This window comes from Dermochelys coriacea, chromosome 8, assembly GCF_009764565.3.
Source record: "Dermochelys coriacea isolate rDerCor1 chromosome 8, rDerCor1.pri.v4, whole genome shotgun sequence".
In the NCBI taxonomy this organism is placed as follows: Eukaryota; Metazoa; Chordata; order Testudines; family Dermochelyidae; genus Dermochelys; species Dermochelys coriacea.
Window position 1 is genome coordinate 94,939,589 of NC_050075.1, and position 144,179 is coordinate 95,083,767.

General features: G+C 42.1%; 1 protein-coding gene and 2 long non-coding RNA genes across 4 annotated transcripts; 1 reads left to right on the forward strand and 2 right to left on the reverse strand.

Moving 5' to 3' along the window:
* Nucleotides 1-617: 617 nt before the first annotated feature.
* LOC122455488 lies at nucleotides 618-5,820 on the reverse strand. Its single transcript, XR_006273708.1, has 3 exons — nucleotides 5,593-5,820; nucleotides 2,638-2,689; nucleotides 618-1,583 (listed from the first exon to the last, which is right to left on the reverse strand). It is a non-coding gene; the product is annotated as an uncharacterized LOC122455488 (long non-coding RNA).
* PLPP3 (phospholipid phosphatase 3) lies at nucleotides 1,672-67,332 on the forward strand. 2 transcript variants are annotated; one of them, XM_038413270.2, is made up of 6 exons: nucleotides 1,681-2,371; nucleotides 36,051-36,208; nucleotides 45,645-45,925; nucleotides 46,852-46,909; nucleotides 58,472-58,648; nucleotides 66,203-67,332. In XM_038413270.2, the coding sequence occupies exons 1-6, from the start codon at nucleotides 2,233-2,235 to the stop codon at nucleotides 66,326-66,328; spliced, it is 939 nt and encodes a 312-aa protein (XP_038269198.1). In that variant the 5' UTR covers nucleotides 1,681-2,232; the 3' UTR covers nucleotides 66,329-67,332. The 2 variants fall into 2 exon arrangements, with proteins under 2 accessions (XP_043346581.1, XP_038269198.1); XM_043490646.1 differs by lacking the exon at nucleotides 58,472-58,648 and having other exon boundaries at nucleotides 1,672-2,371.
* Nucleotides 67,333-85,559: 18,227 nt separating this feature from the next.
* Nucleotides 85,560-98,627, reverse strand: LOC122455617. The gene is made up of 3 exons (XR_006273939.1): nucleotides 98,454-98,627; nucleotides 86,028-86,031; nucleotides 85,560-85,570 (listed from the first exon to the last, which is right to left on the reverse strand). It is a non-coding gene; the product is annotated as an uncharacterized LOC122455617 (long non-coding RNA).
* Between the last annotated feature and the right edge of the window lie 45,552 nt (nucleotides 98,628-144,179).

The following is a 144,179-nucleotide window of genomic DNA, read 5'->3' on the forward strand; positions in this document are numbered from 1 at the left end:
GGGGAGATTCCTGGACCCAAGAGGGGCCCTAGGAGCACATGCAGTGACAGTGGTGGGGGTGAGTGTGCTGCTGGGGGGGCGGGAAAGGGGGGCTCCTCCCCCAGAGCTCGCTGCTACGGGCAGGGAAAGGGCTGGGGGGAGACCTCCTCTCTGGCCCCTGTCCTGGAGCAGCCTGCCCGCACCCCAAACTCATCCCCAGCCCTGCCCCACCCCGAGCCCACACCCCCAGCCAGAGCCCTCACCCCTCCTGCACCCCAACTCTCTACCCCAGCCCTGAGCCCCCTCCAACACCACGAACCCCTCATCTCCAGTCCCAGCCAGAGCCCTCCCCCCCACACTCTAACCCTCTGCCCAAGCCCTGAGCCCCTCCAACACCCCAAACCCCTCATCTCCAGCCCCAGAGCCCTCACCCCTACACCCCTACTCTTGCCTTGAGCCCCTCCCATCCCCCAAACCCCTCATCTGCAGCCACAGCCCTCACCCCTGCTCCCCCTCCCATCCCCAAACTCCCTCCCAGAGCCTGCACCCCAATTCCCTGCCCCAGCCTAGGGCCTGCACCCTAGGCCTCCTCCCCCACCCAAACTCCGTCCCAGAACCTTGGGCAGGTGGGGAGCAGAGTTTGGGCAGGGGCGGGTTCTGGGCACCACCAAAATTTCTACAAACTTGCCACCCCTGGGCAGGTGGCATCCTTAAGCATAAGAGCTCTGTGTAAGCTCAAAAGCTTCTGTCTCTCATCAACAGAAATTGGTCCAATCAAAGATATCACTTCACCCTTCTTGTCTCTCTAATATCCTGGGACTGACTGGCTACAAGGACACTGCAGACAGTGTCCCTTTAATTCAGTTTCCAGCATCTTCATACCTTGGTCTCCCTGCCTTCAACTCAGAGTTGTTAAAATTACAACCCGGCCAGTCAGGATTCCAAGGTAGAATTTCCATTACTTGCTAGGCAATTTTTAATCAGATCAAAGGGGAGATCAACAGAGGTAATAATCCTGGGTAAATAGTGTGTGTGCAGCCTTATAACTCTGGGACTGTTCAAGCCAAAAATCCCAATGCTTTAGTTATTCTAGCTTCATTAACACAACATTCCTTCTGCAGCCGGCCAAAGCAGCCAATTTTGTGGAGGGATTATGCCATTGGATTAAGCAGCCAGGAGGGAATGTCTGTGGTCAACCTATTCCCTACATACTGTGCCGTGGTTGTGTCCAGGCCCCCAAGAGCAGTTGAGCCCCAAACCTGCTTCTGTATCCCTGTTTGTGGTCTGGCATAGCAGGGTGCTTGCAAAGAGGTTTCAAACTACTGGGTCACAAGGCACAACAGAGCGGAGCGGAGCTCCCTCCGAGGGGGTTGATCTCAGCACGCCTCACCTGTCGAGCCGATCAGAAGAAAAACCCAGTGGAGCGATTTAAAGAGGCATTTGCCACCACATCTCCCTCCCCCGAAATGTGGAAATCCTCCAGCCTGAAAACGTTTTCTTTTTTTTTTCTTTTCCTTTTTACACATGGATCGTGGACACTAGGGGCTCCCTTCTGCCTGGAGAGAAGCTTCTCCTGACTTTTTTTTTTTTTGCTTTTCTTCCCTCTGAAAAAAAAAACAACAATGTGGAGTTAATTATCATATGTATATGTCAGTCTCAGGAAGGGGGCTGTACTTGGATATCCCATCAGAGCCAGAGTGACTTCGGGTTTCTGTTCTCTGTGTGTGTGTGTGTGTGTGTGTGTGTGTGTTGTTAAAGGGGTGGAAAGGACCTTGTGAAATAAAAGTACAGACACCAGCCCCTGCCAGCAGCAGAAGCAGGAGCCCCCAATCCAAACCAGAGCTGTGTGTTAAACCGGCTGGGGAAGTTGCTTTGCAAGATCCCAACTTCCATTCATTGAGCCAGCATCCAAAGGGGGCTGCGGTGCCGCTACTACCACCTCCTCGCCCGGACCTGGTGATTTCCAAACTTGGCAACCTTTTGCTCGATCGCATTTCCCCCCCCCCCCTTTATTTTTCTCTCCCCACGAGGACACTGAGCGATTTGAGACGAACACAAACGTCCTCTCGCCTCCCGCGGTCCCTCCCCTGCTTTCCCCCGCCGGGAAGAAGTTTATACAGCAGCCGCACCACCGCCGAAACAAAGTCTGTCCACCAGCGACCGCCTCCCGCGAGCCCAGCCCGGGCAGCGCGCCCCTGCCGCTCCAGCGCCTGGATCGCCGCTTGGGGACCGGCTCTGCTCCCCCCCCAGATCATGCAGAACTACAAGTACGACAAAGCGATCGCCCCGGAGAGCAAGAACGGGGGCAGCCCTGCCCTGAACAACAACCCGGCCAAGAGCAGCAGCAAGAAAGGGCTGCTCATCTGCCTGGATCTCCTCTGCCTTCTCATGGGTGAGCGTCGCCGGCCCGCAGCTTTCTTCTCTCTCTTGTGGTTCATGCACTTTCTTGGGCAGCCTGCGCGGCTCTTTCTCGGCTGCCCCCCGCCCCCCTTGCAGCTCGCTCTCTGCTGAAACTGAAAAGGAAGAGCTTTTTTTTTTTTTGCCATTTGCAAACGCATCTTACTTGCTAACTTCTCTTCCTCCCCCCCCCCCTTGCGTTTTCCAGAGTTTTGCTGCTGCTGGCGGTCTCTTTTGCAAGAGCTCTTTTTGTTCCCCTACCTTCTCTCTTTTGCTCGTGTGCAGTCAGCTGTATAGTCCCAGTCTGCCCGCCCTGTTTGAAAAATTATGCCCCCCCCCCAAAAAAAAAAGAGCACTGCAAAGATTTGCTAGAGTGGCAGTTTACACTGGCTGTGTGCAAACGAAAACCCCAGCCCGAGAAGTTTGTTACAAAAGTAGGGACAAAGTTGTGAAGAGGTTGCTAAAGGCCACTGGGGCAACGAACGCGGCTTGATTTGACTTTCGAAAGCCCCCTCCCTTCCCCCCCTGTGAAAGCCACAGCGATGTATTGAAAACACAAAGTAGTCCTGGTGTCAATCCAAATAAAATGGATGTCCCAGCAGTGAGCAGAGCTTCTGTCTGTCCTCAGTATGTAAACACAGCATCTCCCACCCATGCTAGCTTTAGGAGCAGAGAGGCGAACAGGCATGGTTTTCATTTTGCTTGAGTCTAAACAATAGTTTGAAAGGTGCCATGCCAGATTTCGTCTGTTGGGAGCATGTAGTCTGTCCCTCTGCAAAATACAAGAACTGCAGGGGGGAGGGGAAGCAGTGGTTACAGATGGGAGATGTGTGATTTGTCCTACCAGGTTGTTGATGCCTTCGGGGTTTTAGTTTTTTTCAGACTACAGTGCAAGTATATCTCTGCAACTAAGCAAAAAGAGGAGAAATATATTGGTCTTATGGGTGGGCTTGGTTCTACACAAGTCAGTGTAAGAGGCTGAAAAGAGTGAGATACAGCAGTTGACATGCCACACGGCTGACAACCACTCATCTCCCACAGTAGCAATGGACCTCATTAATCAAGAAACAGGCATGCTTCAAGTTCAGAAAACTCTCTGAAAGAGATCTGGCTAGGCCAGATTAAGTCAGGAGATTGATGAAATCAAAGTTTTTACTTGTAATAGGTTTAGCTACCAGGCCTTGTTTTGATATGATGATAGGGGTTTCATAGAGAGATTACAATGATAAAGAAGCCAGGCCCTGCTTCCTCTTGAATCAGGCCAGGTTGTGCCATTAAAAGACCCCCTGGTGTAAACGGCCCCATTCTACTGACTGCATTGGAGGTTCACCAGTTTACACCAGATGAGGATCTGACCATGTGCTGAGTAATCTGTGTTGATATTACCCAGTGCCATGACCTGCTGCATGTATATAACGTGTTAAACACTCTCACAATCATAATAATACCCCCCCCCCAGTGTAAATTAATGCAAGGACAAGACATAATAAGTCACGCTTGTGAAAACAAACTCGTCCCGTTCCCCTCAGGCGCTGTATAGTTTGTGAATGCTGACTGAGATGCTGTGTCAAGCTGCTGGACTCCGAGACATTATTTCAGGAGGTGAAAGCCCTCTCTCATTACTCTATTATGTGTCATATGATGATTAACACTTAAACTCAGAGGATTCAGAACAAGCCTCTTAATCTCAGAAAGACTTTGTCAAATGCTCATTTTCCCTTATGGACTGTGTGGAAACAGATAAGAATGTGTTAACTATTTGCAGTAACCCATCCCTGACTCATAAGGCAAACTCAAGAAAAGTATGGGCACGTGTGTTTTGATGGTTGTGAGGGGCTGGCGAAGGTGATTTTTTTTCTTAACCAAATAGAGACCAGATCCTACAGTGCTCCCAGTGAGAGTTTTGCTTCAGTGGAGTAGGATCAGGCTCGCTGCTTCTCTTCATACTCTCTTAGACACAACTTTGTAATGCTGGAAAGTAGCAGCACTAACTTTTCTGACAGCTGTAATGGACAGGAAAAAGAACCAATGGGGTAGGCTTTTAGGCTGATTTTTCCAAGCAACAGTTCCCTTCTTCCCACATAAGGAAAAAATGTGCATAGAAATGTATAAAATCCATGTGCCAAACACAGCATAGAGACTGGAGAAAGCACTTGGGGTTTATTGCAGCTTCCTCCCACCCCGCCCCCCCCTCAAAATCTGTATCACAACACTCTGTGCTGGCAACAAAAGAAAAAGGATATGGCTCTAAACAGTGTCCAGGGGGCACTGTGGTCTAGTGTATTAACCATATGGCTAGAAATCCCAGACCTGGGTTCCAATCCTGTTTCCAGTGCAGACTTACTGTGTATCCTTGGGGAATTCAACTTTCTGCGCTTCAATTATCACATCTGAATAACCATACTTACTCACCTTTTGTAAGCTTCAAAGGCAGCTACAGATGGAGATGGGTGCTGTGTAACAAACAACTAAACACATAACAAATGACTAAGCACATTTCATGAAGTTTAGAAACAGCTGAGAAGGAAACGATAGGCATTGTAGGTTAGTTTTAGTTGTTGGGATACATCATTTGCTCTAATCCAGTCTTCCCCTTCCCCCTCAAAGGTACAGACATCTCATTATATGTATTTATAGAATAAAAAATAGCTATTTTCTTGAAGTATTGTGTGTGCACCGAAGAAAGTGATTTAAGACATTTTGTGGTAACATATCTAGAAATCTGTTGATTTGCTTTGCTAGAGAAACTCTGCTTTTGCATTTAAAGAAAAGTATAGTGTTGTCAACAGTTTCTTTCCAATACCTTGCATGCTGAAACATCTAGCATTTGAAAATAGTTATGTATAAGGTTGACTATCTAATTGACACATGCATGCAGGAAAAGTCGACTGGCTTCCAACAAATAAATTAATAACAGAAGCATGTGATTTTAATATTCTAGACACCACAGTCTTTAAAACAATTGTTTCTGCTTAGAGCACATTTTTCTGAAGACTGTCAGTTTGATTTAATTTTTGCGTAGTTTATTGATCATCTGGTCTCTATTACTAGGCACTAATATATTAAGAAGAGAGACATGGTTTTCTCTTTATATTCCCACAGGAATACAGACTAGTGCAGAAAGCTTAATCTTCTTGTATCTGGAAAAAATAAAACATATGATATGCTCTATATAAAACTGATATAAGTAGAAAGATATAAACTAGCTTGACTTACCTCATTCTTCTAAACAGAAGGTTAAATTCCTGGTGAAATGATTCCTACAGGTCAAATCCTCCAACCCTTTACTCACGTGAGTTCTGTTGACTCTAACAGCACTCCCTGCATGAGCAAATACTACTTGAATCAGTAAAGTTTTGCAGGCTGGATTCCTAAACCCTACAAAAATTATCTGACATATGTTACCAAAGCACCAATTTACAACTGATGTTAGAAATGGATAATGTATGCAATGTAACTGCCCCTTTATGTTGTTTTATGCTGATTATTTCAGGTGGGAGCAGAAAGGGAATGGTAATATTCTAGTATATCTGAGTAACATTTGAAAGTGAGAGCATAATTTGAACAGCTGAAGGAAGGAGTCTGAGTCTCGCTTAATCATGTGCAGATGCAGAGAGTTGGTAAAACATAGTAAGACAATTATATAACCTGTAACCATGATGCACGTGTGTGGAAGGTCTTTACAAATATACTCAAATTAATAATGATTTCAGGATTGTTGGGGGATTATTCTGTGACACAACTACCATGTGTGTATACAGTAACAAAGATCAGAAGTTATTAACTTCAAGGGAAGGAACTTTTCTGGTGACCAGCTGACGGAAGAAGAGTCATTACCATCTTAATATAATCTCATCTGTGGAAGAGAACCCAGTAAAATTTTGCAATGTTCATGAGCTCTTGATTCCCATCTAATCTTCATTTTATACCTTTGAGCTCTTTAGAAAAAGGCCTGTTTTCGTTCAGTTTGTCTCGTAATTCACTTGGTTTGTGATGCAAAGACAGTATTTCAGTGAAAGGAAAGTGATCTATTGGCAAAGATGGGAAAAATTTAAGAAGATGAGTGTTCAGTTGTTTAGTAAAATGAAGAATAGCGACTCCTGTTCAGAACTATAATGAAAAAAGTGATCTATTTTATGGTGGTGGGAGGCAGTAGTAAAGACACTGAGCCAGATTCTCAGCTGGTGCAAACCGTCAAAGGCCTGTTAATTCAATGGACCTGTGCTGATTTATACCAGCTGAGAACCTGGCCTATAACATACAGAATGACAAGGAGACAAGTCCTTAGGCTCTTCTGATTTGGAGGTAATTCATAAAAATAGTAAAACTTTCCTTTTCATTTGCAACATTCTATGATGCCATATTTACTTCTACCAGGGATATGAATAAATATTGGGGGAGGAGGGAAATATAAAATATTTTTAAAAATTTCCATAAAAAACATGCTTTCTCCATTATTAACTTTCCAGGAGTTAGTTCTGTATAGACTCACTTGTTTAAATACATAACCAACCCCCTTCTGAGAGCAAATTACCAATGAGAAGGAGATTACCTAGACTTTTTTTTCCCCCTCCCTAGATGTGAAACATTTATTCTGAGACAACCAGATGGAAATAAGTACAGTAGCCTGTCTCAGGGGCTTCCTTTAACTTGAATCTAAATGTGAATAGTTATGGGAACCTAGCTCACCTTTCCACCCATCACTAAGTAAAATGTTTATCTTGATGTGTGGAGAATGGTAAACACTTAAAAGACTTAAAACACTTATACCTGCCTCTGGAAATTTCCACTACATGCATCTGAAGAAGTGGGTATTCACCTGCGAAAGCTTATGCTCCAATATGTCTGTTAGTCTATAAGGTGCCACAGGACTCTTTGCCACTTAAAAGAAGGAGTCGCATCTTTATTACAGAGGGATCACTGGGAATAAACTAATTGAAAAGCTGGCAGGAAAGGGTTCATTTTACTGGCTGTCAATTAATTACAGGTTGAATGGATTAGACCTGGATGAAGATCTTTTGAAACAGACCAGGTCACGTGTCTTGCTTGTTTACACATTTACCTTTCATTCCTTGTTATCAGAGTTCTAAAACTTTCTAAGCATGAGACTTTGAGTGAAATATATTTGAGTTGATTAAAGCTTATAGGGACAACACCTCAATCAGTATTCAGTAACTCAGCCAGAGGTTAGGGGTCTATTACAGAACTGGGTGAATGAGGTTCTGTGGCCTGCCATGTGCAGGAACCCAGACTAACTGATCATGATGGTCCCTTCTGACCTTAAAGTCTATGAATCTATGAGTAACTGGATGATTTTAACCTTTATTTTTGGCATTGAGCAATGTCCACAGATTTTATGTCAGCTTGATTCATTAACAGAAATAAGCACCTTACTTAGCTGGACTTTAAACTAGGTCATCTGAAAAACAACAACAACAAAACCCCCTCTCTGTCTCCTTCCTCATCACTCTGTTTAGAGAATAAGAGGATACTTCTTGAAATTGTTAGGATAGCAAGCAAGCCAGTTAAGAGTCCCTAGTCATCCATCCTCTTGGTTGTTTGTTGTGTTTCACCAGAAAACGATATGTCCACAGGTCTGCCAGGAAGGAGTTAAATCTCTACAGTGCTCTAGCTACACAGTGAAATAGGAGCAAGCACTGCTTCACATTCAAAGAGTAAAGTGTAGGACAAGCATGCAGCTCTCTACCTCACTGTAGGAAAGATTTATAGCCAGGGAGGGAGAAGCCCCTGCTCTTGATGGGAGTGTCTAGCTCCACTGCGTATTAAGCTCTGCCCAACAATCATATATTCCTTTATCTTTGCTGACAGTCTTTGACACTTCTCCTCCATGCACAGAGCAGCATTTGGCAGCAGTAATGCACGGCAAAAGGAAAGAGTGTCTGCTACCTGAAGCCCAGACACAGAAGCTTGCCAGAAATTCTGTGTAGGCAAACTGCCATTAGTTATGGCAGGAAGGATTACAGAATAACATAGTACCGTGGAGGGCTGAAGACTAGAGCATGTGCACTCAAGATAGGGTGAAAAAGCAACCAACACGCACACAAGCCATCCCTGGAGAGCAAACACAGGATATTCTCCACCTCATGTTAATATCCACTATGACTGTGAGGGCAAGTCTACACTACAAAATTAAGTCTACTTAAGTTATGTTGATATACAGCCACCACAGTAATTTAATCAATTTTTCATGTCCACATACCCTTCTTCTCTCAGAAGTGTGCGTCCTCACCAGGAGTGCGTCCACTGATTTAGCTGACAGCTCCGGGCTGACAGCACCCCACAATGCCCAACGCTATCAGCTGCCATGGTCTGATAGCCGGAACAGTCAACGCAGTGTCTGCACTGACACTGCCTTGACCTAACTACATTGACTGAAGCACTATGCCTATCACATTTGGTGGGAGCAACGTTGTAGTGTAGATGCTTTCAGAGTTACGTTGATGTAACTCTGTAGTGTAGACCAGGCCTCAGAGTGAAGGCCTCACTGCAGCAGTACCACTGACAGTAGCGTGACAGTACGACTGAGCAGCAGTGTTTTCCTGGAGAGTGGGACATATAGATCAAGGCAAACTAGTGGAGGAGGATCCATGTCCGGCTATTATACAGACTAAATTGATCCTTCATGAGGGAATGTCCTTGGCCAGGCGAGCTGTAGATAGCCTGTTACTCCATCTACGGACTTGTGGACAAACTGGACCAGTTGCCTGGAGCATTGGTTGGGTGCAGGTGGTTGAGTAATGGGCCAGACAGATCTGCCTTCACGCTTTGCCTCCTGCACAGCAAAGCCCCTTCCCCTATATCCTATAGTTGGGCTGCATTGGAAGATGCCCAGACCATTAATGAATATAGGGTATTCTGCACAAAACAGCCTTTTTTGCTTGGCAGGGGACCTATGTCAGGAAAGCTCTAGCCAGCTGAACGTTGTCAACCGGCGCTCAGTCAAGCATCATTTCTATGAAAGCAGGGAGGACTCTGCCAGCAAGGATGATAGGGCAGATTTGGATCTTCAGGAACTTTTCTATAGCTCACACAGGTGCAGTGATTTTCCAGAAGTCCTAGTGGTGCCACATGACAGGCAGATTTCATTTAGCTTACATGGTTGTTGACTCTTGAGTCTTGAGACTTAGGTAGATTGTTTTTTACACTGGACAGCTGTAAGCTTTAGACTGTTTTCTCTTATACTCTTAACTCACTACACTTCTCATTCCTCTGTCTGAACTTAGCTTTAATTTTCTCCTTTACTGTCATCAGTCCAGGGCAATCATTACAGCAGATAATTGCTGCAGCTGGGAAATCTGGAAGCAACTGAGCGGCAGCCCCACTGAGCTTTTAAAAATCTCTTCACTTTCCTCAAAGGACTCCATGTCTCTCTTTTATACATACATATAGTTTTAGTCCTGGCTTGATCCTAAACCTCACTTTAAAAAATAAACTTAAATATTATATTAGAAAAAATTTCAAATGCCTATGTGAGCAGAGTATGTAATCTAGAAATTTAGGAACTAGTATTCTAGTAACTTTCTCTAAGGGAAAAAATGTTTGTACAAAATTCTTTTGCCTTCCTGTAAAGCATCAAGATTAAACTGATTAATTTGGGACTTTTAAAATCTCATTTTATCACACATGACTGTAGGCAATTCAGATTTGATTTGGGTTGCCTTGATGTATGCCATTGTCTTAGTGTATGCCAGCCTCACTATATCTGAGAAACTGATCATTTCATTTGTTTGAATTGTTTATAATGAAAATGACCTAGGCAGGTTTCAGTGTGAAGATTGCTGAGAGATATGGCAGAGGCTTGCTGTAAGGTTGTTGCAGTAAGATGTTATCCAAAACACTATGGGCATGCTGTTCATAACCTTGGTATTACATTTAGTGTGTGCAAGATAGGTAGTTAGACACCTACGTGGCCCCATCTGTGCCTGAAATGAATTGTGGGTGATTATTTGTGGCTGCAAAAAGGAAAGTTGAGTTAAGGTTCCTTTAAAAATTAGGGACTATGGCACTGCACTTGGCAAGCTCAATCCTCCATACTTCACTCACATGATACATCTGTGGAGTCAAAAGCAACAGCCTTCCCACCCTTTGGATAGACTATCTTTATGTAAATACAGTATAATTCCAGATACCTGAATTCCCTGTATCTGAAAATCCTACTTATCCAAATCCCCAGTGTGTCCCCCAGGTAGCCCTACATTAGTTAATAGCACTTCTGGTTATCTGAACGTCTGGTTATCTGAAAGTTTCGGATGTCCCCCAGGTATTTGGATAACTGTGAGTATACTGTACATCCATAGTAGAGAACTGTGTTTTCAGTGCAGACTGCAGCATGCTGTGCAACTACCATTAGGGTTAAGTAAATATTGTGTACATAAATACATAGCTGTATGGTCTAGTGATAAGAGAAAGAGGAAAGGCGGGGAACAGGGAATCTCCCATTCCCAAATAGAGCTTTCTTTTCTCCCCTCACACAGAAGGATATTAGCACAATGTTGCCAAATGTCATGATTTTATTTTGTGCCCGATGACTTTTCTTATAGCTCCACTTCCCGCATTTATGTTACTGTGGGAGAATGTCGGCTTTTGTTTTCTAAAAAAAAGTAGATTTCTAGCCCTTGTGGTTGTGTGGTGAAGCTTGAAAACATGACGCGGGTGAACGCTAAAGGCTCAGAAAATGGATGGTAAATTAAGAGTCCAACATCTATTCATGTATTATAAATCTCATGATTTCTAAGCCAATCTCATGATTTTTGGAGCCTGACTCATGAATTTTGAATGCTTGGGGTTGGCAAGACCATAATACCCAGAGTCAGTGAGGGGCTCATTGAGTCCTCTATGTCTTACCCATTTGGAGGCTGCAGTAAGCCACATCCTTCTTCTCTTCCTTGTGCACCTGAAACCTGCCTGCTTGAAGATTTTGGGCCTGATCCTATAAGTGCCCCAGGAATGGAATTGCCATTGAAGTCAGTGGGAATCCCATTTGTGGGGACATCTTCATAGCTTGGACACAGGTAATACAAATAATAACAATAATAATGATAGCTTTTTCCTATAAGAGCTCTAACCTATCAGGAAGACTCATTTCCGTCACTTTTAAACATGCCTTATATTTCTTTAATTCCATTCTCTTTTTATCTACTGTCTCTCCTGCACCTTCCAGCATGCTAGAGCACTTAAGTGTCATTTTCCACATTTCATTGTATGTGATGCCCTAATTACAGCTGTGTGGTTTAATCAATAGAAGGAGCTTCTGAACTCCTGTGAAACTTCCTTCATGCTGAATAGGTAGACAGCCGCTGAAAAGAAGAGTTGAAGCATCTTTAAATAGCTTTTGATGGAAGGATCAGATTTGCAATAAGAGTAAGATAGTTCCCAAAAGAGTACATTTTAAAAGTATGGAAATTGCGTTCATCCCAAAGAAATTAGGTGTATCAGTGATTTCCACAAACTCCAACTCTGTCAAATTTTGTCCTTTATTTCACTGACAACAATGTCTTATTCTTTATTTTGTTGGGTATTTTGGATGTTAGTTCTAACCAAACTAGTGGGAGAGAGGGCAATTATTTGTCTCCCCAAATCAGTATTAACTATTAAACAACATTGTTTTGGCATATTTATGTATTGAACTCCAGGTCCTGTGATGAGTTTGGTTCTCAAGATGGTTATAATATTTATGCCTTTTGTATTTGTATCACTGTGTTAAAATTGATCTAAATAATGTGTGTGTGTGAGAAAGTGTTAAATAAACTAGGAAGGAAACTTCCTCAATGGTAAAAGAACTAACGTATGTGTTTAGCCTCAGATAAAACTAACAGCTCAAATAACCGAGGATCCAATTTTTCAGGCCACACTCTGGCTAAGCTCTCATTGATTTCAGCCATGCAAAGTACATCTTGACTGCAGAGTAACGTGGCTGGTACTCAGGTATTGTCCCTAATCCCCCTTCTGCCCGTGCACAAAACCCTCTCACCTGAGTTTAGTGGCGTGTTCAGCCTGAGATGGCTGGGCTGTCTGAGGCTGTAATAAAGCCCAAGTGAGGGTGTCACGCAGGCTGGTAACCCTAAACCACCCGCTTTGCAGTGAAGATGCAGGCTAACTCTCTTGAGTGCTGATTGTCCTCTTATGCCTTCCCACAATTCACTGGGAAAGAATCATAGAGTGGCTCAGTTTACTGTAGCGCAGAGAACCATGGGATCTGTCCGTAGACACCCTAGCAACACACACAGAGGTGAGTGCATCCAGCCCTGAGGGCACAATAACGCGAGTTGGGCTTTGCACTGTGGCTATTCACACCAGTGCTGGGCTCACCTGAATGCTGATCATCCAAGTTCACTCTGCAGTGAAGCCTTGCCCTTACTGAGGCCATGATCCGGCAAACACTAATTAATGCTTATGGGTAAACGTGAGTAGGTCCACTGAAATTTAATGGAACTGTGCTTATGGTTAAAGGCATGTGTAAGTGTTTACAGGGTCAGGGCAGTAAAGACTGCAGGATCAGGAGTCACTTTTGTTTTATCAGTAACACCAATCGAAATGAAGGCCTGTTCTTCCTTTCCCTAGATCAAACGGGAAGGCTGAGATTCGCCAGTTAGCAGCCTTGGGCGTTCCTCTCTTTCATGCAGTAAATGAGAGGTTTTCTGACAGCTTGCTCCTTTGAAGGTGTCAGGGTTCCTTCCCCACTCTGAACTCTAGGGTACAGATGTGGAGACCTGCATGAAAACCTCCTAAGCTTACTTTTACCAGCTTAGGTTAAAACTTCCCCAAGGTACAAACTATTTTACCCTTTGCCCTTGGACTTCCACTGCCACCACCAAACGCCTGGGTTTATTTTGATAAAGCGTTGTTGGGAAACGTCTTTCCCCCCAGAATCCTCACCAAAACCTTGCACCCCCCTGCCTGGGGAAGGCTTGATAAAAATCCTCACCAATTTGCATAGGTGACCACAGACCCAAACCCTTGGATCTTAAGAACAATGAAAAAACATTCAATTTCTTACAAGAAGAATTTTAATATAAGAAAAGGTAAAAAGAATCACCTCTGTAAAATCAGGATGGTAAATACCTTACAGGGTAATTAGATTCAAAACATAGAGAATCCCTCTAGGCAAAACCTTAAGTTACAAAAAGACACAAAGACAAGAATATTCATTCTATTCAGCACAGTCTAATTTCTCAGCCATTTAAAGAAATCATAATCTAATGCATATCTAGCTAGATTACTTACTAAATTCTAAGACTCCATTCCTGTTCTGTCCCCTGCAAAAACATCACACAGACAGACAGACCCTTTGTTTTTCTCTTCCTCCAGCTTTGAAAGTATCTTGTCTCCTCATTAAAAAGAAAAGGAGTACTTGTGGCACCTTAGAGACTAACAGATTTATTTGAGCATAAGCTTTCGTGAGCTACAGATCACTTCATCGGATGGTTTCAGAGTAGCAGCCGTGTTAGTCTGTATTCGCAAAAAGAAAAGGAGTACTTGTGGCACCTTAGAGACTAACAAATTTATTAGAGCATAAGCTTTCGTGAGCTACAGCTCACTTCATCAGATGCATACTCATACTCCTCATTGGTCATTGTGGTCAGATGCCAGCGAGGTTATCCTAGCTTCTTAACCCTTTACAGGTGAAAGGATTTTTCCTCTGGCCAGGAGGGATTTTAAAGGTGTTTACCCTTCCCTTTATATTTATGACAGAAGGGTGGTAGTTGTCGATACTTGCCACCACAAAAAGGAAGTGACAAAATGGTATCACACCTATATGTAACTAACCACAAAATGGTTTTATTGTAAACCAGTCAAAGTTACAGCTGTTTTGGAAAGTTTTTATAGCATTGCCCTAGGGTCTGATCATGCCTGTGCTGAAGCTGGGACCACAGAATGCATATGAATTCCATCATCCATTGCATGATACACTTATTCAGAGTTTAGACATAATTGCATGACTTGCAATGTATTTGCCCAAACATTTAATTATAAAGAGAAAAAACAAACAGTGAAATGTGGTGGAAGCATTTTTTTCTTCTTCAGTCTTTCTGATATTTTCAAAGTAAATACAACTCGGCATTTTGGATGTTACGCCACTTTCCTTAAACCCTCTTGCTGAGGTCAGTTCATGCTGTACAGAACTCATACAGAAGACGGCTCCAGTTATCTTTCCCACTGATGTTTACAGGAAAGTTTTCACTATAGTCAGTGTACAAGTGCAGTGACCATAGCAACTGCCCAAGAACTCCAAACACTTCTTAGCAGCAGCAATTCCAACTCCGTGGCTTTTTTTAAAGCCCTAGCAAAAATATATTGCCCTGCTCCTTGTTTTTAAACTGATATTTTCATTAGGGAAACCGTAGTTAAAAATATTTTATTATGACATTGTCTTTACTGATCCCCTGTTGAGTTCCTTTTAGTGGATCTCCCTGTGCATTTGTTTTCTGCAGCTGGTCTAATAGTTTGGGGCAGATTCTCAGCTGCTGTAAATCAGTGTCACTCCGTGGAAGTCAATAGAAATAGGACAGTTGACACCAGCTGAGGGTCGTGCACTGTTTGTTAAACAACAAGTTGATCTTATGATTACTTAAACCGTCAGGGCATTTTTTCTTCCTTGTGATGCATTATTTATTATTGGTTTTGGATCACAGAAGCACATAGAGTCTGCAATTGAAATCAGAGCCCCATTGTGCTAGGTGCTGTACAGAGGCATAATAAAAGACAGCCCCTGTCCCAAGGAGTTTACAGTTTAAATAGACAAGACAGACCAAGGATGGGGGAAAAAGGAAGGATTTTTATCCCCAGTTTTCAGGTAGGAAACTGAGACACAGAGAGATTTCTTTTAGGGAGGGTCACATTTTTAGAGGTATATAGGTACCTAAAGATACACAGAGGCATCTCCTGGGATTTTCAAAAGTGTCTAGGCACCTAACTCACATGGGAACTAGGTGCCTAGGTGCTTTTGAAAATCCTACTCGGTGCCTAATACTTTGCCCAAAGTCACACAGGAAGTCTTGTGGCAAAAGAGGGAATTAAACCCAGATCTCCCAAGTCCCAGTCCATTGCCTTAAACTTCATCTCAAAGGAGGAATGCATATAACTCATGTTAATATTAATGGGAGTTCTGTGCATCTATCAGTAAGACACTAGACTGCTAGGACTTTGAAAATTAATGTTTGATTAACCGAACCTATTAAAATTTAAGTGACCACAGTTTCATGTGTACTTCTCAAATAAGGGGAAATGAGTATCGTGTCATCTGGCTACCTTTTGCATTTGGAACTGGCTCGTCCAAACCTGGAACAGAAGAGTTGGGGTGTTCCTTGATAAAAATATACATGAGACATCTGTTAAACAATGACACATAGTACAAATGGTTAATCTTAAAGTGAAATGATTTACCAAAGAGTTATCCTACTTGTAATTGTCAAACTAACAAAAATCTTCCCGATTTGACTAACCACAAAAGGCTATGCTTTTATTTTAGGGCCTAATCCTTACTTATATGAGTGTTTGCAGGATCAGGCCCTATATTCCATTCAAATATGTTAAGTAGGATAATAAAGTGGGGTTTTCTTAGTCAAGAAATCTTTGTCACTTTCATATCCCCAGGGAAGGATTGCGGCTTTAGCACACAGCTGTCATTCTGGTGCAGTTTCCACAAAGCAGTTAAAAACCAAGGTAACAGCAACATTTTGAGTGAAGGGGCATGAAATGTGGAATAGGTTCAGTGTATTTCTGTGCCATTGTTGGAGTCCTATTCAATCTGAAGCTGAATAGTAGAGTGATTAGCATATGGGCAAGTTTCTAAAGCATTGGTCTGTACGTTTTTTCTTAAATGACAAGTTTTGTGGCATTTATTTTTCTAACTGAGTTGGCATGAATCTTTGACAAATACAAACCCATGAAAAAGTCAGATGGGGTTTTGGAGAAGGCCCATTTTGATAAAATCTGCACATTCAAGGTTACAAAGAAGCTTTCTAAAGACTGGGCTCTAAGGGCTATTACAGAATGTATTCTGGACACAAAGTTTTTTTTAATTAGTAGATGGCTACAAATAGGATGTGATACTGTTGACCATAGGCCCCAGTGGAGTCCCCTGCATGGATATAATTATGCCTTTAGAGACCCTGATAATGCTTGCGTTGAAGTCACTTGCAAAACTGCTGATTCTCTATCATTGGCAGTACAAAAAAATCTGAGGTTGATAGGAGTCAAATGCCATTGAGAGCAAACTGTCTGCTTACAGAGAGGTTGCAGGGCCTGAGTCTGATTTCAGACAGGCATAAGTTCTTTGGTTTATGCATCCACTCACGAAAGCTTATGCTCAAATAAATTTGTTAGTCTCTAAGGTGCCAGAAGTCCTCCTTTTTTTTTTGCGAATACAGACTAACAAAGCTGCTACTCTGAAACCTCTCATTTGACAGTTATGTGAAATCTTCAAATCAAGACAGGATGCCTTACTGGACCATATGCTTTAGTCAAATACAAGCTATCAGCTCAATATAGGGGTATCTGGATGAAATTCTATGGCTTGTGTGTTATACGGGGGTCAGACTTGAGGACGTAAGTCTATGAATGAAATCAGAGTCAATCCACGCATATCAGTGGAGCTGCGCCAGTCCCTCATAAGGGCCAGTTCTCAGTCAAGTGGTTTGAAAGTGTTCCCATGATAGCCTATTGTTTTAATGGAGTTATAACATGCCTTTGAACCTCTGCTGGGCTGAAGGGTAGATGACATATAATCAGGGGCATTTTTCCCCTGCAGTGTATATTGTAAAATAGTCTAGTGGATTGAATTTACAGTCAAGTACAATAAATGAAAAGTAAAAATGAACCTGTTTTGAATATTTTTGAATATTGACTCTGTTACTGTCATTTAAAAGCATTTCCTACCCCATTATTCCATACTATGCACTCTGGCCTTCTATTGCCATCAAAAAGGTACGTTTAGACTAACCTATGATTTTTGATTAAGGGCATGAGCTAAATCCATAAAGGCCAGGGATATTCTAAGTAAGGGTTTGGAACCCAGTCCTGTTCCCATTGCAGTCAATGGCAAGTTTCAGAGTAGCAGCCGTGTTAGTCAATGGCAAGAATCCCACTGACTTGGGTATTCTGGTTCTACTCTGCTTTTTAGAGTCTTTTAACCTGTGCAACTGGGTTTAGTCTGCCAGCAGACCAGAATGGTAGCATTTCTGCCCTCATTCTGCTCAGAGATACATGCTTTCACAAGGGCGAGGCAGGGGAAATCAGGCTTTCAGTTCCTTATCTCACTTTGGTCTGCTCAGGTAAAGCTTTATCCAAAGCCTACTGAAGTCAAGAAAAAGAACCCTCCCCCATTGGCTTGAATGAGCTTTGGATCAGACCTGTATCAAGGGGGGGGGGGGTCTCGAACAACTGGCTGGGTTCTGTTGAAGGGGTGTTGCAAAATCTCGGTGCTATGTAGAGAGTCACAACCATCATTCATGCTGTGATGTTCAGGTTAGACACTTAAAGGCATTTGTGTGATATAACAGTAAGTGGGATTCTAAACTGCAGCACTGGTACTAGTAGAAAGAGGCTGGATTCAGAAGTCAGCACAGGACAGAAACCAAGATATATTGGGGTTGTTTTTTAGGTAGATCAGATTTAAACATTTGGGTCTGAAACTTTGAGCTCAGCATCATATTAACTCAAAGCCTCACAAGTACATTACGCTGCAGTGTTATTATTGATTTGTATTCGTAGTGCTAGAGGCCCTGACTGAGACAGGGCCCCCCTCGTGCGAGGTGCAATACAAACACGTAGCAAGAGACAGTCCCTGCCCCAAAGACCCAAGTGAGAAAGGCAGGCTTGTTATCCTCATTTTTTCAGATGGGGCATAGAGGGTTTTAGTGATTTCCCTCAGGTGGTACAGGAAGTCTGTGGCAGATCTGGGAATTGAATCTAAAACCTCCCTAGTCCCAGTCCCATAAGTCCTTGCTTCCTCTCATGAAATGTGGTGCCTGTGATTGTGCTTTCAGAGGAGGAAAGTACACTTTTTTTTTTCTTTTCCCTTTAAAATATCCAGGCTTTGGAGGACACACTGCATTTCAAGCTTTCTGGTGTGTCTTACCCTATATCATTTAAGGTTGATTAAAGCTATCAGTTAGACTGGAGGAGAGGTGAGGGAAGGAATTTAGCTCTTTTGGTAGCAATTAATGATTAAAGAGTTGTTAGAAGTAATTTTGTAATACTTTCTTTTTTCTCTCTTTTAACTTGAAACCAGTTCCTTAGCAATGTATGTGCCCCATTACTGAGGTTTTGAAAGCTATTACGAGACCACAAACCTGCTGGCGGCTCTTTCTGCTGCCAGGGCATCTGAGCATTAAAAAAAGCATTGGGGGTTCAATCTGAGGATATGCTGATTTGGAAAGAGAATACAAACAAAGAGGCTGTTCAGTGGAGAGGCTGAGGCTTGGCTTCTAAACTAGAGCAGTTTAAGATTGGTGAAGCATCCGCAGGACTAGAACGGTATGAGGTGGATGCAGGAAAGTATAAGACTTCTCAACACAGCATGGTTTTGTTTTCCAGGTGAAGGAATAAGCTGTAGGTGCTTGTCTCTTTTCCCTACCAGCGGGGGAATCGGCAAAGGGGTGTGAATATAGTTTTTCATTTTTGTAATGGAGCGGGGAAAGATTCTCTTCCCACAAAGATAGGTGGATTTCTCTCCCTAGCATCTCTGGCTCCAGGAGTCCTGCTTGTGTCTCTGTCTGACTGCCCCTCAGTGCTGCCACAATCCCAGCACTCCACAATGAGCTGGTCAGGAAGGGCTATTTACTTCTGAAATCACAATCCCATCACTGGTTGGCTAAGGAGACAGACACGGGGGAGAGTTGAGGAGGGAGCTACCAGAGATATTGTGGTATAAGGCATTTTATAAATCAGTAGCCAGATCAGATAAAGGGGCAGAGTGGTCGAAGAAAAGGAATGGAGATGGAAGAGAAAGCACTGTACTCTGCCCCCAGTAATGAACTCTTACGTGGTCTGCAGGAGAGAGTAAAGAGGGGAGGACGAGAGATGGAGGGGCAAGGGTCTGCATCCACGTTTGTCCATGTTCATAGGGCAACAACTGAAAGTGGAGAGTTGTGAGCTCTTTGGAGCAGGGACTGTCTTTTCATTGTATGTGTACTGCACCTAGTACAAAATAACCCAGCCCCCAACAGGGGCCTTTGAGTGCCACCACAGTACAAACAAATAATACTCATATAAAAGGAGAGAGCTGCCTATAATGTCCCCATCCAGCCAACTGGATATTTGGTTGTAATAGAGGAGAGCTGAAGGGTTTATGACCTTTCTCGCATATTGTTTGTTGTTTTTGTATTTGTGGCCAGGATAAAACCATGCCCCATAACCTGCCAGTGAATAACAGAACTCAATATTTTGATGCTTTCTCTCTCTCTCTCCTATTATGGTATTAAGTTTTTCCTCAACTTGATTTTCCCATAAATTATCCAGGCAGAGATAACTGGCATAAAGACTCAAAGCTTTAAAACAATCCTGGTTAAGCTGATTAGCATGAGTACAAATGGAAGAAAACCTAAGTATCTACATGTCAAGCACAAGGAAGCAATAAAACGTCAGGTCCATATTTTCACTTCCTTAGTAGATCAAACTCTGGGTTGTAAAGTGATAACTGCATTTGGTTCGCAATATGAACATGCATGGTACAAAAAACACAACAGATATAAACCTGTATGTCCTAATAACAGCTATCTGGAACAAAAGAATTAAAAGGGACAGTGTCAACTATCCCATTTATGTCAGGTGGGGTTCCCCCCCCTTACTATTTAGGTATTACAAATAACTCCTAAAATGAGTGCACCTGAAAAAGATTAGAGTAGAAAAATATTTTTCTTTTCCCCCCCCCCCCGTTTGTTTACACTGTGTATCCAAGTGCACAGGGAGTCTTGTCACTGACTTCAATGGATCCAGGATTTCTGCATATAGTCAGTTTCACTATTTTCCATGTACAGTCCTGCAATCTTGCTTCATATGAGTAGACCCCTGTGTGCCAGTCCTGCAATGCATTACTGGATTTGGGGCATTAGTCAATTTTTCCTCTTGTTTATGAGACACTTTCACATTACAACAGGGAAGAAAAATATTTTTATTAACCTAGAACAAAATGTGATTGTAAACCCACAAAAATTAGCAGGGGGTCTCAGTGGGAAATCTGAAATTACTTTTAAATCATTTCCCTGTATTGTTTTTGAAGTGAACTAGATTAAAGCTTCCCCATCCCTTCAAAATCAAATGAATTGGAGCAGTGCAGCATGCCATTGTATTACCTTCCTGCCGTAGTGCATTATTATGGAACGTCTGACAGACTATTTAACATGTATTTTTAATATTAGGCTTAATAGAATAACAAATGTACCTCTGCAGAGCTCTGATTGATCTGCTGAATGGCATCTGAAACATTAAGCTCAATGGGTGTCCGAAGGAATATCCATAGCAACGCTAATCAGTTGTTAGATATGCGTTATCATTTTCCCATTCTTTTGTTTCCTATCTTCCAATGGATTCCCACTGTAGGCTTCCAGTACAGGCTGCCTCTTAGCTATGAGATTGGAACCAAATCCAAGATAGGCGTGAAAGTCCTTATGCTTTTTCATGGGTTATGGTTAGCGGAACAGCCTGGAAGGATAATGATGGCACAATCTATCAGCACATTGTTCTCAGGACTAAGAGCTTGCAAACAAGATGAGTCATTAGTTTTATGGTGCCTCTGCAAGTTGTTGGCTAATGCAGGATGCAGATGAAGACTGGCTATCAAAAGAATGCATTCGATCTAGGGACTGTAGAAGCGCTATACAAATCATTAGAGAGCGTCAAGTAGAATAATTTTTACCTGACAAACCAATCATTGTGATAAATTGGGGTATTTGAAAATCTCTGTTATTATTTTTAGCCCGTTCCGATGACTGTGGGTCGAGAAAGTGAACAACCCTTAAATCATAGCTTTTTTGCACAAAATTGCAGTTCTAAGTTTCCTAAAAAATGTATAATGTAGAGGAATTTTTATATTTATGCACATCACTTCCCCCCCCGCCCCCCCAAAAAAATTGCCACTTAGCCTATGAGTGAAGAATACCCTTTTAATAAGATCTCTTGAATCGCTGTACTTTTGCTCATTAATTTTTTCCGGGCTATGATTGGAAGGGTCAAATTCTGCATATACTCACATCATATACAATCACATGAAAGTCAAAGATGTCTGTGCAGCCCACTGTTGTATACACGACCCTTTAGGCTTGACTCACAAAGAATATGAATCTGTTATAGCTGCCAGCTAGAAGAATTAGTCTTTTATGTCTGGCTACAGAAGCTCATGCTTTAGTTGTGGAGGTCCTGGGTTCAATTGCCAGTGACATTCAAGATGATAGCCTTTACAAAAGCGCAGATGTCGACCCATGGAGTATTGGTAACATGGGTTGTTACGTTACTAGTATCTTCTACTTGACTTCAGCAATCCATCCCTGTCTTGCAATGATGTTTCCTTTTGTGGATCGAACGAAGCTGAGAACCAAATGAAGGAGAATTGAAAATTAGTTTAGAATTTGATTAGATTTGAGTTTCAAAACTTGGAGTTTGGGGGGCTCAGAGTTCACCACAAAGGGAACAGCAGTGACACTAACCAATCAGCTTTGAAGGCTGTTAATGCTCAGGAAGAAGGAGGATCCTTTGGTTAAAGATTGTAGTTTATAAAATAGATTCACTCCCTGAATACTCTCAGTCAGTTTGTACGCCTGTCTGGTGGTGTGGGGAAGCAAAGAGATATAACCTAGTGGGTGGGTAATGAGCAGTTTAATTCCAACCATCATGGTTAAAGATTAATTTTAATTGTGCTCAGTTAAATTGGATTGTAGCATGATGCCTTCCAGTGATGGAAACTCATAATTATTTTATAATCATTAATTAATTCCTACAGAGTTGCGAAACAACTGCCTCCATGCATCAAGCTTCACTGACTGTTAGGTGGAGAATGCTTCTTTGTTAGTTAGTAACAGGAGTAACATGTGCATTCTTGGTAGGGGAGGTGGCACTTTAACATTGGGAAGTGCAGGAAGAAAGCAATTTGGCGCGTATGATTGTGGGGGCGGGAGGGAGGGGGAGATTTTTCCAAACTAGTGTGATAGTGAGTGAAAAATGACACCATTTCCCATAGTGTTGAGGGCAACTGGTTGATCCTGTGCTAGGATTTTAGGTTGCTTTTAGGAAGGTGTTGACAGGGGAAATAATAGTGGGTTTGATATATACAGTAGCCTTTTTGCCTCTGAAGATCTACACTGAAATTCTAATCAAATCATAAAGAAAATGAGTTGCATTGTCACAACCTAGTTCCCAAGGGAGTGTTTGCCTACAGAAAGAGAGCAAGGAAAGCAATGAGAGTGAAATGACCGGGCTTGTATCAGATTTAGGGCCCTATCCTTCAGTTCTCATTCAGGCAAAACACCCAGCGACTGGGAAAAAACATGAATTCCATGGGAGGTTTAGCCTGGGAAAAAACTGCGAGATCAGGCTTATTGATTTGTGTCCTATTAGCAGAAAGCATGAAGAAGCTTGTTCAGTACCCTCCTACCATCTGCCATGGTAAGAATATCTCCTTTCCTGAGCACCACAGAAGTTCACTACTTTAAAAAAAATCAGCTAAAATCAGCATATGAAGTTTGGTGTGTGGGGTGCATAAGTCTTGACACCAACTACCTGTGAATCATCCAGCAGCATGTTCATTGGCACCCCTTAATAGATTAAGATCTGGCATCAAGTCTGCATGTAATTACAAGCCACACACAGAAAAGACATAGGCAGCTAATGAACTCTTGCCAAACCCGAGCTCAGTTTGTGAAGCTTTTGAAGTTTGCTGGTCTTTCAGCAGTTTATATAGTAAGCATATTGAAAAGCATCAAATCTTTCCTTTTGACAGGATTTAATAAAGGTTAGTTTGTTGAATAACTAAGACCCTCCAAGTCCCAGTCTGAGGGCTAAAGCATCTATTTGCTTATTTTTAAACGAGGCAGTGATTGGAAATAGAAGGCATTCCTAAGAATTCTCAGAGATCCTGTCTCTTAACAGGAGCCAGAAATATTCCTTTTTAAGAAAATAAACTATTTTTATTAGAAATCATTAAATAGTTTTAATGGTGTGGAAAAAAATGCTTTCATGTAATTAGAATGCTTAAAATACTTGGCTGTGAAAAGATATTTAAAATGCATTCTCTGTATCTATACTAGGCTCAATATTTTAAGGTAGGTGGTAAAGGAGTTTGAGAATGTTACCGTCTGGGAAGGGAGTATACATTTTAATGAACTCTGGGAGCCGTATTGTGCAGTGCTGAATTCAGATGTTATTTGTGCTTTTCTCATAGTTGCTGTGGCATTTGCTCAGTGCTTTGTTCCTGTGATTAGATTTCAGCCTGAGCGCTTCTCCTCCTCTTTTCATGTCTAATTTTACAAAGGGAGTTGTTGTGGAGGAAAAACAATTTCCATGAAAACCTACGATTTTCAGGCAAACATACCAGGCTGATTTCATGGCAGTACCATGGTGAAGAGGAATAATGTTACTTGGCACTAAGCCCTTCAGAAAAAATGGAGAGAACAGTGAAGGCTTTGTCGAAATTTACCGCAATAAAGAAAAAGGGACTGCCATTCCCTTGGGCTTCTTTAACCTTTTTTCCCCAATTTATTCACACATTGCTTGACAGCAGGGCACTGCATTGTTACAAGAGATCTGAAAAGGGAAGTTGGGAATTATCCATTTTTGTGTTTAAAAGAACACTACACACATTGTGTCCCTGGAGTACAAGTGAATAGCAGGCTAGCTGCTGCCTGCACCATTAGAATTAGGAACAAACTTGGGCCTGATTTAAACTGTAATTGACGAAAACGTGGGCATAAACCAGCACATTACCTGCCTGCTTTCAAAAAGCAACTGGGCAAAGTATCAGCCCTTCAAATGCATTGCTATTGCCATTACAGTGTTGACTTCTGCTGCATTATGGTAGGAGCTAATTTGATAATGGTGGGAAATTGTGCCAAAGTGTAAGCTAAGATGAAATAGTAATGGTCTAATGCTGCTCCTTGCATACATGGAAGCCAGGGCCTGCATTTTTGAAAGCGGCTAGTATATTTTTAAGTGCCCAACTTGATACGCCTACTAGGGCCCTGATTTTCAGAATGTAGGTGCTCAGCAATTTCTAAAAAAACAAACCCATCTAAGGTCCCTGCAATTTGGGCACCCAAAAATGGAAGCGCTCAAAATCCCTGGTTGCTTTTGAAAATCTCAACCCAAAGAATGTTGGGAATATAAATAATGTGCCAGGCAAATTAGTTGCCTCAGAACCTTTCCACAGAGGGGGAGGAACGTCAGGGTGGCGATTCATCCTCCTCTGGTAATGGCTTTTGAGGGATTTCTCAGCCCTGTAGACAGTGGCTTTCCCTTTCACTGTACGTTTTCCAGCTACTTCACGTCAGAGTAATGGAAATCATGAAAGGTCTATCAGTTCACTGTGATGTGGTTGTGTATGAACCTGTGTGCCACATGACAAATCCAGGAGACTTAGCACTTCTGTATTCCCAATGAAACCAGGAGATTGAGGAGACCAAAACAGGATTTTCAAAGGTTTAAATTTCATTCCTAGTTAAAATGGCTCTAAGGGGACGTCTGATTTAGTTCTACTCTCCCTGTTATCCATTTCACAGTAGTCCATATTCTCAAGGCATTATGGTTGCTATGGGGATCTAGTTTACAGCATCCAGGCAAGATCCTCACCTGAAGGAGTACGTGGGTTGGTCTGAGAAGAGAATGGGCAAAGATTGGGGGTGGGATATTCAGAACAGTGCCCATAATCTCTTTGGGCAACTTGGTTCATCAGTCCTTACTCAGGAAAGCTCCCATGGACCTCAAAAAGGACTGAGTAAGGACCTCCCTGCTGGCCTTCGGATAAGAAAGTGTTTATTTAGGCCTGGTCTATGCACACTATAACTATTTCATTTATGGGTGTGATTTTTTTTTAACTGATGCTACCTCTAGTGTAGATACTGTTATTGTGGTATAAAGTTGTCTTATGACAATGTAGCTTATTCCCCTTCCTGAATGGTAATAAGATATAGTGATATAATCACCTTTATGCAAGTGTAACTGCATCCACACTGTGTGTGTTTGTGTGTACTGCTTTAACTATAACAGCAAAGTTAAACTGGTACATCTTCAGTGCGTAGACAAGGCTTGTTAGGGTCTGATCAAAAGTTCATTAAGGTCAAACTCCTGTTGATGTCAATGGGCTTTTGACTGGTCTCTTAAACACCTGCCCTTTTATCTTTGTTGTGTGCTGCATATTGCTTCTTGGACAGGTCTGTGGAAAATGTACCAACCTTTGGTTATCTAGGGGGGGGAAAGCTTCACTTCCACTTTATCCTGGGAGTTGCAAAATGCTGTACCATTTATTCCTGGAGAACTTCCAAAAAAAAGTGTATTATCTATGCCAAATATAGCAAGAGGAAATAAATTATAAATAAAAAGTGAGTAGTGAACTTTTAAGTAGAAGGTCAAAAGGGTTTTTTTGGACTACAAACTTTTTAAGCTTTCAGTACTTGTATTCAGTTACAGAGTTATATCCCTCCGTTATTTATGCAGGTGGCCGCTGCTTCAAATCTGAAGAAGGTTTCTGCCTTTACAATAGGGTACATTGACAGAGCTGCATCAGAAAACTCCTTGCTGCAATCTTCAGTGCTACAAGCATTGTCTTATCCTGAGCAGATTGGAAAGGGAAAGTTGCTCCAAAAACATGCTTAATTGCAGCTGAAATGGTTGGACAGGAATCTCAGGGGGAGAGCAAACAAAGCTTGGGAGTAAAACAGATGAAACTGAAAATTTAATTTAAAAAAGGCCATATATGGACAAGGTGAACTGGCTTCACTTTTGTTTCAAAAAGCTTCTGCATTCACCCTTTCATTTTTTCCCCCCAATGTATATGAAGTTTTGTGAACGTCAAAATGTGGAACTATGAAATTGCAGGGATATTATAATGAATGTTGTATGAAAAGTATCCAGGGGTTATAGCTTATGCTGTTTGAGGACTGTATGCTGAGAAATTGAGGCCACTGTGTGTTGTTTGCATATATATTAAGGGCAAGCTCCATCAGTCCCTATTCACAGGAATAATCCCATTAAATTTCACCATATGTCACAACTGATAGGAATAGACTAATCCTGCCCCCTCTCCTTGCACCCAACTCACATTGACCTCAATAGCAGGATCTGGTCCATAATTACAATAAAAAGTCTCTGAATACTTGGGTTTGTTCATGATTCCTATTTGTGTCAATGGGAGTAGTGTGTCTCAAGGAGAGAACAGATCCATTTACTCTTAAACCAGTTTAAAGAAAGCTCCCAGGTTTCCTTGAAAGAATATAATTTGGGCTTTGTGGAATTCCTTCTTTCCCACCCTTACTGCCTTTGCCCCCCCCAAATTATGAACTTAATCATGGGATTCGAATCCAGAGGTCTTATGTGGTCTCAGACCCTTCCATTGGCATGACAAGTCATAGTAGAGCAATTTATACACAAACATGAAGTCATGATGAAGCAAAACTCATTCCAAAATTCCATTGACCAATATAGTAAGCTACATTCACTGCATTTATAACTGAAAACATAATAATCTCCTCAGTATATTTTTCACATGGTGTATTTGCCATGATTATGGAGACGTTGCAAACCCATTTTAAAACCATTTCCCATTCTATCTGGGACATCCAAGGTCAGCCGTGTCATATCTGCCTATTTCTTCCAAATTTTCAGATTTATAGAGGCATCTTGTAAGATCTTGACACTTTGGATTTTTACTGCATATCACATTTTATTTCTTGCTTTAGACCATCTAAAATGACGTCTTTGTTCCCATTCATGTTGAGCTGCAGCTGGCTCTGGTTTAGCATTTATAATAGCTTTTGTATTCACCCTATCTGACACTGGCTGTCCTGCCAGTCTGGCCTTTGTTTTACCACATGAACGCAGAATTTTATATACACCTGGGAAGTGTGTCTTGGACAAGGACTTTTAATTCTTATTAGTGCATTTTTAGCCATTAAAAAAAAAGTGCACTTTAATATAAGCCTTTTTAAATACAGAACTGCAGGTAGAACTCCGAGGAGGAACACCTGAGTTTACTGCTTGATATTTTCTTCTTGTGTTATTTTCTCTTTCTTTCTTTGTATGTGTTGTTTACCTCAGTAAATAGGTAACAAACACTTTTAGAAGTCTAGTCTTGCTCCCACCAAAATCAAAGGAAGACTCCCATTCGTGTAATTTGGAACTGGACCTGGCACCTTAAGATCCCAATAGTAAAGTGAAGCCTTTTCTGCTTAGACTTTGAATCAGAAAGAGTTTGATGGTGATCTGTCAAACCCTTCTGTGTGTGAGGATGATATGCCATTTGTTTTAAATGTGTTTGCTGCCAAGATCTTTTCTATATAACCAGCCCGGAAAGCCCACACAGATAATCACTGTCAGCATCTGACCTTTTAACAGTGTTATGCTTACAGATGTACCTCAAAATCCTGAAATTGTTCATTGCTGCTTTCCTGATAAATGCATTTGACCAGTAGGTGGAGACATAGTTTACCTTGGGCCAGCCATTCCCAAATTATTGGTTCATGTGTCACCTTCTTAAAAAAATTGTTGTGAAGTGAATGGATGGAACATCAAGCTCAAGTACCACTAGTAAATTCCTGCCTTAGGCCTCAGCATTCCAGTGGGATTCTCTGCACCCGTGGTTTTCAACCTTTATTCATGTGTGGGCCCCTAAAATATTTTGAATGGAGGTGCAGGCCCCTTTGGAAATCTTAGACACAGTCTGTGGACCCCCAGAGGTCCGCACTTCATAGGTTGAAAATAACTGCTCTACACCAAATCACAGTCTCATTCACTTCAGAAGGAATACACATGTGCAGAAGGGTCATTAGTAGCACATCTCATTGAGGCCATAAACATTACAGGGATGTACATGCAGGAATTAAATATTCTTTCTTTCCAGGTTATTTGAAGCACACTGCAAATATCATGTGGGGAAACAGAGAGAGATTAACGTTGCTCAGAAAACATGAATAACGAGCTTGTCGCAAATCATTAGACAGCAAGATTCACATCTTGATCACAGTGTGCTCTGCTTTCTCATCGCCACACCTGCAGCAGACGATGGACTTGGCAGTCTGTCCATGCTTAAGTTAAATTATGTCTCTGCCTATTGGCTTAAATGCAATTAATTATCGTAGAAAAAAAGGTGAAATGAAATGCCACCCCTTTTGTAAGCAGGAGGGGTCCCAGACCAGACTAACACAGACAGAAACAAAGGTTAGTGAGTTGTGTAGCAAAACCTGTTGTGAGTAGAAAATAAACTAAAGCCTGTATATCTTGGTTAAAATCAACATATGGTATCATATGACTTTTTCCATAGAGTTAAACAATCAAATTGAATAGCGAGTGATGACTTTCTATAGGATTTGTAGGATTCTAAAGCAGGTTTATGACCCACATTAAATTGAGTGGGGTTTTAGAGTCATTTTTATCCCTATTCATTTCTGTAGGACTTTTCCGTAAGGGAAGTGGAACTGCTAATTGATTTGAACGGGGAGTTCTATTTAAAATGTGGATGGTAAAATTTGGCCACTTGTTAAAGAAATCAGATCAATTTCCATGTAGACAAGGACAGAGAGAGGTGTACGGGACTGCTGGAAACCAAAGGAATAACAATTAAAAGAAGCAGCCCATTGCAATAGGGAGCTAAAGTGACTTCATTTACTTTCAATAAGACACAAATATTAGTAATTTAGGCTGAGATTTCCATAGGAGTCTAAAGGAGGTAGGCACCCAAATTCATTGGGCGCTGGGCCTCTAACTGCCTCAGACTGCTTCCGAAATCCCAGCCTTAGGGCCCAATCCAACACCCACTGAAGTCAACAGGATCCTTTCCATTGACCTCAGTAGGCATTGGCTCAGGCTTGCTAATTTTTTTTTTTTTACTGTTGATAAAAATCCCACTGGTTTCATTGCTGTTGAAGCCCCTTGGGAAGGCTGGCATGGTAGGGTTCCCTGTGCGTGACATGGGGGAGGCACCTCAAGTCTTCTTTTAAATATTTGTTTTCTAAATGAGCCATACTCAGAATATTTCACATTAGCAGCAGCAGCCAGGGCTAGTGCTTTCCTTGTCTGAAATGACAATTCTTCTTTAAGAGCTGGGGAAAGTCTCAATAGGGGCCCATCTTAGTCTAATCTGGATTTTATCCAGCCTTCAAAATCTGAAGAAAAATTGTAAACCAAATAAGTTTTATACATTCCCAAGCCCAGCCATTAATTACTCTAAAAGGAACCCCTGTCACTTACATGTAACCCAAATATTTATACTCTATGTCCTGAGTGAGGAATCGGATACACCACACAGCCCCACCGTATTATTCAAAGATCTTTTTCAACTATTAGGCTAGAACCCTAATGCAGTGAAACTTTAAAAACCTCCATAGTGTCTGAGTATAATAGACTCTAAAGCAAATACAGTGCAGAATACTTGTAGCAAAGGCTCAAGTAGCAATTCCTGACATTTAGCTGAGATGCCTATGATGGGAAATATAATTCTTGATGATCTGTGATGTCTAGGGAGAGCAAAGAATAAAGATTCTTCCAAGGATTTAAAAAAAAACCTTCTAAAAAGAGACTGTGTTTAATTTAGTGCAAAGGTGAAGCTTTGGCTAGGAAGATCAGAGCTTCATGGCTGGGTCACCTCAGTAACACCTCCCACATGACTTTATCAATGGGTGGCCAATGAAAACTTATCCTGTTTTTTTTTTTTTTTAAATCTGCACAAGTGCTAACTTTTCAAAGACTCCAAGTTTCAAAGCATCTCAACACAGAATCCTTTCTTCAGCCTTTGATTTTATGCATGTTGGAAGCTGGTCAGTGAGTGCATGTTTTGTTTTGTTTTTTGTTTTTTTTTTCTGTACGTTGTTAGCATTCCCAGGAGGTATTGAAAATGTATTGAGTGTTGGGGAAAGACATTAATAAACAGGGGAAGAGATGTCTCTCCTTGATACTAGATTTCAAAACTTGACTGGCCTCCAGGATAATTTATTAAATATAAAGGCAAATACATTTAAATCCTTTACTGAAATATCTTAGGGTAGGACACCAGCCGCGAGGGGTTAGAAAGTCTCTTTGACTTCCTCCCAACAAAAGCAACATAATTTTTCACTGCACAGCACCATGGAGTCCTGCAGTGCCTAACTGAATTCATTAATATCCACACCTGCTTCACGCTGCATTTAGCAGCGGCTCGATCCAGCTTCAAATGAAGTCAACGGATAAACTCCCATTGGTTTTAATGGTCCGGGATCAGGCCTCAAGAGATTTCTATTATGTTCATGGTTTGGAGCAGAGCCCTGTTGGGGAGCAGAGCATATCTAGTTCAGGGTGTGCGGTTGGAATTTCATTGTTATGTTATTACACCAGAAACTCTTTATATGACCACAGGGTAGAAAGATCGTCCTGAATTTAAGAGATTGGACTAGGAATCCAAAAAAAAAATGCATTTATTTCCCAGCTCTGCCAAAATTCCCTGTGTAACCTTGGGCAAATTCCTTAATTGCTCTATGCCTCTGTTTCCCTATAGGTAAAACGGGGATAATAGCACTTCCCTACCTCACAGGGGTCTGATGGGGGTAAATCTGTATGTGAATGCCTTAGGGACAGGCTACACTACAGTGCTATGTCTGCACAGCATCGCTGTTGCACGTCTCATGAAGATGCCCTTTGACAAGGGGAGGCTGCTCTCCCGTCGGTGTAATTACTCCATCTTGGCGAGAAGCATAAGCTGTGTCAGTGGGAGAGACTCTCCTGCCGACATAGTGCCGGTGTGGACATTGCGAAACTTGCATCACTTGGGGGGTGGTGGGAGGCTTTTCATACCCTTGAGCGACATAAGTCAGATCGACTTAACCGGTAGTGTAGAACTGCCCTCAGGTAGTAGGGAAATGGTACGTTCTTGAAGCATTACAGTAAAGTGTGCCTGCCATTATCTAGGTGTCCAGAAGGGAACTGTCAGTACTAAAGAGGATGTGATCCCTTTGCGCTGCAGGGGTACTAGAGGACAGGTCTATTCATGTCAACCTTTCCCATAGAACTGAAAGCACAGGTCTCACCTTCCCCCCCCATCGCTGGGGCCGCAGCTCAGGGTGGGTCTGGGGCCAGGAGCAGTGCCGCAGCCAGGGGCCGAGGCTGGAGGTGGGGACGGGAGCTGGGCTGTGGTTGGGGCTGGCAGCCAGGCCGGTGGCCAGGTGCAGCTCCACTCCCGGCTTTGCCCCCAGCCTCGGCCCCAGCCCGGGAACATACCGCGGCCCACGTGAGAGGCTGGGGGCTGGTGCGGGGCCAGGAGCTGAGCTGGGCCATGCCAAAGCTGGGGCCAGGGCCAGGCGCAGGGCCAGGAGTCAGTTACGTGGCTGGGAGCGGGACTGGAGTGGAGAGGGGCTGGATGGCGTTCCCTCCCTGCCACTTTGGGGGCTGGCCTGGCCCTTCCATGCCCCGGCCATGCCATGCCCACCCCGTTTGTTCCTCCACACACCCCTGGAGTGAGGGGACACCTCTCACTTTGGGGATCTCTGGCATAGATGAACATGAGCCATGGACAGAAGCACCAGGATAAATCGGTACCAGAGATCATTTTAGGATGGAGTGACCATTCAACTGGTACAATCTATTGCCTACTACATGGATCAACCAATTGCCTTGGTATGGACTTACCACCTCTCCCTGCTTTCTAGGGGCTGCCTCTTTGACTGCCATTACTTTTTAAACATTCTGAGGGCTCCTGCCATTGTCTTCTAGTGATGTTAAGGGATCATGGGGGATGTTAGCTTTTAAAAGTTGGGTGCCTTAAAATGTTGTCCAAATCTTGAATTTGGACACACTAATCAGTTTGTAAGGGCACAGTGTATACGTTTATGGGAAAGTGTCAATATGAGCATCCAAAATGCAAAATGTTTTATTAAGATTCCACAGTTGAAAATTGGACTTGCCTTTTTATTCTCCTTATGGCACTAGTACAGGAAAAGTGATGGGACCAAACTTTGCTCTCCTGCTGTAACTTCATTGATTTAACTCCATTGTTTGTCACCCTTCATGACTCTTGCCTTGTCTTTCTGATAGACAATTGCAACCTCTCTAATCTGGAAGTCTTTAACTCTCTGGTGAATATACCAGTGTAAATGAAAGCAGAATCAGGAACATCTCTATAAGGAACCCTGAAGGGACCTTTCCTTTTGTTCCTTTACTGTGTTCTTTTTCATTCATAGCATCTTCTGCAATATCCATTCTCCAAATAGCTTCTGGTAGTAGTACGGGCTTCCCCATGTTGCAGTCTCAGTGCTAATCATTGCCAGAAAGCATGAGAGTGCCTGAAAGTGTGAGTGGTGACAGTCACTTAGACAATCTGTGCTCAGAGAGATAATCTTTTCAAAGAAGGGCCATCTTTAGCAGGGTATCTGGCAGCACATTCTTTATTACAAGAGTGGTGCCTTCTGTCACTTGGATAATAACCTTTGAAAGAACAGCCTCTAGCCCACAGTCTAGGGTATATTATATCTTCTAAGCAATATCCGTTCAGCTATTGAGGGTATGTTTATGCTTCTCTTGTACAAAAAAAAAAAAAGAAAAAAGAAAAGAAGGGAATCTGAGGTTACTGTTTGCAGGAAAAATGTCAAGACTCTATTGGCAATATCCCACTAAACCACAAGTTTGTAGGAGAGAAAACAAAACCATTGGATTTTTCTAAACTATGTCTATGCGCATTTTAAGAAAACTATACACCATGTATGCCACTTATGCTCTTATTATAGCTGTGGCAATCAAACATATGATTGAACACACAGAAATACTACAACCTCATGCTGTTCAATGAATGAAGGGAAAACAAATCTTTATTATTCCTGGGTTCATATAGTACACAGGAACACTATTGTTCGTTCTTTCTTTCTTTCTTAGCTTTCAGATGTGTTTCATTGTTTGTGGGAACATGTGTTTTACAGACCTGTCATGTGAAAGCTATTAAAAAGAGGAACTGGAGAAATAACAATAAGCCATGTAACTGTGGTATGTCTACTCCCCAAGTTCAACTGTTATGCTGCTGTTTCAAGTGGTGGTGAAACTGGATCGCACCAAACAGCATTAGCTTTTTGGGTGCAATTTTTCATCAGGATACTCTGGATCTTTAAAGAAGGTTATTAATATCATATTGCCAGCTTAAGAGATACCTTTCAGAGCCAAACTGGCTAGGTTTCAAAACTCTTGGAGAGTGGAATGAAGATGAGCTGGATCCACATGAGATGTCCAATTTTATTTGCAAAACCTGAGATGAGTTGACAAGAGGAATAGTTCTGAGACATTTATTCACTATTTCATTAGTGTGTTGGAAAACAGACAGCCCATTGCAGGCAGTCTGTGTGTTTAATATTACCAGCTCCTTACATTCTTATAGAAAATCACACACACAGTAACCCAGAACATTGTGCCAAATTGTGGTCTCCGCTATATTTGAGAAACTGAGAACAGAATTCAGCTCTGTGTGTGTGTGTGTGACCTTTTTCAGAGTACAGTTATACATTGCACATTGTGCATCATTTATTTAAGGCAATCAGCAAAAAGTAATAACTTATGGATTAGAAAAATCTGTTAAAACAGAATGAAGGAACTCCAAAATGGATTACAAAAATGTAAGCAGCTTAACTTGTTTACACACAAATTGAAAACATTTTTAAAAAGAGCCTTTGATTTTACCTTTCTGGACAAAATCCTTCACTAATTAGAGCATAGCTGTTTATGACAGCAGTAAAACTGCTCTAGGCAAATCATGTGAAAACCAAGAAGCAACATTTCTTAATTTAAGAGAAAAAATCTTATAATTTTAAAGTTGTAGGAGTGTAAATAAGAACTCAGACATTTAACCCAGTTAGTGGTCAATAAATATTCCATGACACTTTTTGCAATAGTAGGGTGAGCAGTCTTGGTGTTTTAGCCAAATGCCAACTTGGATAACTACATTACCTAAATGCTATCCTCCGTAGTTTCAAACATTGTTTTTTGTTGCTGTTTGTGTCATGTCCAAAACTGTTGAGTAGTGTTGCTGCATTCTTAAATTGTTTTTTGCTTCACCTCAGTGGGGTGTCATTTCAGAGGTGGAAGAAGATTTTCCTATATGTGTAGTTGTAAATCACTTTGAGAGGGTTACAAAGAGCTTTTGGATCAAATGTACTGATCCTGCTGTTATTGAAGTCAACAGCAAAACACTTGGTGAAACCGAGGCACATAGACCTCTTAAGTGGCCTGCCCATACTCATCCAGGATCAGCAACAGAACTGGGAAAGATTCCCAATCCTCTACTCTAACTTCTAGACAATGCTACATTTTTCTGAAATAGCATTATTATTGCTATTATTGAATTATACTAGTGCAACAGATCTAAGTTTTATTATCTTGTACCATAACCAGTTTTTATTGGTCTGTGACCATATATTGTACATCTGGTTTGAAGTTTCAGCTACAGTCTTTAAAACTGTTTTTAAAACGTATTTCTCATGGTCGCACCCAATAGGATCTGATGTGGTTTCACCAGCTATTGTAGATGGTTGGATAGATGCTGTGTTTGACTAGCATTCAAAAAGTGTTCAAAGAAAGGTTGCTCTAATGATGTTTATATCCTTTGTCTACGTTGGTGAGACAAACTGCGGTAGAACCCCTTTAAGACACAGAGGTATATTAACTATGGAAATGCAGTTTTGTTTTATTTTTAAACACTGTATCGAAGCCTGTGTAGATGGGGCTTGGCCTGGTCAATATGGCAGGAAAAGCATGACCTGATAGTTTGCTGTTTGTTTATTCAGTAAGTCCTCCTACAGTCCTGCTGAACTCAACTTCCATCACGTCATGTCAGAGAGACATTTTCATTCTCTGGTCACAGCACATAATAACATAAGACCGGCCATACTGGATCAGACCAAAGGTCCATCAAGCCCAGTATCCTGTCCTCTGACAGTGGCCAATGGCAGGTGCCCAAAGGGAATGAACAGACAGGTTATCATCAAGTGATCCATGCCCTCTCACCCAATCCCAGCTTCTAGCAAACAGAGGGTAGGGACACCATTCCTCCCCATCCTGCCTAATAGACATTGATGGACCTATCTTCCATGAATCTATCTAGCTCCCTTTTGAACTCTGTTATAGTATTGGCCTTTACAACACCCTCTGGCAAGGAGTTCCAGGCGCTCTGTGGGGAATACTGTCATATTTTTTCCATGATTTCTTGCAGTGGGATGCTGTTGGTATTCATTCCTGTGAGTTAATATTTGCAGTATGCACGGCTTCACTAGGAGCGTGCAGCATTTACATCTGATAACCACAGCAGAATAGGTACTTTCCCCCAGGAGAAACTTAATAAAACAGTTCCCAATACTGTGCACTTTGGAAACTTATTAGGAAAAAAAGAAAAGCATCATCAAAGGTATGGTGCATTGAGGAGGGCTCTTTGTAGCTTTTTGTTCGTATTTGTCCAAATTACTGATTTTTTTCTTTTGTGTTGTTCTCTGTTGTTTGTCTTTTCTCTCCCCCAGCCGGTCTGCCCTTTCTGATCATTGAAACCAGCACAATCCAGCCGTACCAAAGGGGGTTTTACTGCAACGACGAGAGTATCCAATACCCTTTGAAAACGGGCGAGACGATTAACGACGCTGTGCTGTGTGCTGCAGGGATTCTCATCGCCATCCTTGCTGTAAGTAAAATCGGTCACACTCTTCTGCCCCTCTCTGACAGGACTGTATGTTTGCGTCGTCTCCTAAGCAGGTAATGCTGACAGGGCCCTCTTGACACTCCCAGACAGCGTGTCAATCAACGCAAAAAGACTATTAGAAAATCTCTGCTCAGCAATTAATTTATAAGGATTGGGAGTTAGGACTGTGCCTGGAACAAGTTAAAAAATCTACTGCAACAGCAACAAAGACAAGATGGTGTTGGTAATAGGATATGAAGCCTTTTACCTCAGGGTCAGTTGTTCAAAATCAGTCCTGGTTAGTGACTGAAACTCATTACATCCAAAGACAGTCTGGTGTCCCTGGTGAAATTAACCAGTTAATAATTTGGTGAGTAGCTGGAGGTTGATTTGCTTAGTTTGTGGCAGAAGAGCTCCCCATTTCAAATACAGCTATAGTAATGAGCACAGACCTGTATGCAGACAGTTGAAGTAGATAAACGAAAAGGCCTATGGTCTGCTCTAGCACCTATTGAAACCAGGAGCTTTTCTGTTGACTTTTAAATGGAAATGGATGGGGACTGATGAGACTGGCCTACTGTCCCAATGAAAGAAGCCCTTTCCATATCAGATTATCAGTATAAGGAAGCATCATTCTACTGATGTGCCTTTACTGTGTATATGAGGCATAAATTTCAATCATCTTCCACAACACGCCCAACAATCTGCAGCCATGTGCAAATGAAAATATAGAGCAGGAAGAGTAAGATGTTTCTGAAGCAAGTAAACAAGTCAAACTATTTGGGCACATCCTGCAAACTTTGCAATCTAAGATAGAGTTCACATTTCAGGGAGCATGTTCCTTACAAGCTAAAGGATTTAGTGCCAATAAGGATTTGGCATGTTGTGTCCACATTTGAGTGATTGCTGTGGTATTTACATAGTCCGCATTTCATGCAGTTTTTAAAAAGAGGTGGTGCCTTTCCAGCCAACTGCTGCATGGAAAAGTTTTGGAGGCAGTATTAGGGCTTTAATAAATAATAAACTAGACATATATTAAAGGGCAGCCTTACTTGTGTCGCCTTTCTAATTACTTTTGATATTTTTTTTCCTATCAAATTTCCCACTGCTGTGAGGAGGGATTATGTTGTGTGTGAATATATTTGCTTTAAGTTTCAGCAAATCCAGCCCTGGAAGAGTCGGCTGAGTTGAGGCGCCTTACACTAGTACATTTATCAGCTATTTACTAAAAACACTTTGGGCTAACCATGTAACAGGAGGCCTCATTACACTCAAGTCACAATGCTCTACTAAAATTTGACAGGTGTCTGTAGTGACATCATGAAAAGCTGAAATGAAGTGCAGTTTGTTATTTAAAAACAAAATAACACCTTTGGAGGTGGCAGATCCTTGCCCCTGTTCCAGTCCCTTGGCTCCACTCCAGCAGTGCAAAAGAATATCTAGGGATTCCTTTGATGTGGGGGGCATCCATTGGTGACACACCCCGGCTCTGCACCACCTGCTCCACCCCATCCCAGCCTGATGGAGAGGGGTGTGGACAGAATTTGCACTCTGACATTCCCAGCTGCATAATGGCCTCAGGCAGGTCTTAGTGGCCTGCAGTCTGCTCTAATGTATGATAGGTGCCAGACCCAAGCTCCCCACGACTGGGAGAGTGCAAAGATGGTTTTAAACCACCTTTCTCCCCCTCCCCACAGGTCTAGCACCGAGCGTAGCTCATTTACATGCCCTTCATTTTTGTTTAAACATTTATATCAAGATACCATTTCCATTCCCTCCCGCCCCCAGCATTTCTGTATGAGAAGTACCTAAGTTTCCCTTTATACCCGCTTCTAGCATAATTTAGTTTTTTCCTTAAGGATTACTTTCATAACAGTCCTTTGCTTAGTTCTGTCAGCTAAAGCAACTGTATTGTGGGTAGGCAGGTTAAGGCAGGGATTCTCAACCTTTTTCTTTCTGAGCTGCCCTCTCTCCCCCTACCTCCACATGCTGTAAAAGCTCCACAGCCCCCCTGTGCCACAACAACTGGTTTTCTGCATATAAAAGCCAGGGCTGGCATTGTAGCAAGCAGGGCAATGGCCTGGGTCCCCACATCACAGCGGCTGTCGAGTAGCTACATTGCTCAGACTTTAGCTTCAGCCCCTGGTGGCGGAGCTTAGGGCCCTGGGCTTCAGCTTCATGTGGTTGGGCTATGGCTTTCTATCCTGGGCCCCAGCAAGTATAATGCCGGCCTGCTTGGCGGCCCCCTGAAACCTGCTTGTGTCCCCCCAGGGGACCCCTGGTAGAGAACCACTGGGTTAAGGGACAGAAAGAAATGACTTTAAGCTCCTATTTCCCCTAGCTTTCATTCTTTGTTCTACAAGCACTGTAATGCCCAATATCTTTAGCACATCTAAGCTTTATGCTGTTCGTTCATACTTACATACCTGGTAGTTCAAATAGTAAATTGTGCACATGAGTTTTCCTTTCCTTTTACTCCATCAGAAGCTATGGCTGTAAATTAATCAGAATCGGGATATTGTCTGTTTAATTAGAAGGTTCATGCACTCTGGGTAGAATTCACTTCACATGAATAAAGCCAGAGGTGTTTGTTATTGCATGGATGAAGTGCACCTGGTGTGTGTAGGGGGCATTGTTGGGGGCTGTGGGGAAGAATTGTCAGGGAAGGAGTTGTTTATGTGAAATCCACTTCCCAATGGGAGCAGCATGAGGAACTGATGCACGGGCTCTCTGTAGCTGCTATGCAAGCCTGTGGGATACAGTAGCAGTCACACCCTCTTTATGCCACTTTCAGATGAATGTGGATCCCTCCCTCTGATTTGGCCCAATCACTGCCTTACCCCCACTAGCCTTTGCAGGGCCAGAGGGAGAGAGTTTAGCTTGCACAGAGTACCAACTCAAGGCTTAAGCTGTACAGAGGGGTCCTGTGCTGAATCTGTGCACTGGGGTGAATTTCGTCCTATAAATTTTTCCCTCGGGGAAATATTTCAAATGTATTTCAGTCTGATCCTTTCAACCGTGATTAAAGCTACATTATAGTCAGTGCAAAGATAGGAAGCGATCCCCAGTGGAACTCTCTCTCCTGTCAATGGGAGTCATGTATGTATAGGGTTGAGGATAGCATATGACTCATTGTGTTGTGTCTATCAAACAGATGGCTGATTTCTTTTCAAAGTCATCCTTTGGCTTGGGTTATTCCATTTCCAAGATAATTATCTGTTAGTTTCCCCCATCCCCCAAGCAGAATTGAAATGAAGCCAGGTTTCAGATTTCATTGATCGCAGCATCATTTGCCAGTCAGTTTATTCATAGAGCCATGGGCAAACAGTCCCAATAATTCTCTGTCTCTCATTCCAAAAGTGAAAGTGAAAAAAAAAATCTATAAACAAGAAGAAATTTTTACCCTGCAGGTAAAATTCCATGCCCCCAAGTATGGAAAAGCCATAAAATAAAATGAAAAAAAATCTCATTTTCACATTACTGCCTGACATACCGTCATGTTGGCTCCATGCAGAATCTGCTTCTGATCAGTAGTGAGCCAGTGGCAAATACAAGAGTTGGAACTGAAATTGGAAACATAATCAACTGGCTATTTAATCCATCAAGTTCCTAACATGAAATGGCAGGTCAATTAAAAAGAAAAAAAGTTTCCCTGAAAGAAATGGATGTTTTCTACGTAGGTTTCACTTCACTCACAACAAAAGTAAATTGGTAAGGAAAATACAAAAGCTCAGTTATTTGTTGCTGAGTGATACAAATGGCTAACAAGTGATTTAAGAAACAGATTTCTTGCTATGGCAGAATATATGGAAAATTCAAGTCATGCTGACCTCTTTTTCAGATGTAACCCAGATACCAGAATTTTTGTAGTATAATATGAATTCCTTGCAAATCCACAAAGCACCAATATCTCTTATTTCATTTGAAATGTTTGCTTTTCAAAGACATGACTGTAGATAGGAGCAATTTAGGAAAATAAATAAAACAAAAAAAATTTCATATTCCCAACTCCCAGCTTTAAATACTGGCACCGGCAGAATCTTTAGGCCAGAGCGAAAGGTCCAGGTTGTGTTTTATGTGTCTTAAAGACTGCCACAGTTCTTGCTAAGTAAACTTTAGAGGTGAAGACTTCTGCTTCTGTCAGGACATAGGAGGATATGCATTTGTGTTCAATGCCTACATATTTACTGATTTGGAGGCAAAGACTGCCCTTGGCATTACACATGCATAAGACCCTTGAGATACTAATTGCCCCTAAGATTTTTGCTCTCAGACCTCTACTAAATGCTCATAGACTCATAGATTTTAAGTTCAGAAGGGACCATCATATCATCTAGTCCAGGGATTCTCAAACTGTGGGTCGCAACCCCATTTTAATGGGGTCGCCAAGGTTGGTGTTGGCCCTGGGCCCCCACAAGTCTGAAGCCCACGCCCCACCACCCAGGGCTCAAGCCCAAGCCCCACCACCCAGGGCTAAGGTTACATGCCCCCACCCAGGGCAGAAACCCTTGGGCTTCAGCTTTGGCCCTCCCCTCCCCCGCCTGGGGCGATGGGGCTCGGGTGGGCTCGATCTTTGGTTCCCCCCTCCTGGGGTCATGTAGTAATTTTTTGTCGTCAGAAGGGGGTCACGGTGCAATGAAGTTTGAGAACTGCTGATCTAGTCTGACCTCCTGCACATTGCAGGCCACTGAACTCATCCACCCACTCCTGTAATAGATCCCTAACCTCTGTGCTTTTACTTGTGGAAAATATTTGACCCTCATGGAGACTAAAGGCCTCTTTTTATCCATAGACGAGGCTTGGCATAAGCTGTGATAATACAATTCTCCACACTGACCAGCCAGTAAGCATTAAAAGCCAGTTGGGAGGGACTCCCTGTATAAGGGAGAGAATGATCATGTCCATTCAGTTCTTAGCCTCTCTGTTCCGAATGCTAACAAGGGAGGGGCAATTGCTCACTAGAACTGAAATTCAACCTGTGCGGAGGACAGCACAAGACTTATGTATCACTGATGTTCTCAAAGAGGGCCGACTGTGGTGCACAAGCTTAGTGGTGGTTTTCTGCACAAGGATGAGTTGCACCTGCTGATCTTGAGTGAGGCCACAAACCCATTTCACATAGGCCACTGAACAGGTGGTAACAACTGACAATCACTTCCAGCTACACTTGGATTTGAAGCCATGCTCTGGTAGTAAAAGGTTCTTTACTCCATTTCCTGAGCCCCCTTATGGATAATATTGTTGTTCATATCCAACTCCATGTACTGTCAGATCTAGAGAGCTTTCGAAAAAAACCAACAAGTTTTCTAGATCAGCTAATTTATAAGAATACGAATGTGGATAGTCAGATACTTTATATTTCAATGTTAAGTGCTCCCATTTGGCAAGACACAGAAAAACAATACCTTGGAGTCAAAACTGATTAGAAAGCCCCTGAAAGTGTAATTACTGGGGCAACTGGATAATTGATGATAATTGCATATAAAACTTACACTTGATCAGAAAGATTGTAGAAAAGACTAGAGAGAAAAGTTTGTTTCTTACTAGTGACTATGTTGAATGTTTCCAGCATTTCACACTGGGAAATTCTCTATATACCGCATGCAAATTATTTGCTGGAGACACAAGTCAGAAAAGGAGATTAGTACCTTTAAGAGTTGTTTGTTCAGGATGAAGTTTCAGTTTGTGCACATCTGTGCTGAATTAGTTTTCTAAGACCCTCTTTATCAGGGAGAGCATTGCCAAAAAACAACTTCGCCCTATTTTAGCTTTTCATTAACGTTCAGCCATGATTTTAACTAAAGTGAGGAGGGGTCATGACTACCCAGCAGTGTGTTAGCGGGAGACTAAAGTCTCCAATTTACAATCTGCTACATCTGTGCAATTACCAAGACCACCAGCAGTGAGAAAAAATATTAATCCCTAGACTTTGTTGGTCCCTGTTTAAAATGGTCACATGTCTAAGCTTTAAGGAGATCCATTTGTGAACTCTGAGAATAATGGTACATCCTGTGGTGTCAAATATCATCCTTAATTCAATTTATTTTCCCTCTGCAGTTCTAAGCCTTATAAGATGCAGGCCCCTCTTCCCTGCATGACTAGATGCACCCAGCCATCAAAGAAAGTTGCAGTAAGCAGTTGGGATGAAGTATCCTTCTGCGGTGCAGTTGCAGACTGGTCACCTTCACTTTGAGAGTGGCAAAATCCACAGGCCATTTCTTTGGGTATGTCGATGCTATGAGTGGCACAGCTGCAGCTATGCCACAGTAGTGCTGTAGTATCGACACTTCCTAAATTGATGGAAGAGGTTTTTCCATCAGTGTAGGTAACACAGCTCCCTAAGCGGCTGTAGCTACCCGGTGGTTAGGTTGGCTTAACTACAGCTAGATCAATCTAAATTTTATGCGTAGACCAGGGCTTTGTGTGTAGTGGAAATAGATTCCTGGGTGCCCACAAAATCCACAGGGGATTCTTAAACCATCCATTCGCAGATAAATGAGCAAACACCGAGAGAAATTGAAATGACAGTGGCAGGGAGAAGAGCTGCCTCCAAATGACAATTAGAAAGCATGAATGGCCTTTCCATGACACAAATGAACTGTGGTCTGCCACAGCAGAAATGTTCAGGCATTCTTTTTTGGTCTTCATGCAAATATACTTCCTGGCTCACAGCCTGCATTTGAAGATAGTCCAAAATCTAAATAAACCATCATCTGCAGAGCACTTGGATTCTCAAGGGATTACAAATAACTCTGGAACAGGTCAGCTGCAAGACCCTAGACAACCTCAGTCAAGCCCAAAGGGAGCTCGATACTAATATTCTTTTGTAAAATGTGACTGTGGTTTGTAAACCTTTCATGGCAGGTCAATGGCCCCGATGTCTTTCTGCAAGAAGTATGGAAGTATAAGTGCTTGCTTGCAGCATTTGAGGGTTTTTTTTTACTTCCCTTTGATAAAGCCTGCATAGCTATTATTTCAGTTACTTTAGGTCAACCTTTGTTTTTCAAACCCTGGTACTCAGAGTTCAAACCATGATACAGTTTCATCTCCTCTTAGTCTAATTGCAATACTTTTCCAGTTTATTAGTTTCCAAATGTTGTGCCAAGTTTTTAAAAAGGTAGGTAGGGGAGAATTCTCTTTTGCTTGGAGTTGGCAGGCTGCCATGCTGTGAAGAATATTGCTAGCTGTTTCAGAAAGGGATTAGCATGAAGGCATTTTTCCTGACAGTTAAATTTACATATCACAATGCTGCTGACTGGAATAGAAAGGGGAGTGAAGGAGAAAAAAAACCCACCTCATTTTATTACTCAGGTATAAAAACATTGAAAGTAATGAATAAAATCCTAAAGCTGTAAATCTGGAGCTCAAAAATTAGGGTGTAACGTGACAGAACAATTTAAGCCTTTGCCTCTTTTGGAGAGGTGAGACCTTTGGACTTCATTTCATGGCCTGATTTTCATTAAATTGCCTTTTAAGAGTTAGGATTACAAGAAGCCAGGTCCTCAGGTTCATAACTATGATTTAAGACAACATTGTCAAATCCACAACACTCCCCCCCTACATGGCATAAGAAATAAATAATTTGCTGCTTAATAACTATAAGGACCATTGGAACTGGAAAGTCCTGCGTTTATGGAAGTTTGTATGATTTAAATTGGGTCTGGCCATTGCAAATTTTGGGGCAGATTCTAAATACTTTGACAGGTTTCAGAGTCCGATGAAGTGAGCTGTAGCTCACGAAAGCTTATGCTCTAATAAATTTGTTAGTCTCTAAGGTGCCACAAGTACTCCTTTTCTTTTTGTAAATACTTTGAGGATCTCAGAATCGGATTCTTTCTGTTCATTTTTTTAAAGCTATGAAAAATAATTTTAAAAAACCCCACTGAAATGTTAAACTTTTTTTTTCTGTATGGAATTTAATAGTAACTTTGCACCTCAAAGAATCTTGATTCTTTTGTCTCTGTTATTAGGTTGTAATTGAATTCTGATCTCTGTTACACTGGTATAAATCTGGGGGAGCTGGAGCATTTGAAGTCAATGCAGTTATTCCGGCTTTATACTAACGTATCCGAGAGCAGAATTTGATCCAATAACTTTAGCTTGGCCTTAGAATTTTTCCTTACGTTTAAAAAAAAAAAGTTGATCTTGATTTCTGGAAAGTATAAAGAAAAATGGAAAATTTAGGATGTGTCGGAGAAGAGAATTCCAAATGGTGAGCTCCTGCAGGTGGCAGAATGCTCTCCCACTTGACATTACTTGAGATATTCAGAACAAAGCAAAGCATTGTAAATTATACCAAATATAATCAGGGAACAATTTGCACCATCATGGGAAAGAACAGAACGCCCTAGCAGGTGTTTTTTGTCTTTGATATCTATGATTCCATGAACATCATCCAGTTACAAAGGTTTCTCTGGAACTTAAGGGATCTCTGGTTTGACCAAGTTCAGCCTTATCTGTGTGTGAAGAAAACAAAATGGTTGGACATTTCTGAAACGGAGTGTACTGTACTGACATACTGGTCTGTTATTTGCCTTCCTGTTGTGGATGGACTGCCTGCTTTATGCGTCAAGTACATAGTGAAAGGAATGGGGAATGTCTCTCTCACCCCTCCCCCGCCCCCCCCAAAAAAGGTGAAAATGCTATAATCCACTGTGGTTTTGTTATAGTAAGAACAGTGGCATTCCTAGGGCTCTCTCTTGCTCAGGTGGCTGACTCAGGCCAAGTGAGCACTTCTTAGGAAGTATTCACCTTTTGGAATCATTTGCTGTTGATTTGGTCCACAACTGCACTGTGTATCTTGCTATGTCCATGAAGCAAGTGTCCAATCGCCAATATGGTGATGCCAAATCTTTTTAGGTCTGACTGACTGCTTTTGTTGAAACGGTAATATGGGATAGCTAGAATCTACAAACAAAAGAGGTTAAACCAGTTTCTTCATGTCTCTGGGCATGTCATTGTTACCTGCAGGCTAATAGAGGGGGGAAAGAGAGACTGGTAAGTGCCATTTTACAATGATCCCGGCAATAAAGAAAAGCATTTTTTTAACCCCGTGTTGCGCGTTCTGAGATATAATGGAATCTAATAGGTTTCAGATGGGCAAGTTGTTCTTGGAATTCCATCAATATTTATTTAACTTGAGTCTGCTTCTAAGACAGGATTTGCAGCTAAATATGTATCATTCAGAAACATGCTCGCCTTCTGTCTGAAACAAAAATTCTCTCACTGAGAAGTGTTAATATGCATCTGGCCTTAAGCCTACAGTAATTAATGGGATTCTGAAAGACTTGAATGTAGGACCCTGTAGTTTATTTCTTAACAAATGCTCTTTTATTCTGAGATCTTATTATCCTGTATGGTTGCACATTTACCTCATGTGACCTCTTAATACAAAATGTGTTTTTATTTATATATATATTTTTTAAAATTCCTCCCTCAGATCATAACAGGGGAGTTCTACCGGATTCACTACTTAAAGGAGAAGTCTCGGTCCTTCATCCAGAACCCATATGTGGCAGCTCTCTACAAACAAGTGGGCTGTTTCGCCTTTGGCTGTGCCATCAGCCAGTCCTTCACAGACATTGCCAAAGTGTCTGTCGGACGCTTGCGACCTCATTTCCTGGAAGTTTGTAATCCAGACTTTTCAGTAATCGACTGCTCTGAAGGCTATATTCAAAACTACACCTGTAGGGGAAATGACAACAGAGTCCAGGAAGCCAGGTGAGAGGCATTTCCTTGACAACATAGGGGGGAAAACGGTTGTTTCTTCCAAAATGGTGTCCCACAAAATACTCCTCGGGTCCCTTCTGCCAGCAATGGATCATTTAGAAACTTCCTTCTCTGGGAAGACTGCCACTGAGCTACTACTATTGACTGGCAATTTCCCTAAGGAGTTACTGAACTCTGCTGAATAATACTTCTCCTTCCTTCTATTAACTCCTACACAATTGTTTCATGAATGCTTGCTCAATGTGGGAATTTACCATAAGAGCTGACATCACAGGTATGTGGTTTGGATCTACACGGCAAAACAGCCCTTCCTTTATGTAAAGACAGCAAACAGTGTCAGGAAGGCTTTTTCAAAGCCTTTATGTCGTGTTCATTGGATATTTAATTTTGATATTTTTTTGGGGTGAACTTTACAAGTTATACTTATTGTACCCTGATTGGTGTTTGCCTAAATTCCCAGATATCTTGGGCTGACTTGTAAGTTACCAGTCTGCTGAGTATATAACAGTTCATAGTTGTGCTGCCCCAAAAGCAGACCAGGAAGGGAACTGCAATCCCATGATTCTCCACCTCTTGATCCGTAGAGGAAATAATTTGCTACTGGTCTACTTATCATGTTGCCATGCTCAGCTGCATTGGCTGGAGTGTCAGGATGGGGGTGGAGCAAATGCTTGATATGTACCCTCCTCATCCACTCACTCTCCACCATACTGGGTGTGGGGGGAGCAGCAGCCCCAGATAAGTTGCTTCCCCATCCACAATGCCAGGTAGCCCATACTGAAAAAATAAGGGTGTACCTTACATCTCCTTATTCCCCTGTTGTAAGAGGCAGGTCACAGTCCTCCCTCTTGATTATTCATAGGCAGGTTCAATCTAATATTATAATGGCTGGTTCATATGTGTTCTCTGTCTTACAGGAAATCCTTCTTCTCTGGTCACGCCTCCTTCTCGCTCTATACCATGCTTTATTTGGTGGTGAGTACCCTCCATTTTTTGAGAGTCAAACCTGTTTGCACACCTCAGCATCCCCACATGGGACGCTCACCCCCAATTGTAGCAATTTGGCAGCTGATTACATTGCTCTGACTACATCAGAAGACTGCAAGGACTGAATAAAAAACTGCCATTAAAAACTCAAAAATACTTGAACTTTTTAGCATTTTTGGTCTTGTGACTCTTGAAATTTCTGTCCGGTTACACAGACCTTGGCTGCACCAGGACTGTTACCAAGTTTCCAGATCAATCCTGCATTCCTTGCTCAAACTCCCACTGAAGTCAACAAGAGTTTGGGGTGAGCCAAATAAGGAAGCTGCATCTCCTAAAATCAATGCACAGGGGCTCTATTTACAGTTATATTAGGCAGCTTGCTCTGGTCTCTGCACTTGATGAATATATAAGCCTAACCTGCTGCCCCTATAGGTTAAAGTCTGGTTTCCATGTTACATTTGCGGCCAAATCTGAAAGCAAAGCAGGTGAACTGGCCTCCCCACACAGTCTGATCTAACACTGTGGGCTGGTCTGTTTTTCTCTGTCAATGAAAAATGGTTCTGCCCTTCCTCTACTCTGCCCTTGAATAGAGCAGTGTGCCAAGGTGCTTCCTGCCTTTAGCTGCTGGAGGCATGCTTGATAGCACTCATGAAACAACCCAGCACAGGTCAGTTATGGATGGAACTACGGTAAACTTTTTTGGAAAGGAGATTTGGACAGTGATTTGTGTAAAAAGTAATTAGGAAAAAGGTTTTTAGATACTTTCAAAGATTTGCGGCCCCCATATCTCCTGTAACCTTAGATTGGAAACCAAAGAAACAGCGCTGTACTTATGAAAACATTAAACATGAGCTTTTATTTATCCACGAGCTGCACTTCCCCACCCCTCCTTTACTTTGCCATCTGAAAAGATAAATTACCACGGCTCTCTCCTGGTTTTTAATCCTGGATTTTTTTTTAACTCCCTTCCCCCGGCCTGGAAGCAGTTTCTGTAATTTAATTACTGGGGTTTTTAGACAGTTGGGGGGGTTCCATTAATTTATTTCCTCATTTTCTTTTTTCTTTTCTTGAAACATTTCAAATTTATTCTGTAAACATTCACGCCATTTCCTCTAAGCGACGTTAAAACAACGTTCTCAGTGAATGGCTGGGGAGATGTGATGTGAAAGGAATTGGACATTTCCCACCCTATCCCGCCCCCAAACAAAATAGGGTTCAATGTTGTGTTTGTGTGTGTAAGAGAAAGAGAGACCCAAGGTTGTGGCAACAGTTCTGCACTGTTTCTGAATGATTGTTTTGTTTTACCCATCAACAAAAATCACTACTTCAGTTTTCCATGAAACAGTAACTCCCCCCTGACCCCAACACGCCATCGTGAGTGATCTGTATTTATATACCATAAAGTGCAGCAGCTTTAATTAAAGTTAACAGGTTAAAAGTTCCTTTGCCGTGTCAGGAGAGGAGGGGAATCATTCATAGTGCTAAAGCCCACGCAGTGACGTTTCACAGAAATCTACGCCCTTAATGGCTGATTTGCAAAACTTTCCAAACTGCACTTGGAGCCACTGCTTGCCATGAGTATTAAATAAGATTCTGCAGGCAGTCAAGTAGGTCATCTCTAATAGGCTCCCAGGCTTGGCTTCAGGAAACTGAGGATGGCAGCTTTAATTAAACAGGTGGTTGGTTCTGTCAGAACAATAAGCGAGACTGGTGCTGTCTTTCTGTGTTTGATCCCATTGTTTGCTAGATTCTGCCACCACCTTTTCAAGGCCTCTGCTGATCCTGATACCACAAAGGAGTAACTCACACTCTTAAATCATAAGGACTCTGTTCTGCTGCTTCCTTTATTAAAATACACGGGGACAAATCTTGAAGTGCTGACTCAGGCAAATCCCCCCCCTTCCCAAGATGTGCCTGGTGTCTTCAACGACAGCAAGAGATGCCAGTCAGCACCTCTTGGGATTTTTGCCCAACTGGCTTCAATGGAAGTTGAGGAAAGACCTCCAAGTTTCTCTCTCCTATGTTAAAATCACTGTGCGGGTTGTTTTATTCTCACAAACTTTGCCAGGTTTTTTTCTGCGAGACCAGCAGTTACACAGCAAGTTAGAAACAAAAGGGAACACTGACCGTTCAAATACGCAGGATGGGCCTGACCATATAAATGCTCCGTGCACTGGGTTCCCTGCAGAGGCCAGAGCCAGGCCTGGAGATGGCATCTTGCAGGAGATGCTCCCACAGGACGTTAGAAACAATGCTTTTTTGGTCCTGCCATTTTTCACCACTTTGCCCCAGTGCCTGCCATATATTTTTCTCCGACCTCCACAGAAAGCTTGTAACGACTGCCCTGTATTTGGGGTAGCGCACAACTGAATAGTTGCAGCCCATGAGTCTTCTGCTAGACTCCACCAGAGGGGCAGCATGCTCATCTGAATCTACTGGGAAGTGCATTGTGGGACAGGGCCCTGGTTGCAGCGGCTAGCAGTGATATCATAGAATCATAGAAGGTTAGGGTTGGAAGGGACTTCAGGAGGTCATCTAGTCCAACCCCCTGCTCAAAGCAGGGCCAATCCCCAATTTTTGCCCAAGATCCCTAAATGGCCCCTTCAGGGATTGAACTCTCAACCCTGGGTTTAGCAGGCCAATGCTCAAACCACTGAGCTATCCCTCCTCCACACTTATATCAGAGAGAGAGCGAGATTGCGGCCATGGCACTCCAACAGTAATCAAGCTCTGATTTCTCGTCCCTGCCCTTGCCCTTCCCATCGTCCTCATATGGAAGCACTTCGGCTATCAGCACTCTGCGGCATCTGCCTCTCTTCCCCAACCCACTAGAGACTGAAAACAAAACAGTGTGGAAGCTGGCTTTTGACCAGTACAGCCTATGTCCTCCAAGACTGCAGTCTGGAAGGCACTGACCTCTGCTCCTTGGCTGGGATATAACAATGTGACCTGTGACATTGGATTGGTTCCATTTATTCCTCTGGATAGAGGATTACTGGCCCAGAATTCCCAGAGGTTTTTAAGGCTTGAAATACTGAGCTAGGATTGGTAGCAGGCACAGTCAGGCTATCTGTTCAATTGTGCTCATAGAGCTGGGGCAAGAATTATGCTAATGGGTTTGATGGAAATTGAAGAGGGGGGAAAAAAAGAAACAAACGGAGACATAGTTTTGTACAGTGTGTGTCTGATGTCAGGAAGCCAGTCCCTCTCCTTGTCCAGTAGTGGCCTTCTCTTTGTCATTCCACACCTTCCTACCACTCTGTGCAAGAGTCTTCTCCTTTGTATTTTCTGCTACCAAAAGCATAATGAAAATATACCACCCCAGCACAAAATCCATAGTACTGAAAAGCTGATAATGATAGAAAAACTAATGATATTGTATTAGTGGGTGTTAAAAAACCCTCTCTCCTTCCCACTTGTTTGGGTGAGAGGAGCTTTATAAGACTGGTTTGAAACACAGATAAATCACTGCCAAGCACTATTTTTGCATGCTTCTAATATGTCTCGGTGTCAGTAAGTTTGATGGACCCATCATCTTGATGTAAACAAATTGTTTGCTCTCCGATTCCTGAGAAGCTGCTTAGCAAAAGTTTGGCTGCTGCACTGCTGAGGGCTCATGTGATGGAGGATTTCGCAGGGGCTTGTGGAACAGGGAACTGGCTGCATTTTTTCAGGTACCTCCTGCAGATTGGGGGTCATTAGTCACCAGGTCCTTTTTTAAAGACATGCTTGGACAAATTTATGGGGGCTTAGTGAACAATGCAGAATTTCACCTTCAGCAAGTATCTCATTCTTAAATGATCAGTCACAGGAAACCATTGAGATGTTGTGTTTGTGAGTGGTTGGGTATCTAAAATAATTCACTGATGTGCAAAATCCTCAATAAAAATATATATTGTTCATGCAAACCTTCCTTTTCAGCAGGTCTGTGCCATTCATTGGCCAGATCTCTGGTCATGAGAGCCTAGATGGAGAATTCAAACTCACTAGGAAATATGTACTTGTGTGGGGAAACACTACCAAAACCTGTCAGACAGCTTTAGAAAATGTCCAGATTTTGTGGTGTCCAAATATGGGGTGGATTTAGCATTCCTGAAGGGTGCCTGACTGATAGCCCCAGCCTGTCATTTATCCACAGAAATGATCCAGAGTAGAAATAGTATTGCAAGATTCCCCCACAGTGCCCAACCCAAGTGCTCCAACTTTGACCTGGAGAGTGTAGCCCTGGGAATGAGAAGATGGGACAGTCCTTGGTTTCCCTGGTGATGCTGTCGACTAGTGTAAATTGTAGTGGCTCCCCCCCCCCCGGTGAAAACATTTATCCACTAGGAATTGAACCGATAAAATATCCAAATGGGGCCAAGAGTTGTGTTATTACTTGCCCCCATTAGTGAAACAGGAATAAATACTAAATACCAGAGGGGAGTCTATATTCCAAATCCTTACGGAAGTGTCTCCAGGAAGACATTTAATACACACAAAAAGCACTTGGGGCTCAATTTGAAACACAGATTCAGGGCTACATTTTGTATCATTTTCTGGTCATCAAAAACATGCAATTAACGTCACCTGCTTTGTATAACAGTTTACAAAGGGAAATGACTCTCTGGTAATCCTGTTAGTACTAATTTTTCTTGCCTTGTTACCAGTTGGCTAAGTAGAACCATAACGCTTATTGTAATTTTTATAGTGGAATGGGTGAAGGGGAGCTATACAATTTGGTTTGGAAATGTCCAAGAAGGTTTGAATGTATTTGTGTGTACACTAAGGGTGTGTCTTTACAGGGGGTGGGAGTGAGGAAAATGTGTTCTTCACTCAAGGAAAAACCCTACTGAAGACAAGGAGGCTTGTAGTTTTCATAGGAGTTAGCAGGTCAAGTTAAAGACTATAAGGAAGCCTGGTGTTTATCTCAACCTGCTAATGTGAAAACTACAAACTGCCTGATCTGCAATAGGATTTTACTTCCTGGTAGTTAACTTGAGTTAAGAACGCACCTTTTTTTCTCCCCCCGAGTGAAGACAAGGCGGAAGGTCAGATAAGGCCCATAAGGATGTTGAACTACGAGGATGCAGATGGCCTGTACAATAGGACTTTTCAGCCCATGTGGATCATAGAGCTAAGCACAGTGGGGAGGAAAGGGGAAGCCGGTGGATTCTAGGGCGATCATTAACCTGAAGGAACATCTTTGGACTAGCTATGTTGATGCCTTAATGCCCTGGCTGAAGGGAGAATTCTATTCCTCAAGCCCTACATAAAGCTTCAGCTTTGTGCTGGGAACCAAACTTTTACTCAGAGTTCTTTTCTCTGTTCTTTGAAAGCAAGAATAGCAATGAATTTTTTCCCATCTGTCAATGAGCATAATTAAGGAGAAACATCAGTTATCAACCTGCAATTCAATGCCACATGGTAACAGAATCTTCCTAATAACCTCACAACTATCTGAGTTCTTTTGTATTCCAGTGATCCTCATTCCCTCATGAGAACTGAGATGCCAGCAGTTATTACTTAGGTTTGCTGTTATTATGCCACCTTAGTTTAACTGACTGATTGCAATCCTTTAGCATTGTTCTTTGCTTGTGGCTTAGCGGGGAGAGCTGGGTCATGGAATACTGTCTCTGGTCCAAGAATGGTGTGAGTTTAGTGGCATGCAGATGCAAGCTCAGGGGGCGTTCTGGAGTCATTTAAGAAAAACAAGTGCTGGGTTCAAGTTCTACTTAGCTGATAATTTTGGGGTTTCGATGGGATCAGGGCCAAAATGTGACCCCTAGATAACTATCTGCAATTAAATTTCAGATTATACAGTCGACAAAAGGAAGAAAATGCAAACGTGCTTTTGCTCCTATGATGTCTTTTGTGCTTCTAATCCTGCAGTTCACAATCAGTCAGCAACTGCATCCCGTCAGTCTAGTGGACTTCGCCAGGGATGAATTTGGCTTAGAGAGCTTTGCCCAAATAAGCATTCCAGGATTTGTGCCCTCTTCAAAGGGCGGGTGGGGAGGGGGAGGGAGAGAGGTTTACATGGAATATAACTTCAGGTCAAGTGTATAGAGTCCAGTCAGGGAAACACGATAAGGCCCTGCCAATGCTCAGAGCGAAATCTTAGGAAAGAAAATGACAAATTTCCTAGATCTGGCTGAATGCAGCCGTGTGATATGGATGGGGTGAGATGGGAGTTCTGCTTGACAGCCAAGTTACTTACTCAGCACCTTCCCAGTAAACGCCTCCAAAGCATAAAGATAAAGTGTATATATTCTTCTCTCCCTGCCTGCTCCTGACTTGTAATCCTACAGATGGACATAAACTGTTTGTTTGCTTAGGCTCACTTGCTGACCACAGTCTGTTCTCCCTGACATCTGTGGAAGTTCCCTGGCAGGAGAAAAGCTATGTATTTCTCCTAAAGCCATCTTGGTACTGTGGTAACTTCTCCTCTGCCAGCACTTCTAACAATGGATAGGCTCTCTAAATAGCTACTACTACATATTATTGCAGGTCACTTCATCCTCCCTTCCCTTTTGCCTTTTGTCAGGCCTGCTCCTTTTAATCATTGTATGTTACTTTATTTTAATGCTACACAGTGGGCTGCAGTGGGAGTAACATATTTTACATTATTATCTTACCCCCAGCTAGGCTCACCCATAAACTTCTCCTACATGGCAGCATTTACACATTTAGCAGAAGTCACTTGCAAATTGCTTACAATCTGCTCTGAAAAAGATTAGCAGAGAAGCTGCTGGGGTTTTCCTGCCTTACATTATACCACTGATTTTTCTGTGACAGGAGATTCTGATGCTTTCTGTTTTTTCTTTAGCTCTCTGATTTGCTTTGCTTTTCTTTTCTTCCCATATGATATGTATTTCACACACACACCAAGGGCTACAGTTTCAATATAGCCTCAGTCCAGCCTCCTAAATTCATGCCTGGAAATGTTATGTTTTAGGTAAAATCTTCTGTGTATTTATCCTCACAACCCCCTTTGAGGTAAGAAAGTGCAATTAGCCCCATTTCACAGAGGTGGAACTGAGGCACAGAGAGGTTAAGTGACTTACCCATGGTCACACAGGATGTCTGTGGCAGAGCAAAGAATTGAATCGGGGTCCCCCAAGTCCCAGGCTAGTGCTCTGATTTTTGGACTGTCCTCCCTATTGCACTTGCATGTTTTTTGAATGTCCAAAATCAGGTGTATGTGCATAAGAACATAAGACTGGCCATACTGGTGCAGTCTAGCCCAGTATCCTGTCTTCTGACAGTGGCCAATATCAGGTGCCTCACAGGGAATGAACAGAACAGGCAATCACCAAGTGATCCATCCCTTGTCATCCACTCCCAGTTTTTGGCAAACAGAAGCTAGGGACACTCAGAGCATGGGATTGCATCATTGATAATCCTGGCTAATAGCCATTGATGGACCTATCATACGTGAAGTTATCTAGTTCTTTTTTGAACACTGTTTTATTTTTGGCCTTCACAACATCACCTAGCAAGGAGTTCCACAGTTTGACTGTGTGTTGAAGTGCATGCAACTTGGGCACTAGAAGTCTTAATTACCTAATACAGGCATGCATTGCTCTTGTCCCATATTTACAGAAGGACATGTGCAAGTTTGAACTGTGTGCATGCAATACCTGATGTGTGGCACAATTAGGACATTTGTTTTTGAAAAGGTGGGCACACAAACAGTTGCACTTGTACATTTTGAAGCCATTTTTTCTTGTTTTACCCCCAAATGTCTTGAGTTTGTCACTGTTGAGCTTATGTTCTATTTAAATTCAATGCTCGTTTTTAATTGGTCATTTTTAAATTAAATTATTGCTTTCTCTACTCTGAACTCTTTAGTCAAAGCCTTTGGGCTGCAATGAGGAGAGGACAGGGAAGTAATTCAAAACAGTATACAGAAGGGGATAGATGCATTATTGTTGCATATCAAACATTTGAAACCTCTTTCTTAAGGAATTAGAATGAACATTGCTTAAAGCTTTATGTATGAAATTAGCTCTTGAGTTCTTCTAGCAAAGCTGAGCAGCACTGTGTGTAAAGTGTAATGCTGTATACAGGGTCCATGCTTGTATCTGAATGAGGCAGAGGCTGCAATTTTGCATCTGAACATCGGTGGCAATGAAAATTTAGTTGACATCCCTCAGCTGCTTTAAAAACCACCATCCTTGATCCCAAAATGTAGACTTTTAAAGGGACAATACTGTCTGTATAAAAACTTCAAGAAAGTGCATTTGAATGATAAAGGAGCAGATTGTGAGCCCCTTAAATCCTGTTCTACAGTATTTTATCTCCACAATTAGTTCCCATTGATTGATTTCTTAAGAAGTAAAGGACTACTCAGTATGACCAAGGGTTTCAGAATTTGGCCCAGAATGTGCACATAGACATTTGAAAAACAGTCAGAAGCCAGTTCACTGTTAATGAAACACGTGGAAGGTACTGGTTCCGTGAATAAAAAAGTGCCCACCATTACATAGTTTTAAATTGCTATGTAGTGTTGCACTGTGCTATTAAACAGCTTAAGTCTTCCACTTCCGAGATGACTGCATTTTAGCAGTATCTGAAGAGCATGTACTTTGAGCAGTGCTTTTAAATCCTTCTGGATGAGAGATGCAGTTTGTTTATAAAGTATTTTTATGATTAACTAGTTCTTTCCCAAGCATATAAATTATTATTAAAAACTGAAGTACAAATGTGTGGGAGTGAATTTACCAGCATATATGTTGCTGTATTCCATAGACTCTGTAATGTGCTTTGGGCAACACTGAGCTGCTTTGGTACTGCTCTGTTCAATCCTAATTGGCTATCAATTTGGATAATATGAAGCATCTGCTAGATTGGTGCAAATGGGTCTTCAAATCATTTTAACGTTATTCTGTGTACTTTTTCCAAAAGGGGCAAATAAAAGGTTTGTGAAACAGACACAATGTATTAAACCATTTAGTACGGCTTTCCAGGTTTGCCTTTGCACAGTGTTGCTGTGTTTTTTGGGATGCTATGGAAATATCCATGGGCTTGATTCTCATTTACACAAAGGCCACTTTACACCATTCTGCCAGCAGAGCGGCTGACCTAGAAACCTTACTCAATCACCATTTTTTTCCATGTGGCTACTGGCTATATTTTCTATTTCATTGGTAAGGAGGGCAGAGCTGTGTAGGGTGTTTAGCTGGGCTACAATTCCAGACATTAGGGGGGTTTTGTATTCTGTCTTGCAAGTGTTAATGAAGAAGCTGCTGCTCCTGTCCCCTCCCCAGGCACCCACATACCCCAGACAGTGCTATGACTTCCTGACCTACATCCTTCCCACATCTCCCCCATCCAGCCCTCCCCACCCCACCCCACCCATCTCCACTTCCTCACTCATGCACAGGAAGGGAGCACTTTCTGGGAGGGCATTGCTCCTCTTGGCTCTGCCTTGTGGGGTGATCGGCCTCAGGCAACTTTGATTTGTGGACAGAAGGTTCCAGTTTTCCTGTCGTCTCTTCCCGTTTGGTTTCCCCAGTTCCCACAGGAACCTGGGAAGTAGGTTGTGCCCACCGTTTGCAAAGGAAAAAAGCTCAAGATAACTGTAGGTGGGACAATACCCATTTGACGTCACTTCAACTTCTTCACTTCAGGTCAAGTCCTTTTGTTTCCCCTTGTAAGTAAAAGTAACAGTGCCCTCCCACCCCCCACCACAACCACACATACACCCCTCTCTATGTTTTGAGTGACACAAAGGCACTGCAGAATTCTGTATGCTGAAGGATCAGGGCTCAATCTGGCAAAGAGAGGGTCTTTCCTGATATGAGTAGCCCCAACATAAGGTCTGCTTGTGTGAGTAGTGAGTGCACCCCACTGTAACATGTCAGTTATTCTGGAGCAGGGCTGGCTCTTTGTTGGTCCATTAATAATTATCCTGTTTGCACAGATTGAAGGAGGTGGATATATGCATAGTTACCAGCAGCTTTTTCTTGTGGAAGAGTTCCTGAATTTAGATAAACAGCTTGCCTCCCTCTCAGATTAGCTTTTTATTGGTAAATGTTGGTAAATGTCAAGTTCACGGGTATTCACAGAAACTGACAAAAAATATTTCCATTGATGATCATTGAAATTGACAGATAGGCAAAGAAAGAAAGTGAGAACTTACCAGCTTTTGACATAGGATATTTGCTTTGTATATTTTAACACATGCTGTTGGCACTTTATGTTTTAATGGCTATAAAGCTTTAATTTTTTGAATCTCTACACTGCCATTAAATAATTATTGTCTGACACCCCCATGCCCAATTTCCCACAGTTGTGAAAATATAAATTGATCATAGAAAAAGATGCTTAAATCCCATAATTTTGCATAACTGAACATTTAAATAGATAAAATTGGAAAAAATGCTTAAAAATAAACATCGATATGATCTGCTGAAATTATAAAAATAAAATAAAAATTGAATTCTGCCAAGTCTAATTCTGGGTCTGGCTAAATAGAAGCAATAGTGTTAACGTGAACTCTCATTGCTCTGCTTGGATGAAACATTGGATAAAAACAACAATTCTCTGTTACCTTCAGCAGGCTTGTCAATGCAAAATGAACTGGAATTGGAAACACTCGGTGGTGTGGACCGCTTTCTCGGAGGGTCTATCTACATCGGGGTGGCCAACCTGTGGCTCCAGAGCCAGATGTGGCTCTTTGGAAGTTAATATGCGGCTCCTTGTATAGGCACCAACTCCGGGGCTGGAGCTACAGGCGCAAACTTTCCAAAGGGCTAGGGGGTGCTCACTGCTCAACCCCTGACTCTGCCACAGGCCCTGTCCCCACTCCACCCCTTCCCACCCCCTCCCCTGAGCCTGCCTCTCTCTCTGAGCCTCCTGCATGCCACAGAACAGCTGATTGGGAGATGCGAGGAGGTGCTGATCAGCGGGGCTGCCGGTGGGCAGGAGGCGATGGGAGCTGAGGGGGGCTGCTGACGTATGACTGTGGCTCTTTGACAATATACATTGGTAAATTCTGGCTCCTTCTCAGGCTCAGGTTGGCCACCCCTAATCTGCACAGTGAGTGACAGCCTGCAGCAGGCAGTCTTAATGCCCGGGTCCACAGACTCCGGCTCATGCTAAGGTGCTAAAAATAGTTAGGTAGACATTGCATCTTGGGCTGGAGCTCAGGCTCTGAAGCCCAGGGGTGGGGGTTGGCTCACAGTCCAAGCTCCAGCCTGAGCCCCCAGAAATCCAGCTCCCCTTGCCGCTCACCACTGGATTAGAATCCCACCCATTCTGCTGCCATGACGACTACCTCAGGCACCCCTCCAGGGCAGCTTTTGTTATCTGAAGTAATTCATCCCCTTTATACCCCCCCCGCCCCTCCCGCTATAACACACTACCAACCAAGTTCTGCCCTTGTATACATGCATGAAATTCCTGCTGTGTCCAGTGGCAGCCCACTGCACGCATCCAAGGGCAGAATGACATTCCTCAGCTCCATTTCCACAGCTAGCCGGTGCATTTGTTCTACATTGCTGCACACACTGTGACCGAGGTGTAAAATTAATGCTCCCCTTTGTTTTTCTTTTCAATCCTTAGTTATATCTGCAGGCCAGATTCACATGGAGAGGAGCCCGTCTGCTACGTCCCCTGCTGCAGTTTACCCTGATCATGATGGCATTTTACACAGGATTGTCCCGTGTGTCTGACCACAAGCATCACCCTACAGATGTGCTGGCAGGATTTGCACAAGGAGCCCTGGTGGCTTACTGCATAGTGAGTGGCATCTCTTACTATTGCACTAATGACAGGGCAATCCTGGTAACACTGGAGATGCTGATGGGGAATAACCTGTGAGAGAGGCTATTGACCATGTTAGGAAATCTAGCCACTTCAGGGCAGCTGGGGCTGTTGAGAGTTAACATTTACATGGTGGATGGCTCTCTCAGGTGGGTTGCAGGGTAGAAGATGCAGCATAAACCAAATGCCTCTCTAAAAATCTGTCTTCGTTGGGGGCATGGATGTTGCACAGAGCAGGTAGGGAGTGCTGTGAGATGTGAGGCAAAGAGGACTCAATCCTGCATCAGAGAACTGCTGCAATGCCACCTGGTTAGTCCTGTACAGCAACTGCTCTGAGGCTTAAGAGCAGAGAGCCTCATTAGCAGGAGGATGGCTGTTAAGCCCCTGTGTCCTCAGCTGTGCACGTTCTCCACCCCCGAACCCTTGCAAATAAGGGAGCAGGCATGCGGGGCACTTGACAATGAGGACAGCTACACGTAGTGCTTCCCCCTACTTGGCGCTAATGAGTAATGACATGGACAAATGCACCAGCCAAGGATTTGCAGGATCAAAGTCCATATGTAAAATGTAGAGAGTCTCATCTGAAACTGTAGTTATGTAAAACCCACACAGCATCTTAAGTGAAGCAGCTGAGTTCTGCTCTGCCCTATCAGCATTAGGGTCAGTGTGTTCACTGATTAGCAAGGATTCAATTATCAGTGGCCCTCTCCAATCCAAGCACATTATCAGTACAGCTCAGGGAGGCTAACATGCAAACACTGGTGGCAGTTTTTCCTTAAAGTTTAAACACTCCTTTGTTGATGCAAGCTGTGTTGCTTTTCAAAGCTCTGCAGAGGATCTATACAAAATCAAAGATCCCAGAAGATTGTCTTGGAGGTGGGGAACATATATGTTCCCTTCAGAGTTAAACCAAAAAAATTCCCTGCCTGGGAATGTGGATCTTGGGTTTGTTCTTTTGATTGTAGTTGTTTTTGTTTTGTTTTTTTATGTGGCAAAAAGGTTTGTGAGAAAATGGTTTACAAAAGCCATGATTGCTTGTCTGCCACTGCCTGGCTTGTTCTCATGCAATTTACTTTCCAAAGAGTGACCTGATTGCACAATCCTTTAACTCAAAGTGACACATGTAAACGTTTAATGTAGGCAGAATGGGAGGCACTGGCTCCATGTAATGACGTGATTGTTTTCAGTGTAGTTATCTTGTTTAGAGACAAAGGGACTGGGGGCTAAAGTAATTATGTGGCTTTAGAAACTCCTAAAACCAAGTTTTCAAAAGGTTACACACTTTTTATTTTGCTTGATCTGGAAGTAAAGTAAACCTTGAGGCAAGGAATAAAGTTTATTTGCAGGAGTGGAAAATAGGTTGTTTGTGCATTTTCCACTTATTGATAAAATGCTAAACCTGAGCAAAAACTCAGACAAACGCTGTAATCTAGTCGTTTAAAAAACGATTAACCCCTTTGGGTGTGGGAATTGGGCTTTGCCATTGCCGAGTGCCAATGCACCATTATGGCTTAGTGTCAGCAAATCCTAAATGCCAGTGCTAAAGGGTTAATTGATGAAAGTCTTCCACATAGACCACTACTGTGTGTGACTTTCCTTCTTAAATTTGCCTCTTTTATGCATAGCAGGAGCAAAATCATTATGGTTCATATGTATCTTTTGTTCAAATCTCACGGTATTCCTCAAAGCCTGGGAAACCTTTAATATCCTGAGCAGCCAATTAAAGAAACAACACCTCACTGTTGAAAGCTTTGGAGCAAAAAGGTCTTGAGCAACCTTTGGAACAGTGAAGCAGGTTTTCTCAGATTTCAGAGTAGCAGCCGTGTTAGTCTGTATTCTCAAAAAGAAAAGGAGAACTTGTGGCACCTTAGAGACTAACAAATTTATTTGAGCATAAGCTTTTGTGAGCTACAGCTCACTTCATCGGATGCATTCGATGCATGCATTCGATGCTCAAATACATTTGTTAGTCTCTAAGGTGCCACAAGTACTCCTTTTCTTTTTTCAGGTTTTCTCAGTTCAGGTGCTTCAAATGATGTCATGTGGCTTAATGTCTAGATACTAACCGTGTATGTAGTCAGACTGGTTTTTTATGAGTATATTTCCTAAGCCACATATTCTTCTTTTTGTCACTTTTTTAAAGCTTTGTCACAAAAGAATATGCACAACAACATGATAAAAGGATGAAACACGATATTGATCTAAGTAGTGGGTTCTGAAACACAATAGAGGTCCAGATGCTAGGGACAGACATTCGTACATTTCCTGTCTAGTGACAAGTTGCAAATCTGGTGGTCTCCTCCCTGACCCTTTAGCAGATGGCAAATTGTACTGGGCCAGGAGGAGGGTGAGAATGTTGCTCCCATAGGCTGATTTTCCTGTGACGAAGTAAATCAACATAGGAAGCAGCTGCCTGGTTATTTCACAAACAGGCCTGGTCTTTCCCTTCGATCTCAGGACACACCCATTCTACTCACCGCTCTTTTGTATGCCTCCATTCTTGCCCGGATGTGGAGGGGGCACTGGTCATTCATTGACCTGTTCCTACTGCCTGGAAACGATACAAGGGGTTTCCAATGGGATTCAAACCCAACCCCCTGTCACATATTTGTCCAGGTACAAATAACAGCTAAAATATTCTTGGAACCCTGATCTCACTTGTTTAAAAAATGAGGGCCAGGGTTAGTATTTTCCCACTATGGGCCTACATTTCTTCCCTTCTTTTGGGGGAGATGATTGGGGGCTGCCTTAGCCGTAAGAGGCAAGGGCCCTATCAAGCTGCTAGGCTGCTGCCACTGTGAAGGCACACCAGGGCTCCCTGCAGCTGGAATCAGGGCAGTGGTATAGGAATGAGCAACGTTCCCAACTCCTGCCAAATTAAAGTCAGTATGTCAGAGGAACAGCTCGCATGAGTAAAGGATCCAAGATCAGGCTTTCTCTAAGTCCTACCTTAGACCTTCTCTTGTAAGCAGTAGGCTTTTGTTTTCTTAATAGAATTCACCAGCTTCCCGTTCCATCCTATGCCTAGGGTCAGACTCACCCCCCAATTAATAGCCCTAGATCCTAGAAATTTGCATGCCCCATCTACCACTATGTCCCAGAACAGCTCAGAGATCACAGGGTTGCATCCCTCCCACCACCCTGCAGCTTCAGGGTCAGCTCTCATTTGCCGGCTGCACAACTTCCCTGCACTCCCATGCCAATCTCTCCACTTTCTCTTTCTCCCTCTCCTGCCCAGCTGCTAACTGCTTGTAGACTAGCAGTCAGCCACTCTTCAAAGGTTGTCTCCCCACCCCCCGCCCCTTGCCAATATGGCCTTGCTTATGCTAAGGCGGGACAAGAAAAGCTCCTGATCGTTGCATCAAGTGTAGAATTTGTTGTTTGTTAGGTTCGCTTTCTGGGCTGGATGCTATGCAGCAGCATCTTGCTGTTAGCAGCTCTGCTCCACAGAGTGAGGCGAGGAGTAAGTACTCCGTCATAAGCCACAGCTGAAACCTTGAGGTGTCCACAGTCCTAATGCATCACATCCCCTCCTATGAAAGAGGACTTAGGCCTGGGAGCTCCCAACTCACTTCCTTATGCTCCCCACCAGATCCGAGCCCCACTCTCACTTCCACATCACCTAATGAGCCCTCCCGCCCCCAGGATTCTGCTACACCTTTGTAAAACAGATTTCAGGCCAGTTCTGAAAGCTGGAAACTCACTGGAACCAGTGAGGCAGGGGCAAGATTTGCCTTGAAATGAATTGCTAGTCAATATCAACCATTACAAATTACAGTTCTTTGTCTTGCCCTTTCCTTATTGAGCTAATCAACCCATAGAACAATAAACTCCTGCTTGTCATGGAAACCTTTTTGGAGATGAACACTGAGTAATTTCCCTTTCACTTGGTTGGGGCTTTCTTTCTGTTACATTACTAGCTGGTTAAGATAATAAAACCAGGCTTGACCTTTGATTCACAGGGCATTCAAGGCCTCCTTGCTTAGCCACAGTTTTATCACTCCTTATTACATTGTGTCAGAGAGGGGTGACTCAAAATCATTTCTTACAGCGCTGAGCCTGAAGAACAGCCTTCTGCTGTGACTCAAGAACTGTGTCTCAGGCTGTTGATATTAAAAGGCCGTTAATTGCAGTAGTAATCATGCTGTAATTCTCCATGGAAGCCAGTTGTGTGTTTCATCTCCAAGAGTTACCAAAGCTAAAAGTTGTAGCAGACACATTTGTCCTTCCTGGCCTGAAATAACAAACACAAGACATTCGTGTCAAGCACTTCCAGCTGATGAAACATTTTTACTTGGTTCCAAAGTGAAATATGATGAGAATTTCCGAAAATCAAAGTAGCACTATAAGCAGACTAATATGTATCACATAGTTTATATGAGTGGAAACATTTAAACAGACAAGATACCTTTTGGTGTCAACTCATAAAAGTCATATTAGTTTGTTTTACTGTTGTGTATCTGAGTATGGATTTCTTTAATATGATGAAAAGAAATGGGATTATTAAGTGGAAATATAAGATACTGACTTAGTTTGTATAGTACAATCCCAGTTCTCTGCTGTCAATTTTTTTTTATGGATGGAAAGCACCTTTTACAGGAAATGGAACAAATCTAAGTAAAAACTTTGCACATTTATTAGCCTTTTTTAGTGTTAAACAGTTCAAGCATTAGGAGGATTTAGCACACTGTTTGACCCTAAAAGATCATGTTTCAGGATTCCTATAAGTGTGTACATAGCCTCAAGCTATGCTAGAGAGAAATACAGTTTAAAGGGGAATTAAAACTACTACCAAGTATTTGAATTAAACCCTCAAAAGCAACAAACTGCAGAGTAAAGGCTAAAAAACAATCAACCATAGGATAATACTCCATCCATAACTGACATTTATAAAATAAAGCCACATTCAATATAATCCCCATCTGCCTCTTGCACAGCACCTATCTCCTCCCACAAATTGATTTGTCATGCATTTCTTGATGTATAAGTTGGACACTTTTCTGATTGAATCCGATGGTAGGTGGCAGGCATGTGAGAGAAATGGCAACAGAATTACTCCAAAACAGCTGGTTTATTTTATTTTATTTTATTTTATATTTTGAGTACTACAACCAAAAAAAGAAAAATATTTTACAGCAATGCATTCTCTTGTCGGGATATTCTGAGCATGATTTTTGTTTCTTTTAGAAAGGTCTCATCCAAATCTCTGTTTTTGTGGGTGCAATTTTACTCCCTCAGTTTACTGTAGCACAAATGCTAGCATTTATTTGTCTAATCGGCAGATATGTGGCGCAGTAATTTAGCTAGACATCTGAATGTCAGCATTTTCACTCAAGGAAAAAATACTTTTTTTAAATGTTGGGCCTCTTATTCTTTTCTGCTCCAGACAAATATTTATGGATAAGTCATAAAACTTGAAAAGTGAAGGATTCAGACCCCCAAATTCTCAGTTTTAGATGTAGCAATAAATTGTCATTTCAGATCAGGCCAATTGTCCATCTAACCTGGTTTCCTGTCTCTGATAATAGCTTAGAAAAGAGGTTGAGGTGGAAAAGGAATATTCCTGCTGTATAGTGCATCTGAACAGCTGTATGATGGGGAAGGGAGTGAGAGGAAAATGCCTTCCTGTCTTCACCAATAAACCATCCTGAAACATGCGGCTCAATAACCCTTGTACTTGGACTAGTTAATGTCATTGTGTAGTCTAGTCTTATTTATGTAAGCATTTTATCCCTTTTCCATTTGAGTGTGTTAAATCAAACACTGCAGTAGGAAGAGATACAAACACATTTATAATTTGAAGGCTTCCATCCTATCAGCTTGATTGGAATTTAGGAATGTAGGACTTTCTATACCAGATCAGCTCACTAGTCCATCCAATCCAGTATCCTGTCTGCATCAGATGCTTTAGACCCCATAATGGACCATTAAAAAAGGATAACCTTTCCTAAAGGGAAGCTTAACCCCCCACAGCAAATGTTTGGCTTATGCTCGGAACTAATAAGCTTCTAAGGAAGCTTGTGGAATCCCCATCACTGGAGGTTGAACAAACACCTCTCAGGGATGGTCTAGGCGTACTTGGTTCTGCCTCAGCATAGGGGGCTTGATGACCTCTTGAGGTCCTTTCCAGCCCTGCATTGCTGTGATTCTGCAAATGTTAAAACACCAAGTATCATTCGCCCTATCACTTTGGCTAAAGTGAAATGCGATGCGTTATCTATGGACAGCTGTCAAATTTCAGTGTCAAAATAAGTTTCAGCTCAGCTGGTAAATTCTGACTCACAGACTTATCAAAAGTGGGGCAGTGAAGTAGCCTGGGTGCTTGTTGGCATGTGTGTTTACCAGTCACTGATGTTTGTTTTTGTTTATATCAAACTTCTGCTGCTAAATAACAAAGATGAGTCCTCTCTGCATTTTGCTGTTTACGGAGAGTTACACTGTATGACTGTTTCCCCTTCTGGTTTCAGGTTTAAGTTTAGTAAGGGAGAAAGTGCAGCAGTCACGCTGGACTGATAAGAGTTAGGCCATGGCTGCCAAGCAGGAAATGAAGGTTTCCTTCCAGTACTTTGTTTCTTATTGTGTTTCTGCCTCCCTAAATTGTCAAACACTGGCCTTTTCACATCCGGCAGCGTGGTTACTTCATTGGGTATTCAGGAATATCTCCTCCTTCCGTTGGACTCTGACTGCTAGACAGTCATCCTGACTAAACTTTAATTTTGTAGCTCATGTGTCATGAGAAAAGGGGAAAGAAGAGTATATCAAGCAGCCCTGATTCATTACAGATAGCGTCATTTGTAGAGTAGTTTTAACTTTTGGGCTTTTAATTACCAATCAGAGATCGTTTTAAGTCAGTGGGGCTATTTGTGTGAGTCAGGCAAGCAGGATTTAAACTTTGGGGGGGAGGAAGGGTTTCTTTGAGTCTAGAATATTGATCATTATTATTATTATTTATTTGTATTACTGTAGTGCCTAGGAGGCCTGTGCCTGGACCAGGACCTTGTTGTGCTCGGTGCTGTACAAACACAGAACAAAAAGATGGTCCCTACCCAAGGAACTCTCTTTATTTGTGGGCTTTCAAGCCTAAGCTGTGGAGTTGTGTGTTATCAATCTATTTATAGAGTATAAGTGCAATCATTTATTAATGCCCACAACAGTTCATACTGAGCCATTATCCGTTAACCTCCCAACACCCTATGTGGCTTGTAGACAAGAATTGCACATGCCTTTGCCACAGCTAGGAAAACAGCCATACGTAGGCTAAGGGCCCAATCTTACAAAGTGCTACGTATGCCTATTGCCCCAGTGGGAGCTGAGGATGCTCAGCACCTTCTGAGACCAGACCCTGCGTCTAAAGACACACGGTGAGGTGGTATCAAAGCTGGGAATTCCTAGGTCCCAGTCCGTGGTCAGTCATTTGCTAACAAAGAATTTGGTTGCAGTAAAATAGAACATGAATACTCTCTCCCTGATAATCTATCAAATAGTGTTTGAGTAAATGTTGCGACATTGATTTCTAAATTATGTTTACAGGTGTTTTATGTGTCAGACCTCTTCAAACCCAAGATGAAGACCTCCCTGCCTCCTCCTCCAATCCGGAAAGATATCCTTTCACCTGTGGACATCATTGAACGGAACAATCACCACAATATGGTGTAGACCTTTGCAACCCTCCTCCCTCCACAATCCTTCCCCCCCCCTTTTTTTTTTTTTTTTTTTGCAAAAATGACTGCTGACAGCAACTACCTGCTGCTCTCAAATCTCATCAGACAGTAGAATGTAGGGAGAGACTTTCTTGCCCGACTAATAAGGTCTTACTCTCTGGCCTTTTCACTTGCAACATTTGCATGAAATGGGTGTTGTTCAACTAAGTCAAAAGCAACAATGAGAAAAACAAACAAACATCGACGCCGGAATTCTGGATGTGCAATTGGTTGAGTGTTCATGTTGTAGTGAACCCAAATTGTTCATAGCATAATGAACACTAAAAGATTATGTAAAGCCGGCCATCTTAGCTTTTACTATGAAGATTTCCAATGCCGGTAAGAAAAACTCAGAACTAAATTATGTAGCACTGTATACAAGAAACAGCACTGATTCAAGATTTGGGATTGGTTTCTAAATGTCACCGCTCTTTTCCCCTCCCCTCCTCTTTGTAATATTGCTTATTTACAACACGTACCTGGTGACATTAGTACTGTACGAGGCATCAAGCCTACACAAAATTGACAAATGGCCTAATTTTAAAAAAGGCTCCCTTCACTATTTCTGGCCCTGATAAATTGCAGAAGGATTTTCTGTGCTATCGCTGCCACCTTTGGGAGTTCACGTCATGTCAGTTGTTAGTGGTCGATCTTGTTGAAGATATGTTAGCACTATGAATTTGGGATTGAGTCCCAGGGAACATTGATTCTGCAGTTTTAGGACGGGCTGCTGGGTGGAACGTCCTAACCTGGATTTAGAACAGTTTTGAGCATTCCCTCATCTTCTCTGTTTAGGGTCTGGTTATAAGCCATTCAATAGACATTAGGCCAAATTCTGATTTCAGTTACATCAGTAGTGCATCAAGAGTATGTAAAAGAGAGCAGAATCTTGCCTACTTCTCCTAGCTTTTTTGCTTTCTGTTGGAAGTTAAAGACAAATATTGAAGATCTATCTTAAAACTTTGAAAAAACACTAAATTGAAAAGGGATCATGCAAACCACGTGGAATGGCCATTTGCACATCTATATTACACAATCCGTCCTATCATTTCAGCTATAGCAAGCTATGATTTTTTTATATATAAATATTATATAAATAATGTATAAACATTAAAAATTAACTATGTAAAATATTATTTCTGAAACAATTTTTTAGATATATCCACTATGATTATAAACTGTGTCTTGACCTGTGTTATTTACATTTTGCTGCTTAAAAAAGCATTGAATTAATTTTTTTTGTAGTCGACTAAAATATTGTAGGTCTGTGGTAGTAATATTTTAATGAAAATAACTACAACTAGAGACAATTGTATAAAAAAATCATATTAAATTGTCTGTATTTTTGTAATGTTTCATTTTGTAAAGAGAAGAATATTCAAAGACTTTTGTAGAATACAAAATTGAAGTTTGTATCTGCAAAATTATTGCTGTATAAATGTGCTTTTTAAATAAAAGCTCATAACATAACTAAATATCCTATTTTAACCATGTTCTGCATTTGTGTTGTTCTTAGATTAATCTGAATAAAATGCACGGGGTGGTATATGTGGGGCTTTACACTGCACTGGGTAAATGTTGCATATATCTGTTCCAGGCTCAAAAAAGCCATGAACCTGATCCCATTTTAAATGAGAGCTCTGATGTGGGGGTCACTAAGGACATGCCCATACTGTGGGCATTACAGAAGCACCACTGCAGAGCCATAGTGTAGATGCTTCCTATATTGATGGAAGAGGTTTTTTTGTCGATGTAGATAATCCATGTCTCCGAGTGGCAGTAGCTAGGGCGATGGAAGAATTCTTCTGTTGACCTAGCTGCGTCTGCCCCAGGTTTTAGGTCAGTCTGACCGCAGCACTCAAGGCGTGAATTTTTCATACCCCTGAGCGATACAGCTACGCTTGTCTAAATTTTAAGTGAAGACCAGGACTTTGGCTTATTTCTGTCACAAGGCAAAAGTAACTGAGATGGAAGCCCATAGCTAAACCCCTTATTTACCTAGTAAGGATGAGCTCTCCTCTGGCCACACCTCTTTCTTACCCAGTGCTCTTGTGTATGAAGGAGTGGTGCTCAAGGAGCTTGAAATTTACTTCTACTTATTTATGTTAAGGTAGGCCCCTCTCTGCTGGGCACGATGCAAATGGGAGAAACAGTCCTTGCTCTGGAGGGCTTATAGTCTAAATAGAGAACACTGAACAGGGAAATAGAAGCCTAGAAGTCAAGTGACTTGTACACTGTCATGCAGAAGATCAGTGGCAGGGCGAGAACCAGCTTTCCAATCCTGCGCCCTATCCGCTAGACCACAGTGCTTCCAATTAACATCAGGGGCTGCCAGGCACTTAACCGTACATGTGTCACGTCTGCACACATTTGCACTGGAGCACAACAGCCTCGCGTTGTCTGTTGTGTACAGGACAAAGACCCACAGGCCACAGTCTGCAGCCCTGCCACTTTCCACGCTCTGCCTCTCAGCATTTTCAAAGAAATCTCTTTTGTCCCCGTTCTATTTATGCCACAGTTTTCTTCCGAGACCAACAATTTCTCAATGTAATAGGAAACTTTCATCTGGATGGAGATGGAAGATCTTTTCTGAGTGCAAAAATAAACAAAATAAATAAAAATGTCCACATCTGTTGATGTCCGCAGACAGGTGGCAGTTAAAAGTCAAGGTATCTCTCTGATAGCTCACTCTGGAGTGAAGCATGGTAGCAGCAAAGATGCGTAACAGTTTGTGATAGGATGTGAATTCCACATTAAAGTGAAATAGCAGGGGGGAAATTAAGCAGGCAGAACATGGTAGGAGTTATTATTACTCATACTGAAACTGTACAGCTGGGTAAATGCTCCTATTCTTAGTGCAAGGGGATTTTTTTATATTAATATTCATCAGCCGGACTTATCTGAAAGATGACATCTCTAGCTGCACTGTGTCCAATAATATCTCCAGTACTTTCTCAGAGGGAAGAGTCGCCCCCTACTGAATCATCTTCAGCAGCCTGAATTTTCCCTTAAGGGAAACCCTAACTGGGTTTAGCAACATGCAGCCCACAAACAGACTGTAGCTGAATGCAAAATTTTCTAAGTGCTATGAAGGCAAACTTAAGGAAGTCTTCACTGTTGGACTAAATGAAGTGCTTGCTTGGATTTTAATGTCAGGTCTTAAACCACCGAGGCAGGAGGGCAGGAATACACATCTATGGGTGGAAGAGTAGGGATTGGAGGAGTGTCACAGGAAATGGGAAGCAGAATAGGAGATATTAGGAGCAGTGGGAGGGATTGGGGTTTCTGACTGCTTCTGGGAAGTATTAATAAGCGAAAAATGAGGAATGGCAGAAAGACTGGGTCAGTCAGGAGAGTGGAAGAAGAGGAATGAAGTGGAAGAACATAAGAACGGCTGTACTGGGTCAGCTAAGTGGTCCATCTAGCCCTGTATCCTGTCTTCCAACAGTGGCTAGTGCCACATAACTTCAGAAGGAATGACCAGAACAGGGCAATGTTGAGTGATCCATCCCCTGTCATCCAGGCTCAGCTTTTGGCAGTCGGAAGTTTAAGGACAACCATGGGGTTGTGTCCCTCCCCATCTTGGCTAATAGTCAATGACAGAGCTATCCTCCAGGAACTTTATTCAATACATGTTTTACTGGTTAGGGCATCAGACTGGGCCTAAGAAAACCTGGGTTCTATTTCTGGGGCTCTGCCACTGACCTGCTGTGTGACCTGAGGTAAGCATGGCCCTTTCGGGGGTCTGTTTCTCCTACCCTTTGTTTGTCTTGGCTATTTACATTGTAAGCTCTTCAGGGCAGGGGCTGTCTCTTACTTTGTGTATGTACAGTGCCTATTAGGATGCAATGGGACCCTGATATCAGCTCATGCATCTAGGCATTGTGGCAACACAAATAATAATAACTGAGTGGAGATGGGTCTAAGGGAATATCCAGAAGTAAGGTTGTTTTTGAGGAGTGCCTACAGAGAGGGGATATTAAGGAGTAGGATGGTACAGTGGGGAGGTGCTTGGATGCCACAGACAGAAGACAATGTAATTAGGGTGACCAGATGTCCCGATTTTATAGGGACAGTCATGATATTTGGGACTTTTTTTAATATGGGCTCCTATTGCCCCCCACCCCCGTCCCAATTTTTCACACTTGCTATCTGGTCACCCTAACTTTAATAGAGGAAGATTTAGCAAATGGGGAGGAAAGATATAGATTGCTAGGATATGGGTAGGGTGCATTAGTGAAGAGCCTATTAAAGCTAGTAGAGAGTAGGTTTATGGAGGACAGGCATATAAGAGGAGAATAAATTGATGAAAGTTAACAAATCATGGGATTTAAAGTGTATTATGGAAAGGAGTCATGGAGGTTTGTGGCACTTTCTGGCACCACTTGAGTAGTTTCCTGACTTTTACAGAGAAATGAGGTTGCAGAATTAAGAAGATCAGAGGTCTTCGGTATCTGCAGAGGTGTGTAATTTAGCTTGCAACTGTTGTACCACTAGCAAGCAGTAAAAAAGTCTATTAAACATCATATGTGTGTTGGAGATCCAGCATAGCTGGATTAAAATAGTGGGGAGGAGATAATGAAAATTAAACAAAAGTTTTAAAAAAACTAATCACACCAGAGAAGACAGACAAGAGATGCTGACAGGCAAGCCAAGGAAGTAACATTTGGTTGAGCAGAACAAAAACAAAACAGAGAACAGGATAGACGAAGAATGGAGTCAGAAAAGAGAACAGGAGAATCTCAGGGGATGCAAGCTAAAGACCAGATGGCAGGTTATAGGAACAGGGTTAACTGCAGAGGGCCTAGTAAAGGTCGGAGTTGATTGGGTCCAAAGTAGCAGAATCTGTCAGATAGGAGAAAAAGAGGGAAGACTGAATAGCGTGAGCACAGGTCAGCATAGTTCTAGAATACCTTGTTTGTGCAGGCAGTGAGTAGAGTAGGCTTAACTAAAAAGGTCTAGATTCCAGAAAGGGCAGCAGACACTGCAGACAATAGAAGATTCATCTGGAGAAAAACAGGTAGGTCATGATCAACGTGTAGCTAGCAGGAGGGAAGTTAATGAGAAGCCAATGAAATGGAGAACCAGACAAGGATACAGGAAACTAAGGGAGCAGACTGAAGTCCAGTGAGGTAAGTTAAGCCTTTTAGAAGTGGCCAATGGTCAGAATCTCTCTGCTGTAGATGGTCTTCAATTTACAGCTGTAAACTGGAGCTGTCTAAAGGATGGCCAAACGCAGCCTACTTTCATCTGTACGAGATAGATCTTGTCCACATGGCTACTTCCTTCACTAGGTGAAGTAGAGCAGATATGGAATTTTATTGTTGATGAACTCAATCAACCAGCAATTTCAGTTACACCGGGAAAGCTATGAGTCCCTGGCTGGTTGGGGGGTTGGATTAAAAAATTAAGTGCATCTCTCTGCAAATTAGGAACATTGCTGAATCCCCAGGTAAATTGCTGATATGGCCCTTAGTACTGCCAAAAATAAAAATTGGATGCCATTCTTGGAAGTGATAAGGTCAGCCCCTAGGGAACATGAAAAATTGCTTTCAGCCGTTGATCTTTTGGCCTTTCTGTGAAAGTTTCAGAGCTGTGGGGGAATACCTACCAAAAACCCTATAGTTTTGCCTGCAAACATATTTAACATATTTGCACCTGGGGCTGCATGCAAGCACCTGAATTTCATGGAGTAGAGACTTTGGCTCCAAGGTAAGATTTGAAACTTTCTGTGACAGTAAATTACCATCCCCAGAAAGAGGTCTAAGCAATCTTCAGACAGTAAAGGTATTCTGGTACTGTTCAGTCATTTTGATGTGTGTAGTTTTCCATACTAGGAGGAAGTTTAGAGTATATTCCACAAGCAGAGGCAATTTAATACTAAAGATCTTTACTTTAGACTTTTAATTTCCCAGTGTTTGGGTACAGGGTTTTTCTTCGCTCTTTATAAAGATAAAACCAAGAACAAAATTTGGATCCAAATTCAATTAACAAACACTGCTAACATTGAGAGCTGGGGTTTGGGGCCAGACCCAACTCTAAGACTATATGTAACCTGGATCCAAGAAAACTTTGAGAACTTCCAAAGACATTTCCTCCCACCTCTGACTCCATGATCTCTCTCTCGCCACCGTACCTATGACCACCTCTTCCCCTTGACACACTCTTCTCCTTATTCCCCATTCCCAATGAACTGATTGATCTTCCTCTTATCGACACCTTTTATAGACTTGTTTATAGCTCCTGCCAAATATCTCCAGTGTTTAATGGATACTTGTGAATGGAGGTTGACATCTCTATTGAATTAAGCAGAAATTAGGGAAAGTTTGGGGATAACAGGGAGGATCAGCTAAACATCACCTTCTAAGACACATCTCCCGAAAAGTCTTTCAGAGTGATCTTTGCACCCTACCCCCCAAGCTCATATTGGTTCCAGATGCATTATGTGTGTCTGAATTGTGTTATGTCTAGATTGTAAATTCCTCAGGGCACAGACTGTCTCCTTATGTGTTGGTATAGTACTGATCAAACTGTCAGCAATGACTAATTGCCCAATCCCTTGTTTTCATCCTATCCATAGCTGATAAGGGAAATGATCCTGAATTTCTTGTTCACCCAACACTCGCAGGGAAGTCACAAGAGAGATCAATTCTCTTATCCACACATATCATTTGTTTTTCTTAGAAAAGTCTATGTCTACAAAGCTTATTCTCTACTTATGGACTAAACTCCTATAGAATACACTTTGAGGTGTTATGGTAATACTACTACTAATAATGTCAGCAAGGCACTAAGTAATTGTGTACCTTCCTAGTAATCACAGTATTGGTGCTGCCTCAAGTAAAAATGTATCTTTTTATTTAATCTAGAAATAAACTTGATCTTTCTGTAACCAGATAACTTTCAATGTCATGTTTTGGGACACCTCACAATACAAGTCTGTTAGTGAACTCACTGGTAGTAGCTAAAATATCAGCATATGCAACCTGTAATGGCCTTAAGTTTACAGTTTTTGATCTCACTTTATATTAAAAGTTCATAACCAGAGGGAACAACGAGCTGTTATTTTAAAAAGCATCTTTTAGTGTTGCCACATCAGCAGAAATGTTTATATATATTCTTATCCCAACTCTGTCACTATGACCCCTTTGTGCAGAAATGAATTCAGACCACTTCTGATGGGAATCTTTGAAGTAATTAAAATTGGGCAAAAGTTCAAAATATTAAAGGTGTAATTTCTCTCTCTACCCCAAACTAACAAACATTCACTTCATTTCTACAGGAACTGGTACAAATAGCTTGGCTTTTCCATTCAAGATTTTTAAATATTTATTTGTGTGTGTGTGTGTGTGTGTGTGTGTGTGTGTGTGTGTGTGTGTGTGGTTTCAGTTCTGTCGTGTTGGGTGAGCTCATGCTGAGGTATAAATTAAACAAGATAGCATACACATTACACTATGCTAACTTTTTCCCAAAAGAGACACCAAAAGTAACTATGCTGTTTTAATTAAGGGCTCAGAAATAAAACTCTTTTCACGATAAAGTGAGGGCCAGGTTAGCCCCATTGACTTCAGAAGGCTCTGGCTCCCTGTGTGTACTGCAAACTAATGGACAAATATTGTGTTCTCATCAATTTATGCTGGAGAATGAACACTTTTTCCTTACCGAAAATTTGAATACTGGTGGAAGGTACACGAATAACATCTCCGGAGTTTTAACGGCTTGTGTATACAATAAAGTTGCACCAGTTTGACTTAAGATGTGAATTTAAACCAATTTAGTTAAGCCAGTGCCAAAGACTGTGTGGATGCTTTTCTTTCATTTTTCACCAAACTTATTGCTGTTTAGTTTAAGTTGGTTAGGAACAGGATTGAGTTAAACAGAAATAATACAGCTGAAAACAAAATAGGAACTGGTGGGAAGTTTTCCATTGAAACTGTTTAAAGAAAATACAGGAAACTGGATTTTAATTAAGTGACTTTTTCCCACTCTGGAAAATTTCATTTTTTGTTGAAAAAAATGATATACCCAAAAACTGAAATATTTGAGCCAAACCCCAAAATATTGTGATTCAGATATCCCACATTTGTTCCTCCTGGGAGTTGTAGTTTGGTTACCTCATGTCTCCATTCTCCTTTCTCGGCCAGGCTTCCCAACCTCACTACAGCTTCCACTCTGCACCATGGCCAGGGTCTCCCATGATGCAACCACCTCCCCTCACCATGAGAGGAGACCATGGTTCATCATGGGAGATGTAGTCCAATCTGGCAGGCCAACCTTTAAAAGAAAGCTGCAACTCCCACAAGACAGCATTTCCTAATCAAACTATTTTGGTTTTCAGCCAAAATATTTTAGGTGTTTGATTTTTCACTGAAAAGTTGTATTTTCTGCAAAATAAATAAAGCTAATTTTCCAACTTGCTGTTATGAGCACACAGAGGTTTGCACTGGTTTAACTAAATAGATTTTAAATACTGATTTAAGTTAAACCTATGCAACTTTCTTTTTGTATACAAAGCCTAAGTCATCCTCCTTTCCACAGAACAGGTACAGCAGGAGCATTAGTAAAACCTGTGAGGCATTGCTAATCCATGTGGTTAACACAACAGCTCCCCTCTCCTGAATGTCACTCCAAAACTGAATCAAGACCAACTAGAACCATATTTGAGATTCATGCAACAACTTTGTCCAAATTAGCCAAAAGGATCCATTATGATCATGTAGTCTGACCTCATGCAGAACACAGTCCAGATTTCACCTACTGATTCTTCATTTGGCTTAACAAGTTGCTGCAGAGATAAAGCATATCTTTTAGAAAGGCATCTAATCTTGATTTAAAGATTCCAAGTGATGGAGAATTTATCACATACCTTGGCAGTCTGTTCCAATGATCAATGACACTCACTGTTAAAAATGCACTGCTAATTCTTTCCTTATTTTTCATTTCCAGCTGTCTGTTTCTGTGCTACAAACAAAATTGGAAGTGAGAGTGTTGGGAAAATTTCAAAATTGTTTGCTCATATTAGATCTTTGCCCCAATTTTTTAGACCCAACCTCTCAGATAAGCATCCATGCTGTGGTTGCTCATCACATATGGGGATTTGCTCATCACTAATTCTTCTAAAATTAAGATGGTTGTGTTCTACACTCAGTCTGTCTTTTGTCCTCTGTGAGATTGTCACATCAGTGTTGTCAAATGTGTTGGTTGTGATAAGGCCACTTAGCACCACACTGTGACCATCAACTCATATCATATAAGCCACCAAACAACCATGAGACAAGAGTAACTTTTAGTCAGAAATCAGATTTCTCCAAGTGTCCCATTAAAAGAAGGCTTTGTATTCCATTTTAAGGCTCTGAGCCTTCCAGTCCTCTGGAGAATGACAATTTTGTAACCTTTTCCCACTCTACTGGTGCCATATTTAACCCCTCATCTCCATCTAATGGAGCCCAGAGTCCATATCAGAGGGGACAACAATTTTTCAAGTGGATGGTTGGTTGGTTCATCACTGTAGAACTGGCTTCCAACAGAGATTATACTCCACCAAGACTTGCCACTTCTGTGGCATGGTACAAGACCCATCTCTTCATGAAGACCTAATGGATGATGTGACAGAGTGCTATCTGTAGCACCCTGGTCACTTAGGTGATTGCATAACCAAAAAGCTAACAGGCTTAATTGGACTCAAGTAACCTGTTATGGTGGGGATGTTGACATTTGGGGACAATGGTTGGGCTAATGAAGTAATTAGCTCAGTACAGGGGATCTTGGCTGTGCTAGGGCAAAGGATCTGGATGCAATGGATGGATGAGATGCTGTACTGACTAATTGAACAACAAAAAGAAATGCAGAAGGACCCAGCAAGGAGAGAGAGAAGCACTTCTGTGTTGGCAGATGAGACAGCAACAGGCCTTACAGGAGTTCATCAAGAAACAGTCCCAGGTATAGCAGCATCTCCTGCAGAGGCTGGTGAATGCCAATGCGGGAACAGGACATTGGACAGTAGGTCTGGGACTATGTAAGATGGCTTTGGAGGATGACCCTGATGCCTTTTTGATAATGTTTGAGCATTTGGCTATGAGTGCCAGATGGGGCATGGGGCTGCAACTAGACCCTTACCTCACCGGTGAGGACCAGGTGGCTGAAATAGCTCTAAAGGAGCATCAAGCCAAGGACTATGACACACTGACAGCGGCTATTTTGGATAGGGTGGGCATGTCAGTGAAGAAATACCACCAAAAATTTAGGACAGCAGGATGGAATGATGGGGTACATCCCCGGGCATTCATACAAAAGCTATTGGACAGGTCCAATTGGTGGCTGAGGCCAGAAAGACAGGACACAGGGGCCGTACTAGACTCTATTACTCTGGGACGGTTCACATAGAGCTTCCATGAGACTCTGAAAGGTTAGGTACTGGCTGGAGTTGCTGGAGTCCTCTGTGACATAACACAGAAGTATGTGGAGGCAGACTTTCCAAGAAAAGAACTCCTCTTCCCCCCCGCCCCCACTCCGGAAGGAAGTGGGAGAAAAAGTTTGAGGAGCCGCTTTCACCAAAGCCTGGAAAGGAGATGATGTCAGAGGTGAAGAAAGTTGCCTCTAGTGTCCACCCAGTGGTGTGTTATCAGTGAGGGGGTCAAAGGACAGATAAAGAAAGACTGCCATGCATAGACCACGGGATTCTGAGTTCTGTGGTGGGTGGAGGTAAAGGCCAATCTGGTCATAAGGACAATTCCAGTCAAAGTGAACTGGACAACCACAATTATGGATTCTGCAGCTGCATGTTCCCTGGTACGGAGCACCTTGGTCAGGCTGCAGTGGTGACAGAAAGGGGTGCTGACTACAACAAATTGTGCCCACAGGGAAAGGAACACTTAGCCCAGTAGCTGTTTTTCCAGTGGAGGTAGAAGGGAAGTTTAAGTGGCAGAGAGTGGGAGTTCTGAAGTTGTTGCGCTGTGCAGGAATAATTGGAATGGACTGGTCTCCATTTCTGGTAGGAAAAAAATGGGAGGATGGAGGAGGCAACCTCTGTGGTGGGGCTTGTGTAAAGAACTCTCTGTCGTACACCCTCCAGGCAACCCTTCAGGACTAGTGTTAAATAATGCTAGACACATGACAACAAGCTCAGAGAGAATCCAAATGCTAGTGGACTTGAGGGGGGGGAGAAATACTGGCAGGGGGCACTATATCTGGGAGTGATGGATCTAGTGGACAAGCAGGGCAGAGTCTCAGCCAGCTCCCAGGGGGAGCAAGTCATAGGCAAAGCCCGAGATGGAAAATATATTAATGAGGGAGAGAAGGTCCCTAATAATGAGGCTCTGGGGGGGAGAAGAGGGGGATCTTAGGCAGATAACCTCTAGCCTGGGGCACGGCAAGTTGAGGGAAGAGAGAAATCTCTATATAGATACAACCCAAGGGCAAAGAAAGTTGGAGGAAAGGAGAATGGGACACGAGTGGTGTGGTAACCTATAGGTCAAGGTGGAAATATGGGACAAACCTCTCGTCTCTGAGTTTACTTTCTGTGGGTGGGGGTCCCTTGTCTTCCACTGGTGCCACATGGACAGCCAGTGTAAAAGGGCACACAATTATCTGGTAGAACCCCAGCCCTGCAAAGTGAGTAGGGCTCCAATGGGGAGGAAGAGTCCCCTCCCTTCCAGGAGGCAATAAAAGGTCTCAAATGACATAAGAAAGGGGAAGGTATGTGATAGAGTGCTAGCGGTAGCACCCTGGTTACTTAGGTAATTGCATAACAGAGAAGATTACAGGCTTAATTGGAATCGATTAACCTGTTATGGTGGGAATTGTTGACATTTGGGGGCAATGGTTGGATGAATGACCTAATTAGCTCAATAAGTGGAAGAGGTATAGTTGGCAGGAAAAGTAAGTAAAGGGAGAGCTCAGAGAATGAGCGGGGTGTGTGGAGAAAGCTGGGTGGAAGACTCCTCCTGACACATGGCTGTGTTATGTTCTGCAGTGCTTGGTATCTAAAGATTAAAGGTACACGTGGGGAAAAGAAATAGGCTGTGTGTGTGTGTTGTGAATAAGAGACCACCCAAATGGGCCAGGCAGTGTGGCACACTGTGTAGCTGAGGGAGTGCCCTGTGGCAGATGGGCCGCATCCTCCATACTCTACCTCAGGTCTGATTATCCTCAAACTTACACTGGTATACATAAAGGGTGATTCCTATCAAGTCAATTGAGTGATCAAGGTGGAAAACCAGTACAACACTAGATTTAGGTCTTTGGAGCCTAATTCCTCTCAGGGGAAGTGAGGAGGTGAAGTTGGAGAGTTAAGCTCATTGGGAGCAGACTTTGTCCGCTGGTGATGAGCACCTTAAATATTCATGCAGTAGAAGTATTAATTGTGTGTAATAATTTCAGCTTTCCAAGGCAATGCAGACACATTGTTATAAAAAAATGGTAGGAAATCCACACAAGTTCTTGAAATGCAACTATTTGCCTGCAAAAACATAACAGGCAAATGTAGCCTTGGCCTTGATCCGAACAAACAACTGTACATTGTGTCAATAATGGATAACTGCATAGACACTGGCTCATGGAATCTTAAAATAATTCATCAGGCTTTTCTCTCCCAGTGGCTGCTCCCTGACCTACTAATCTACAGGGAGCGAGTCAGTGGACGGTTGCTTTTTTAGTTGTATTTGTTAAGGACAAGATATTCAAAGATCTTGAATGCCTTCTGCTCCCCTGAAAACAGCATTTACAATAGGTATGTAATTGTATTTTCAGGCTCCTGCATTGGGATTTGGATATGGAAGGCAAAGTCATGCAGGGTGTTAATCCATGCATGCACTGTTATGCAATACATACAGTAGCTCCCAAAAGCAGATGGAGAATGGGCCTGGCTATAAACTTAACATGCGGATTAACTCTTCAGAGGAAATGCTTATGCAAAGCAGTATCCTGCAGAGCAGCTCCCCATACAAATAACTGTATTGTAAGGCACACATGTCTCTAGGGACAATAATTAGAAAAAGGAATACCCAGGGAGCAAATTGACCCATCAAAATATAGTCCTTTTCTGATTTATCAGGGAACAACTGTTTGTACATATTGGTGTGACACTTGGACAATTTAGCATCTCTAATCAGGCTGGAGGGTCAAACTACATGAACTACAATAGTGACATATAATATATTGAGTATTGTGTATAACTAAGCTTCAGCATACCCTGTATACTTTATTAGAAGCAAAATATAAATATTTCCAGTGCAAGACACTTACTGTACTTTGAGTTTGCTTGCCCAGTAATGCTTGGTTTAGAAACCATTTTTGGTTAGCTGGTGGGAAAAACTGAATAGATTTCCCCAACCTACTTCCATCTTTTTCTCTGCCAGCCTCTACACTGTCCCTTTGCCCCCAGGCCTCCCCAGAACATAGGGATCAACACAGGATAAGGAAGAAACAGGCTCATGTTCATATATTGGCTGCCATGCTTTACCTATACTATGTGTGTGGGGTGGAATCATGTTATACAGACAAGAGATTTAATAAACAGCATAAAGGGGAAGCAAATATGATTGGAAAAGGGGCAAAGGCTCCACATGAAGGTTAGTATTATTACACTGCATTCTTTCCCCTTCCCAGCCAATGGAAAGCCATTCATAACTGTGCTTTGGGGGCTCTGCAAGAATTCAGGGCAGTTGTAAGTCGCCAGAAGAGAAGTGTCCTCAAGGGACTTCTATGCGGCATTTCCCTCTGAGGGGAAGTTACTCTTGCTCAAGACGAGAGGAACTTGTAATGGAATTCAGTCTAGTTTGAAGAGCCCAAGAGGTGTGCAGCAGCACCTGGCGGGTAGGGGTGGAGACTAGCCAAAAGCAGCACAGCATGGTAGGACTACCAAACTAGTGCTACAGGTGGACCTTTGATCTGCAGAGAGCCCAAGAACCACATATACTGACCCTGCTCCTGCAAATCTCAGCTTTATAAAAGGAAGACTGGCCTCAATCTTGGCCTGTCCGTCATTCTACTGAAGGTCCTTCTTCCAACTGGTGTTGTGGAGCACAGAAGTCATGTCTCTGTCCTTGTCTTCTGGAGCTTAATTATTTATGTTACAATAGCATTTAGAGGTCCCAACCGACATCAGGATCACATTGTGTTAAGTACTGTACAAACACATAATAAGACATTCCTTTCTCTGAAGAGCTCATAATCTATTTATAGTCTGAAAAGGGACTGAAAAGGGGAGCATTATTATTAATTTACAATGGAAAACTGGGGTATGGACAGATACAGTGATTTCCCTAAGATCACACAAAGTTTGTGGCAGTGCCAAGAGTTCAACCCAAACCAGGGTTACAGTCCAGTGCCTTAACCACAAGACCCTCCTTCTTCCTCTCTTGGGAAGTGGAGGAATCTTGTAAATGGATTCCTGGATACATTTCTCTTTTATAGGATGCTTTCACAAAACCTGCTTATTTTAACCTATATTCCTATGTTATCTTATCTTTAGGTATGATTTTTTGGTAATAAGGGGTAATGTTCAACTTTAAGAGTAATTAGCCATTGGAACAATTCACCAAGCATTGTGGTGGATTCTCCATCACTGACAATTTTAAAATCAAGATTGGATTTTTTTTTCTAAAAGATCTGCTTTAGGAATTATTTTGGGGAAGTTCTGTGGCATGTTTTAGACAGGAGGCCAGACTAGATAATCACAATGGTCCCTTCTGGCATTGGAATCTATGAATTATGCAAAAACCTTGAATTGAGTCTCATAATGATGAATGAGAGAATAAGACATTCATTTATTTCCTTTAAGAATGAGTGACAATCTGATTCCAAATATCATTTTTGGTCAACCATAATACACTATCATTCAAAAGTAATTGTGTAGTCTTATGTAATGTATTGGAGTTATTTGAAGGCAGCAGATATGCTAGATGTATGTAGTTACTTAGGCCAAATATGTTTAGAGTTTCTCCTACACATTTCTGTAATTACTAGAGCTGGTCATACATTGGAATTTCCAACCCAGGAGAAATTCTGATATTTTGATGTTTGGTTTTTTTCATTCTGAATCAGGATAAAAAAGTCAAAATACCAACATTTTTCATTGAATGGAAAGTTCTGAAAAATTTCCCTTTGGAAATATCAAAATGTTTTGTGTAGGTGTTTTTGATCAAAATGAAATGCTTTGACATTCCTGAATCAAAATGTGTCATTTGGAGTCAGTCTGACATTGAACTGCATCTATCTGAATTGCTGCAGTGCCTATGGGTGCCTCATGCCCCATTTTTTTCCCCTATGGGCTGGGTGGCTGGGCCAGACTATGTCTCCCATGATACACTTTGGCTATTAAACTCCCATGATGCAGCGCACTGGTTCCACAGAAGAATCATACTTTCCCTGCGGGGGTGGAAGAGAGAAGGGAAAGATTTTGCAGAAAGGAGTTTTCCATCAAAGAACCATTGACAGAAAATTCCTTACCTGCTGTCCGTGTTATTACTGGTATTGCAGCTGTGCCTCTGGACCCCAGTTCTAGTTCGGAGCCCCTCAGTATTAGGCAGCATACACATAACAGAAAGGCTGTCCTTGCTCTGATAAATTTATCATCTGGTGGTTTTTTCTATTTGATGTTGTTTTATTTACTCTAGCAAGTACCTCAGTACACTCCAAAACAATAGAAGGGATTTCTTAGCTATGCTAAGTGGCAAGACTCATTGATGGTCAAATCTTCAGCTGGTGTAAGATTACTCCATGGAAGTCTATGGGTATATGTACACTGCAATTAACAGCTGCGGCTGACTGGGACTTGTGCGGCTTGCACTAAGGGGCTGTTTAACTGTGGTGTTGAAGTTCGGGCTTGGGCTGGAGCCCAGGCTCTGGGACTCTATGAGAGGAGAATGGACCAGGCTCCATTCTGAGCCCAAACATCTACACCTCAATTAAACAGCCCCCTAGCCCAAGCCTCATGAGCATGAGTCAGCTGACATGGGTTAGCTGTCGGTGTTAATTGCAGTGTAGACTAATCCTATAGGGCTATGTCCATTTTCATCAGCTGAGGAAGTGGTCCAATATATTTACTCGGAATGGGCGTTCAGAAATGGATGTTGACTGGAGTTTTGCTACTAACTTCAATAAGAACGGGCCCATATGCTATGCCTCTCAGGGTTCATTGTACATAGCGTTTACTTGGTTCTTTTCTTTCATTTCCACACATCATATAGCCATTCTTGGATAATCACCAATTGATTCTCAGTGTAAGTTAGCCTTGATACCTCCCTCATAAACTCACAAACGTCCATAAAGGTGATATGCACATTTTCACGTATTGCAACAACCCACTTACACGTTGTTCACAAGACCATAAGTCCTGGCAATAAACGGGGCCCATTGCACTCACACTGATATACTGTGCATGTCCTACACACCATAACATATAATACTTAGAGCTGCATAAGCAAATCATAATTAGAGGGCAGGCAAATGAATCATCCTTTGTTACATTATGTAAATAACTAAATCCAAGTCAAAATAATTGCCAGCAGACTGATTTGAAACCTCATTTAAGGACGAATACAGAAATGTTGCTTTCCTTACTGAAAATATCTGTTCTCGTGATGTTCAATGTTTGAACAAACCCTGTCTAAGTCAAAGTGAGAACTAACTGCCTGGTGGTGACATATGTTTTATATTAAGAAACTGTTTGAGGGGCATGTATGACTTAGTGGATAAATCATCAGGTCTGTCCCCTTCAACTAGAGAATAGCCTGTGACCCTAAAGGAAAAGAAACTTGGTCTGAGCTTAGTTCTCACTGGAACAATAGTTTACATCATAGAACTTATGCTTCACCAAGAAAAGGTTGGTGCACCGGAAAAGGTTGTGGACTAAACTAATAGGAAACCTGAATCCTATATAAGTTCCTTATATCAGGCCTTGTAATCTGTATTTAAGAGCTGATTCTTCAAGACCTGCCATCATGGACCCGTTCTATGGGTTTCCTTTTTTTATCTGTAACCTTGAACGTGAACTTCTTGATTAAATACAGCCAAAGGTATGAAAAGGATGATAAGAAAGGCCAAAGATATGGAACACAAATAGCAAAGGAAATAAAGAGAAATGCTGAGATGGTCTTTAAATATCTTAGGAGGAAACCAGCAAGGAGTCAGTAAGGCGACTAGGAGACATGGGCTGGAACTTAATGACAGATGATGCTGATATTACTAGGAAGATGAATGGATTATTTACTGGCACATTCACAAAAAAAGCTGAACATCACATCCTAGAGATTGGAGACGTTTTCCTGGGAGGGGAAGAAATGTTAAAAAGCTTTTAATAGCTTCTGTCCAAGCAAGATAGGTAACAAACATGAGTATTAGGAGGTTACAAGGAAACATGCTCCAATGAATTACATGCCAAAAATCTGAACAAAGTAAACAAGGGCAAGAAGCATGTCTATTCTGACAGTGTGTTAAGTGCAGAGGAAATGTCAGGCATAAGAGGATGGTTATGCATAGTGGCTCCCAGTCCTGTATTTAAGATCTGATAAAGGTAAGGTAGGAAATTATAGGCATCTACAAATAAGTATAGATCTTCGGTCTCAGATGTGGGAAGCTGCTGAGAACACTGATAATAGATGAAATTGAGCAACAGTAGGAAATAAGACCATACTAAGGCTATGTCTACACTACCACGGTAAGTCAACCTATGCTACGCAACTCCAGCTACATGAATAATGCAGCTGGAGTCGACATACCTTAGGTTGACTTACCGTGGGGTCTACACCATGGGGAGTCGATGGGAGAAAATCTCCCATCGACTTATCTTACTCTTCTTGTCGGGGTAGAGAACAGGGGTCGACTGGAGAGCAATCTGCAGTTGATTTGGCGAGTCTTTACTAGACCTGCTAAATCGACCACCGGGGGATTGATCTCAGAGCATTGATCCCCGCTGTAATGTAGACCTGCCCTAACTCCCATACTAGATCAGACCAGTGGGTCCTCTAATCCAGTAGCCTGTCTCTTACAGGGATCAGTATTATATGCTTCAGGGAAAGGTGCAAGGAGCCCTGAAGTGGTCAGTTATGGAATGTCTCCCCTATGGGCAAGTTATCTTCCTAACTCTATTGGTTGGAGTTTGGTTTCTGCTCTGAAATATGAGGCTTTATAGCCCATCTAATGTTTTTATTTTTAAAACAGATAAATTTAATAAATAAAATCCTTCAAATTCATGAAAAGTAAAGCATAACTCCCTCTGGGTCCAGGCCCAATTATGCCTAGACACCACAATAATTGGAGGCCTATAGATACTGTAGATTCATGTCCCAGGATTCTGCAAGGAAACAATGTGCTGCCAGATGTGATGTAAGACTGAACATCTAACCATCTGTGCCACACTATGAGACTGTGGCATTTTTGGGTTAAGAAGAGGTATTAACTAGTCCCATTGCTCAAACCAGAATTTAACTACAACAAGTACGCTCTGCCTCCCAAATCAAACCATCAGCAGGATGTCAAAATATTGGAGTTCAAAATAGTATCAAAGAGTAAAATGTTGTAGCGTGCTGAAACAGGGATTAACAACAGTTAGAAAGTTTAATGTCCCCCAATACTGGATTGTTTAAGAATTTATTGGAATGTTTAAATGCCGCTTCATCTCCATTTAGATCTAAAACAATCAGAAATCTAAAGACTAACTTCTGAGGTCACCAGACTGTTTGTTTTGTATTACATAATAATTGTAATTATACTTTACTTTTCATCCCTAGATTGAAGAACACTTCACAAAAGTGGGTAAGTATCATTATTTCCATTTCACAGCTGGGGAAAATAAGGATCAGAGAAGTTAAATTACTTGTGTGCAGGGTTACTCAACGTCTGGTTTTCCCAGACAAAGCCTCTTTTTTGAGTGTCCTTTCTCTGTCCGGGGAGGATTTTAAAAGTAACAGGCAATGGCCCTGGTTTTTGCAGAGCAGAAAAGCTGCAGGTTAGAAAGAGCCCCAATTAGTCTGCTTCTTGATTGGTTCCTCCCCTGCATCTGCAGCTGATTGGTTCATTCCCCTGCAAGCACAGCTGCTGGATCCCGCTCACCCAAGCCCCGACTCTCCGCCCTGGGAGGCAGTGGCGGATTAGGGGTCTGTAGGGCCCTGGACCAGAGCAAGTTCTGCTTGCAGTTCCATTCCCCATCCCCCAGGCTGGGCCGGGGCATGAGGGCTTGCCACGCTCTGCCCACCTGATGCTTCTGCTGGGGGCAGGAGTGCTGGATGGGTGGAGCAGATCAGGGCAAGGGGGTGCCCATTTTTCCCGGGGCCTCTCAATTGGCCGGGGCCCCTGGGCATGGTCCCTATTGGCCCAGTGGCTAATCTGCCACTGCTGGGAGGGAGTCCCACAGAAAGGCGCTGACTGTTGGCTGTTGCTGTGTCCTGGACTTGCACCAGCTGCCCTACCAGTGTAACAGGGAGTGACATTGTCCCCCACCTCCAGTGAGTACCCCCGCTGCAGATACCTCTTCCAGCACCCCCAACTGAACCCCCCAGCTTTCCAATCCTCCAGCCCTCTCCAGTGCCCCAGCAGTGTTCTCTTTTTGGGAACCTGAAATATGGTAACCCAACTTGTGTGTCTAAGGTCATGCAGCAGGGCTGGGAAGCAAACCTAGTTTTTTCCTGATTTCAAGTCCTGTGCCACATCAACTGGACCACACTGCTGCTTCTAAATAGATTGCATAGAGCAGTAGTTCTTACGCTTTTGTACTGGTGATCCCTTTCATACAACAAGCCTCTGAGTGCGACCCCCCCTTATAAATTAAAAACACTTTTTTATATATTTAACCCCATTATAAACGCTGGATGCAAAGCGGGGTTTGGGGTGGAGGCTGACAGCTCACAACCCCCGCCCCATGCAATAACCTCGCCACCCCCTGTTTGAGAACCCCTGGCATAGAGTTAGCCACACTCTCACCTGGGAGTTTTTCTGCCCACAATTTAACTCTCTCCAGGTCCCTTTCTAGTATTTCTCATTTCCAATAAAAAGGAAAGGACAAATATAGGTAAGGAAAAGTTGATTTTCAGCTGCTAAATGCGGGTTACAAACAAAAGAGTAAAAAAACCTCCCTCTCCCTCTCTCTCTCTCTCTCTCTCTCTCTCTCTCACACACACACACACATATACTTGGCTGTGTCCTCTTAAGAAAGAAGTAAATATTACATTATCCAGCTAAAGACCTTCATTTCAAACGGCTTCATAATTAATCAGAGTTCAACTCCATTCCAAGAGTCAGCTCCAGGAAAAACATCAACTTGTTTTTTGACAAGAAACACTGAATCTTGGGGGGGGGGAATAACAACCCTCAGTGCAGTTAAAAGAAAACAAATTTTTGAACGGTTCTCCTAATATTTGAGCAGGGGTGGTTTATAATGTGTGAAGTCATTTGTACTTTGGGTTTTGCAATATGTTGGGTTCTTGCCTGTGACTGGATAATCTTTTGTGCAGAAACAAACCAGCTTGCAAGGGTCACTTGGGTTTTGTGATTCACATTTTAGTGCCAGAGGGTATTTGATATCGAAAAGATGGAAAAAGTCATGTCCCACAATTTTGGCAGTCTGCATATGCTTTATTAATTATGTAAATCAACTACAGGAACTTTTACGTAGGTATTATCTAGACCTTTGTCCCCACCCTCACACATGAACACAGGTGGGACAGGTACATTTCCTACAGATAAATAGCTTGAGGATTAAGAGCAAGAATAATATATTTGCATTCCTTAGGAGTAGGACAGTGTAAATTTTGCCAGTTTTTGTTCAAACCATCTTTTAACTCAGTTTCAGATAATTCAGTCTTACTCCTCAGAGATTGTTTCAGGTTTATTTGATCCCAGCATAGTGAAGGGAGAATTACTACTGAGTTTCATTAAGCTCTGTGCTTAACAAGGTTTTATAAAAATTCAGGAAAAAATGGTTTATTCAACACACAAAACTTAGGCCATGTCTGCACTAGCGAGCGCACAGCTGTACTGATGCAGCTGTGCTCCTATTGTTTCAGGTTTATTTGATCCCAGCATAGTGAAGGGAGAATTACTACTGAGTTTCATTAAGCTCTGTGCTTAACAAGGTTTTATAAAAATTCAGGAAAAAATGGTTTATTCAACACACAAAACTTAGGCCATGTCTGCACTAGCGAGCGCACAGCTGTACTGATGCAGCTGTGCTCCTATAAGATTGTTCTTTTAGCCACTCTATGCCAACAGGAGAGAGCTTTCCTGTGCACATAATCAAACCACCTCCAATGAGCAGCGGTAGCTGTGTCGGCAGGAATGTGTCTCCCACCAACACAGTGCTGTCTACACTGACGCTTCTGTTGGTGTAACTTATGTTGCTCAAAGGGTTTTTTTTTCATACCTTGAGCGACATAAATTATACTGACCAAAAATTATACCGACAAAAGTGCTAGTGTAGACATAGCCTTACTATGTGACAAACAGTTGCCAGTAGTGTCACAAAATCAAAACAAAATCAGGAAATTCAGTGTCAAACCCCCTTTTTTACTTTTAGGGGCAAAAATAAGTCCTGATGTAACTCTTTACACCAGCAACTATTTGAATTTGACCTACGTTTCAGTGAAAGGTTTATGTATTCCACTAAATTTTGCATGAAACTCACAAGGTTTCATTGCTTATTTTGAACCTGAGATTTACAAAGTTTTATGCGGCCTCCTGTTTTACACAGATCACATGGACTAAAAGGAAACTGAATCAGACATCAGGTGACACCCATTGCCCTGAATGCACAGATCAGGTATTTAGGTGCTAACGGTCATGATAAATGGATCAGTGATGGGAGAATGGTAAGTGCCACTTTTCTGATTATGCAATAGGTTAAGAGGGTGTAACTGTCAACATTTCACCACAGCAAATGTTTGAGTTTTAGTAAAGCTGGCAGAGAAAACAGTTCTCAATTTAATTTGGGAAATTAAGTTAATCTCCTGAATAATCAATCTAGGGGTAAGGGGGAAGACTCAGACTGGGATATTCAAAGTTGCATAAGGGAGTTTCATCGGGAACTGAACACCTAATTCCCTCCCAGCTCCAGTGCAAGGAATGTGTAGGACTAAGTTGTGGACATCAAATAAGATTAGCAGATACTTTAGAGTTTCACATAGAGATATAAAATGGAAAAGGAATGAGATTCCTAAAGGGTTGTGAGAGATAAAGTAAAAGCAGCTTAGCTAACACCCTTCTAGAAAACTGGTAGAATGTCAGGTCCATACAAAAACAAGCAACATTCCAAGCTAGGGAAAAGGTTATTATCAACAGCCTGAGCTGCATTGAAAAGGTGAGCGACTCAAGACTTAACTGATAACATCCACAGATACAGTCCTGTCAGTCGAGTGGCACCATAAACACTCCTCAAATTCCAAGGAGATAAAGCAGCTCTGAAAATCTTATCCATTTTAAGACTTTCTAGATATAAAATTGCATCTAATGAGTAAACATGTTATATTACTCTTGAATAATCTACCCATTTGCCTCGAGGGTTAAATTATCAAAATTCCCTCTGTCTGGCCACAAAATTTGAGCCTGTGAATGTTTTTTAATGTTAATATTTTCAGAGACTAACTGGTGACTGGTTTCAGAGGGGTAGCCATGTTAGTCTGTATCAGTAAAAACAACAATGAGTCCTTGTGGCACTTTAGAGACTAACACATTTATTTGGGCATAAGCTTTCATGGGATATAAGTCTCTAAGGTGCCACAAGGACTCCTCATTGTTTTTATCTGGTGACTGAAGACACTTGATGAAGCTTTTACAAAATGGTCTGGACAAACCCAGTCAGTTTAGTCTGGCATTTAACCGCAGCTCATAGAATTGAATGGCTGAATCCATGTTCTTCCCATATAGTAAATACTCACTATAACTCTCTGTGACTGTAATGGAATATCTGATAAACATGCCATTCATATGGGAGCTTATTCAAATAAAAACTAGTAAGATGAGGTTATGAATAACCTGGACAGCATTAGGACATTTTAGATTGCTCTACCATCAAAAGTACAAATATGTTTAGCAGTGGTACAGCTTGGCCATGAGATTTATACTTATATTTGCATTGTTTTGATCATTGCGTGTAATAAGCAAGCACAAAATTGCACACAGAAACAGCAGAGCAGGGAAAAGCCACGTAGTAGGCTGGTTTGGTTTTATAGTGAAAAACAAATGGGATTATAACACGAGGCTGGAAGTAAAGGAAAACTTCCAAGTGTAGTGAGGGAATAGCCTGTCAGAGTATGAGATACAGCTCACTTCATCGTATGAGAGCAGCACTGAAAAGAATTCTTCAGTTAAGTGAGGTAATGTAAACAAGACCTTTCCTTGGAGCAACCTAGAATGATATGGGTCAGAATAATGGGTCAGAATAAATACTGGGTCACAATAAACATGGGTCAGAATAAATACTGTGGACATTATGTCCCTAAGCCTGGCCTGGTTGGGGAAACTTTCTCTTTTTTTTTTTTTTTTTTGGCCACAAACGCAAAGGTTGGAAGCTAGTTTCAAGAGTGTTTTAAAGCTCTCACTTTTCTATCAAGTTCCCTCTTTCTCCACTTATTAGGGGCCAATTGTAACAAGGATGCAACCTTTTGTGAGTCTTCACCTCTGAGGATGGAGACCCCCTTTGCTGGCCTCTTTCTATAAGACACTATTTTATAAAATGTACTGTCACTGGGGTTCTGCAAAGAATTTTGCATGTAATGTGAAACATGTGTCACTTATTTGTGCTTGGAATCTTCTAAGAGCCAGAGAACTCAGTCAGCACTGAACTGGGACCCTTCTCCATGGAGAGTACCGATAGAGGGGACTCGGAAAGTTATACAAGAGGTGACAACTTGGGTGTTTTTGTGTGTTTCAAAAGTGAAGGATCTTGCATATAAAGGTTATAAGCAAATCCTTTTTCCTTTTTGGAAGGGGGCAGGTGGGTGGTAACATTTGGCCCTAATGACAATAAAGGAAGGAAGGGGGGGAAAAGGAGTGAGAGAAACTGTAGATTAGAAGATGACAAAAGCAGAATAATGGGGACATGACCCTCAGCAACCAGATTCCCAACACACTTCCAGGAAACAGCTAAGGGCAGAGGTGGAGATGGCAGAAGATGCAGAAATTTCAGGAAGATGGTCATTTTTTTTTAATTGGTGATTTATCATCCAGAGGAAAAAAAATAAGGACAGAGATAACTATCCTAAGTTGTTTGTACTCCTGGATTTAGCTATTTGAAACTGTGGGTTGTATACCAAGGAGACGCTATATGGCAGTTCACAACACAGTGGTTACTGTGCCCAATTCTCAGGTTTGCTCCAGCAGTACAAAGCAGCTGTATCCACCTTAACAGCCTCCTGATGGATTTTATTTTAGTGAGGGAATCCCAGGGGATGTAGAGCCAACGTAGGTGCTCTATGCCACCTTCCTCCTAGCCTCTGGGAATTTCCCAGGAGAAAGAGAATGGCCAGGGAATCCCTATGACTCAATGACCTTCAAATGCCTGAACACACTTCTTGGGAGAATGGATATGTAATTAAGAGCAAGCCTAAAGCTGCTCTAACTTATATCAGGCCCTAGCCAACCACAGGATTTGGAGGAGGGGGGGGAACAAAAGGTGTCAGCACAGTTGTGATAATATATCTCAGCCACTGTCCGGGTTCTAGCTTACTAAGTCTTAATGCAAAAAGGAAATGTGAGAAATAATAAAGACAATAGCAGAAAGAGGTAGAGGGGTGAGTATGTGGACAGATGTGAGAGAGAAGGAGAAAGGGATGTTAGCTCTATTCCCCAGGTTTAGACAAAACTTTACAATACAGGGTAGAATAATTAGAAATAAGGGGCATGGTTCCCATTATCCTGAGTAAAACCTGAGTGTGTTTGGTGTGAGTCAGGCTTGGTGTCTAAATGAGCAAGCCAAGCAGGATCCTGCACTATCTAATAGAGATGCTTTCTGAGCTTCTGGGAAGCACCCATTTTTATACAGCCAAGACAATATAAGAAAGAACCTAGCTACATGACTGAGCTCATTATTTCCTAACCAGTTCCCTTGAGAAGGCCACTGGTCCCTATATCACCCTCTTTCCCTGACTCTCTTATTGTAGCAAACATTGTTTTAGTTAGTCAAGCAGACTACCACAACACCACATTTGTCTGGTTACCAGCAGCAGCGTAGCTTTTCCCCGTCAGATCATAAACCCTGACAGGAACGTATGTACTATATGTAGTGTTGCCACCTTTGGGTGCAAAAAAACAGGATACCTGGGATGATGCTGAGCCCATAAAACTGGACAGCTGGCAGTGTGTTCGGAACACCCTTACTGATTTCCCAGGACAGTTACCTCAAAAAGGGATTATTCTAGGAAAACTTGGATGGGGCAACTCTAGCAATAGGGCTTGCAGTGATATTTCTTGCATGTAAGGTTATCTTTCAATGTTATAGCTAAAAGCCATGTTCTCACTAATGCTATACACAGTGGTAATAAGACCACTCTACTTTCACTCTAAATGTAGGCCTTTGTCTTTGTTTTGTTTTGCTATGCTATTATGTTGTTGTAATAAATATCCAGAGGAATTCTGGCCATCTGTTGTATCCTTTGTTTGACATTCACCACCGCATCTTCCCAGTAGTATAGTAGCATATGATTACATACATGCCATATAAATAATTCTCAATGTCAGTGTTACTTTTCTTATGGAGCTCTTCCTTCAGATCCTCTCTTTTGCATTTCCTATCCACATTCACACGCTTGCATTACTTGTCTAGCCTATATTTTACTCTCTTGGTTCTAGCTTGAGTTTCTTTTAGTAAGGGAAGTCTTGATTATATGTTACAGCCTATAGACTTAAATCACAGAAAAATGAACACAGAGAAGCATTCCCTTGAGGTCAAAATGTAGTCAGCACTCTCTGATCAGGAGTCAGACTGTTTCCAAGAGAGCTGGCAGGCACAGTGCTGAGGTGCACCTTCTATTTGCTCCAAGTGACCCTAACCATGAACATAAGGATTAATGCAGCCACACCACTTCCTTAAGGGAAATTGTAAACATTCCAAGTCAGTCCAAGGTAAACTGGGTGTAGGTCAATTTTTTTAAAAGGGCTGCAATATTCATGTCTGGGAAGAATCCTATATGATTCCAACACTGGGAAAATGTACAAGCGAGGAAGTAATATTTATATAAGTCAAGGAAAACACTGTTTCCTTCTTCAGCAGGAAACAGCAGCTATTCTCAGAGCTTCAGCGATAGGAGGAGAAATTAAATAAAGCATCGGCAGCCTATACTTGTTTTATTTCTGTGGTTTTACAATCTGAGTCAAAATAAACACATTTTTTAATCTCAAGAGAATTATTAGGGTAATAATTGAGAAAAAATGTTATTTACAAGTTTCAGTGGAACAATTCAGTAAATTACTTAAGCTGAAACAAAAGATTCAATGCAAAAAAAAAATCTGAGTTCATGCAATCATCTAGTTTAGTTTTGAAAGTGTTAGGGCTGTGATCTCGCAATCTCTGCACAGACAAACCTCCAATTGATATCAATGAGTGTTTTGTCTGAGTAAGGACTGCAAAAATCAATACTATTGGGGCCTGAGTGTGGTCTCATTTAAGCCAGTTTACCGCAGTGTAATTCCATTTATTTTAATGGATTTTTGCCCCTTATTTATAATGACCCAGCCCCATAGTTACCAAAACAACAAGCTTCTATGTCCAGGGATTGATTGAGTCATTGTTTACAGTTTTCAGACTAGTAGCCGTTTTAGTCTGTATTCGCAAAAAGAAAAGAAGCACTTGTGGCACCTTAGAGACTAACAAATTAATTTGAGCATAAGCTTTCGTGAGCTACAGCTCACTTCATCGGATGTATCCGATGAAGTGAGCTGTAGCTCACAAGAGCTTATGCTCAAATTAATTTGTTAGTCTCTAAGGTGCCACAAGTACTTCTTTTCTTATTGTTTACAGTGTTAGTTTATTTTGCCTTAGGATATACAATGAGACAGATTTAATGGGAATGATAACTTTACATTTCCATACTCTCATGTGTTTAAAATCTTAATCTTTACAATAAATTCATGAATAACAGATTTTTGCATGTAATCTCTTTAGGATGAGGGGGAAGATTTTCTTTAAATGAAATTGAAAACAATAGAAAAGTTGGATCACACCTTCAGGTGAATGCATGAGTTGCATCTATTTCCGTAATTACACAGTCCCAGGTTCTGTAACTACACTACGCTTGGACCCCAAAGTCTCTGTGAAATCAGTGGAAGTTTGGGTGGGCATGGACTGCAAGACTGAGACTCTCCGTGTGTTTATTTGAAAGGTCTCACATCCTCCATGGCATATTTAGAGTTCCTTCCCCACAATTTTTTCATTGTCTTGCTTACTGAATCAGCTCCAGGACTGAAATTCATTTTCTGTGACCACGCAGAAAAACAAAACTTTGCATAAGTATCTGTACAGACCCCCGTGTGAATAAGAAGGGGTGCAAACGGAACTGAAGCAAGATTTTCTTTAGAAATTGCTGAAATGGTCACTGACCACTTTTCTTACTATTTGCCCAGCAGGAACCAGTCTGCCCATGGGACTCCCAGCAGTCCGTAGTAAAAGCAGAAGACAAACCAAGATATGAAGGAGAAAATTCCATGGGTCTGATCCCATGGTCTTCCTCCACACAGAACTCCCACTGACTTTGATGGGTACTCTGTATGGTTAAGGCCAGCAGAACCAGGCAAGGCACTTACATTGATGAACTCCCAAGTGTTTCCTAGACTGATTATTCCTGGCATGAAATTGGCAATAGCACTTGCAGCTAGAATTTAGGATAACCAGAGCTTTTTAAATCCTTCATTAAATATTTTAAATACCTTGTGTTGTTCCAACCATTTACATGTCTTCACTTTTCTGTCATGTGATGTTGTGTATGATCACTAAGCTGATAAAGTGCAATTTGCACTTACAGCCTAAGATTAGAGCTTCCAGTCCCTGCTTACTCAACTGAGACAGGCTTACTCTGAGTCACAGGGCTACTTTAAAATTCAGAACTTCATAGAGCGTTAAATACAACTGTTTCAAAATGGAATTCCTCTGCGTTCCTTTTTATTTATAAAACTCCAAATCCTGATCCAATGTAAATCAATGGTAATTTTGTCATTCACTGTATTATTACAAAAAGAAAAGGAGTACTTGTGGCACCTTAGAGACTAACAAATTTATTTGAGCATAAGCTTTCATGAGCTACAGCTTACTTCATCGGATGCATTTAGTGGAAAGTGAAGTGGCAGTAAGCTGTAGCTCACAAAAGCTTATGCTCAAATAAATTTGTTAGTCGCTAAGGTGCCACAAGTACTCCTTTTCTTTTTGCGAATACAGACTAACACAGCTGCTACTCTGAAACCTGTATTATTACAGTAACACCCAGAGGCCTCAGATAGGGCTAGTGCTCCATCTTGTTAAGCATTGTACAAACATATACAGTAATGAGAAACAGTCCATGACTTGAAGATTCTACAATCCATGAGCTCAGTCTAGTAAAGGAGTAACACAAAGGAGTAACTTTACTCACATGAACAGTCCCATTTATTTCAATGAGAGCATTCCCGTGAGTAATGCTTCTTCTGTGTTTATTTTCAGGGACATTGAGACAGGACACAATGTGATAGTTGCCATTTTAACCAACATCAGAGATTGAACTACAGCTCTCTTCAGCTCAGAGCATGAGCCTTCACAGCTTGAGCTGAAAAGTCAGCCTGTTTAGCTGAGAGCTGTACTGGACTGAATCTTATGTGGATTGTGCACAGAAGGGGACGTGTAACATACACTGACCAGTGGGTTACAACAAAAAGAGGTTAAAACAAACAATTAGATGGTCTCCACTAATTAAACATTTGTTTGTTTTACATTATAAGAAATATTCAAGGAAAATGAAATACAGTAGATGTCACCATCTCTACATGTTTAGCTATTGTCAGATGATCATTTATCATATGTTCCATGTTAGTCTTGGGGAGTGACTAGAGAGAGGACTGGTAGTGGCTTTATGGACTAGCTCAGTGAGGGAATTTTACACTGAAGGGGTTGTATGGCAGAAAGCACACCGGTGTTTGTAGAAGAAATGGTCAAATGGATAATGCAGATTGGCCTCAGTGATGGAGTAGAGGGGACTAGAGGCTGCAATAAAATACAAAAGCAGATAAATATGAAGAAACAAAACTCATAAACGTGAGGTCAAGAACATGTCACTGTATATGGTAGGGAAAGAGGAGACTGTGGATGGACCCAAAATGGGAGGGGTGGAGTCTGTGTGTGAAACCTTCAGAACAACAGGCCCAAAAGATGATCATAACAACATTGTTTTCAATGGACATGTGAGGACAAAGATGGGTCTCAGGAAGGGTAGGGAAGAGTAGATTTGGAGTGGTATATTACCTATGGATCCATACTGGATCGCAAGAACATCTTGTCCATTCAAATCTATTCTCTGACTTAAGACATTGTTTAAAGGCTAGAGGTTAAATACCCAAGAAAGGGTGTAATTTTCATAAATAGGGTTCATATTTCCCATCTGGAAATATATATGGAAAATCATGTACAGATGATGTCTAAAAGAAAAGGAGGACTTGTGGCACCTTAGAGACTAACAAATTTATTTGAGCATAAGCTTTCTTGAGCTACAGCTCACTTCATCGGCTGCATTCGGTGGAAAATACAGTGGGGAGATTTATATTCACACACACAGAACATGAAACAATGCGGTTTATCATACACACTGTAAGAAGACGTACATCTAAGCCTAATTATCTTTGCTTTTGTTCTACTTTCCTGATACTTTTTAAATACTCTTACTGGTATTGACCTGGGCTTTACTGCTTTTTCCACTATAAACTTTTTACAAGGTTGAAGATTCTTTGTTCTCTCTGCCCCCCTCCCCCATCCCTTTGAACTGTTTGTTGTGCTGTTCCTTGCGTGTGCTTTTTCTCTTCCAGGGAGCCATTGGTGAGACGGAAAAGGCAGAGGATGTGAACTCCCATATACAGTACAAATATAGAGGATGACCCATTAAACGTTATGTTGAAATGCTTCCCAGACAAACGGAGCGCTCTCCAAGATGCTAAACAAAGTGCACTGATAATAATGGGGATGAGAGATGTAACGCTGATGACTGTAATGGCATTAGGAACACTTGTTACCAAATGGTTAAACCCCTCAATGCTAAAGTGCCAACCTTTGCAGCACTCTGCTTTAGCTATGATTACCTGTTTTCTGAGGTGTATAATTTGCCTAATATCTGTGATGGAGTCATTTATATTATTTCCAGGTATGAAATGCATTGGATCCCAGGGCTCTTGCTGCATACATAATGGTTAAAAGAGTAAATACATTTTAGCATTGCTGGCACATTTGGAAAGGGCCTTTAATGATAATTCAAGGGTGGAATACAATAGTTTTGTAGATAAGTAATTGATCTATTAGTTAAAGCAAGAGGCAGGGAGCCAGGACTCCTGCATTCTATTCTGTCTTCCCAATGATTTACCATGAGATCTTGTTCAGGTCACTTAACCTCAACAATCCTCAGTTTAACAATAGGTGTAACAATGCGTAAGTACTGTGAAGCTTACATAGTTATGACTGAGTTGTGGCTAACTCCAGTTCACACCTGCAGGAGGCAACCAGAAAGCTGAGTGCATTGTGTGGTGGGGACTGACCAGACTTGCATAGCCATCAGTGCATTCTAGTTCAAAGAGGGCATGAAAGTTGTTGCATGGATTCAACATGAAGTACATAGTACACAAGTACACAGAATATAGCGGTGTTGGGAGTGATATGAAATCCTAGCGAGGGTGGAGGTCATGGGCCAACAACGCCGTGCTCCTTGTACAAAAGGCCAGCAATGGGCAAAGTGGGCAACACATATTTTTAAAGATATAGTAAGTCCCACTTCTGAGTGTTTCTCATGACGAATGTTCAGCTACCCTTGATTAACTACAAACTCACTCACGAGTAAGCCTCTGGCTGCTGAAGTCATAAGAACATAAGAATGGCCAAACTGGGTGAGACTAAAGGTCCATGTAGCCCAGTATCCTCTCTTCTGACAGTGGCCAATGCCACGGCTTCAAAGGGAATGAGCAGAACAGGTAATCATCAAGTGACCCATCCCCTGTCGCCCATTCCCAGCTTCTAGCAAACAGAGGCTAAAGACACCATCCCTGCCCATCCTGGCTAATAGATATTGATGGACCTATCCTTCATGAACTTACTGAGGTTTCTTTTTTTAGCCCTGTTATAGTCTTGGCCTTCAAAACATCCTCTGGCAAAGAGTTCCACAGGTTGACTGTGCGTTGTGTGAAGAAATACTTCCTTGTGTTTGTTTTAAACCTGTTGCCTATTAATTTCATTTGGTGACCCCTAGTTCTTGTGTTATGAGAAGGAGTAAATAACACTTCCTTATTTACTTTCTCCACACCAGTCATGATTTTATACATGTATACATTAGTTGTCTCTTTTCCAAGCTGAAAAGTCCCAGTCTTATTATTCTCTCCTCATATGGAAGTTGCTCAATGCCACTAATAATTTTATTGCCCTTTTCTGTACCTTTTTCCAATTCCAGTATATCTTTTTTTGAGATGGGGCAACCACATCTGCATGCAGTATTCAAGGTGTGGGCATACCATGGATTTATATAGAGGCAATATGATATTTTCTGTCCTATTATCTATCCCTTTCTTAATGATTCCCAATGTTCTTTTAGCTTTTTTTGACAGCCGCTGCACATTGAGTGGATGTTTTCAGAGAACTATCCACAATGACTCCAAGATCTCTTTCTTGAGTGGTAACACCTAATTTAGACCCCATTATTTTATATGTACAGTTAAGATTGTGTTTTCCAATGTGCATCACTTTGCATTTATCAACATTGAATTTCATCTTCCATTTTGTTGCCCAGTCACCCAGTTTTGTGCGATCCCTTTGTAACTCTTCGCAGTCAGCTTTGAACTTAATTATCTTGAGTAGTTTTTTGTCTGCAAATTTTGCCACCTCACTGTTTACCCCCTTTTCCAGATCATTGAATATGTTGAACAATACTAGTTCCAAGACAGACCAGTAGCATAGCCGGGAGGGAGCGGCCGCTCCCGCTCTGAGCACAAATGGCACCTTTTTAATTTATAGGCGCCTTTTAAAATTTTTACTCACCCGGCAGCACTCCGGGTCTTCGTCAGCGGGGACCTACACATGCTGCAGCTCCTCGGCGGCACTTCAGCGGCACGGGCCTTCTCTTGCTCCGGGTCCTCGGCGGCATTTCGGCATTTCTGACAGACCCCTGGGGGACACCACTATTTACCTCTCTCTCTTTTGAAAACTGACCATTTATTCCAACCCTTTGTTTCGGAATTAAGCCCATAATGCTTTGGTTTTCCAGGTGAAAGTGGCTGTGTAAGTGCACATAATTATAATGATCTAAAAATGTATTTTGCCTCCATTATCCTGGAGCAACCACCCTGTAGAATTTGTCCAACTGTATTTAAGATTGGAAGCTCTTTGGGACAAGGACCATCTGTGTGTACAGAGCCAAGAACACTGGTGGTCTGGGCCAGCATCTTAGGTGTTTCCACACCACAAATACAGTAATGATAATAATTAAATTTCAATTTTATTTTGGGTGAAACCTGGTGATCATGTGACCATATAAAACCAAATGTAACTTTTCAATCAAAAATAAAGAGGGTGGAATATCTTCACCTCAGCACCAGCTGTTGCAAATACCTTCAGGAGTTAGAGAGTAGCAGCCGTGTCAGTCTGTATTCGCAAAAAGAAAAGGAGTACTTGTGGCACCTTAGAGACTAACAAATTTATTTGAGCATAAGCTTTTTTTCCATTGAATGCATCCGATGAAGTGAGCTGTAGCTCACGAAAGCTTATGCTCAATAAATTTGTTAGTCTCTAAGGTGCCACAAGTACTCCTTTTCTTCAGGAGTTAAGCATTCCGTTGACAAAGCTAATGTTTTTACAGCACATAGACATGTAACATACAATACAGTACTATATGTTCTATTGGTGTCTTTAAAAAAAAAGCTTAATGGAGAAACAGGCTGTTAGAATACAGGATACTTTATAGGTTAGCTCTTCTCCATCCTTCATCACCAGATATTTGGCCAGTTTTTGTTCATCAGATTTGACAGTGTACAAATACTTGGATACAAGCTTATCACGTCAGCTACAGGTTTCTTTAGAGCAGTTTGCCCACTAAAACACTTACATAAAAGCTGTAGCTATTAATGAAACTTATTCTTGTCACACTGCTTTGTCTACAAAATCGTCACAAATCTTGCATTTGATTTTTCAAATCAAGTGAAAACAAAATCATCTTTATTTTGTTCAACAATTGTTCATATACTTTCTGAAGAATGTAGAATGCACTAAAAATGGAAAGCAGCTGGGTTTTCTTCACATAAAGTAGCTTCTTTTGCTTTTGAACATAAGCAACATCCTTGTTTTCCAACAAACAAACAAATAAATAACCAGCACTGTTCCAAAATGAAAGCCTGAAAGTCAGAACTCCCTTGGGGATTTCATTTGCACTCTGGTCATTCGTACAGTTGATTACTGTGTTACAGGATTCAATAGATGACTTCATTCCTAATACGCCACAGCAAGTTTTCCCACAACATAAGGGTATTTTTTTTTAATTTGGGAGGATTTAACTGTGGACATTTGTGTGTTCTTTTGTTGCTGCTGTTGGCTTGTGATAGTACCATAGGAGAGAAAAAATACTGCCTTGGGAGGAGGTGTGTGCATGTATGCGTACGGGGTGAGGTGGGGAAAAGGGGTTGCATTGGTAGTGGAAAAAAGACTTTCTAAAATGACACCAACATGTAATGGAAGGGAACAGCCCCGCGTGATCTGTCACTGCTGCAGGGCTACGAATCTGAAATTCCTTGTGGTCTTCTGAAGTTTTACTCTGATATTTTCATGCTTACATTGTGACTTTGTTGTATTACCTCACAGTCTCTGTCTGTGGCAGTCTAGGAGACAAAAAGTCCTTCCTAGACAGTTAGGGCGCATGGTATTAGCACATTAGATCTGGGCCCGCTGCACACTAAGAAGATCACTTCAGATGTTGGTTCTAAAGGTTTGCCTACACTTAGGTCTGCAGTGGCCACAGCTACATGAGTGCAGCTACCTACGCTGGTGGGAGAGTTTCTCCCATTGGTGTTGTGCTCTACCTCCCCAAGAGGCAGTAGCTATATTGACAGGAGAACCCTTCCCATCAACATAGCACTGTCTACACGGAGGGGTTAGGTTGGTTTAAGTCTGGATTTTCCACACCAATGACTGACATAGTTATACGAACAGAAGTTGGTACTGTAGATCAAGTCTCTGTAATGCAAACAAAAAGGACTTCTGTAAAGGTAACAGTTTTTAGAAGAAATGCCACCATTAAGAATGGAAATGCTTAAGGCCATTGAAAGTCCAAAGAAATGACACTAGAGAGAATTAATAAAGGTGGTGTCAAAGCAAAACCACAATCTGAATGACCCCCAGACTTTAGGGGAGTTTGAAGCAAAGTCCAGAAGAACCAAACTTGGTGGCTTGGACCCACTCACAAAAATAATGTAGAATAGGCTAACATTTTTGATGTTCAAAATTGGTTCGGGATTTGTTCATGATGATTCACATTTTTGGACAAAAGGTTGAAAGAGGCTGTTATTGTATCTGAACTGCATTGTCGAGCTCTAATAAGCAGCCTTTCTTGGTGAATATCTCCCACTCATTGCTCAATAGCCAGGATAGCAGCAGTTACAAATCGACAAAGATTTGTGAAGTTCTTACGGAACATGTGCTGTGGTTAATTATTCTGCTGGCTGCTGGAGGAGTAAAAGCAGATGGTGCCATTTTGTTTTTTTCCTGCCTCTACCTTTTATTGGTCATGCCTTGTAATTGAATTTTTGTTTCTTAAACTAAAACATGTGCCACAGCTATGGTTTTAAGGTGGGTAAGAATTTTGTAGCACAACACAGAAAGCGGGCAGCAAACAGTACAGATGAGAGAATGAGCCTTGCAGCAGTTTTAATTCATTAGTTCAAGCAATCAGTTGGCAGAGTACACAAGCAATGCCTAGGAGGTGGTTGGTAATGGCTCCCCAAACTAAAAATCTGGCTAGATTGTAATATTATCAGAATGAGAAAGCTCTGGCAGAGATGGACTTCAATTTGGCCGCTGACTCATTGTGGCTATAAAATTCTCAGCTGGCGACCACTCATTGCATCACTGTTTTCTGATTAAATCCTTATTAAGTGCAGAAATGGCAAAATGTCCTGTGAGTGGAATGACAAATGTTGGAAGGAAAGATCTTCACGGGGGTTGGGAGAGCTATGAACGGGGTAGCCATCACTAAACCAGCAAATGGGGGAAATGGCTTTAAGAAAGTCAAGTCTCTGTTTTTGCATGCTATGGTTTAATGTAGCAGTAGAAGCCCAAAGACAAGATTCACATTTCAGCCTAAGGCCCTTTGTGGCAAGGAAAAAGGGCTGTAAAGGGGAAATTAACTCCTCTAAGTGAGAATAAAGCCCCAGATCCTATGGCACTGTGTCTCTCACAAGGGATGGAGTGAGCTCAACAAGCTTCTTATTTGTGTCTGATTTTTGTTCCACCGTTTTGATTTCAACTATCTGACCCTTTTCCCATTGTCCTTCTCTTTCCACACCTGTCTGACAGTCAGGCAAACAAGGCTTGCCAGCAGACAGAAGGACCCAGAGAATACTTCTGCATCAAACAGTTCTACTGAACATGAAGACAGACCAGTTAGAGATTGGTCCATGGAACTAAGTTTGGATCCAGAATGCCCAAAGTCCAGGGATGTGTGGATTCAGAGTTCTTGTTTGGGCTCATTTGTAGCACCAAGAATGATCAACACTCACCAGCACAACTGGGAGCAGTACTTTAAGCAGTAACTTTTTATTCCAGTTTAGCCTATCATCTCTCTTCATCTTATAAGTGTTGAGGGCTTGATTGTAATCTTTCACCATCTGCTCCACATAGGGGTAGCATGCAGCTATGCAGTGTAGATCATCTCTACCTTCCCCTTCACAGAGTTCCCATCTGATCCCTGCATCCTCCTTTCTTCATGTTGAAAGGAAGCTGCACCAGCATGTTTCCTGGCACAGCTTACTTTGCTTCCACACTGGCTCAGCTCTGCTGATTGGAGCATCGGGGGGATGGAGCTAAGGCTCAAGTCCCTTCCCATTCTTGCCTGCCCACCTGCTTGGGAAGGGCCAAGTGTCATGTTTTTCCGCAGCTAGCTGCTAATATGTTCCTAGATACAGACCACACATAATAAAAAGACAAACCCTTTCCTAAAGAGCCTTGATGCAGCAGCCGGAAAATTATATTTGTTGTCTACTGTTTTTACGGCACACTTCCTCCCTCTTCATGCCTAGCAATGAAACCGAGTCCCAAAGTCGCTGGGCACTTATTAAGGATAACGGGATAAAAGAAACTCCTGGGAAACTCCATCTGAAATGCAGAAAGGATATGATAGCACCACAATTTTTGCAACATCCTGGTATGGAGATTGTGCTATAAATCCTTTGGTAGTCGAGCTGGATTTAAATGACAGTGACTGAGTATTTTAGTAATGGCCTTCCTGTGTCAATCTACAAATGGAGGAAGTGGCCACCCTCTGCTCATTTTGCTTGTTTTCCCACTTCTCTCCAAACCTACATTATATATTTTTCTTTATTACAATCATCTTCATTGCCCTGTTTACCCATGAATACTGAAACATATGTCTGATCTTATAGCCCACTAGTCACCCCAATCTGTACAAAAAAAAAAAAAGAGGAATAACGAATTACAATTCAAACATGGAATTTAAAAGAAGGAACATTAGGAAATAATTAATGTTTGACACTACGGCTATGTGGAAAAATTCTGACTTGGGTTTTGTGTATCCCAAGCTATAATTTGGCCCTAAGGTTTATAGGACATTCTTTTTTTTTTTTTGGTGTCATCAATAATAGAAAGCTTATTTTGTGTATTGTGATGAACTAGCTAGTATATGTATCTATACTGTTGAGTGAAATAAGAACTGCACAACCACGTCACAGACCCTATACCACTAACACTTAAAGGAGGGTCACATTTAGCTCAAGTGGTAGGGGTTAATGCTTTTGTAGGAGGACCAGAGTTCTAATTCAGCTGCGGTTTTGCCTAGCCTTGGTGTGTAGCATAGTGACTGCTCTGAAGTCCTACCTGGGTGTGGAATATTTTTCCTTTTTTTAAAAACTGTGTATTAAAGTCAATCAATAGTCATCACCAGCCTTTTCTGTTACGTGTTCTAATTCTATGTCTGGAGGCAGGAAGGGCTGCAGGAGTCAACGTGTGATATAAATGCTGGGTAGATGGGTTTTGACTTGTTTAAGGAATAACACCTTTCATACAACAGTGAGGCGAGACCAGCTGATGTTTGTAAGGGTTCATTCAGAGTTCTATAGCGCTTGTCTAAACAATGTTAGAAAATGCTTGTCTGCACTTTGTCTTACCCATGCTGGGGGCTATTCTCCTCTTTCTGATGTGCCTGCCTAACTCCTGCGAAGAGTGTGCACTGAATAGAGAACATACCCCTTTCTTTGTGGAGCTGCATCAAATGGTCAGAGTTGAGAGCTCTGGTGATCAAGCCCCTTAAAGCTTATGAGCTGTCTGTCTCCCACCCAATAAGCTGGCCGTGAATGCACCCTATAGACTCAAAGAGCGGGCCTGAAAAAAAGGGGAAAAAAACCAAAAAACCACAGTTTACTTATCTGAGCTTGTGGGAGATTCAAACTGTGCCAAGCGTGGGAGCCAATGGATGGGAATGTTTAAAGCAGGATCCTGGCATTGTGACTTTCGTCTTGAATGTTTATTTCTGACATGTTTCAGAGTGGTAGCCGTTTTAGTCTGTATGAGCAAAAACAACGAGGAGCCCTTGTGGCACCTTTCACTATTTCTGACATGTCTGTGTGGCTTGTGCCTCTGGCACTTGGACTGCTGAGTCTCAGTGAGTGAGAAGACAAGAGGGGAGCAGGTGTAAGAACACAGATTGCGTGTTTGTAAAAGAATGAAGTACACAACATAAATACTAGGACATTGGGCACAGTCGTCTGCTGTCATGCATGGTGCAGCTGAAGGGAGGAACCAAAAGTAGCTCTAAGTCATCTTTATGCCTATCTGATTTTGGGCCAGCTGGGGCCAAACCAGCCTCCAGGGTAAATTAGAGCAGTGGAGGGCTAGGACAATGTTCTAGGGATTGTTCCACCATTCATCAATCAGAAAAATGAAACACACTTTGGCCCCTTCTCCTCCTATGCCCGGAATGCCTCCTCCCATACCCAGCCAGCCCTGCCAGGTCTCCCAGTACAACTCCAGCTCCTTAGCAGGACCAAGGATCTGACCAATCATCTTTCAGTTTATTCACTGTTTGGTCTTTGACATTTTTTGCCCTTTATTGAGTCAGATCTGATGTAAGTGGCTGATTGGATACAACAGAGTTGCACCTGCTTACAACAGTTCTGAATTTGGCCCACTGACTCTTCGCTAGAGCTGGAATATTTCTAAAAAAAATGTATGCAGGTTATTCTGCTTCCCTCACCCACTCCGTCCACCCTCAATTCCCAGGTTCTGTTTGTCTGAACAGCGATCACTCTATGTGAAGAGCAGTCTCTGAGCTTTGTAAGTATTGATCCCTTCACATTTCTAAACATGGGCCAAATCCAGTGCCCGTTGTTCCAGTGATCTTATGGCCCTTACTCTTTTTTTTTTTTTTTTTACTCTTCCCTTCCTTGGATTAAATTCTCACTGCCACCTGAAAACGACTGAGTAAGGGACTCAGGATTCGGTCCATTAGATTTTGCCACTTACTTGTCTAAATAAGATAATAAATGCTCCTGCATTTCAACTCGAACTATCTAAAATAAGTGTAGAACGGGAGAAGTGAAAATGGAAGTCTTGGTGGCTTGAGGTGTTGTTTTTCTAAACATTCCCCATTAGTAAGCAAGCAGTCTCTTAATACTGCATGGTCCCATAGAGATCTTTAAATAGCATTGCTAGGATTTCGGTAAAACAGGGGCGCCGAGCTTTTAAACACAAAGAAACTCGGGAATGGTTTCTTTTTTCATGAGATCTGAGCAGATCACTGTTTTCTTGGCCTCTCCTCTTTTTTTTTTATTGGACATCTGCTGGGATCTGTATTTTTTTGATGGGGCGGGAGTAAAGGGGGTTGGGGTGGGGGTAATCACAACATATTCTGCAAAAAAATCCCGGATGCTATAAATGGAAGCCCCCAACAGTTCAGATCATCTGAAGCAAGATGAAAATATCAGGCATCCAAGAAACATATGTGCACATGGCTTATAGCCCAATCTCCTAGCTAGGGCTCTGCATTAAATAAAATGCAGCAGGTCATGTTGCTACAGCTATAACAGATTACTAGGTGCAGTGTGCACGCCTCTATGGAACAGCAGGTTTTTAAACAACTGGAAATGTAGATCCTGTTTATGGATAATGCAAATGGCTTCAGTCAGGCACAGCTGCATTTTAGGAGGTGAGGTTATGAGGCTTTCTTGAAGATTTTGGTACTTTGCAACAGAATCCTTCAGAAACCGGCCTGTGCCAAAGCTAAACTGGAGAGCAGTGTCTAAGAGGACTATTGACTATGACCTACATTTTTAAAGGATGATATGAATCAATCCAGAACTTTGGCAAGAGTTCGCAGCTGGGGGGTTGCGTTTTAAGCCAATGTCAATTATGTCATTACTGAGCCTGCAGAAGCTATTACTAATGTTACTTTTACAGTTCACTGCCGACCAGAGAAAAGAGTTTTTCACACTGTTGTCGTTTTGTTGGAGCAAGACTATACGAATCACAGATGGCTTCCTTGCCAGATGTAGCCTCGTGGGACTGCAGTTTTGAGTTTACAAGAGGTTTAATGAAAACTTGGCACTTTCCCAACTTTTGGTGAATATTCTTGGGCTGTCAACTCACGCAAACAAGTCAAGATCCCAAAAATTTCCAACTACTTCTCCCTGAACAGGGAAGTGGAAAAAGTTTTACCTGAGAAGCAAAACCTAAACAAACAAACAAACACCCCAACACCCCACCACCGTCAGCCTGAGTCAGTATGCATTGAAATCAATGGGAAGGCTCTCACTGACTTTTGTGGACCTTTGATTAGTTCCCAAGTCTTTGTTGTTGTGGATGACAGCAATAGCATATTTCAGAAGATGAGGTGCATTGAATAGGAGGGGGAAGCTCTAATGTCATAGTCCTTGCTTTTGATGTCTGCTGTTCTTTTTAAGTTGTGTCTTTTTTCAGCTCCTTCTCAGATTAAAAGTTCATTTGGTAGACTTTGTGTTTGCTTTACTTTTCTCAGTAGTACAAGGAGTTCAATGGGATTGGGTTAAAAGGAATTGTCAAGAATATGCCACAAGAATGATGACTTCTCTTTCTCGCAACCCAGTCCTTGGCCGCGGGGTGGGGGGTGGGGAATTGAACTAACTGATTTCACTAACACCACACTGTCACATCTTTTCCACATTATTTTAATTTTAAAGTATATAATTCCCCTCTTCTACTCCCCCCAGTCCCCATATTTGTAACTAACATAGCTTATCAATGGCTTGACATTCTCAAACAGCATCTCACAATAGCTGTGTGATGTTCACTTGAAGTGAAACAACTGGATGGCTTTAACTACAATAGGAACAGGTGGTAAATCTACCTACACTATCACAACAAACCCCACCTTTAGAGGTTCTTTGGACTAGAGAGCACTACCACCAACTGGTAAGTATGAGTCACCTGTACCTATCTACTGCTGGCCTCAAAATGTGATCTCAGCTGTGGGATGGGGGTGGCTGGGAAGAAGAAACCAAATAGCTGGATGAAATCTCTCCTAGAAAATGCATCATTATTCCTAGAAGTATATCCCTAGAAGTATATGAAGAGGGCATTTCAGAGGGTAATTAAAAAAGCCCGCTGCTATTCATAATGGGTAGAAAGGTAAAGCTCCCATCTGATTTGTGGGCCTTTAACAACCCTGTCCTCCCACCCTTGCATTTGCTAGAAAGTGTTTGCACATATTTAAATCTCTCTGGCTTGACTCTAATACATTTTGGTATCATTCCCCACCTTAAGTTCTTATGACAGAGGGTTTGATTCTCCACGGCCTGGCACACAATAGTCCCATTTGCATCTGGGTAAAGTGGGAGTACCAGAGCAGCACAATAGTGTCTTAAACCCACTTGGCAAAGGTGCAAATGCCTGTGCCATAAGACAAAAATCATGGGGAGTTCATCTTGTTTCCACAGATCTAGGGTCAGAGCCCCAGCTGTTGTAAATCAACATTAACTTCAAGGGAGCTATGTTGATTTACATGGTCCGAGAATCTGGCCCTTCATTCTTAAGCACTGTTATTCTATTGCCTTTCACAAGAACTAATTTCACTGTACAAAACCAAAACCAGCTGGAGTAATTTTCACTAGATTCAAAGCACATTGAAGTCAATGAAGATTTTTCATATGACTAAAGTGGGAGTTGGATCAGGCTCTAGACCACCACAATGGCACATCTCTTGTCATTTGAAACATAAACCCTTCACCGCAAAGTGATGGACTTCACCAAATGCAATATTCATTAGCCTTAAATTCTGCAGCAATGAATATTAGAAACCACACTAAAAGAAATCACTGGCAATATGATGATTTGACTTTACAATCTATGTCTCTTGCACTTTTACTTATGCCCAGGTCTCTTTAGGCTGTCCTGCCTACCTCTAACGAAGCTCCTTAGATACCTTCACAGCTGCATTTTCTTCCTTGTTTTACACAGCAGGGAGCTTATTGTTCGTACTCAAAATATAACACCAGTAACAACAATGTGAAGCTTCTGTTAGCAAGGAGCATGGTGCTTATGAAATAATTTTCAACTTGCAACTGGTCTAAGTGTTTTAGAGAGCCATTTTTACTTTGGTGATATGTCAGAAGCCTTTATACTAGTGATATATAATACTTACGCCCCCCATCCTGCAAAGATTTCTGTGCAGGTGGAGCCCTGACCTTGAGTGGAGTCTTATTGACTGTTGGAGTTCTGCATGGAGCTTTTTGTAGGATTGGGGCCCTAGACTGTTATCACTTTGTAGCAGAGGAAGGACGATTCCATGGTTAGGGAGCTAGGGGACTCGGGAGACTGGGGTTCAGTTCCTTGCTCTGCTACAGACTTTCTTGGTGATCCCAGGCAAGTCACTGAAGGTCTGTCGACGCTCATGGTGGCATGTAGAGTGCAGACACAGTATGTCCAGCTAGACTCGGTATACACAGCAGTGAAGATGGTGGGGGATGGCTTAGGTGAACCTCCAGGGCTTATGCCTGAACCTCCAGGGTATATATATCCTACCCAGGCTCCCTACATGCCCAAGCAGTGCCTCCCATGTCTACAATGCTATTTTTAGCAGTGTAATGTCCTGCTGCCTCCCCCTGCCAGAGCCTTTCCTTGCCACGCAGCAGTGATAAGTGTGGCCAGAGCCTGCCTTTCATAGTGGTGTGTGGTGCCTCTATTCTACCCGCTGCCATAAGTGTAGACATAGTCTTAGTCTCTCGCTGGGCCTCAGTTCCCTTATCTGTGAAATGGGGATGAGCACTTCGCTCACTCATAGGTGTGTTATCAGGATAACTACATTAAAGAGTATGAGGAGCCAAAGTAATGGTGCCCATATAAATTCCTAGAGATGGATGGCATGCCTGGCTGATAACGCACAACATTACCCAAGTTAAAAATAATCATAGTATTGTGCACTTAACTCCTTTGGCTTTTACACCTGGTAAATGCAAGACAGGAAATCTGGCTCCATGATCCATCATGTCAGGCTCTGAAAAGGAGCCAGCTTGGGTGAAATTTGAGTCAGCCATTAAAAATGCATTGAAGGTTAAAGCAACATGAACATTTTAGTCAGCTGTGATGTCATCTCTAATACTTTTAAATGGGGGGGAGGGAACAGTTTACCAGAGGTATAGGAGAAGAGAGGGGGGAAAACCCACACATACATTTAAATATTCAAAGCTGCTATCGGACATTACTTCAATATTGCGGTAATTTCCTAGATGGGTTTAAAATTTGATTCAATTATGAATCAAAAGGAAAAAATGAAAAAGGATGTGAAATGTCGGCTTAATAATTGCTTAATTATTTGAATCGGAACTTGTTGAGCTATGATATATGGCAATGACTGGGGAACTGGCTAAGACAGCATATGAATAGTTACTACTAGGTGCAGTGCGATGTGAATGGGAAGTGATTACTGTGTGAAATGAATGGAGACTGGGTACAGTATTGTACATGAGAAATGAAAGCAGACCTGAACTTGAAACAATATGAATGAGCACTTCTAAGATGCACTTTAGATCTATTTCTGGCTGGTTGTGAACTTTGAGGTGGCAAAATTAAGAGAGAAAGATCTGATAGATGTAGAATATAGCAGGACATCGAATCAGATAGCTTGAGCAGTATCTGATATACTCCCTGATTTGTTTCATTACCTGATAAAGTAAAAAGAAAAGGAGTACTTGTGGCACTTTAGAGACTAACAAATTTATTTGAGCATAAGCTTCTGTGAGCTGCAGGTCACTTCATCGGATGCATTCGATGAAGTGAGCTGTAGCTCACGAAAGCTTATGCTCTAATAAATTTGTTAGTCTCTAAGGTGCCACAAGTACTCCTTTTCTTTTTGCAAATACAGACTAACACGGCTGCTATTCTGAAATCTGATAAAGTAACACATTTTAAAAATTAGTAAATAGCATCATGCTCACTTATGTGTAAATATGCAAATAGCGCCATCCACAATCATGATGACCATAATTCCGAACAACTAATTGTCTTTTAAGTACCAGGGTAGGAAATATTTTGTCTCAAGTTGAAGCTAGTGCTGTGTGGCAAACTAGAATGGAGGTCCTGGAGAATGGGTTCAATAACTGGGAGCTAGCTAATAACACAATATGTAATTTGGCAGCAGATTATTCCCCCAGGTGTGTGGAGGGCATTCCTCCACCTGTCATTTGCCCCTGCCTGCCTGTTTGGGGGTAGGGAAGTGTTGTCTCCACAGATCCATCCCCCACTGTTCCCTGACCCAGTGAAGAACTTGTCATGGATCCATACGTGGGAAGAGAAACAAGAAGGCAGGCTAGGTGGGGGGGAGGCAGGTGCACTATTCACATCTCTCTCTCTTGCTCTCCTCGCCCTAGACACCAGTAGATACTCTACGGTAAAGCCTGAGTTCTTCCATTCTGTAGAATGCCTATTTGGGCTTTGCCAGAGCCAGAAGAACCACATGGATTACATCCGATGAGTTGCATCCGATGAAGTGAGCTGTAGCTCACGAAAGCTTATGCTCAAATAAATTTGTTAGTCTCTAAGGTGCCACAAGTATGCCTTTTCTTTTTGCGAATACAGACTAACACAGCTGTTACTCTGAAACCATGGATTACATGCTAGTCATATTGCTTACGGCTTTTCTGGAAGGGGCTTAGGTGAAGAGGGCCGTATAAGGAATAGAATAGAATGCTGGGAGTAGAGAGGGGAGAGCAGAAGCACAGAGTCTGCTTACAGATAAGTCTTGCCTCCTGCATATTCACTGTGATCCTTCTCGATCTCATTGGATCTATGGGTATGGGTGCCAAACCCACCACCCATTATGTGGGTCAGGACCCTGTTCCCTGCAAGAATATTCTCAGGTGGAAATTTTGTAAAGAGGACCACATAGGGGAGCAGTCTGAAATAAATGGCACCATGCTTGGCAAACAGGTATGGAATAGGCACCCTGAATACTAGTGTGAAGAGTTGGTGCAGAGAGCTGAATCTTGTACTTAAGAGCTACACCTAGAGAGAAGGGGTGCCCGTGTAGTAGCTGAGATGGCAGACATAGCTGTGGGGGGATTTTCAGCTGGCGGATGAGCAAAAAGGGACAGGTAGTTCTCTGGGGTATGTTTATAGCAAAGCTAGCACAGAAGGAGAAAATGCATCTAAAATAGGCAGAGGAGTACAGAGGGAAGAGAGAGCTATCTCTTTCACTGTTGTGTACTAAGACTAGAGAAGACAAATATATAGAATGTTGTGAACGAACATTCAGGAATAGCAGAAAAACAATAAACCTGCCCAATGTGTCTGTGCTGAAAGCCATTTACATGCTTGAGTTGGCATACATCAGATAGCCAATACAGCTTTGCCAATTTACACCAACCAAGGATCTGGCCCTCGGTACTTACTCCAGATCTAGACAAATGTTAAGAGTGTGACAAATGAAATAAAGAAATGAGAATAAAACTACATACACAATAGTGGTTTTGCCATTTTGATGTACTTGTATGCTAATCTGAATCATGCTAGTAAAGAAAAATGGAACTGAGGTTATTTTCTGACAAAGAGATGCTTTTCAGAGGGAACTGGAGAAAGCAGAAGAGGTTAAGATTATAGGTCACATAGAAGACAAAAGGACTACTGATATGAATAAAGCCAGAAAGGTTTGGCCTTGTATAGAATGATGAAGTTGAAATTAACTGACAACAACCACTGGAATAGCATCATAGAAGTTCAAACAAATCAGCAGTCAGCAATTATTATTTCATAGAATCATAGAAGATTAGGGTTGGAAGAGACCTCAGGAGGTCATCTAGTCCAACCTCCTGCTCAAAGCAGGACCGACCCCAACTAAATCATCCCAGTCAGGGCTTTGTCAAGCTGGGCCTTAAAAAACCTCTAAGAATGGAGATTCCACCACCTCCCTAGGTAACCCATTCCAGTGCTTTACCACCATCCTAGTGAAATAATTTTTCCTAATATCCAACCCAGACCTCCCACACTGCAATATGAGACCATTGCTCCTTGTTCTGTCATCTGCCACCACTGAGAATAGCCAAGCTCCATTCTCTTTGGAACCCCCCTTCAGGTGATTGAAGGCTGCTATCAAATCCCCCCTCACTCTTCTTTTCTGCAGACTAAATAAGCCCAGTTCCCTCAGCCTCTCCTCATAAGTCATGTGTTCCAGTCCCCTAATCATTTTCATTGCCCTCCGCTGGACTTTCTCCAATTTTTCCACATCTTTTCTGTAGTGGCGGGGGGGGCCAAAACTGGATGCCATACTCCAGATTTGGCCTGACCAGTGCCGAATAGAGGGGAATAATCACTTCCCTCGATCTGCTGGCAATGCTCCTACTAATGCAGCCCATTATGCCGTTAACCTTCTTTGCAACAAGGCCACACAGTTGACTCATAGCCAGCTTCTCGTCCACTGTAATCTCCAGGTCCTTTTCTGCCAAACTGCTACTTAGCCAGCCAGTCCCCAGCCTGTAGCAGTGCACGGGATTCTTCCATCCTAAAGGCAGGACTCTGCCTTTGTCCTTGTTGAACCTCATCAGATTTCTTTTAGCCCAATCCTCCAATTTGTCTAGGTCACTCTGGACCATATCCATACCCTCCAGTGTATCTACCTCTCCACCCAGCTTAGTGTCAACTACGAACGTGCTGAGGATGCAATCCATCCCATCATCCAGTTCGTTAATGAAGATGTTGAACAAAACCAGCCCCAGGACTGACCCCTGGGCACTCCACTTGATACCAACTGCCAACTAGACATTGGGCTGTTGAGCCCGACAATCTAGCCAGCTTTCTATTCACCTTATAGTCCATTCATCTAATCCATACTTCTTTAACTTGCTGGCAAGAATACTGTGGGAGACTGAATCAAAAGCTTTGCTAAAATCAAGGTACATCATTCACCCTTTCCCCATATCCACAGAGACAGTTATCTCATCAAAGAAGGCAATCAGGTTGGTAAGGCATGACTTGCCCTTGGTGAATCTGTTGACGGTTCCTGATCACCTTCCTCTCCTCCGAGTGCTTCAGAATGGATTCCTTGAGCTCCTGCTCCATGATTTTTCCAGGAACTGAGGTGAGGCTGACTGGTCTGTTGTTCCCCGGATTCTCCTTCTGCCCTTTTTAAAAGATGGGCACTATATTTCCCTTTTTCCAATCGTCCGGCAATTGTATTGCTAGTGCCTAGGAGCCCCAGTCGTAGATCAGGACCACATTATGCTAGGCACTGTACAAACAGAATAGAATAAAACTGTCCCTATACCAAAGTACTTACAATCTGCATTTCTAATGGTACCGAAGTTTTCCACTTTCCAGGAGATTTTTTGCAACCTGAAGGAAGAGATGGTAGTCTGAAATGATTGGCTTTTCCGATTAATGGCACATGGTTAGTAGAGTAGATTTTTTTTTAACTCTAAACATTTCTTTTGAAAAAAAAAATGGCTTTTGGGGGGCAATACATTTTTTAAGTTTTTCATTAACGTGCCTCCATTTTTGTCAGCAAATAAAAACATCCCAAAATTTAGATTTTTAAAATAAAAAAAACAAACAAACAGTTTTTAGAAAATCAGGTTTTGGCAACTGAAAACTCAAAAGAGAGAGAGAGAGAGAAAGGCTCACCATTTTTTTGGTTTCCAGGAATCAAAAACCAAATTTTTTTTAAAAAATTCAATTTTGGGGCACCAAAACCTGAAACATTTCAGCTGGTGGGCAAAAAACTTTCAGTAAGATTAGAGACAGGCCATTTTTTTTTTGGTGCCAAAAACTGGAAAAAATGTTTTCGAATGAAAACTCCAAAACATCTGTAGAAAAACTGACAAAAACAAAAAACTGGTGAGAGAATATATATTTGTCAAACAGCTTTAGTAACCAGGCACTTTGACATAGTTTCTCTTTTAACAAGATATTTGTATTTGTATTTCATAGATACCAAGGCCAGAACTTAAAGCTAAAGTTGCCAGGAGAATGGAGGCTGCCTTTCTCCTAATTTTGATAACACCGCTGCAGCCCTTACACTCCAGCGTGGCTTCTTGGTAACCACTTCCCCACCATTTAGCAGTGCCCGTGGCAGTAGTGTACGAATCCCTTTTCAACACATTCGTGGTCCACATCTGCAGCAAGGCCCAACTGGTTGTTTGGAGCTCTGTGACTCAGAACCTAACATCCAGTTGCTGCCCTACATTGAGGTTTGCTGGGATCAAAACACAATGATTCAGAGCTCAAGAAAACATTGCCAATTCAAGCCATTGGAGTTGGAGATTTTTCCCCACCTAGTAAATTTTACTTGAGCTGCATAAGTCTTGTAAAACATTGGACTGTCTAATAAGAGATACCATTATTCCATTTGCCTGTAAAAATGACTTTTTTCCTATGTCCCAAATCAGAGATGGGCTTTTGTTTTGTTTGTAAAAACTAGTTTTTGAGGAATCTGTCCTTTGTACCAAGGACCCTTGAATTCAACAGCAGCAGCACTTACTACTTGAGTCAAAGCAGCATTGTTAGTGGAAGTTACTAGAAGTAGCAAATATTCTTTCCCAGTCTTCTGCTACTGCAGAGCCCATCAAATGTTGCTGCTTAGTATATGGCTGAGTCAATACAGTGGCATTTCAATTCACTGGAAGTCTGAGAGGTCCCTTGTCAGCAAGACTTTGATTTGAGTAAATCACGGCTGCCTGGGCTGGTGTCTAGTGATACAGCCCTTTAGTTGCTCTTTGTCAGCCTAATCATACTCTATACACAGCCTGCAATCCCATGGAAGTGCTAGGGCTGCTTCTGCACCACTTGCACAGCACAAATGAGACACCCCATTGTTAAAATACAAAGGAGTCTGTTTGCAGCTCTTTAGCAGCCCCTTTGCACCATGGGACTACAGTAAAGCCAAAGTCTCTTTTGGATGGGAGTAAATTGATAGGGATTTTCTGTTGATCTTCTGATCAGAATGTGCTACAGCTACAGGATGAAGAGATAGCAGAATGTTTTCAAAAGATGTTAGCGGATGTGATGAGAGATTTCTGTAATTCATACCCATGGAAGTAGGGGCCGAAGTGTTATTCTTTCTTGCAACTGAACAATTCTCGCCTCATTCTCTCTCTGACTCCCCACCGGGCCGTGCTCAACATCGCTGGGACTATGCAAGGCGCGCCAAGGCTAAAGAGTCAATAAGCGTGTCTTGTTTAAACTTTAGGGGGAGCAAGGGAAGGGAATTCTGAATCTTAATGTTCGTTTTCTGTTGTGACTATACCTACAATGAAACCTCTGTGTGTTTTATCTGGAGCAGTTAAAGGAGCAATGTGGCTATTCTCTAGAGGGGAAGTAAAATGCTATGTAGCAGCTGAAAAGTGCTAAGAGATGTTAGGGTGAAGGACACGTAGCACATCTTCCTGCCTAGAAAAGGAAGTTAGATCTGAATTCTGTACAGCATCGTGATATGGTTGCCAATTTTGGTTGGACGTATTCCTGGAGGTTTCATCACATGACATAATCTTTATTAAAGTTTAATATTTAATTCCTGGAGACTCCAAGACAATCCTGGAGGGTTGGCAACCCTATATCATAAGAATGTTTTCCCTCCAAACCACCATTGTGAACAGTAGTTCTATTACAGGGAGATTATTCTTGAGTTTCTGCTAGTAGCACGGTTGGAGAAATCACTGGTGGATAAGCTGCATAAGTATATTGGGGAGGCGAGGGGAAAGACGACCACGAATAGTTTAGGTTTCAGAGAGGTAGCCGTGTTAGTCTGTATCATCAAAATCAACAAGGAGTCCTTATGGTACCTTAGAGAAGGACAAAATATAGGACAAAAGGGCAAATAGGACAAAAATATAAGGCATGCAGAGGATAGGATGTGCAGCTGCTGTTGTGGGCTAGAGGACTCCTCTCTCCATGCCCACAGAACACCTGACTATGATAAGGAGGAGAAAGAATAGGACATGGGAGGATATGATCAGTGAGATCCTGCAAGCCAGTGCTGCATTGAACCATGAACAGAGGGCCTGGATGAATATTTCAGACAGTATGGAGAAGGAAAGAGCAGACAGGAGAAAGGCCCAGAAGTCCCAGCAGGAAAAGGAGGAGGAGAGGGAGATACACCAGGACATAATAGGGCTTCTCCAGCAGAAAACAGATTCTGTAGACTCTTCTTGACCTACAGGTTCAACAAGCACAAGGCTTGCCTTGCTTTGCACTCAGTGGAGAACTCCATTTCTGCATCTCCCTACACTCCCGCCCCACATTCCACATGGCATCAGGACCCACATCCCTACCCCTACCACTCCATGCTGAGAACAGTAAGAAAAAACACAGCTTCACATACATACATCAATGGCTCTCACAGGTCAGTGTGCAGCCCAAATGAACTTAGATGGACTTAGATGTTTTCCCCTTCTTAAGTCCTGTTCTGTTAATTTATTTCAGAAGTTTTTTATTGTATTTGTTTGTTACTTGCATAGGGTGAGCAGACGTCCCATTTTTAAAAGGACAGTCCCATATTTAAGCCCTCCTGCAGGTGTCCTGACTTTTTCTTAAAAACAGGCAAATTGTCCCATATTTTCTGTCTCCCCTGCATCAGTACTGGCGGGTCCTGCTGCTGGCCAGGTCCCTGCTCATCATGGGGGGGGGGCCCAGTGGCTGATAATGGGGGTGGGAATGCAAGGCTGGTGGTGGGGCAAAGATGCAGCGCACGGGGCCAGCCACTTCCCCTGTTTGTCTGTCAGCATAGCCCGTGCTGGGTCTTGGCAAGCAGGGCCCTGCCGCCCACCCCATTTCCAGCCAGCACTGGCCGCGCGCCGCAGTGGTTGGTGAGTGCGGGCAGGCGCCAGGCAGTGACAGGTTATGTGTCACCTCTCCTGTCCACCCATTAGCCCCTTATGTGCTCCCCCTCTCGCTATCCTTTCCCTGCTTTGCCCCTTCATAAAATCATATAATATCAGGGTTGGAAGGGACCTCAGGAGGTCATCTAGTCCAACCGCCTGCTCAAAGCAGGACCAATCCCCAACTAAATCATCCCAGCCAGGGCTTTGTCAAGCCTGACCTTAAAAACCTCAAAAGAAGGAAATTCCACCGCCTCCCTAGGTAACCCATTCCTGTGCTTCACCACCCTCCTAGTGAAAAAGTTTTTCCTAATATCCAAACTAAACTTCCCCCACTGCAACTTGAGATCATTACTCCTTGTTCTGTCATCTGCTACTACTGAGAACAGTCTAGATCCATCCTCTTTGGAACCCCCTTTCAGGTAGTTGAAAGCAGCTACCAAATCCCCCCTCATTCTTCTCTTCCCAGAGACAATCCCAGTTCCCTCATCCTCTCCTCATAAGTCATATGTTCCAGTCCCCTAATCATTTTTGTTGCCCTCCACTGGACGCTTTCCAATTTTTCCACATCCTTCTTGTAGTGTGGGGCCCAAAACTGGACACAGTACTCCAGATGAGGCCTCACCAATGTCAAATAGAGGGGAAAGATCACGTCCCTCGATCTGCTGGCAATGCCCCTACTAATACAGCTCAAAATGCTGTTAGCCTTCTTGGCAACAAGGGCACACTGTTGACTCATATCCAGTTTCTCGTCCACTGTAACCCCTAGGTCCTTTTCTGCAGAACTGCTGCCTAGCTGCTCGGTCCCTAGTCTATAGCGGTGCATGGGATTCTTCCATCCTAAGTACAGGACTCTGCACTTGTCCTTGTTGAACCTGATCAGATTTCTTTTAGCCCAATCCTCTAATTTGTCTAGGTCACTCTGTATTCTATCCCTACCCTCCAGCATGTCAATCACTCCTCCCAGTTTAGTGTCATCTGCAAACTTGCTGAGGCTGCAATCCACGCCATCCTCCAGATCATTAATAAAGATATCGAACAAAACAGGCCCCACTCCACTTGATACTGGCTGCCAACTAGATATGGTGCCATTGATCACTACCTGTTGAGCCCAATGATCTAGCCAGCTTTATAGTCCATTCATCCAGCTCATACTTCTTTAACTTGCTGGCAAGAATACTGTGGGAGACCATATCAAAAGCTTTGCTAAAGTCAAGGAATAACACATCCACTGCTTTCCCCTCATCCACAGAGCCAGTTATCTCGGCATAGAAGGCAATTAGATTAGTCAGGCATGACTTGCCCTTGGTGAATCCATGCTGACTGTTCCTGATCACCTTCTTCTTCTCTAAGTGCTTCAGAATTGATTCCTTGAGGACCTGTTCCATGATTTTTCCAGGGACTGAGGTGAGGCTGACTGGCCTGTAGTACCCCAGATCCTCCTTCTTCCCTTTTTTAAAGATGGGCACTACATTAGCCTTTTTCCAGTCGTCCGGGACCTCCCCCAATCGCCATGAGTTTTTGAAGATAATGGCCAATGGCTCTGCAATCACATCCGCCAACTCCTTTAGCACTCTCAGATGCAGCACATCCAGCCCCATGGACTTGTGCTTGTCCAGCTTTTCTAAATAGTCCCAAACCACTTTTCTCCACAGAGGGCTGGTCACCTCCTCCCCTTTGCTCTAACAGTTCTCTGTAACACAAACTAAAAAAGGTGGTTCATAGTGGTCCCTCCTGGTCTTAAAAATCCATGAATCTATGATCATGGGATATGAAGCGCTATGATCATAGCTACTAGCTACTTGCTTGACACAGATTATAGAACTTCAACCAGTAATTCTGGCATTAAACCCATAACTTCTGTTTGAGCAGTAGACTAATTTTCATCCTAAAGTTTGACTTCTTTCACATTTACATTGCAATACAAAAGATTCCAGTCATTTTAAAAAGTAAACATAATGAAATGGTACAACAAGGTAGACTTCAGAATTAATCACAGACACAGTCATTGCTGCTGGAAGTCACTATGCCAGGATGCTAGAGTTAAAAGCTAAAAATTGCCAGGGAAATCCATTCCCCATCCCCTTGGAATAAAAGCACTGACTAGAGCCAGGCTACTTTCATTCCAATTAAATTTTCATTAAAATTAACAAGGCCCATTCAGTCATTTAAAAGAGAAAAGGGAAAAAAGGGGAACTATCTGCAAGTGTCATCACTAGTCCAAACAATCAAAACATGCTGTACTATCATTGATCTAAGTTGAATGGGGACTTGGTTAGTCAGTCGGGATGGGACCATAAAGTAGATGTGTCACTACAGACCCGTAGATGCTTGTATGATATTTTCTCCTTTATGCTATGCTTTACCATGTGTCAAGATACCTCTAGAAGCGATGTTATAATTTTCTGAGACATGGTTTTCTGTTGAGTGCACAATAAATAAAAGCACTCTGCATGTAACACACTACAGGAAATATCTGCTTCACATCCCACGATTTGTCTACATGCAAAGCCAAACAAAATTCACAAAGTGGGCATAGTTCTGAACTGGATTGGCTCAGGGGCCAGAGACCACTCGGCCTTGTCACCCAGGACAAAGACAATGTTTTGTCACATTAACATTTTAAGCTGTGTAAAGCATGAGAGGAAAGGGACACTTTGAAGATTGTAAGTGCTATGCACTAGGTTGCCATTAAAAAACCTACACAGCTCCCACTGACTTTCATGGAAGCAGAATAGGCCCTTATTGTGGACACCCAAATGTTATCAATATTTTTTCTTACCTGGATTCCTGTTTCTCCCTACAAAACTGAGACAACTTGCATTGGCCATCCATGTTCTTTTGGACTTTCATAATAAAATATCATCTTCAAAGGCATATGTGATGACTAGATTTGTCACAGTCCATGAGAAACAATTTTAGCAGTCATCTTGACGTAAGACTTGATTTAAATGCAAAGTCATGCACATTGGAAAACATAATCCCAACTATACATACAAAATTATGAAATCTAAATTTAGCTGTTAACACTCAAGAAAGATCTTGGAGTCACTGTGGATAGTTCTCTGATACATCTGCTCAATGTTCAGTGGCAATCAAAAAAAAAAACACCCTTACAGAATGTTAGGAAACATTAGGAAAGAGACAGGTAATAAGACAGTAAATATCATTATGCCACTATATAAATCCAAGGTATGTGCACACCTTGAATACAGCTTGCATTTCTGTTGTCCCATCTCAAAACAGCTTTTAGAAATGGAAAAGATACAGCAAAAGGCAACAAAAATAATTCAGGGTATGGAACAGCTTCCATCTGAGGAGAGATTAAAAGACTGGGACTGTTCATCTTTGAAAAGAGAGGATATCGGGGGGTGGGGGGGTATGACAGAGGTCTATAAAGTCATGACTGGTGTGGAGAAAGTGAATAATGTAGTGTTATTTACCCCTTCACACAGTACAAGAACTGGGGGTTGCCAGATGAAATTAATGGCAGCAAATTTAAAGCAAACAAAAGGAAGTACTTCTTCACACAATAAACTGTCAACCTGTGGAACTCATTGCCAGGGGATGTGAAGGCCAAAAGTCTAACTGGGTTTAAAAAAGAACTGGATAAGTTCATGGAAGATAGGTTCATCAATGGCTAATAGCCAAGATGGTCAGGGATGCAACCCTATGCTCTGGGTGCCCCTATATCTGACTGCTAAATGTTTGAGCTGGACGACAGGGGATGAATCATTTGATAATTGCCCTGTTCTGTTCATTCCCTTTGAAGCAGCTGGCTTTGGCCAGTGTCGGAAAACAGGATACTGGGCTAGGTGGGTCACTGGTCTGACCCAGTATGGCCGTTCTGATGTTCTTAAGACACATGGACATGGAGACGAAAGCAATGGTTTACATGATTAGCTGGAGCTACAGAGCCCACAGACAGAAAATTTCAGGACAGTCAAATAAGGCCAAAGGGCCAGAGTGAAATGACCTAGATTTCACATTCACCTTCTCTCTCCTTGTATCATTTTCTTTTTCCTTCTCAAAGATGCCCCTGGTATCGCACTCTGATGCTATTTAGAGTATGTCTACACTACAGCTGGGAGGAAGCCTCCCAGCCCCGTTAGACAGACTTCTGCTAGCAGGTCTCCAACTACAGTGCTAAAAATAGCAGAGTGGATGTGGCAATCAGGTGGCAGTTCAGGGGCTCAAGCCCACCTGAGCATGGAGGCCAACCCAAGTCTCCGTCACAGCCACAATGTCCACACAGCTATTTTTAGAGTGCTGGCTCGAGCCCTTCTAGCATGAGTCTATCTGTCAGGCAGGAGAGGCACATTTCCAGCTGCAGTATAGACATACCTTTAGAGGTTTGCTTACTTAGATCTCAGCAGAGATTTGCCAGATGAACTATTTTAGCAATGTAACCATTTGTTGTTTCAAAGACCTGAACGCGAGCCCTTTATAACTCTGGATTTTCTTTTCTTTCACTCCCTATTTTCCCCTGTCACGGTGACAGATGAATTAATTAATTCACCTTTCCTAAACCAGCCAATAGCCCATCCACAACTACTGACATCAGCACTATCTTCTGTGCATACTTCACTGATCACCCTGTATCAAAGGCACTGACCTCAGCCGACAAGCTGGACCAGGTTTATTCTCTATCAGGTGGCTCCTCAACCCTGACAATGTTCCAGTGTAAATGAGAGCTCCCCAACTAATATGGCTCATGCCCTTATTTGACATTTCTGTCATTAAACTTGTCAAGTTACTTGAGGGATTTATCAGAATGAAGAGGTTTCCTCTGTACACCCTTTTTTTAATACCCCAAAGCCTGGCTGAGGACATCTGCTTGGAAGTATGGTGATTTGTCTGTCTGACAAAATATATGCTTCCAAAAACCAGCACAATGTGGGCTGGAATAAGATAGCCCTTTAACGATATTATAGGCAGCAGTTTAGTAGGGCCAGAGTAAAACAGATGTCAAGAGTAAATTTAAACAGTAAAAACACTGTGTATCAGATATGAACAAGACCTTGCTACAGTACCGTACAATGTTATTCAGAGCTGGGTATGATTATATCTGTGGCACTGCAGTCTTCTGCAGTTTGTCTGGAAGGAAAGTCACATAATTCTTTCACCGCTGTAGGTAGGCCCATGGATCTGAGTCCCTGCCACCCAGAGAAGAGACGCTAAAGAACATCTAATGATACTATAGAAGCACAATGACAAAACACGATACTTCCCAGTTAATACAACTTCAGAAATGACATTTTTGCATTTTTGAAGGCTGAAGGCATCAGCCTAAATTTCAACCAACTTCTCCTAATGATTTTAACTGTTTCCTCAGTTTGTTTAGCTATAGTAAATCCTGGGCGTTTTATGAATATCGAAGGAGTATGAATGATAAGTTGTATGCAAAATGGAGATGATCCAAACATAGATTTGTGAATGAATGATTGTTCCGATATATTAAAAACTAGATTTCCCCCCCATTTTATTGCATAATGGGCATATTTTATTGACCAAAATAACAAACTAACAAAAAATAGAAAAGAAAAGAATAAAAACAAGATTTTTTTGGTTCAACATCTTATAAGCCCAGTTGGTTATGTTCAGAGTGGCCATAGGTTTTACATAGGACAGCAGGCACTCACTCTCTACTGCCTTTGTACCACTCAGTCAGCTCAAGGGGAACAGAGACTGTCCACAAGTCCCTTGCCAGGGCTTTCCCTGGCAGGGGAGGGAGTGCCCTAAGTGGGCAGGCAGCCAGCAGAGCAGGCTCTTGAGCCTCCCCCATCCACATCCCACAAGCCCTGGAGCCTGGAACGTGACAGGGATGGGGAAGAGGAGTGGCTTTGATGAACTCCAGCAATCCCCAACTGGTGGATAGTCCCCTGGGAACCATAGCCAGCTGTTGTAAATTACAGCAGCTCCCAGGCTGTTCTAATATGTGTCCAGGCAGCGAATCTGGAAACTCCAACCAGGCCCTTGTGCCCTGCAGTGCCCAATGGTAACTGGCTGCAGCCAAGAGCCTAGCCCCTAGAATCTAACACAAGATCTTTTTGGTGATCAGTGTCAGACTGTCAGGTGTATGAGCCTAACAAGCACTTTCCTACATTTTATAAAGCACAAACAATACATTTCTCATCATACTGCTCCTTCTCCTCTCCTCTCCCCAGAGAGCATAGTACAACACACACATTTTGCATACTCTGAAAACTATAAATAAACCCACATTTTGCTGGTTCAGCCTTCTGCTGGCAACCTTTATGTACTTTGTCACTGAAGCCCAGAGTGCCTCTTAAAGTGACCATTTTGTCCTGGCAGGACTCACTCACTCTGTAGCTCTGCTAGAAAATCTGACTTGGTTCCAAACTAACAAATAAAAGAAGCACCACTCCTTACTTGCTTTTGGCTCTGCAAAGGACTGCTGACCTGCGGGGATGCTCCATGCCAGAGGAAAGGAAAAATAAAATACTGCTTGGCAGGGTAAATGAAAAGAGAAAAGGAATTTTGTGGAAGTGGATGTTTCTACTTGCAGGCATTAGTTACCAAGAACTAAATAGTCCCTTGGTCTTAATGAATAAAGGCGTTTGATTGAAAGGAGAATAGCTCCTCATACCACATTCCAGAAAAGCACCAGGCCTGAGTTTGCACCCCAGGGATGAAAAGGAACTTCCATTTCTTTTTCACTAAGGAGGTTACTTTCAGATACTATAACAAGTTCCCCCTGCCTAACTTTTCTTATTGTGGATCGGCACCTCCCTTGCTACAAGCAGGAACACTTCACTAGAAAAAACAGAACTACAAATGGAAGAGAAAGAGACAAGAGTCTCCAGCCCTGCTTCCAGACACACACACACACACCCTGTCCAGGTGACTTCATGCCCTCAGAGGGAGGTGTTGGTGTACACCCTAAATGTGTCCTAAAGAGTTGCAGTGGGTGCTCAGCATCTCTGAAAAGCAGGCCCTCAACATATTTGAAAATAAAAGGCTACGGTTTTGAAAAATGACTATTGATTTTGAGGCCCCGATTTTTGAGGGGCCAATTCTGAAGGAGTCTGATTTTCAGAGGGCAGATCCTCAGCACTTTCTGAAACTCAGGCCCCTTACAAGTGGGACATCTAACTTTGAGGCACCCAAAATTACAGCCACATTTCAAAATCTTGACCAAAACATTTAAGTTGTGTAAACAAGATGTGACATTGTTTTGTAAGGATTTTTTTCCTTCACTAACCACGTGGAGTCCTGTATTTCATTACCTTTCTTTACAAAATTTCTGGACCTAAAAGTTCATTTCCCTCTTATAAGCAAACAGAAGAACGCAGCTGCCACCCAATATTCTTTAAATAGAACCACATGTAAGCCACTTAGTCTCCAAATATGAAAGCAAAACATAATGCTGTCATCACTGCACAGCACCGTCAATCAGAGCCACTCTGCAGCATATCTTATACCATGTTTAGTATATGGCTATGTAAAATAATGAAACTGTGTGACAGGTTCTAGGAATCACAGAGAAATGGATGAGGGGTCGGTGAAACTGAAGACTTTAGATCTGGATTCTTTTACTGAGCATGAAATTTGGTGAATTCAGACTCATCTGTTACTTGCTCTTGGCGGGGACGGGTGTTTCCCACACCATATACTTCTTGAGCTTGGACGCTGCCTGGGTTATCTTATTATCTGATCAAGAGGAACTTCTGCACTCTTTTTAGTTGTACCGTGTGCCATCTCTGCTGAAATGTTTTGCATGGCAGTTCAGTAAATCAAGTCCTTCTCGCAGTAATTAGCACAACATACTGCACTTTCCATTTTCAAAGCATTTTGGAAACAAACTAATCCTCACAAATGTCACCAATGATTGTATGCAGGCAGTTGGAGAATACACACTAGATGGTAAGGCTTTGCTTGGGAAAAGTCATGCCGTGAGACTGAGGAAAATGAGAAGGCTGTTACTACATGTACTCAGCCAGGCCTCTGCTGTCACAGTCTCTGTTAACACAGCTACATGGCTATTTATGTTCACACTAGCTTGAGTATGTGCACACGAGCAGGGGAGTCACACCCCTAGCTCATAGTGCACGGGTGGAAGGGTGCAAGGAACCATTTCCACAGCAGCAGGGAGGGACAAGAACCTAAATCTCCCATGAATGCTGTGGAAGGAGAATGGGTACTGTGCTGGCCAGGATGTCATGGTCTTCTGGGCATGATCTACTGAGGAGGGGATCTGGCCAAGCTCCTAGTGAGTTACTGCTCATGTTAAAAGAAAAGGAGTACTTGTGGCACCTTAGAGATGAACAAATTTATTTGAGCATAAGCTTTCGTGAGCTACAGCTTCATTAGTTGCATCCGATGAAGTGAGCTGTAGCTCACGAAAGCTTATGCTCAAATAAATTTGTTCGTCTCTAAGGTGCCACAAGTCCTTCTTTTCTTTTTGCGAATACAGACTAACACGGCTGCTACTCTGAGAACTGCTCATGTTGTTATCTGCAGCACACAGATCTGGTGGTGCACACTTATCCCTTTGAATGGAGAAGGAAGCGTACCCCAACATGCACGCTCCCTTGACATGGCTTCATGGACTTCAGCCATTCTGCCAGGCACAGGCAGAACAGCTCGCATGGATGCTGTTTTGCTACTCCCTGTTCCAAGCCTGGCTCCTACTTGGAAACACAGGGTAGTGCTGTCAACATGTAGTTGCTAGGAAGGTATGAAGTTTTTCTGGTGCCTGCCCCCTACAATCACAGGAAACTGATCACATGGAATATGGCCATCTGATTTTGACGGACGATTCTAGCTCAGTGCTCCAGAAGTCGGCAAAGCACTCCCAAGGTCCCCGCCAATATGCTTTTGACAAAAATTCCTTCTACACCAAAACTAGTGGCCACTTAAACCAATGAAAGAACCAGCAGGGTGAAATATTATGGGCCAAGCTCTCAACTCCAAAAAATTGGTGTAACTCCCCTGAAGGCAATGGAGTTATGCTGAGTTACATGAGAGGTGAACACGTTGAGGGCAAATCCTCATGTGTTGTAAATCATAAGAACACAAGAATGGCCATACTGGGGGAGACAAATGGTCCATCTAGCCCTGTTTCTGCTCTTCTGATGGCGGCCAGTACCAGCTGCTTCAGGGGACATGAACAGAGCAGGGCAATTATTGAGTGATCCATTCCCTGTCATCCAGGCCAGCTTCTGCATAACTCCATTAATACCAGCTGATGATCTGGCCCTTGAAATCCAATTATTTCTTTATTTTTAATGAAAATGTAGAGTTTGGCACAGGTCTATGGGTAGACAGAGAACCTCATGTTTAGAATAAATTCCAGAGAAGGTTTGTAGCTAGTGATCTACAGCACTTATGTGCTCCCTATCCCTTTAGTATCTGAGCGCATCTCAATCTTTAATGTAGTCTCCCCACAAAAATCTGGTGCATGAGGAAATACCATTACCCCTATTTTACAGATAATTTCTCTGTGCCTCAGTTCCCTAAAGGCTTGTCTACACAGTGCAGCAGTGCACACCAAAGGGATGTGATCCGTAGAGCATTCTATGGTGCTGTGCTCAAAGTGGTCCATGTAGACCCTGTTGGTGCACTCTATAAGGTATCTCATGCAGATTGATGTAGTCCTGTTTGAAACAGGACTACGTTAATGCTCACTAGAAACCTTTTACAGCATGTCAGCAGGGTCTACATGGGGCAACTAGAGTGCAACACTTTCAAGCACATTTGCACCCTTCTAGTGCACATTACCACATTGTGTAGACAAGCCCTAAGTGACTTGCCCATGGTCACATAGGAAGTCTGTGGTGGGGCAGAACACTGAACCCAGGTCTTCTGAGCCCTAGGTCGCTAATACCAGAAAGGCAAAGATGAATGTATTATATCAGACTGAAATAGAACATTGCATTTCTTTCACTGCACTTGAGACCTTGACTCCTTCCGCTACTGAGAGCTGAGGCAGATGTAGAAGAGAAGGAAGGGCCACCAACTGTGTACAAAATATTCAAATAATGTATAGAATTATAAGAAGAGATTGTGATAAATAACAGGGACCTGATGGTAGCTCCACCATTCATGTTGCTTATAAAAGCCCCAAAAATTGCAAGGGGTAATTTAATGTTTATAATGTACACCATTATTAACAACCCGGATATGAAAAGGAATTGCTTTAGCTCTGTTTGGTATTACACTTTTGCGAGGGTCTAATCCTAAATGCAACAGCAAAGACAAGGCCAACTGAAAGATTAGAGGTGAGGTTAGGGTGTACACCATGAGAATGAACGGCCAGGGAGAGGAGCCCCTGGTGGACTCCAAGAGTGAGCAGAAGATGGGAAAGAAATGAGTTACCAAGGGACCAGTTGGTGAGGCAGGAGGAATTAAGGAGCACAGTCCATGAAGTCCAGAGTGGACTTCCACAGCATTTGGAAGCCAGGTGTGTTAAATGCAACAGAAGGAACCAGAACAATGAAGAGAAGAGAGGACAAACATTTCAGGGGAATGTTTGTATTAACATACATCTAACTGCATTGTCGTTTCAAAAAAAGGAAATCACGAAAATATTTCTCTTCATCGTTTGTTTGGCCGAGTCCAACCTTGTTGACAGGGCCTTTTTAACAAAAGAAAAGGATAATGTAAGAAATAAATAAATAGCACTGGAGTCTGGAACTTCTGGGTGGGTGAATTTCTGTGTGGGATGGCATTTCCATTCCTTTACATGTGCACTGAGTGAAAAAATAAGTTGGATGCTTATATGAACCAGCTGGCATTGGTTTTAAATATTTGTTGTTATTCATATGTATTTAAGAATGAAACAAGGGCTGTATAATGCTGAGTAAATAAACACACACTCACTAATCTTTCTGTTAGGAGGACTGTGTCATTTTTTTAACACTTTTTACCATACACTCTAGGGTAACTTTCCAGACTAGGAATCAATGACATCTGGTAGCACTATAACCCAGGGCCTGATTCTACTCATAGTTACAAATGTTACCTTTTTGGCTTCCAGGGTGCAATACCACTGTTAGAGAGGAAAATCAGGTCCCAAAAATGTCTTAAAAACACCTAATAGTCTAGGGCCTTATTCTGAATTCACTTACTTCCTTTTTACACTACTGAGGGTGGATGGAGAATCAAGCAATCTGTGTTTTATTTATAGTCAATTGGAATGTTGTGTGACTTGATATTTGTTACACATTTTCTCAGCCTCAATAGGAACAATTTCAATAAAACAATTGCTTTTTAAAAACCTACAATAAAGTTCCTATTAAATCTAACATAATTTGTTATGTGAGACATTTAATCAAGTCAGAGGGAAGACTCCAGAATGCAAACTGTGGCCGATGGGAAACCATTCATTTCACAAAGCAAATTTGTTCAACAGAGAGATTCCCTTGCTGCTTACATCAACTTTATATCAATGTAATGCCATTGACTTCAGTGGAGTTACTCTTGATTTACACCAGAATGACAGGAAAACTGGCCTAAGAGGTCACCTTAGATAGGATTCTTGAACCCAAGTTATTAATGGCATCATTAAGGTGTATATTAAATTAAAGTAAGGCTTCGATCTTCTTCCCATTGGCTTCAATGGAAATAGTGACAAAGATTTAAGAAGGTGAATGGTTTTGCACACTAGGATCAATGATACATGCTATTTATAACAAATAAAACAGCTCGAGAGCTAAGAGAAAAATGGAAATTGAGGATGAAGTGTCATGAATTTGCTACTCGTCTCATGAAATCTTACAATGTTAATTCAAGTCGGCTTGGATATAAAAACCAACACATGGGCTCAAAGGCTGAGTTTGTGAATGCCTTCTGTCACCACCACAGCTCCCAAATGGCTGCATTTTCTACCACCAGGATCAGTGGCTGAGACTTGTCTAGGGCTGAATCTAGCCCATCAAAATGTGTTTAACAATAACATATCTATGTTCATTTGTAATTGGCAAGTCTTACATGAAGAAAAAAAAAAGACAAGCAGGTTTTTGAGGTCAGGCTTGACAAAGCCCTGGCTGGGATGATTTAGTTGGGGTTGGTCCTGCTTTGAGCAGGGGGTTGGACTAGATGACCTCCTGAGGTCCCTTCCAACCCTGATATTATGTGATTCTATGATTCTAAGCAGGTACTGCAGCAACTGTAGTTCACTGTGAACCTCATGAATGTTCCTGCAGGTGCACAAGGGGAGAAAATAAAAATTGGGTAGGTCAGTTAGCTCCCCCCCCTGCAGAGGTTGTGAGATCTGAGGGTAGGTTGGTTTCCACAGTCAAGGCAAGGCAGATCACTGGCAAAATACTTCATGCTCTGGGTATGTTCAAAACCCTCTGTGTTATTTATTTTGGAAACCCTTTATTATAACTGTTAAATATTATCTCTGTTGAGAATGCCCTGTATTTCTAAAGGTAAAACTATGGATATGGTAAAGTTCACGGTGGGATTGCCTGATGCAGTTTGTTTGGCCTCATCCGATTTCATGGGGTGCACACAATGATAAGGAAGTTTTAGTTTATTTGCCAGTGCAAGGGCAACACAATTGTAGATCTTCATGGCCCGATTCCTGCTGCTGTTGAAATAAATGGGATTTTTGCCATTGACTTGTGTGGGAGTAGGAGTCGCCCAGAGTGTAGGGTAGCCATAAAATTAGAGCACTGCAGAACAGTATTAATTATGGTATGGTTAGTGTAGAAGTGAATTCCCAGTGGTATGGGAGATTACTTAGTGGTGGAGTGGTGTGGGATCTTGCCTACTATTATGGATCATTATTATGTTAGATCTTGCACTGTGTTCCTAGTTTAATAAATACACCTTTCTTCATCTTTAATGAGACAATCTGCTAAGACTTTGTTGTGGTCTGAGCTGGATGAACACATCGGCTTGGGTAGGGGTTTATCAAACATGACGGGGAAGGAAGGCTTGCACATACAATAGATGTACCTTTGAAGACCAACAGTACGGCTACTGACTTCTACTATACTGTGACCAAATCCAGGTGCATCAGAGTATGAAACCCTCACCTGCTACCTACTGTCATGTACCTGATTGTGCAATATTATCTCATGGGAATTCTGTCCCTGGCTGTTGTTTGGTTTAGATCTTGCAGCATAAAACCTACTATCCCTTGTATTTGTAGCCTAGCTCATGTAGTTGCTGATATGACTATTTCATGTGTCTAATTCTGTTTTCTATGCACAATATGTAACACCATAAAAGCATTCTATCTTGAAGAATTACAAAACACAACTTCCATGTAACATTGGCTATTAGCTTAATCTCTGGTTCCCAGCATGTAACAGGGCTTTGGACAAGTACAAGAGGTCTGATCCCACAGGCCAAACACATTTGAATAGCCCCACTGATTTCAATGGGAGTACTTCCATAAGTAAGTTTACTCATGTTTGCACAACTGAGCCTCAAGGTTTTACTCCGATTGACTTCAAAGAGCTTTGGATCAGCCTGCAAGCATTTGGGGGCTACATGGGGTCCATGGTTGGGGTGGTGTCTAGGAGAAATACAAACTGAATAAAGGATGTGCTATGATGGGAGCAGATTTCATTAGCCTGAACTTTTCCTGTTCATAGATTAGTTGCTGAGAAGAATGTATTTTTAAATACGCACATGGAATTAATTTATTTAATGAAGAATTTTCCTGGAAAGGAACTTGTTTTTAACATAAAAAAAATGATGGGCTCTGAATTAACTGTTACCAGTCAAGAAAGAGATCTTGGACTCATCATGGATAGTTCTCTAAAAACGTCCACTCAATATGCAGCATCAGTCAAAAAAACTCAATGTTAGTAACCATTAGGAAAGGGATAGATAAATCGGAACATATCATAAAATTTCTAGACATCATAAATGACTGCTTCTTGGAGAAGCTACTCCTGAAACCCACAAGAGGAGAGGCAATTCTTGATTTAGTTCTAAGTGGAGCACAAGATCTGGACCAAGAGGAGAATATAGCTGAAGCACTCAATGACAGCGACCATAATGTAATTAAAATTAATATTCTTGTGCGGGGAAATGCCAAAGAAACCCACTTCAGTAGCATATAACTTCAAAAAGGAGAACTACACAAAAATGAGGAAGCTAATTAAAGGGAAATTAAAAGGAACAGTCACACAGGTGAAATGCTTGCAAACTGCATGGAAGCTATTCAAAACCACCATAATAAGGCTCAAAGTAAAGATATACACCAAATTAAAAAAAAAACACCTAACAAAAATATGCCACCATGGAAAAACAGAGTAAAGAAGCAGTTTGATGCAAAATGACATCATTTAAATACTGGGTGTCAAATCTTAGTGCAGAAAATAAAAAGGAGCAGAAACTCTGGCAAGTCAAGTGTAGAAGTATAATACAGCAGGCCAAGAAAGAATCTGAAGAGCAACTAGCTAAAGAAATAAAAACATCCAGTATTAAAAAAAAAAGTACATCAGATGCCAGAAGCCTGCCAAACAATCATGGGGGCCACTGGTCTATTGAGGTGCTACAGGAGCATGAAAGGTAGAAAAGGCCATTGTGGGGAAGCAATGAATTCTTTGCATCAGTCTTCACTGCAGAGGATGTGAGGGAGATTATCAAATCTGAGCTATCCTTTTTAGGTGACAAATCTGAGGAATTGTCCCAGATTGAGGTGTCATTAGAGGAGGTTTTGGAATGAATTGATAAATTGAACAGTAATAAGTCACCCAAGACCAGATGGTATTCACCCAAGAGTTTTGAAGGAACTCAGATATGAATTTTCACAACTATTAATTGTGGTATGAAACTTATCACTTAAATCAGCCTATGTACTAGATGACTGGCAGATAGCTAATGTGACACTGATTTTTTAAAAGGCTCCAGAGGCGATCCTGTCAATTGCAGGCTGGTAAACCTAACTTCAGTACCAGGTAAATTGCTTGAACTTATCAGATACATAGATGAACACAATTTGTTTGGGAAGAGTCAACAAGGCTTTTGTAAAGAGAAATCATGCCTCAGAAATCTATTAAAATTCTTTGGGGGTTCAGCAAACATGTGAACAAGCATGATCCAGTGGATATAGTGTACCTGGACTTTCAGAAAGCCTTTTTGACAAAGTTACTCAAAGGCTCATCAGCAAACTAAGCAGTTATGGGAGAAGAGGGAAGATCCTCTCATCGGTAACTGGTTAAATGATAGGAAACAAAAGGTAGGAATAAATGGTCAGTTTTCGCAGTAGATAGAAGTAAATAGCGGGATCCCACAAGAATCTGTACTGGAACCAGTGCTGTTCAAAATATGCATAAATGATCTGGAAAAGGATGTGAACAGTGAGGTGGCAAAATGTGCAGATGATACAAAATTACTGAAAATAGTAAAGTCCAAAGCTAACTGCAAAGAGTTACAAAGAGATCTCACGAAACTGGGTGACTGGGCAATAAAATGGCAGAGGAAATTCAATGCTGATAAATGCAAAGCAATGCACATCGGAAAAAATAATCCCAACTCTACATAAAAAATAAGGAGGTCTAAATTAGCTGTTACCATTCAAGAAAGAGATCTTGGAGTCAGTGTAGAGAGTCCTCTGAAAACATCTACTCAATGTAGAGTGGCAGATGGAATGTTAACAATCATTAGGAAAAGGATACATAATAAGACAGAAAATGTCATAATGCCACTATATAAATCCATTGTACTCCCAATGCTGTTCTGGTTTGCCACATCTAAAAAATGGTATATTACAATTAGAAAAGGTGCAGAGAAGGGCAACAAAAATGATTAGGGGTATTGAATAGCTTCCATACAAGGAGAGATTAAAAAGACTGGAACTGTTCAGTTTAGATAAAAGACAACCAAGGGGCGATATGATGAAGGGCTAAAAAATCATGAATGGTGTGGAAAAAGCGAACAAGGAAGTGTTATTTACCCCTTGACATAATACAAGAACTAGGGGCCACCCAATGAAATTAATAGGCAGCAAGTTTAAAGCAAACAAAAGGAAATACTTCTTCACACAATGCACAGTAAATCTGTGGAACTCGTTGTCATGGGATGTTATGAAGGCCAAAAGTATAACTGCATTTGAAAAATAATTTGATAAGTTCATGGAGGATACGTCCATCAATGGTTATTAACTAAGATGACCAGGGACACAACCCGATTCTCTGGGTGTCCCTAAACCTCTGAGTGCTAGAAGCTAGGACTGAACAACAGGAGATGGATCACTTGATAATTGCCATGTTGTGTTCACTCTCTCGGAAGCATCTGGCAGTGGCCACTGTTAGAAGATAGGCTACGGGCAGTGGTGAGCTGGAGCAGGTTCACACCTGTTTGCACAAACCGGTTGTTTAATTTTGAAGCCGGTTTAGAACCGGTTGTTAAAGGGGTGGGCAAACTGTGGCCCGCAGGCCACATGGTGCCTGTGGCACCATCCTAGATTCATAGATTCATAGATACTAAGGTCAGAAGGGACCATTCTGATCATCTAGTCCGACCTCCTGCACAGCGCAGGCCATAGAATCTCACCCACCCACTCCTACGAAAAACCTTACCTATGTCTGAGCTATTGAAGTCCTTAAATCATGGTTTAAAGACTTCAAGGAGCAGAGAAGCTGCCCTCACGTCACCCATGCCCCATGCTACAGAGGAAGGCGAAAAACCTCCAGGGCCTCTCCAATCTGCCCTGGAGGAAAATTCCCTCCCGACCCCAAATATGGCAATCAGCTAAACCCTGAGCATATGGGCAAGATTCACCAGCCAGATACTACAGAAAATTCTTTCCTGGGTAATTCAGATCCCATCCATCTAATATCCCATCTCAGGGGATTAGTCCTATTTACCCTGAATATTTAAAGATCAATTACTTACCAAAATCCCATTCTCCCATCATACCATCTCCTCCATAAACTTATCGAGTAGAATCTTAAAACCAGATAGATCTTTTGCCCCCACTGCTTCCCTTGGAATGTTATTCCAAAACTTCACTCCTCTGATGGTTAGAAACCTTTGTCTGATTTCAAGTCTAAACTTCCTGGTGGCCAGTTTATACCCATTTGTTCTTGTCTCCACATTGGTGCTGAGCTTAAATAATTCCTCTCCCTCTCCTGTATTTATCCCTCTGATATATTTATAGAGAGCAATCATATCTCCCCTCAACCTTCTTTTAGTTAGGCTAAACAAGCCAAGCTCCTTAAGGCTCCTTTCATAAGACAAGTTTTCCATTCCTCGGATCATCCTAGTAGCCCTTTTCTGTACCTGCTCCAGTTTGAATTTGTCCTTTTTAAACATGGGAGACCAGAACTGCACACATTATTCCAGGTGAGGTCTCACCAGTACCTTGTATAATGGTACTAAAACCTCCTTATCCCTACTGGAAATGCCTCTCCTGATGCATCCCAAAACCGCATTAGCTTTTTTCACAGCCATATCACATTGGCAGCTCATAGTCATCCTATGATCAACCAATATTCCAAGGTCCTTCTCCTCTTCCGTTACTTCTAATTGATGCGTCCCCAATTTATAACTAAAATTCTTGTTATTAATCCCTAAAGGCATAACCTTACACTTCTCACTATTAAATTTCATCCTATTACTATTACTCCAGTTTACAAGGTCATCCAGATCCTCCTGTATAATATCCCAATCCTTCTCTGAATTGGTAATACCTCCCAGCTTTGTATCATCTGCAAACTTTATTAGCACACTCCCACTTTTTGTGCCAAGGTCAGTAATAAAAAGATGAAATAAGATTGGTCCCAAAACCGATCCCTGAGGAACTCCACTGGTAACCTCCCTCCAACCTGACAGTTCGCCTTTCAGTAGGACCCATTGCAGTCTCCCCTTTAACCAATTCCTTATCCACCTTTTGATGTTCATATCGATACCCATCTTTTCCAATTTAAGTAATAATTCCCCATGTGGCACGGTATCAAATGCCTTACTGAAATCTAGGTAAATTAGAGCTACTGCATTTCCTTTATCTAAAAAATCTGTTACTTTTTCAAAAAAGGAGATTAGGTTGGTTTGGCACGATCTACCTTTTGTAAAACCATGTTGTATTTTGTCCCATCTACCATTGACTTCAATGTCCTTAACTAATTTCTCCTTCAAAATTTTTTCCAGGACTTTGAATACTACAGATGTCAAACTAACTGGCCTGTAGTTACCCGGATCACTTTTTTTTCCTTTCTTAAAAATAGGACCTATATTAGCAATTCTCCAATCATTCGGTACTACTCCTGAGTTTACAGATTCATTAAAAATTCTTGCTAATGGGCTTGCAATTTCAGGTGCCAATTCCTTTAATATTCTTGGATGAAGATTATCTGGGCCCCCCGATTTAGTCCCATTAAGCTGTTTCAGTTTCGCTTCTACCTCAGATATGGTAATATCTACCTCCATATCCTCATTCCCATTTATCATGCTACCATTATCCCTAAGATCCTCTTTAGCCTTATTAAAGACTGAGGCAAAGTATTTGTTTAGATATTGGGCCATGCCTAGATTATCTTTAACCTCCACTCTATCCTCAGTGTTTAGCGGCCCCACTTCTTCTTTCTTAGTTTTCTTCTTATTTATATGGCTATAGAACCTTTTACTATTGGTTTTAATTCCCTTTGCAAGGTCCAACTCTACTCGACTTTTAGCCTGTCTCACTTTATCCCTACATGTTCTGACCTCAATTAGGTAGCTTTCCTTGCTGATCCCTCCCATCTTTCACTCCCTGTATGCTTTCTGCTTCTTCTTAATCACCATCCGATGAAGTGAGCTGTAGCTCACGAAAGCTTATGCTCTAATAAATTTGTTAGTCTCTAAGGTGCCACAAGTACTCCTTTTCTCTCTAAGATGCTTGCTCATCCAGCTTGGTCTACAACTCCTTCCTATGAATTTTTTCCCCTTTCTTGGGATACAGGCTTCCGATAGCTTCTGCAGCTTTGATTTAAAGTAATCCCAGGCCTCCTCTACCTTTAGATCCATAAGTTCTTCAGTCCAATCCACTTCCCTAACTAATTTCCTTAATTTTTGAAAGTCAGCCCTTTTGAAATCAAAAACTCTAGTTGTAGATTTATTTTTGTTAATCCTTCCGTTTAGTTTGAACTGAATGAGCTCATGATCACTTGAGCCAAGATTGTCCCCTACAACCATTTCTTCTATGAGGTCCTCGCTACTCACCAAAATTAAATCTAAAATGGCATCCCCTCTAGTCGGTCCAGCAACTACTTGATGAAGGAATCCATCAGCTATCGCATCTAGGAAAATCTGAGCCCTATTATTATTACTAGCACTGGTCCTCCAGCCTATATCTGGGAAGTTAAAGTCTCCCATGATCACGCAGTTTCCATTAGTATTTACTTTATTAAAAACATTAAAAAGGGCTCTATCCATATCCAAATTAGATTCCGGAGGTCTACAGCACACCCCAAGCACTATCGTAGGAGAGGCTTTACTAGTTATCTTCCCCAATGTAATTTTTGCCCAGACGGACTCTGTCTTATCCATTGCATCGCTTCTTATTTCTTTACATTCTGTGCTAATAAGCGATGGTCACATAAACACCACCCTAAATCGGAAACCTACTGACCGCTATTCCTACCTACATGCCTCTAGCTTTCATCCAGATCATACCGCACGATCCATTGTCTACAGCCAAGCTCTACGATATAACCGCATTTGCTCCAACCCCTCAGACAGAGACAAACACCTACAAGATCTCTATCATGCATTCCTACAACTGCAATACCCACCTGCTGAAGTGAAGAAACAGATTGACAGAGCCAGAAGAGTACCCAGAAGTCACCTACTACAAGACAGGCCCAACAAAAAAAATAGCAGAACGCCACTAGCCATCACCTTCAGCCCACAATTAAAACCTCTCCAACGCATCATCAGGGATCTACAGCCTATCCTGAAGGATGATCCATCACTCTCAAATCTTGGAAGACAGGCCAGTCCTTGCTTACAGACAGCCCCCCAGTCTGAAGCAAATACTCACCAGCAACCACACACCACACAACAGAACCACTAAGCCAGGAACCTATCCTTGCAACAAAGCCCGTTGCCAACTCTGTCCACATATCTATTCAGGGGACACCATCCTAGGGCCTAATCACATCAGCCACACTATCAGAGGCTCGTTCACTTACACATCTACCAATATGATATATGCCATCATGTGCCAGCAATGCCCCTCTGCCATGTACATTGGTCAAACTGGACAGTCTCTACGTAAAAGAATAAATGGACACAAATCAGACATCAAGAATTATAACATTCAAAAACCAGTTGGAGAACACTTCAATCTCTCTGGTCACTCGATTACAGACCTGCGAGTGGCTATTCTTCAACAAAAAAACTTCAAAAACAGACTCCAGCGAGAGACTGCTGAATTGGAATTAATTTGCAAACTGGATACAATTAATTTAGGCTTGAATAGAGACTGGGAAAGGATGAGTCATTACACAAAGTAAAATTATTTCCCCATGTTATTTCTCCCCCCCACCCAACCCCACCCCCCACTGTTCCTCAGATATTCTTGTTAACTGCTGGAAATAGCGTACCTTGCTTGTCACCATGAAAGGTTTTCCTCCCCCCCCCCCCGCTGCTGGTGATGGCTTATCTTAAATGATCAAAAAGAAAAGGAGTACTTGTGGCACCTTAGAGACTAACAAATTTATTAGAGCATAAGCTTTCGTGAGCTACAGCTCACTTCACTTTGAAGTGAGCTGTAGCTCACGAAAGCTTATGCTCTAATAAATTTGTTAGTCTCTAAGGTGCCACAAGTACTCCTTTTCTTTTTGCGAATACAGACTAACACGGCTGCTACTCTGAAACCTTAAATGATCACTCTCTTTACAGTGTGTATGGTAAACCCATTGTTTCATGTTCTCTGTGTGTGTATATCAATCTCCCCTCTGTATTTTCCACCAAATGCATCCGATGAAGTGAGCTGTAGCTCACGAAAGCTTATGCTCAAATAAATTTGTTAGTCTCTAAGGTGCCACAAGTACTCCTTTTCTTTTTGCGAATACAGACTAACACGGCTGCTACTCTGATACCTCATCATTGATATACAATGCTACTCCACTACCTTTACCTTTGTTTCTGTCTTTCCTAAACAGCACATACCCTTCAATACCTGTAGTCCAGTCATGACTACTATTCCACCATGTTTCTGTTATCCCTATAATATCTGGTTTCACTTCCTGCCCCAGTAGCTCTAGTTCCTCTATTTTGTTACCTAGGCTCCTCGCATTGGTGTACAAACATCTTAATTTTTGCTGTTTGGCCTTGCTCACATTTTTTACCCTATTAGGCACAGTCATTCTTCTGCTATTATAACCTATTAGACTAGTATCCACACCGCCCTCGCTCCTTATATACATTCTCCTACCCACGGCTGTATCCTTTCTTACTTCGTCTTCTTCCCTCTCAATGCTAAAATCTGGCGTGGAGATTACCTGGACATCTCCCAACCATCTCCCACTAATTCCTAGTTTAAAGCTCTCTTTATCAGTTGTGCCAGCCTTGATCCTAGAAGTCTATTTCCTTCCCTACTCAGATGAAGTCCATCCCGAGAGAACTGTCCTCTGTCTGTGAATGCCTCCCAGTGGCCATACATCCCAAAGCCCTCCTTATAGCACCACTGCCTAAGCCATCTGTTGACAGTCATAATCTTGTCACACATTTTGTTGCCCTTCTCTAGGAACAGGAAGGATCCCACTAAAGATCACCTGAGCCTCAATTTCCTTAAGTGTCTTCCCCAGCCTAGCATAGTCTCCCTTAATACTTTCCAGCGAGAATCTAGCCGTATCATTTGTTCCCACATGAAGGATAATTAGGGGATTCTTTCCCGCTCCCTTTAGGATCCTTTTCAACCTCAGGTCTACATCCCGTATCTTAGCACCCGGAAGACAGCACACCCTTCTATTCTCTGGATCAGATCTAGTTACAGGCCTGTCTATTCTTCTCAATAAAGAGTCCCCGATCACATAGACCTGCCTTTTCCTGATGACAGTGCTATTCTCCAGTCTCTCCCCTGTTCCCTCCGGCTGCAATTTCTTTCCATTCCTATTTTCCCTTATAATCCTCTTCAATCCATCTTGTATCCTCCTGGGGCTCATATTTGGTGTAGTCTCCCTTGACTCTTCCGCTTTTCCTATAGGACTAGCCTCTCTTCTCTTCTTCCTTATCCTTCCACCTTCAACAAGTACCTGCTGAGCCCCTTCTTCATTTTCCAACTCTGCAAACCTGTTCCTAAGCTCTATTTCTCCTTCACTAGCCCGTCTTTTCCTCTGCCTGGTTCTTTTAGTCACATGCTTCCACTGACCACTTTCCTCACCCAGTCTCCCCTCAAAATTCCCCAGCCCTGCTTCCATCTGTGAGTCTGAGCTTTTCCCTTCAGATACCTCATATCTTTGCTCCATCATCTGCTCAAACCCCTTCCTAAACTCAACGAGACTTTCCACCTGCATCTCCAAACCTCGGATCTTTTCCTCCATCAGCTCTATCAGACGGCATTTCATGCAGAAAAAACTCTTACCAGGCCCCCCCTCCAGGATCATGTACATACCACAGCTTCCACATCCAGTCATCCTCAATGTGTTTTCCACTACAGGAGTCACTCCCACAGCTGCCTCCGTATCTGTCATCGCCTTCCCACCTAAGTCCTGTTAACCTGGGAAACACAAGTCACACCAAAAAGACCACCCCCCCCAGCAAAAGCAAACCCCAAACAAGCACCACAATACAAACTCCCCTTTCAAACTCCCACTCAAACTCCTCTGTTTGCTAGCTCCTGTGCCGCTGCAGCTGTCCTTTTCCTCCCACCTGAGTCCCCGGCTGAGGAAGCACTCCTGAGAATTTTTACTCATCCAGTGGCACTCCGGGCCTTCGGTGGCACTTTGGCGGCGGGTCCTTCACTCACTTCGGGACTTCGGCAGCACGTCAGCGGCAGGCCCTTCAGTGCCGCAGAAGACCCAGAGCGACTGAAGGAACCGGTTCTTCAGCTTCTGGCAGCTCATCACTGGCTACGGGTCTAGATGGACCATTGGTCTGAGCCAGTACAGCAATTCTTGTGTTCTAACAGTGGGATATCATTACTGAACAAAAGAAAAAAAATAATCAGGGCTCAATTATTTGTTGTCAAAACTGATACTTCCAAAGTGTATTATTGCAAGGCAGCAGAAAAAAATGCAACTCACTCCATTCAGATAAAGGTTCAGTAATGTTCATGAATCAGGCAAATGTGGTGCCACAAGCCAGGGCTTCTCCCCAGGTTCCTAGCATACACTGCCCCCTACCAGTGTCCTTTAGAAGAGTTTATGGTCCAAACATAAGCAAAACAAACAAACAATTCTTCAGCTCACCCTTTTTAGCCAGGCCTTTTTCAGCTAGCTCTGTTCTCTACTGGCTCTGTTACTCTTCTGCCACAGCAGGTTCCTTCCTTCCTGGCCCTTTGCTCCCTGACCCTCTCACAGGAAATAGCACTGCCTGCCCCCAGTCAGTCCGTAGGACCTCTGACAGATCTTTATAATCCCAGGTATAGCTTTGCCTCCTTTAAATTGGCTCAGTTGGGTCCACCTGTTTTGACACAGGGGAGCTGGGCCTGATCTACTCACAGGGACTGGCTCCTCTGTGACACACAGGTTATGGTTGTGCATCAAAACCATGTGGAACTCACAGCTTTGTATGGGTTGTGCACAAAACCAGGTGAAACTGGGTAGTTTGACTGGGGTTTTCACTGAGTTTTGAGTTGATTTCAAACCCATCAGAGACCCTAAAGCTCAGGTTGTGTGAACCATCAAGTGTTGAAACCAAAGATTGGTTTTTGTGAATTGCAGTTGTAGTTCAAACTGCTGAGTCTCACATACCTCTAATAATGGCTTTTATATTTGTTTTTTTTATTTTATTTTTTAATGAGATGTATAATGCATTTAATGCTCTGTAATTACATTTTTGGGGACTATTGTGTCAGAATTGATTAGAGAGTATTGTACTTTTCAGTGATTAAAGTAACCCTGTCAAATTAAAAATCAGATGCTGTAATGAAGTGTTTATTTTTTATTTGTGAAACACCACCCTCTCCTGGATGGGATCACAACTGCTGAGCCATGTGCTATAAGCCCTATACTAGAGCAAATTGAAAAAAAACCAACCACCACAAATCACTAAAAATGTTTTGAAAAATATGCTATATTTTTTAAAATTAAAATTAGACCTTTCATCAAAATTTCAAAATGTGAAAAAATTGGACCAGCTTTGCACTGCTAGTCACAAATGAATAAGCTCAAGTGGCAAATTGTAGGAGTAAGATGATCTCTGATTTATCCCCACTGTCACTGTTAAGCTCTGAATGGCGATGAAGTGCAGCATAATTACAACATTCCTAGGTGGTCATGGCAGGTACAATAATTGCATTATTCTAATAATAATTTTGGTTGAGTGTAACTGAAAGTATTTTAAAAATCTAATTACTGTACTCTTCACCATTTGCTTACTTTTTGCATTTCTAGTGTATCAGACCATGGAAATAAATATGAGGATTTTAATGTTGCTTCTGGTCAGATTCACTTGCAGGCTCGCCGGCTTTTGTGCAATGCCAAAAAGATTCACTGCAAAAATTGCAAAATGTTCAGGGGAACATTTCCGTCCAACCAAAAAAACCCAATTGTTTTCACTGAAATGGAAAAAAATTCATTCAAATGTTTCTTCTCATAAATGTTTGTTATCATAATGTTTCTACAACACCTTCATGTTAGGTCTGAATCTAGTTGGCACTGTCCCTTTAAATACGAATAGACAAACAGGTTTGGCTAAAATAAGCCTGAAACTTTTATTTGTCCAACAACAAATCAAATCCAAATCTTATCTAAGAGGTGAAACAATTGGGAGAGAAAGTGGAAATACCATAAATAAAAATGATTCTTTCAGCATTTCAATCCCTGGAGGTACTGGCTAATGCACAAAAAAGCCTGCTCTGGACATTGGTATGTCCACATCCAGCAATTCAGTTTGGAAAGGTGACGGGTGTTTGTTTTTGATCAGTGGAAAACACATTGTCCTTTGAATCTTTCATAGTAAAATTAAATATTTGCAACATAAAAGAGTGGTATCTGTGTGTTTTAAGCACTTAATGTAAGCATGTATAGCATGGATCAGATACTATTAGATATGATTTACTCTGAGCTTGGTGTTGTACATCACATAGAGTAAGACCGTCTCTGCCTTCAGATGACAGACCTATACAACCAAATAGTGTAGATGTATAGAGGTGAATTTGATTTTTTCTGATTCAAAAAAATATCATGTGTGAGTTGTCAGAAGGATTAAGGTTTGAGACACTTAGCCCTGGTCTACACTGGTGGTGTATCGGTCTAAATTACGCAATTTCAGCTACGTGAATAATGTAACTGAAGTCGACGTACTTAGATCTACTCACTGTGGTGTCTTCACTACGGTGAGTCAACTACTGCCACTCCCCCGTCAACTCCGCTTATACCTCTTGCAGTGGTGGAGTACAGGAGTCGACAGGAGAGTGCTTGGGATCGATATATTGCATCTAGACCCCCGCTGGATTGATTGCTACCCACCAATATGGTGGGTAGTGTAGACATACCCTTAGATTTGCTGAAGGTGATAGACATTTGTTTTTTAAGGTCTAACAGCAGTTCTTTTGCAGTCATAGAAACAAATGATATGAATTAGAACTGTTGACTTTAAAACACAATGGTTTTATTAGGGAGCATTTGTTGAATTTTACCAGCTTAGTTTAATGTTAATTTATTGGCACATGAATTCTGGGATTTGATAATTCATAGATTTTAAGATCAGAAGGGACCACTGTTCATCAGTTTGGATCTCTTGCATGAAGTGGGAAATTGGCTCAGTAATTCCAGGATCTAGCGCAATAACATGTGGCAGAACTAGAATATTGCTTTCAGAATGACATCCAGTCTTGATTTAAAGATTCCAAACGATGGAGAATTAACCACATCCTTTGGAAAGCTCTTCCAATTGTTAATTACCCTCATTGTTGAAAATGTGTGCCTTATTTCTTGTCTGAATTTTTTCTAACTTTAGCTTCGAGACATTGGTTATGCCTTTCTCTGCTAAACTGAAGAGCAGCCTGTCTCAGACAGTTGCTCCTTGTATGGATACTTATTTAATACAGGCTTACATAGCATCTTGCTTCCATGCATCGGGAACTTGCCTGTGGAGTTTTTGTTTGGCAGATGTCAGTCACATAGAACATTCTGACCTTTTGCACTTCAGTCAAGTCTGCTATTTCCAGACTGTTTATTAAAGACAAATGATAGAGCCTCATCTGGTTTTCCCCATAAGAGGGAATTATAGATGGAATATAGTTTTTCTTGCCCATGGAGTTCAGCTGTATGCAAAAAGAGTAGCACAGTGAAGCATGATAACTCTTTGTCCCTGGTTTCAGAGTAGCAGCCGTGTTAGTCTGTATTCGTAAAAAGAAAAGGAGTACTTGTGGCACCTTAGAGTACTCCTTTTCTCTTTGTCCCTGGCATGTCCTGGTGTGGGCAGGAATCCAGATAGGCACCTGAGGTTACACAAGAGGTTAGTAATAACCAAAGAGTGATGAGAAAAGTCCACACTATTGCTGGCTGTTGTGAAACCTACGGGAACAGCATTAACTCTTTAGGAGCTTTCTAGTACAGAGCCTCCAGTGGAGCCAAGATGGGAGGTTGCTAAAACTAGAGAAACTAAGAGATTTCTTGCCCCTTCTACGGACATCAGTGTCCTTCATCCCTCTGCTGAGTGGTAGCAGATGTCTGAGGTGTTGCAAGTTGGCTTCCCAGTGGAAGAGAAAACAATGATGTGGAGCCTGGGTATACTGTAATTGTAACTTGTTTTATTTACATACATACATACACCAGGCCTGGAACAGAGGTGGTCAAACAGCATGCAGGCAATCCCTTCTTTCAGGGATCTCAGCCCAACTCCAGTACCAGAGTCAAGAAATGACACTCTTCAGGAGATTAAGGCAAAGAGCAAACTCTCCTAATCCTTGTACTGCCCCCCTTTCTAGGAGCACTCTACACAGAACCTTGTATACCAAAAACTAACAACAACACAGCATGTTTTCCCAAGACCAAACATTTTCAAAAGCAGAACACACAAAGAAAAAGAATTGGAAGACT

Excerpts from the sequence above, each read along its gene's own strand:
- PLPP3 (XM_038413270.2), top strand. The coding sequence starts at position 2,233 with ATGCAGAACTACAAGTACGACAAAGCGATCGCCCCGGAGAGCAAGAAC. Across the intron at positions 45,926-46,851 it reads AACAGAGTCCAGGAAGCCAG|GAAATCCTTCTTCTCTGGTC; the intron begins GTGAGAGGCATT and ends TCTGTCTTACAG. Across the intron at positions 46,910-58,471 it reads ATACCATGCTTTATTTGGTG|TTATATCTGCAGGCCAGATT; the intron begins GTGAGTACCCTC and ends TTCAATCCTTAG.